Source organism: Crassostrea angulata, chromosome 5, assembly GCF_025612915.1.
Source record: "Crassostrea angulata isolate pt1a10 chromosome 5, ASM2561291v2, whole genome shotgun sequence".
Taxonomy (NCBI): Eukaryota; Metazoa; Mollusca; class Bivalvia; order Ostreida; family Ostreidae; genus Magallana; species Magallana angulata.
In genome coordinates this window covers 12,158,736-12,302,914 of record NC_069115.1, presented here as the reverse complement: position 1 = coordinate 12,302,914, position 144,179 = coordinate 12,158,736, and the positions used below count along the sequence as shown (strand labels likewise).

The window sequence follows — 144,179 nt, the reverse complement described above, 5'->3', positions numbered from 1 at the left end:
ATGTTGCTATTTTGGACATAAAAGTACATAGCTGTATATATACAAGTAAAAAAAAATTCTCAAAAGCTAAATTATTTTCAATAATTTTGTAATAGAAACACAGTTAATTAAATTATGATAATTCAGCATCAGTGGATTATCAAAATGTTTATTCCTTAATTTAAAGATAAATTTCTAAAGCTTGATATAAAGAATAATTGTTTATTTTTAGAATACACATACTTATTTATATTACTTTTATGTATAATTATAATCATTGTCCAGTAGCGCTGGCGGAGCAGTCGGGCTATTGTAACATACTTCACATTGGCCAAGCTAAAAGAGTATTGTACATAGGAAATTTCGTCACATATGATCCACATATGCATTGCCTTTCATATAACAATAGTATTAGAATCATATGTATAACAAATCATATGTGTATCAAATGTAGCAGATCAGATGAGAATCATTTGTACACTCATATGTGGATCATATTAAGCAATTTATATATTATTCTCATATGAAAGGGAATTCATATGTGGATCATATGTATATTAACTATTAAGAGTGTGGTTATGTGTAAATCATTTGCATTGCGTTTTATGTCAGAATCATATGAAAAAAAATAATATAGTTATTTGATGATTGTTGAATGATGATAACCTACTCAATACTCATACATTCCAAAGAGACGAAATGGACTTTAATCAATATCATATTTTGCAAATGACAAATGAAAAAAACACCTTAACCACTTTTGTTAATTAAGTGTACTGATTCTCTTCTTTTTCTCTATTATTATTATTTTTTTTCTCACAAAATTTGTGCAGGCGATTTCTCAGAAATGGCTCAGCCGATTTTCGTGAAACTTTCAGATCTAATAGATATTAATCCGAACCCAATATACATTTTTTTTATTTTGATGACGTCATTTCTGTTCTTTAGAAAATGACGTTTCAACGATTTTCAGAGGGTCGTCTTGTCCAGGGATCTCCTCCTAAACGGTAAAAGATATTGAGTTCAAACTTTCAGGGATTGTAGACAAGAGATTGTAGATATGCTTTTTGGCGTTCATATTTGTCACGCTCAAAAGAAGTTTAAGCTCGCCTGGTCCCGAAAATTGAGACTAAAAAAACGTCGTAATTTTTAATGGTTTTTATAGTTTATCTCTTTTCTGAAAAATATTTTGTTAACACATGTAATGCAAAAAAAGTTTATATTTACAAGACCTTTCATTTGATATAAAAAAAAGGGGCTGGTCCCTCAAATTAGGGGACCAAAGGGCTCTAAAGTCTTTCATCTGTAGCTCTTTACAGAGGGATTTTTTGGGAACAGTTATAGAAGCAAATATGTTTATCTTACAGTTATGTATCTAAGCAATGTGATGATTTTATCATGTGTTACGTAATTAGGGGTTTTTAGGGGCCAAATGTCCAGAATTTTGATCACCCATATCTCAGAAAGGAAAAATATTTTGAAATAAAGTATAGAAGTAAAGATGCTCTAAATTATGTACTAAATAATATGCAATTTCAAAATTTCGTTAAATGGCCCCTATAAGGAGGTAAGGGATCGGCCCCTAAACGTTCTTTCCCATATATCTCAAGAACGGTAACGAATTTTTAGACACTTGTTTAACAAAATATGTTGATATTTAAATGACCTTTTATTTGATATCAAGAAAAAGGGGCTGGCCCCTCAAATAAGGGGACCAAAGGGCTCTAAAGTCTTTCATCTGTAGCCCTTTACTGAGGGATATTTTGTGAACGGTTATAGAAGCAAATATGTTTATCTTACAGTTATGTATCCAAGCAATGTAATGATTTTATCGTGTGTTACTTAATTATGAGTTTTTAGGGGCCAAAAGTCCAGAATTTTGATCACCCATATCTCAGTAAGGAAAAATATTTTGAAATAAAGTATAGAAGTAAAGATAGTCAAAATGATGTACTTATAATAAGCTATTTTCAAAATTTCGTTAAATGGCCCCTATAAGGAGGTAAGGGATCGGCCCCTAAAACGTTCTTTCCCATATATGTCAAGTACGGTAACAAATCTCTTAACACTTGTTGAACAAAATGTGTTGAAATTTAAATGACCTTTTATTTGATATCAAGAAAAAGGGGCTGGCCCCTCAAATTAGGGGACCAAAGGGCTCTAAAGTCTTTCATCTGTAGCTCTTTACTGAGGGATATTTTGTGAAAGGCTATAGATATTATATTTTTTTCTTCCTATTTTTGTGCACGCGCTTTCTCAGAAACGGCTCGTCCGATATCGATCAAATTTTCAGATATGATCGATATTGGTCTGAACCTGATTGGAAATTTTTTGTGTTAATGACGTCACATTCGTTTTTGAGATATTGAGATTTTCCTAATTTTTATATGGGTATTTTGTCTTCTGTCGTACTCCTAAAGTATAAGAGATATTAAGCTCAAATTTGTACGGTTCGTAAAGGAAAGATTGAAGTTTTTCATGATTGTTGTTTTGTATGTTTAGCACTACTTGCGCCAAAGCTCGCTAGGGCTCGAAAATTTACATAAAAAAGCGTCGTAAATTTTTGTGCTTTTCTCTCTTTATCTCTTTTTTGGAAAATATTTTATGAAGACATGTAATGTAAAAAAGGTTTATATTTATAAGACCTTTCATTTGATATCAAAAAGGGGCTGGCCCCTCAAATTAGGGACCTAGAAGGCTCTAAAGTCTTTTACCCATATCTCTTCACTGAGGGATATTTTATAATAGATTATAGAAGCAAATATGTTTATCTTACAGTTGTGAAGCCCAGCAGTATAACGATTTTCACATGTGATACGTAATTAAGGGTTTTTAGGGGTCAAAAGTCCAAAACTTTGATCACCTATATCTCAAAAAAGAAAAAATATTTTAAAATGCAGTATAAAAGAAAAGATGCTCAAAATGATGTACTTAACAACATGCAACCTTAAAAATTTGGCTCAGTTGCCCCAATAAGGAGATAAGGGACCGGCCCCTAAAACATTCTTTCTCAGATATCTCATGAACGGTAACGAATTTCTAAACACTTGTTGAACAAAATGTCATTATAATCCAACGACCTTTTGTTTGATAACATGAAAAAGGGACTGGCTCCTAATATTAGGGACCTAGAGGGCTCTAAAGTCTTTTTCCAATAGCTCTTTACCGAGGGATATTTTGTAATAGATTATAGAAGGAAATATGTTTATCCGTCAGTTATGTAGCTTAACAGTATAATGATTTTATCATGTGTTACGTAATTAGGGATTTTTAGGTGTCAAAAGTCATCAAATTTGATCACCTATATCTCAAAAAGAAAAAAATATTTTAAAATGCAGTATAAAAGAAAAGATTCTCAAAATGATGTACTTAACAACATGCAACCTTAAAGATTTGGCTCAGCGGCCCCAATAAGGAGATAAGGAACCGGCCCCTTAAACATTCTTTCTCAGATATCTCAAGAATGGTAACGAATTTCTAAACAATTGTTGAGCAAATTGTTTATAAAACCAAATGACATTTCATATCATACTAAGTAAAAGGGGCTGGCCCCTAAATGTAGGGACCTAGAGGGCTCTTAAGTCTTTTTCCTATAGTTCTTTACCGAGGGATATTTTGTGATAAATTATAGAAGCAAATATGTTTATCTTACTTTATTTAGCCTAAAAATATAACGATTTTCTCATGTTTTACGTAATTAGGGGTTTTTAGGGGTTAAAAGTCCAAAACTTTGATCACCTATATCTAAAAAAAGAACAATATTTTTAAATGAAGTGTAAAAGAAAAGATGTTTTAAATGATGTACTTAACAACATGCAACCTTAAGGATTTAGTTCAGTCGCCCCAATAAGGAGATAAGGGACCGACCCCTTAAACGTTTTTCACAGATATCTCAACAACTAAGGAATTTCTAAACACTTGTTGAACAAAGTTCTTACACCTAAAACAAAATAGTGTCTGGCCCTTAAAATGTAGACCACCTTTTACTGTTTTAAATCATGTTTAGCTGTTAACTAGCAAAGTCAAGATCGAACATAAATCTCAAGTTCTAAAATCAGACGCAAGACCTCCTCGTTGCTCGCAACGAGATCGTGTCTAGTTCTTCATTATTATTATTCTTCTTCTAGACGCTTTTAAAACCTCAATAACTTATTTGTTTGACATCCGATTTCATTCAAATTTTCACGGTATATTGTAAATTGGATTAAGTTTCTAGAGCACAAAAAAATTGAAATCACAACTTCCGGTTTTGAGTTATTCCCCTTTTTCTAAAATTTAAGGGGCATTACTTTCTAGACAAAGGCTCCGAAATGGTCCGTAGCAAACAATTTATAGTTAAAAATCTTTATCAATGACACTTTGATCAAATTGTAACAATCAATCATATCTAATTTATAAATTACATGCATGCATATATTTAGAATGAAATACGGAACTTGGTCTTCAGTGAAAAAAAATATTTTACCTTAATGGAAACCGTAAGGCTTACTTAGTAAATAAATAATTCATAGCTAAATAAAATGCAAGGAAGAAAATGAAATCATTTCTTTTATTAAATGCATTGAAACTATTGGGGTATTGGTTTTACGCTATTTTCCCGGTTTTCATGATCACGGCGCCGTTCCAGTATGTTTAAACATTTAATTGTATACATGATTTTTAGACTATCAATTCTATAGTATAACAAACAATATTACCAATTACGGATGACGTATTTACTGCATGTGGCAATTGCAAATGATGTATACATATACTTGTACATATAATTGTATGATGTACCAGGCCGGGTATGTGACATATTTACTCTTATACATATATTTAAACAATTAACCACTATTTATGATCACCGGTACAGGAATTAATTAGCCTCTAGATTTACTCTTACATACATGTATCTTTAATTTCAACAACTAAGGAATTTCTAAACACTTGTTGAACAAAGTTCTTACACCTAAAACAAAATAGTGTCTTTATCAATGACACTTTGAATATTGTCCTCTGATTTTTGTTTTTTAGTTTTTTTTCTAATTAACCCACTCAAATTAATCAATCGAAATCTATGTTTTTAAAAAAGCTAAATTTTTCTCATGTTTTAGCTTCGTAACTTTTTAGTTTGAAATATTTCCTAAATACATATAGAACAAAAGTTGTGCATAATGTTAAGGGCTTTCATTTGACACCAATAAAAAAGGGCTGGCCCCTTACAATTTTAGGTCAACAATGAATACCCAATCTATTAAAATACAAGATAAATAGAGAAGGCAAATATTGCTTATGACATGTACGTTATTTTTATTTTTGGATATATCTTTATGAAAAAACAGAGAAAAGTAAAAACAAAAACAAATATCGCAGGACAGATAAGGCAACACATCGTTTTGATATGCTAATGAAGGGATAATGAGTTATGACGTCATAATATACGCCCCGCATCTGTATTTCCATATATAAAAAATATACCGAAAACAGCAGTTTAAGCATAAAATACGGTTGATTTAATACTTCATAAGAAAAATGTAACTACGAATCACTCATGTGTGTTTTTATAAGTTTACAACAATCAGAATATACGAAGAATTTCCATTATGCATCTGTCGTACGGGTGTGAATCTGCGTCCCAAAAGCGCTCGTCAGACGATGTAAACACGTGTAGCTGGTATTCCTGATGATGGCGATCTTTTGATGATTTATCAGGTATGTAGAATAGATATACAGTGTATTTGTAATGTACCAGATAGTTCAATAACTATTTTATTGTGATTTTATACTGTTGATGCATTTCTGATCGACTTAATGCGTTGTTTCGTTCAAAACATGAAGAGAAACTGCATTGTTTACATTTAGGCCTATACAATGTACATTGTACATGTAGCTTTATTGCCAGTCCGTTAAACCTGGTTTAGCTTTACACACTTGTTTGGTGTTTTTTTTTCAATTTGTAAGTAAACAATACAAAGACTGTGTGAAAACAGCTGATTTGATTTTATTTTCTGGAAATTAATGAACAGCTGATCATTAACACCTTTCTACTGTGTTCAAAATTCTTCCATGACAGTTCATTTATAATTTTTTTTTACACATTCATCCAGTTGATATAAGATGTTTATGCAGATTAATTCTCAATTATTACAAGTTAGTTTTTAGAACTCAGTATGTTACTACCATAACACTGTTTGAAATCTTGCCACCTGGGTTCATATTTATGATGCTGTAATAAAAAAACCCCAAATAATAATAAATAAATGACTGCATGTCTCCATCTGATTTTCTCTAAATGAGGAATCTACATTCATGGTCATATATGGTATTGTTTGTGTAGAATGTGCATATATAACTTTCAAATAAAATTTGAAGTGTTGGTCATTTTACCCATCCATGCATAATATATGTAGACCTTTCACAAAAATGTTCAAATTACTGTTGACATGTCTTTATATGCATGTAAATTAAATTGTATGACGTCACATAATTATATTTTGTTATTTGCAGAGTAATTTAAAAAGTGTCACACTGATTTGAAAAAAAAATGGCTGGAAGAAAATGTAAGTAAATAACATAGTTATACATGTATAAGTTCAATAATTTATCATTGAAAATAATGACCAATCTGATTATTGTATGAGACATTTCAATTAGGAAAAGTATTTTCAAGTACGAATGGTTTCATTTAATGTTTTAAAATGATTGATATAAACTATAAACTATGTTATTTATAAATCTACAATTTTGAATATTGCTCATCAACAAATCAAAAATACATGGTATGTTTTAATTCACACTGACTGCACCAGCATTATATAATATCAATCAATCAAATCAGTTGTGTGTGTGTGAGAGAGAGAGAGAGAGAGAGAGAGAGAGAGAGAGAGAGAGAGATGTGCATTTTTAAGGTCAGGCCGAGTAAAATAAAGGGGTGCAATTAAACTAATATCATGCACATATCAGGGGTGAGGATGCGAATAATTTCAAATCGATCAAACTGAAACGAGTTAATTTCACTTTGAACTTTACGCTATTTTTTTAAATTGAGATCGCAGAATCAAAATTTCTAGAAAAATCGATTTTTAATCCCCAAAATCTCTGCAATGCATCGTCCGATTTTAAAACATATTTCAGATTTAAATTTCACCATGGCAAGTTCTATAAGACTGTGAATTGTCTTATTCTGTTAAAAAAAATGAAAATTTGGAAACGAAAGACCCTAAGAAGAGGGTCTTTCGTTGGAAACGGAAGACCCTAATAGTGATAAGAAGACGAATGTCCCTTAGCTAGCTAGCACAATAAGTTTTCAAAACCAGCTACCACCGCTGTCATTAAAAATTTACAGAATAATATATAGACAGTAACTGTATTCAGAATCTGAAAGAATATACATGTAACGTATAGAGATAAATGTTCATAACATGTAAATTGATTTAGGTGCATGCAATTTGTATATTCTTAATATAAAACTTCCATTACAAAAATGCAATTCACACAGTTATCACCAAAATATTCTTTTTGGTGGACATACTCTCAATTAAAAAAAAATCCCACAAATATTGTTTTTAATTCATTTCCAAACCATCGCACGCACTTTGATAAAGTGATCAGTAAAAGGATATTTAGCATTATCAAACCTAATTTGGTAGTGCTCTTGTTGCACAATTATATATACACATTTTTATTTCGCACATCTGCATAGAAATCGACGCATATGCTATGAATAGGACTGTCGTAATTACGTACATCAGAATAAGAGAAAATAATACAATTTTCATTATACTTAACATAATTTGTGATGCCAAAATATTTTTAGTAAAGAAAAATTAAGAAAAAAAACCATTAGTCCGATTTTTCTCTGTTTGCGACAAGTCCTAAAACCCCAAAGGCAGTTTAAAGTGTTATAATCTGGTAGATGTTAAATTTATATCTTAACCTAACAATATTTTTGCATACAGCAGTTATTGTAACGTCAAGCATTAATCAATTATGTCCTTTTCAGTGACATTTCTGAGAAAAATGAACCATGAAGTGAACTTTGACATAACCCCTCAAAAAATTTAGGTCGACGACCTACATTTTGTTCTGTTTATCAGTAAGCTAATTGACTTCTTAATATAACAATTAAATTAGGGTAAAAAATCTATTGAACATTTTTAAAATACCATTTTTTATATCACACCCCAGAAAATTCCAATTATTTTCTATTATATCTGAGAATTTTCGTACCCAAATTTTGAAACGCCCCCAGTAAAATGAAGAAGTCGATGATAATGTAATTTTTTTATTGATTTTCTCTCGCCATTAACTGATGAACATGCCATTGAAGATAAAACGAAGTAACGAACAACCAAGATAAGCGCATCATAAAGACAATTATTTGTTATTATTACAATGATATTTGAGTCATGTCAAATTAATTTCTTTTACAAGATGGATGAATTCTGTGTGCGTTCATATGGATGGTTTCCCGTCACCTTTCTACAAATCCAACAAAAGTTATGTTAGGTAAATTTTGGGCTTAATATCAGTCAGTAAATCTAGTTAAAAATATTTATAATTGCTGAAATCGTATATTGACACAGTTTTGCAACAAATATATATTTTTTAAATTTAAATGTCTTCTTACCTTTTACTTTAACTGGAATTAAATATTTCAGTTAAAATTTTCAAAATTAAACAAGGAGTCCTGCAATGTGAAAATGAATAGGTGATCCCGTAACAAGAGACGTTACAATTATCAAAGTCACACAGACTACAATTGTAAAATTCATATCAAACCGCATCTTGAATGGTTTTGTCTTGGTTTACTATCGATGTGTGGCAGACGTGAAATGATGACTATTTATAAGAAAATGTCATTGATAACCTCTTTACGTTATCTTAGGTTTGCTCTTTCATGACGCATACAGCGTGACAAATGGTTTGGTTATATAGGACACGAGTTTTCAAAATTTAGACTTTCCAATCTTGTGTTTACTGTAATACACAGTTGTTGTTATTTTGCACATAAAAGTACATAGCTCTATATATACAAGTAAATAAACAATCTTTAAAAGCTTAATTACTTTTTAATAGAAACACAGTTAATTAAATTATGATTATTCATTATCAGTGGATTATCAAAATGTTTATTCCTAAATTTAAAGATAAATTTCAAAAGCTTGATATAAAGAATAATTGTTTATTTTTAGAATACACATACTTATTTATATTACTTTTATGTATAATTATAATCATTGTCCAGTAGCGCTGGCGGAGCAGTCGGGCTATTGTAACATACTTCACATTGGCCAAGCTAAAAGAGTATTGTACATAGGCAATTTCGTCACATATGATCCACATATGCATTGCTTTTCATATAACAATAGTGTTAGAATCATATGTATAACAAATCATATGTGTATCAAATGTAGCAGATCAGATGAGAATCATTTGTACACTCATATGTGGATCATATTAAGCAATATATATATTATTCTCATATGAAAGGGAATTCATATGTGGATCATATGTATATTAACTATTAAAAGTGTGGTTATGTGTAAATCATTTGCATTGCGTTTTAAGTCAGAATCATATGAAAAAAAATAATATAGTTATTTGATGATTGTTGAATGATGATAACCTACTCAATACTCATACATTCCAAAGAGACGAAATGGACTTTAATCAATATCATATTTTGCAAATGACAAACGGAAGACCTTGTACTGATTCTGATGGTAATTCTTCATCATTATTATTCTTCTTCTAGACGCTTTTAAAACCTCAATAACTTATTTAATTGACATCCGATTTTATTCAAATTTTCACGGTATATTGTAAATTGGATTAAGTTTCTAGAGCACAAAAAAATTGAAATCACAACTTCCGGTTTTGAGTTATTCCCCTTTTTCTAAAATTTAAGGTGCATTACTTTCTAGACAAAGGCTCCGAAATGGTCCGTAGCAAATAATTTATAGTTAAAAATCTTTTTATCATTGACACTTTGAATATTGTCCTCTGATTTTTGTATTTTAGTTTTTTTTCTAATTAACCCACTCAAATTAATCAATCGAAATCTATGTTTTTAAAAAAGCTAAATTTTTCTCATGTTTTAGCTTCGTAACTTTTTAGTTTGAAATATTTCCTAAATACATATAGAACAAAAGTTGTGCATAATGTTAAGGGCTTTCATTTGACACCAATAAAAAAGGGCTGGCCCTTTACAATTTTAGGTCAACAATGAATACCCAATCTATTAAAATACAAGATAAATAGAGAAGGCAAATATTGCTTATGACATGTACGTTATTTTTATTTTTGGATATATCTTTATGAAAAAACAGAGAAAAGCAAAAACACAAACAAACATGGAACTTGCATCAAATTTACTTCATGTACATGTTACCCCAAATATCCGACCGAATATGCCCCTTTGTCACATTTAATTAAATCAACTGAAAATAAAAACCGTAACACCATAATTTTCGTTAATTTTTTTAAAGTTTCTCCCGGGTTTTTTTTCAAAATACATACGTAAACTTTCTCCGAGAGAATTACTTTTGATCTGATAAAGGAGAAAACACTGACATGAAAATATGGATTTTGCATATTATTGCATCGTCGAGAGAAGTAATATTCATTTCTGTAAATAATGTTACATTGCGGTGTCTGTATATCAGGTGTAACATTTGGACGCTCACTTATGCATAAATTCTCCCGATGATCTTTGATAGCTGATTTTATTTTGAATGTTCAAGTCTACTCGTATTATTAAATAATATCAGCCCTGAAGAAATTTTCAGAGATGCCATCAACTTTGACTATTTACCAAAGGACTATGTGCGGTTTTATGCATTTTTTGCCCCCAAAATCAAAGTTTTAGAAAGAGCTTTAAAAATAAGGTGAAATATAGTTAAAATCATATTGGAAATAAAGGTGTAAAAGGTTATCACCAAAGTGACGTCATAATGTAGAAATGACGTCATGAAGATTGCATTATTTTGATAAATTAATGTTTTGTAGCGAAATATGGGTGTTTTCCGATGGTTTTTCGACTGGGAAACATCTAGCGCAGGCTTGCTCAAGTACCATTTTTAGTATAATGTGTATAACAATCTGAAGAAAAAAATATGTTAAAATCGCTCTTGAGCAGACCTGCGCTCTCTACTTCCGAATGCATAATATAGAGTAAAAATGAGAACATTTTCATTTGTTGCAAATTTGCGGGAATTTTGGCCATTTAGGGTGACGTCATAGATACACAGCGAATGAGCAATGATGACTAAAATCATTATTAAAGTTATAGGCATCCTCTATACAATGATTTGTGAAGATTTTAATTTTATACGATACTATTTAAAAATTGGTTGAAATCGGGAGCAGATATTTGACGATACCGCACATAGTCCTTTTGACAGTTCGCAACAATTTGAAACTTGCCCATAGTCTTCAAAAAATTAGAAAGATTTAAGTACAGAAGTTACGTGTTTTTAAGGCGGGTTCGTTTTTTTTTTTTAGAAATACATTTCCATACATGAATCATGAGTACATGAATATAACAATCCTTGCTATCATTGAAAATGTAACTCGCCATTAAACTTCTCATTGCTTAAACACTGTCACACTGGAGGTGCGTCCTCACGGCGATCCCGCTGCGTCATTGAATAATGTAAAACGCCATGGTAAACAAACTAGTTTCTCTTACAGTGCCGTAACAACCTAAGGGCATCTTCGTTCGCCGCAGTGGGATATCCTAGAACATTTTAGATCGCCACGCGACGGCGCGCACTTTTAACATGCACAATATTCGCGCCGTGGCTCTGCGTTCTGATAAACACGTCGTAGAAGTGGAGTAAGGTCGCCGTGACAGCGCCGTAAAGTCTCCAACAGCGCATTTGCACGCAGTCAGCGCGCAGATCACGCCGTGGACGCGCGGTAAAAACTCCTAGCACGTCATGAGCGCTCGGCGGATTCCCAGCGAGAGCGCAGTCAATTGCCAAGTAGAACTCTGAAGAAACGTAGTTGGGAGCTCTGTAAGAAGGCCTCGTTCGCCGTCAGGATGCCGTGACATTTTCACTTGTAAACATTTAAAATAAAACTGTATTATTTTTTCTGAAATTTTTTGGCAATCCTACGGCGATTCAATGAATTTTACAACGCCGTGAACACGCCCTGGGGACGCAACTTGGTGTGACAGGGCTTTAAAGAGTTTTCAAAACAATTACACAAACTGTGTTCGACCGATAGTTTTCCTAAAACATTTTCTTTCTCTCGTTATACAGGCTTTCAATCACAACACGTTTTTATAGCAAAAGCAGAAGTGAAATTTTAGTCATTAGTCATTATAATCGTTTGACACCAAATCATAAAACTTTTTAATTCGCAGCAACAACGGAAGACCTACTCGTGCCTTTGCCACGAGCTCTGCTCTAGTTCACTTAATATTTATTTACATTTTACACTATATAATAATGCGCAAGCTAATAAATCATGCAATGAGAGGATAAGCGATTAAGTTATATTCTCTAAGAGATATCTCTTAAATACAAATTTTGTAGTTTATAAAGCATAAACTGTCCCACATTTATAATTATTATATAGTTTAACATAGTTAAAAATTGAATTCATTTCATATGATATAATGGAATCAATATCATTTCCTTACAAAGCGTTTAGGATGAATTGCCAAACAATTCAATTTAGGCTACAGTGCTTAAATTGCAGAAATCTTCATTGATATGAATAACTAGAGCAGACCTCGTTGCAGAGCAACGAGTGGGTCTTCCGTTAATGTCGAGAGTAAAGCAAGATGTTCCTGTAAGAAACAGAGTTCTTAAACCAATAACAAGTGAAACTTAAAGAAAGAAATAAAAAAATATAATTCTTGGTATGATTTAACAAAATCCGAATGATTCTGAGTACGAATTAAACAGATTGCTTAAAGGATATACAACCTTTAAGCAACCTTTAAGTCACCTTTAAGCTGAGCTTATAGGTCCTTAATGTCCAAACTTCTTTAAGTCACCTTTAAGCCATCTTTAAGCTACCTTTAAGCATCTTTTAGTGGCATTTAAGCTCCCTTTAAGTTGTCTTTAAACCTTCTTTAAGTTCCGTTTAAGTCAAGTTTGATCAAACTGAACAATTAAAACATACATTAAATGCAAAAGCTCTTTTATAGGGAGGGGAGGGGATGATCCGAATGATGATATAATTTCCAAGGAAGGGGGGTGGGTGTTCCAGGCGGTTTTAATTGTCGCTCCATTAAACACATGTCGCTATCATCAACAACGCTCCGATGGACACAGATTGCTGTTATAAAATTCTTTATAAAAAAAAATTTGTATCAAAATTCTCTCTCTCTCTCTCTCTCTCTCTCTCTCTCTCTCTCTCTCTCTCTCTCTCTCTCAGTTCATCCGGTTATTAAACAAAATAAAGATAAGGAACCAAAACTGCATGGTTTAAATTTAATAATCGGTTGAAGTTATGTATTTTTTTTTTCAATTTTAAGTATTTCTAGGTCTAATTCTAGATCTGCTTGATACATGTTAAAGATGAAAAGACTCTCAACTGCCTTTGTTATATCGGGCAGGATATTACTGCTTTGTTTGTCTAGACATAGTTTTGTTCGTTTGTGTATATCTAATTAGAGTCTATTGTTTGTCCAACTAAAGAAAACCCCTGGAACTAACACAGAATATACAAGATATACACAACAGTTGTGTCGTGTGCCCAGGTGCACGTATGTGTATATCTAGTTAGAGTCTATTGTTTGTCCAACTAAAGAAAACCCCTGGAACTAACACAGAATATACAAGATATACACAACAGGTGTGTCGTGTGCCCAGGTGCAGGTCAGGGTTTCTAAAGGCGTTGAAATCTTAGTATGTACGTGTATACGATAAGTCTAGTGAATAAAAGTTTATTTACATTTGTAATTCATTTTCAAAGTATTATTTCCTAACTCTGGGTTTTAAAATGTTACGTCTACAAATTAAAGATACATGTATGTAAGAGTAAATCTAGAGGCTAATTAATTCCTGTACCGGTGAACATAAATAGTGGTTAATTGTTTAAATATATGTATAAGAGTAAATATGTCACATACCCGGCCTGGTACATCATACAATTATATGTACAAGTATATGTATACATCATTTGCAATTGCTACATGCAGTAAATACGTCACCCGTAATTGGTAATATTGTTTGTTATACTATAGAATTGATAGTCTAAAAATCATGTATACAATTAAATGTTTAAACATACTGGAACGGCGCCGTGATCATGAAAACCGGGAAAATAGCGTAAAACCAATACCCCAATAGTTTCAATGCATTTAATAAAAGAAATGATTTCATTTTCTTCCTTGCATTTTATTTAGCTATGAATTATTTATTTACTAAGTAAGCCTTACGGTTTCCATTAAGGTAAAATATTTTTTTTCACTGAAGACCAAGTTCCGTATTTCATTCTAAATATATGCATGCATGTAATTTATAAATTAGATATGATTGATTGTTACAATTTGCAAGTCAAAATCTTTTTAAGTAAAAAATACACATTGAATACATTGATTCAATACCCACTGATATATAGGATATAAAAACCTCCATAGTTATGTAAGTTGCCGTGGCGCAGAGGGATTGAGGTGATGCTGGTAAGCGAAGGGTCCCGGGTTAGATCCTCGTCTTGGGCGTTTTGATTATTTATTTTTTTCATTATATTTTCTTGAACAAAAACCGTTTTTAATACCTTTTCTATCACTATCATATAGGTAATATGTTTTGTTGGTAAATTAAGCACAATATTGAATTAAAAGATTTTTAATGACTTAAAGGTGGCTTAAAGGTGGCTTAAAGGTAGCTTAAAGGCAGCATAAAGGTGGCTTAAAGAAGTTTAGACATTAAGGACCTATAAGTTGTCCTAAAAGGTGGCTTAAAGGTGGCTTAAAGATAGTCTTTAAGCTGCCTTTAAGCCATCTTTACGCTTTCTTTAAGTCATATTTAAGCAAAACATATAGCTTAAAGGTGGCTTAAAGATCGTCTTTAAGCTTCCTTTAAGCATCTTTAAGCTATCTTTAAGAAGAACTTAAAGATTGTCATTCATCCTGTGGAGTGAGTCTCCCGTTAATGTCGATTATCTAGATGTTCCTATAAGATATTGAGTTTTTGAACCAATAACAAGTGTACCTTAAAGAAAAATATTTTAAAAAATCGAATAATTCTTGGTACAACTTAACAAAATCCGAATGATGCTGAGTACGAATAAACAAAAACATGTACGATTACAAGAACGACTTAACAAAAATATCTCCGAACATGTCAAAGTAAGACTTAACAAAAATCGAATTATTTTTGGTATGAGTTAATTTCACTTTGAACTTTACTTTATTTTTTTAAATTGAGAACGCAGAATCAAAATTTCTGGAAAAATCGATTTTTAATCCCCAAAATCTCTGCAATGCATCGTCCGATTTTAAAACATATTTCAGATTTGAATTCACCATGGCAAGTTCTATAAGACTGTGAATTGTCTTATTTTGTTAAAAAAAATGAAAATTTATGAAAATTGGAACTACTTCCAGTTTTGGGCAAATTCGATGATTAAAATTTTAAACCCCCCAGTACACCATAGAATTGATAAATCTATCATCAGTAAAGATTTCGCAGCAATATCTTTAAAGTTTATGGAGAAATCCTCAGGACAAAATCAATTTTTCAAAAATTAAAAATGGCCGTCAAATTTGAACGGAAGAGAAGTATATCAGATGAAAACTTTTTGAGATATAAAGCCGAGAAGGAGTCAGAAATTTTTTTTAAAAAATAATAAAAAGAAACCGAAGAAAAACAAGGGGGTTTTCCGTTGGAAACGGAAGACCCTAACAAGAGGGTTTTCCGTTGGAATGTCCCTTAGCTAGCTAGCACAATAAGTTTTCAAAACCAGCTACCACCGCTGTCATTAAAAATTTACAGAATAATATATAGACAGTTACTGTATACAGAATCTAAAAGAATATACATGTACCGTATAGAGATAAATGTTCATAACATGTAAATTGATTTTAGTGCATGCAATTTGTATATTCTTAATATAAAACTTCCATTACAAAAATGCAATTCACACAGTTATCACCAAAATATTCTTTTTGGTGGACATACTCTCAATTTAAAAAAATTCCCACAAATATTGTTTTTAATTCATTTCCAAACCATCGCACGCACTTTGATAAAGTGATCAGTAAAAGGATATTTAGCTTTATCAAACCTAATTTGGTAGTGCTCTTGTTGCACAATTATATATACACATTGTTATACAGCAAAAGTTTTAGAGCAGATTTTAAGATCTGGAAATGGAATTGCTGATGGACATTTAAGCGAATAAACAAAAATTCTGTTGACATGATTCATATTATGTACAATAAACCCCTTAAAAATAGTTTTGTCCTCTTGTTCCACTTTAATGGTAGTTCTTCCTTCTTTGATGGTGCAGTGGGTGAACAAGAGGAAATGTATTAAGGCTAACAAGGACCATTAAAACCTTTGACTGATGTGATGATAATTATCAGCAAGAACAAATGAGAACAATACATGTAAACATCAGGTTAACCACGCTGATATTTCTGCTTAAGGACGACGGACCAAATTCAAGATTTCGCACATCTGCACAGAAATCCACGCATATGCTATGCATATGACTGTCGTAATTACGTACATCAGAATAAGAGAAAATAATAAAATTTTCATTATACTTAACATAATTTGTGATGCCAAAATATTTTTAGTAAAGAAAAATTAAGAGAAAAAAAAACATTAAACCGATTTTTCTCTGTTTGCGACAAGTCCTAAACGCCCAAAGGCAGTTTAAAGTGTTACAATCTGGTAGATGTTAAATTTATATCTTAACCTAACAATATCTTTGCATACAGCAGTTAATGTAACGTCAGGCATTAATCAATTATGTCCTTTTCAGTGACATTTCTGAGAAAAATGAACCATGAAGTGAACTTTGACATAACCCCTCAAAAAATTTAGGTCGACGACCTACATTTTGTTCTGTTTATCAGTAAGCTAATTGACTTCTTAATATAACAATTTTATTAGAGTAAAAAATCTATTGACAATTTTTAAAATACCATTTTTTATATCACACCCCAGAAAATTCCAATTATTTTCTATTATATCTGAGAATTTTCGTACCCAAAATTTGAAACGCCCCCAGTAAAATGTTGAAGTCGATGATAATGTAATTTTTTTTATTGATTTTCTCTCGCCATTAACTGATGAACATGCCATTGAAAATTAGATAAAACGAAGTAACGAACAACCAAGATAAGCGCATCATAAAGACAATTATTTGTTATTATTACAATGATATTTGAGTCATGTCAAATTAATTTCTTTTACAAGATGGATGAATTCTGTGTGCGTCCACAAAGATGATTTCCCGTCACCTTTCTACAAAACGAACGGAAATTATGTTAGGTAAATTTTGGGCTTTATATCAGTCAGTAAATCTAGTTAAAAATATTTATAATTGCTGAAATCGTATATTGACACAGTTTTGCAACAAATATATATTTTTTAAATTTAAATGTCTTCTTACCTTTTACTTTAACTGGAATTAAATATTTCAGTTAAAATTTTCAAAATTAAACAAGGAGTCCTGCAAAGTAAAAATGAATAGGTGATCCCGTAACAAGAGACGTTACAATTATCAAAGTCACACAGACTACAATTGTAAAAGTCATATCAAACCGCATCTTGAATGGTTTTGTCTTGGTTTACTATCGATGTGTGGCAGACGTGAAATGATGACTATTTATAAGAAAATGTCATTGATAACCTCTTTACGTTATCTTAGGTTTGCTCTTTCATGACGCATACAGCGTGACAAATGGTTTGGTTATATAGGACACGAGTTTTCAAAAATTAGACTTTCCAATCTTGTGTTTAATGTAATACACAGATGTTGCTATTTTGCACATAAAAGTACATAAAAGTAAATAAAAATCCTCAAAAGCTAAATTATTTGCAATTACTTTTTAAAAGAAACACAGTTAATTAAATTATGATTATTAATTATCAGTGAATTATCAAAATGTTTAATCCTAAATTTAAAGATGAATTTCTAAAGCTGGTTATAAAGAATAATTGTTTATTTTTAGAATACATATACTTATTTATTTTACTTTTATGTATAATTATAATCATTGTCCAGTAGCGCTGGCGGAGCAGTCGGGGTATTGTAACATACTTCACATTGGCCAAGCTAAAAGAGTATTGTACATAGGCAATTTCGTCACATATGATCCACATATACATTGCCTTTCATATAACAATAGTGTTAGATTCTTATGTATTAAAAATCATATGTGTATCAAATGTAGCAGATCATATGAGAATCATATGAAGCAATATATATATTATTCTCATATAAAAGGCAATTCATATGCGGATCATATGTATATTAAGAGTGTGGTTATGTGTAAATCATCTGCATTGCGTTTTATGTCAGAATCATATGAAAAAAAATAATATAGTTATTTGATGAGTGTTGAATGATGATAACCTACTCAATACTCATACATTCCAAAGAGACGAAATGGACTTTAATCAATATCATATTTTGCAAATAACAAATAAAAAAAAACACCGTAACCACTTTTGTTAATTAAGGTCTTCCGTTTCCAACGGAAGACCTTGTACTAATTCTGATGGTAATTCTTCATTATTATAATTCTTCTTTTAGACGCTTTTAAAACCTCAATTACTTATTTTTTTGTCATTCGATTTCATTAAAATTTGCACAGTATATTGTAAATTGGATTAAGTTTCTAGAGCACAAAAAAAATTGAAATCACAACCTCCGGTTTTGGGTTATTCCTCTTTTTCTAAAATTTTAGGGGCATTACTTTCTGGACAAAGGCTCCGAAATGGTCCGTAGCAAATAATTTATAGTTAAAAATCTTTATTATTGACACTTTGAATGTTGTCCTCTGATTTTTGTATTTTAGTTTTTTCCAATTAATTCACTCGAATTAATCAATCGAAATCTATGTTTTTAAAAATGTCTAAATTTTTCTCATGTTTTAGCTTCGTAACTTTTTTGTTTGAAATATTTCCTAAATACATATAGAACAAAAGTTGTGCATAATGTTCAGGGCTTTCATTTGACACCAATAAAAAAGGGCTGGCCCTTTCCAGTTTTAGGTCAACAATGAATACCCACTCTATTAAAATAAAAGATAAATAGAGAAGGCAATTATTGCTTGTGACATGTACGTAATTTTTATTTTTGGATATATCTTTATGAAAAAACAGAGAAAAGCAACAACAAAAAAGCAAACAAAACAAAACAAAACAAAAAAAAAAAAAAACATGGAACTTGCATCAAATTTACTTCATGTACATGTTACCTCAAATATCCGACCGAATATGCCCCTTTGTCACATTTAATTAAATCAACTGAAAATAAAAACCGTAACACCATAATTTTCGCTCATTTTTATTGAAGTTTCTCCCGTTTTTTTTTTCAAAATACATACGTAAACTTTCTCCGAGAGAATTACTTTTGATCTGATAAAGGACAAAAAACTGACATGAAAATATGGATTTTGCATATTACTGCATCGTCGAGAGAAGTAATATTCATTTCTGTAAATAATGTTACAAAGCGGTGTCTGTATATCAGGTGTAAAATTTGGACGCTCACTCATGCATAAATTCTCCCGGTGATCTTTGATAGCTGATTTTTATTGTGAATGTTCAAGTCTACTCGTTTTATTAAATAATATCAGCCCTAAAAAAATTTTCAGAGATGCCATCAATTTTGACTATTTACCAAATTTTGACAGCACGCAACCACAAAATACATTTCCTTGCATGAATCATGAGTACATGTATATAACAATCCTTGCTATCATTAAAAATTTAACTAGTGTCTATTACAACGCCGTAACAACCCAACGGCATCTTCTTTCGCAGCAGTGGGATATCCTAGAACATTTTAGAACGCCACGCGACGGCGCGCACTTTTAACATGCACAAAGTTCGAGCCGTGGCTCTACGTTCTGATAAACACGCCTTAGAAGTGGAGTAAGGTCGCCGTGACAGCGCCGTAGAGTCTCCAACAGCGCATGTGCACGCAGTCAGCGCGAAGAGCAAGCCGTGGACTTGCGGTAAAAACTCCTAGCACGTCATGAGCGCTTGGCGGATACCCAGCCATAGCGCAGTCAATCGCCAAGTAGAACTCTGAAGAAACGTAGTTGGGAGCTCTGTAAGACGGCCTCAGTCGCCGTTTTTTTTTGGCGATCCTACGGCGATTCAATGAATTTTACAACGCCGTGAACACGCCCTGAGAAAACAACTTGGTGTGACAGTGCCTTAAAGAGTTTTCAAAACAATTACACAAACTGTGTTCGACAAATAGTTTTCCTTAAACATTTTCTTTCTGTCTTTATACAAGCTTTCAATCACAGCACGTTTTTATAGCAAAAGCAGAAGTGAAATTTTAGTCATTAGTCATTATAATCGTTTGACACCAAATCATAAAACTTTTTAATTCGCAGCAACAACGGAAGACCTACTCGTGCCTTTGCCACGAGCTCTGCTCTAGTTCACTTAATATTTATTTACATTTTACACTATATAATAATGCACAAGCTAATAAATCATGCAATGAGAGGATAAGCGATTAAGTTATATTCTCTAAGAGATATCTCTCAAATACAAATTTTGTAGTTTATAAAGCATAAACTGTCCCACATTTATGAATATTATATAGTTTAACATAGTTGAAAATTGAATTCATTTCATATAATAGAATGCAATCAATATCATTTCCTTGCAAAGCCTTTAGGATGAATTGCCAAACAATTCAATTTAGGCTACAGTACTTAAATTGCAGAAATCTTCATCAATTGATTTACAATAATTGTACTGAAATGATATGGATAACTAGAGCAGAGCTCGTTGCGGAGCAACGAGTGGGTCTTCCGCTAATGTCGAGAGTAAAGCAAGATGTTCCTGTAAGAAACAGAGTTCTTAAACCAATAACAAGTGAAACTTAAAGAAAAAAATAAAAAATATAATTCTTGGTATGATTTAACAAAATCCAAATGATTCTGAGTACGAATTAAACAGAATAAAAACAGAATAAAACAGGTTTCAGATTTCAATTCACCATGGCAAGTTCTATAAGACTGTGAATTGTCTTATTTTGTTAAAAAAATGAAAATTTACAAAAATTGTAACTACTTCCAGTTTTGGGTAAATTCGATGAATAAAATTTTAAACCCCCCAGTACACCATAGAATTGATACATTTATCATCAGGAAAAAATTCGGAGCGATATCTTTAAAGTTTATGGAGAAATCCTCAGGACAAAATCAATTTTTAAAAAATCAAAAATGGCCGTTAAATTTGAACGGAAGAGATGTAAATGCTGAAACTTAACCATCGTTGAGACATGATAACTTTACAAAAGCTCTTAAAATTTCATGGAAATCGGATGAAAACCTTTTGAGATATAAAGCCGAGAAAGAGTCAGAAAAAATAAAAAAAATAAGAAGAAACCGAAGAAAAACAAGGGGGTTTTCCGTTGGAAACGGAAGACCCTAACAAGAGGGATTTCCGTTGGAAACGGAAGACCCTAATAATGATAAGAAGACGAATATCCCTAAGCTAACTAGCACAATAAGTTTTCAAAACTAGCTTCCACCGCTGTCATTAAAAATTTACAGAATAATATATAGATAGTTACTGTATACAGAATCTAAAAGAATATACATGTACCGTATAGAGATAAATGTTCATAACATGTAAATTGATTTTAGTGCATGAAATTTGTATATTTAATATAAAACTTCTATTACAAAAATGCATATCACACAGTTATCACCAAAATATTCTTTTTGGTTGAGATACTCTCAATTAAAAAAAAATCCCACAAATATTGTTAATCATTCATTTTCAAACCATCGCACGCACTTTGATAAAGTGTTCAGTAAAAGGATATTTAGCTTTATCAAACCTAATTTGGTAGTGCTCTTGTTGCACAATTATATATACACATTGTTATACAGCAAAAAGATAGATTTACAATTTTTAGAGCAGATTTTAAGATTGAAAATTGAATTGCTGATGGGCATTTAAGCGAATAAACATAAATTCTGATGACATGATTCATATTGTGTACAATAAACCTCTTAAAAATATTTTTGTCCTCTTGTTCCACTTTAATGGTAGTTCTTCTTTCTTTGATGGTGCAGTGGGTGAACAAGAGGAACATAGGAAAGAACTTTGTTGAGGGGGGCAATATCAATTTCATTGTTAAAGTGGAGAAAAGGGCAACTAAGGATTGATGTCGTCTAAATGTTTACCTTCTCTACAGTAATAAAAGATTTCTTATGTCTCTTATAAGTATTAGATACCCTCTCTCAAAGAGTACAATTTCAACCTGAATATGAAATCTAGACATTAATTAGGCAACCACATACATATATAAATGAAGATAAAAAGATAAGTGACACGTACCTATGATTTGCATGATGAATGATACTGTATGCATTTAATACGAAAAATAATTTACTTACAGGGTTCTAACTGAATACTACGTAGGTACATGTATGATTAATAATTGTGGATCATATGTAGCGAAGTTGCCTGTCAACCATGAACTACTTACGTTATAAGTATATATATTTAAGATTTCACCAGTAACTTTAAATAATAGCAAAGATCACATTATTGTACAATTGTATAGCTCAAAGGAAAAACTGTTAATAACATGATTCACTGATATTAAATACATTATTTTACCACCCGTTTGGCTATATGTGGTTAGTATCGCTCAAATAATACATGTATGATATTACACTGAGATTTGTACGTATAGCTTTTGAAATAGCGTTAATGTTAAAATCTTTTGTATAAAAAGCCAATGCTTGGAATAGAAAACACACAACACGTTTGATTAAAAGTACATGCTATCGCAAATCGTGACCGATCCTATATTACATTGTTATTCTTATCTAGTCCAAGTTAAGTGTCAATTCAAAGCATTTTCGTTGGGTTTTTCCTTATCATGATCACTGCAATTCAAGCACCTTTAACGAATAAGAATATCCATGATTTTGAGAAGCTATTTAGGTTTTGGTTTTGCTGGTCAAGGTTTGTTTTAAATAAGCCCCCCCCCCCCCCCCCCCGGCTTTCAAAAGCGTTTCTACGTGCGGCGGGATGATTTAGGAAAAGATTTGTTTTAATCTGAAGTACCAATAAAGTTTCTCTACTTTACTCTTACACTTCACTCTCTACTCTCTACTTTCTCTACTTCTCTACTTTCTCTAGATATATAATCTCTTAAGGTAAGGTTTGCGGCTTGCATTTTTTAGAGGTTGTTCCGAAGTTACATACCATTTTGTTCACTATACTAAAGTCTTTTTTCTCATGAAAATCAAATGAATGTTGCCCGTCCCGTTTTATAACTACAAAAGGTCAAAGTTCATGATTTCCAGTTTTCATTTCAATGAAATGTAAACAATTTCGTGAAAATATGTAAATTTTATATGTGACTATTATGGGGGTTATTTATGCTTAAAATGTTCAAAAAATAATATCACTATTAATATCATGATTCATATTTATTGATTTCTGATGAACTATCTAAAAATAGAATAAAATGCAACAAAATTCTTAATTTTGGACTACTATTAAGTAAACGAAAACATCTTATTTGAAACCTTTCCAAGTCCACCGATTTCAGGAAAAACGTATCTTAGAATATGTGTAATCTGATGTTTCTAAAACACTATTCAAAACCATATGATGCGGATTTCGTTTTCGTGGAAATTGATAAAATGCTTGTGTCCTCTTATTTTTTCATTGAAACTAAAAAAAACCGCGAAATAAAAAAAAACTGAAATTGATTATGACGTCATCTAAATTTTGACGTCATAACTGAAATAAAGAGTAGTTGGTGTTACGTCACAATGAAAATGTGTGAGTTATCTCCCTGTAACCGCAAACCTTACCTTAATTAAGTAATCATGGTATAAAACTGTAAGGTATATCAGATGGTTAATTTTTTGATATTTAGTTAACTAAATGTCAAAAATCAGGGATGGCTAAATATGAAGTATTTAATGTTGAAAGTTGAAAAACATTTCACAGATTATTTGTTTTTGTAATGCATTTATTTTTAGATGTGCAATTGCAAAAATGCCAGTGCGGGAAAGCATAGGGACGGAATAACTTTGATATCCTTATTTGTAATGAGCATATCCTAATGGAAAATGTATAAGCGACTGTGGAGTAATGCTTCTCAGCTTAACCAGATTATTGATTGCATATGAAAGTTGTAGATATTTCTCCTTGTCTCTCAGGCTTCCTGTTGAATTCCCTTAGTGATGTTTTATTATGTGACTTAGTTTTTATATTTCCATCAACAATACTGATAAATTACATTTACAAAATTATTTGTGTACCAATATAAAATTTTAAAATGATTAATTGATCATTTTTCTGGAATGGTGTTTTTGGGGTCCTTAGTTTTTCTAATTAGTAATATTGAAATGGAAAATTTGGTTTGCAAAATGTCTATCTTAAATGTTTGAAAATATTTTAGGGAAGATTTTAGGGATAAAAAGGGGCGGGGGTTTGAACCTATATTTAAAAACAAAAATTTAAGAAAAAAATTTGGACTGACAACACTACTTGCTTTACATTTAGTGCTTATTCTGATTTATTTGGGAGTGGGGGTGGAAAAGCTAGCAATATTATTTGCATGATCGTTACAAAATCATAAACCAATAATGATATCTTCATGTTTTGTTGACCTACATACAATAAGTTCAAGGTGAGGCTTGCTTAATTTTTTTTTAATATTTCACAACAACGGGATTTTTTCTTTTAAAATTATCATTTAGATCTTATATTGTTTATGAGAAGACTTATAAAGTGTTTTTGTATTTTCCGTACTTTCCTGGCACGCGTTTCATCAACAATTTATCAAACGCATAACGTCATTGACATATTTACATTAATATTATCAAATTATTATTATTATTATTAAGGTCTTCCGTTTCCAACGGAAGACCTTATTGTTTTCGTACTGTTTCTTATTATTATTTTTTTCCACAAATTTTGTGCACGCGATTTCTCAGAAACTATTCGGCCGATTTTGACCATTTTTTCACAGATAATTGCCAGAGGTCATAAATGTAGACGTTTTTTGAATTTTTGAAATCGTCCCTTCCGGTACCGAGTTACGGCGGATTTTCTATTTTTTTACGACCTATTTTGTGCAGAGCTGATCTCAGAAACTATCAGAGATATGACTATGAAATTTTCAGGATAGGTAGTCTAAAGTTTGAAGTTGTGCACTATTATGTTGTTTTACGCCAGTGGCGCCATTTCTGTGAGCTCGCCTAGGCACGAAAAATGAGTACGAATTTTCATTCAAAATTTTCATACGTTTTGATCTGTATCTTTTTATCAGTTGATATTTTGTTAAGACATATATAACAAAAGTAGTAGATAATTAAACGTTCTTTTCAACAAAATCATGAAAAAGGGGCTGGCCCCTTAAATTAGGGGCCAAGACACTCGTAAAGTCTTTTACACATACCTTAAAAACGATCAAAATTTTGTAATGCAATATAGAAGCAAAGTTGTTGATTGTAGCAATATTTATCAGGTAAAATCATTTTCACACCCATTTATGACGTAATTAGAGATTTTAAGGGGCCAAAGTACTTAAACTTTGACGCAAAATATCTAGAGAAGGAGACATATTTTGTTAGGCAATGTAGAAATGAAAATGTTTGCATTGATGATTCTAATCGGATCCACTAATCAAAACTCTAAAGTCTGTCCCAATTAAGGATCTAGAGGGCTGGCCCCTAAAATATTCAATCATTTGTATCTCAAAAATGAACAACAATTTTAAATGGGTGTAAGAACAACAAATGTTAGTATTCGTGAGACCTTTCGATTGAACTCAAGAAAAAGGGGCTGGCCCCTTAAATTAGAGGCCAAGACACTCGTAAACTATATTACAGATAACTTAAAAACAATCAAGATTTTGTTATGCATTATAGAAGCAAAGTTGTTGACCGTAACAATATTTATCAGGTAAAATTATTTCCACACCCATTTATGACGGAATTAGGGATTTTTAGGGGCCAAAGTACTTAAACTTTGATGCAATATATCTAAAGAAGGAGACATATTTTGTGAAGCATTGTAGAACAGCAAATGTCTGTATTGATAATTCTAATCGATTCCACTGACCAACACACCAATGTCAGACCTTGTGAATGAATTCAAGAAAAAGGGGCTGGCCCCTTAAATTAGGGGCCAAGACACTCGTAAAGTCTTTTACACATACCTTAAAAACGATCAAAATTTTGTAATGTATTATAGAAACAAAGTTATTGATCGTAACAATATCAGTTTGTAAAACTCATTGCCACACCGATTGATGACGCAATTAGGGATTTTAGGGGACTTAAATCTTAAATCTTCAATGTGCTGTATGTGAAAATGCAAAACACTTTGTTAATCATTTTAAAGGATATTGACAATCGTATACATTATCTGAAAGGGAGTAGTTGAGAGGAAATTCTGAAATTTCAATGATATTTTAATCGTATCGTTAAAAAATTGAACGGAAGACCTACTCGTTACTCGTAACGAGATCGTATCTAGTTATTATTATTATTAAGGTCTTCCGTTTTCAACGGAAGACCTTATTGTTATTGCTTTGATTCTTTTCCTCTATTATTATTATTATTCTTTTTTTTTTTCTCCCACGTTTTCTCAAAAGTGCTTCAGCCGATTTTAATGAAACTTTCAGATCTTATTCATGACAAAATTTGTAAGAAAATTACACGAGATTTTTCTGGTCGTCACTTCCGGTACCGAGTTATTTAAGATTTTATGTTTTTGCTTGTTCACAATTTTTCTAAAAAAGTATTCAAGATAGGACTGTCAAATTTTCAGAGAAGGTAGAGAGTGAACGGCCGCAGTGCCCTTCGCATATCCGAACGTCTGTTGTCACTTCCGGTCGTCACCGGAAGGAAATGAAAAACCTTAATTTTTCAATTTTTTAAACTTGAATTTTATTTATGTTTTTATTCGATAGAGACGCCTAAAACACTTCAGAATATGAAATTTGTTTTAAAATCGATCAAAGCATTCCCGAGATTTTGAGCTCAAAAGTTCTGAAGCGAGAGTCCGCGTAGCTCAGTCGTTAGAGTGTTGGACTTGTGCCCAGGCGACCCGGGTTCCGTCCTCGAGTGCCGATTATTTTTCTTTCCTAATTTTTTTTTCTTTAACGATTTTATCTTTAAAATGGTGGTTTTTATTGTTTTCCGTTTTATTTTTATCATAAATAAAAATAATAAGAGCTTTTTAGTACAAATATAGTTCTCGTTTCTGTCAGCAGTTTGCTTAATTCAGACGCTCGTCGCATCGCCGGCATCAAAGACATACCGCCAAAGTGCCCCTGCAGTACGATCGCATTAGAGTTCACTGAGTCGCTTTGCCGGCATCAAAGAAATGCCGTCATCTCCATGATTGTATGCACATAACATTTAGCAATGCACCAACGATATTCTACATGGCTTTAAAAGGAGGACATATTAGTATTTATTCACATAATTATATAGATACACGCATGCATGTATACATGCGTTTATTGACATATGTTGCTTATATAAATTTGATTTCCTGAACACTGTAAAACACTATGAAATCTCTCTCTCTCTCTCTCTCTCTCTCTCTCTCTCTCTCTCTCTCTCTCTCTCTCTCTCTCTCACCCTGACAACCGGGTGACTGCGATACGGTGTGAAAACTGACCACTCTTGTATCTGTGTTTGGGCCTATGTATTAACAGATGTAAACACCGATCGTTGAAATACACTGTTAAAACAAATACTCTGATTATTCACTTTTGATTTATAAAAATCATTACGGCAAGGTGGATTGGGATTATAATCATTTACAATCAGTCTAATAAAGTTTATATTTATTTACAAAAGTCTACATGTACATAATCGCCCAAAAGCGGGATTAGTGATTAAACAGCGGGGTCAACAATTCATAAATTTCCTGTTATTAACTGATTGCTTATAACACTGATCGTTTAGACTTAACACTGGGGTATTATCACACAGTGTTAGTCGGCAAAGATAAACTTGAGACAAAAAGAAAAATAATCGATGTATCAAAGAAGCAGATAAAAAAAATTAACAATTTCTTTACCATATCGATTTTTGATAAACTCATATCTCTCTCTCTCTCTCTCTCTCTCTCTCTCTCTCTCTCTCTCTCTCTCTCTCTCTCTCTCTCTCTCTCTCTCTCTCTCTCTCTCATTATAGCTAGATAAACAATGAATGTGCATATCCGTATAAATTAAATTAGCCTAGCGAAAATTTTTATCTGGGTATAATATATGTATTATTTTTTTAAATCGGAATTTGAATTAATTATTCTCCCCTGGAAATAAACCCGGTTTCAAAATCGCCCCCACTTGGTTTCAGACTTTTGACGAGTCATCGGACAATATGCTTTGCCCTGCGTATAATCTCTCTCGGATGGGGATCCGATTACTATTGATGAAATAGAATGACTATTATTGATGAAATAAAATGTTTTTCTATTAACTTATATAGCGAGTTAAAAATGCTGAGGTGGATGGAAAATACGCTTCTTATAACAACAGTTTCAATCCAGTGTTTTCTCAGACGTCCGCGTCAATTTGTTCCCGCCCATTTCAAATGTTTTGACTGTAACAGGTGACGCGCGTTAGCTGTATATTTCCAATCTTGTCAGTTAATGTTCTTTGGTCTTTGTTTTGTATCCCTGCTGGTGAGGAAGATGTATTCTTATATGCTTATGACTGCCAGTTTACAAAATTACTTATTAATTATATGAAATTCATGCACTTTTTTAAAAATCAGGTTCAGCATGTAAAATTTAGATTTTTTATCTTCTAGATATAGGAAAAATGTCTTAAAGAACATATCATTATTTTGTGATCCTAACATTAAAAAAACGATGAAAATTAGTTATTTAGAAAACATTAAATAAATTTAACGACCTGATGCATTCTTTTTCATGTTCCTAATGTTAATGCTATACATATATTAGAAAAGTGAATATTAATGCAAAAATTCATACTAAAGATTTTGAGAAAGATTTTAATTTTCAAATCAATAGTACAGTGGCGTACAGTGGCGTACAGTGCTGGTCAGTTCTCTGTACAGTGCCATACAATGAGGGTACAGTGCTTCAGTAGGACTGTATAGTGGAGTACAGTGGTAGTCAGTGAACGGTACAGTTAATGTACAGTAAACGTCAGGCAATGTATGTCAATTTTTGGGAATATTATTGGATTTTAAATTCAGTAATCTTAATTACTGCCTTCTTCTCTCGCTCTCTGTATCAACATTTTAGTGATGATTATTATTCTTCAGCTGCAGTGCACTTCGCAAATCCGAACGTCTCCGGTCGGCACCGGAAGTAAGCAGAAACATTTATTTTTCATTATTTCTTGTTTTTAAATATTTTTTTCTGCCATATTACAATGCAAACGCTTTAATAAATGCAGAATATGTATTTTTGTTCAAAAATCGATCCACATTAGAATAGTAAACTTTTGTCCAAGCGGCATGGGTTCAATCCCGGAGTGCCGACTCTTATTTCTTCCTTAATTGTGCTTCGATTCTAAATGTTGTCTCTGAAATAATGGACTTTAATTATTTTTGTTTGAATTTTATCAAAAATCACAGTAACATCGCCTTTTCCTAATATGAAGATATGTCTGTTGAAATCCTTGGAGAGGCTTACTGGAATTTTAGAAAGTGTTTAGAAATAAATAAAAAATGTCCCGATAGCCTTTTTAAGGTGTTTTCAAACGGAAGATCCTTTCAAACAATGCATATACATTTTTCTAACATATGTATTTTATTTAGAAATTGTGTAATATGTGATTTTAGAATTTAATATTCTACGTTTAATATAGAAGTCAACGACCGACCCCCCCCCCTTCCCAATTTACAAAATCATTTAGTTTTTCTTGCCCGATTTTACTTGATCTTTGATATTGGGCCTTTAATTTTAACTAATTACCATTCTAGATTACTGTACTAATTACCAGACCAATTCGTTCATTAATAACAGAGTTATGAAGTTTTTGGCATTTGAGTTTCAATTGTCGTGTTTGACATGTACTATAAAAAAAAATTCTAACTCCCAAGTCCTTCACTCAATCCTAATGAAAATTTGGGAAAATGAACCTCGGACCCCATTCTTATTGTCTGTGAAATATGCAGCGGATTGAACAATTAAGACAAAATTCCTGAAATTAAACGGCGCTTATTGCCTATACCTGGAAATTAAATTTATACACAGTACACGCACCGACCCCCCCCCCCCGCCCCTTTCTATTCACAAAATCATTTAGTTTTCCTGGCCTGATTTTACTGGATCTGTCATCTTGAACCTTTTTTTCAAGCTAGTTCAAGTCTAGATTACTGTACTAATGACCAGACCTATTCGTTCATTTTTAAGAGAGATATGAATTTTTGGGCATTCGAGTTTCGATTGGCGTGCTTGACATGTACTGTAGCAAAAAATTCTAACTCCCAAGCCCTTCACTCAATCCTAATGAAAATTTGGGAAAATGAACCTCGGACCCCATTCTTATTGTCTGTGAAATATGCAGCGGATTGAACAATTAAGACAAAATTCCTGAAATTAAACGGCGCTTATTGCCTATACCTGGAAATTAAATTTATACACAGTACAAGCACCGACCCCCCCCCCCCCCCCCCGCCCCTTCCTATTCACAAAATCATTTAGTTTTCCTGGCCTGATTTTACTGGATCTGTCATCTTGAACCTTTTTTTCAAGCTAGTTCAAGTCTAGATTACTGTACTAATGACCAGACCTATTCGTTCATTTTTAAGAGAGATATGAATTTTTGGGCATTCGAGTTTCGATTGGCGTGCTTGACATGTACTGTAGCAAAAAATTCTAACTCCCGAGCCCCTTACTCAATCCTAATGAAATTTTGTGTAAATGTACCTCGGGCCCCATTCTTATTGTCTGTGAAATATGCAGCGGATTTGAACAATTAAGAAGAAATTCCTGAGATCAAACGGCGAGTATAGCCTGTACGGGGACTTAAAATTTACACAGTACAAGGGATGTAAGCAGCGGCGTAATACTTCTGTTGCATGTATATTTCTTGTTTTCCGTTTAGTCTGTATCTACGATAGCGTGTAAAATACTAATGAATGTTACAACTGTGGAAATTACTGTCATCAAATTTTTACCGAATAAATTTCGTTATTTCTACATTCATAAAGATTTTATCAATCCTGCTGAAATAAAACAGTCAAACATAATAGAAAACGACACGAAAAAACATTCTCAACACTGAAATACATGGGTAAAATGCATCAGTCATTGTTTTAGGACTTCCCCTAGTTGTTGTTAACCGAATCCGAGATCCACACCTCAAAATTCTATTTTCGATTTATTTAAGACGAAAATCAAGCTAGGGTCTTTTCACCCCCCCCCCCCCTCCAGACACAAACACGCATCAATATTTCAAATGACCTCGCACTGTTACCAAACCTGAATAGTCAGACATCTTACACGTTGTTTTTCATCTCATACAAAAACTCAGCTTCTCTCCCGGGCGGAAACTTCCAAAATTCAAAGACAAATTCGGGAATTATTTCGCGTCAGCCATGTTTTGAGACACCTGCAAAGGCTGTGTGTTCTAATCTCGCCGGAGCCAAGATTTGTTCTTTCTCTTTAGTTCTTTCTCTCCTTTTTATCTAATTTTCTAACTAAAATATTCAACATAAAAGGGTGTTGGACTGTAGTACAAGTTGAAAAACACTCTTTAATTAAGATTTAGACAAAAACAGTCTTTTATTATTAGGGTCTTCCGTCTTCAGCGGACGGAAGACCTCCTCGTTGCTCGCAACGAGATCGTGTCTAGTTATTATTATTATTATTATTATTATTACTATTATACATTAAATTCAATTTTTAAAAATACAATATTATTATCAATAGATTCAATTCATCAAAAGGTATTTGAAGACAATAATCAGATTAATACATCTTATTCATCAGAAAACGTCCAAGTTCGAACTTACAAGTGCTGCGAAAAGCCGAATACAATGGGACAATTTTTATAAAAAAAAAAAAAAACAAACAAATGATCATCATCCTTATCCAAAAAAATCAAAACATAATCACTAGCGTACTGTTTATTTTTGTAAAAACTGGGCATTTACCATAATTAGTACCAAGATCAAGTTTGCTAGTGATAATTTTTTACTTTCATTTATTTGCGTTTTACCTAAAAAAAAAAATACCATTTAAGTATTTTGACAATTGAATAAGGTGTTTCAAATACTGCTTTCTCGATTTTAAAGGAGAAGTAAGTTAATTGTGAATTGCGAATTCCCGAACGTACTTTACAGATTAAAATGGCTTTATTTTACAAACTTCAAATTAAAATATGGAATTATAAAAATCAAAAATAAGGTGCAGGGCTCCTAACTTTAAAATAACTACTTTACTTTTAGTGTTCAGATTTTCTGTTTGCTTCTTTCCTTTAACGGCTTTACTTTCCGATACTAACACTTTCCGATACTAACACTTTACTTTGATTTATATAATTATTTGCGTTTTACCTAAAGAATACCATTTAAGTATATTGACAAATGAATAAGGTATTTCAAATACTGCTATGTCGATTTTAAAGGAGAAGTAAGTTAATTGCGAAATGTGAATTCCCGAACGTACTTTACAGATTAAAATGGCTTTATTTTACAAACTTCAAATTAAAATATGGAATTATAAAAATCAAAAATAAGGTGCAGGGATCCTAACTTTAAAATATCTACTTTACTTTTAGTGTTCAGATTTTCTGTTTGCTTCTTTCCTTTAATGGCTTTACTTTCCGATACTAACACTCGTTTTCTGTCGGCCATATCATATACCAATGGATTGTTTACATCATTGTTTTCTGTACTCTACATACTAAGTGAGACATCTGCCACTTTGTTAAGTTTGTTACGCTAATTACAAAGTTCAACTGCTTCATTGATAAGCTTTATACAAAAAACCATGTTGTTATTCAAGGACAATGAAGCATGTGTCAACAAATTAAAAATATTTTCTAAATGTTCATATTGATCTTTCTTACCTGGATGTTTCAATTCTGACAATAACGTAACAACTTAAGACGAAGCGTAAGAGGTCGCTTCTTGTAATTGTTTTTGAAATAGTAAATTTGATTCGCCATGCTGTTCTTCAAGTTTATTTTCTTTTCAATTAATTTTTTGTGCATGTCAAAAAATTGAACTATTGTACCATGCGTGTCTTTGTTTACTGGTCTTTAACACCTAAGCATTTTCTCAGTTAGCCTTGCTAAGAAACTGGATCTAAAGAACTATGTGACACAAGGAGGTGTTCGAATGAAAACCTTACATTCGAACTATAGTCTACTTTTCAATAAATATTTTAGGAAGTTTTAAAACCCTAATTATGATTTGTATATCAACCATTGCAAAAAAAATAAATCATCAACGTTTCAATTTTTTCCCTATCATGACATTTTTCCAATATTGACATTTACCTTGATTATGACATTGCCAGTTGTGACGGCGGGTGAGATCGGTCAACAGGGAATATTTACTCCTCCTTGGCACATGATCCTATCTCTATCTTTTTGGGGGTCTGTGTTCTTCTTACCAGTGCAGAAGTCGTCGTATTCTTTTCATACCACGTGCTAGAATTCGTCGAATATCACGTGCTCGAGTGAATGAAATTCCCGAATAGGGTGAAAAATGAATAGTCCTCTCTTCCTAATATAATGGACTAAACTATAAGCGTAACATTAATTGGGCAGTTGTAAGATTTGGAAAGACAATAAGGCATATTTCGAAAGTAATGCCTTCAAAAGAGATAGTGCTGTATTTGTTTATGCGATATATAACTTTCATTTTCCAAGCATTGTAATTTAATTTTATTCAATTTAATTGCATTTAAAATTTTGATTTTATTTGTGTATTAAAAGTTAAAGATGATTTGGTGATCCATCGAAGAGTTCACTCAATTCATGACATTTTTTTAAAAATCATTACATTATTTTCTAGATTCGAGCTCTCTCTTTTTCAGATATATTAAATCTTTTATTAATGATAGGATTCTGGTATGCAATACTCCAAACAAAACTTGATGAAAGTTTTTCCCCGATGATAATGAAATTGGTTGCTAATACTCTTAAGGTTATTTTTAGTGCAATGATACCCATGCTAAAAAAACAACATTCTTGCGTATTTACATATGTATCAGGAGCAACATCCTCCAAAATAACCCAGATTTCATTTTGTTAAAAAGTCAATAAAACTAGCGACAACAAGGGCAAGGAGAAGGGATTTCTGTTGGGCAAATCAATGGTATATCATATAACCAACCGCCAGAATACGGTTGGTTATATGATATAAAAGTTTAATAAGCTGTGCGTTTCTTTGGAGCTATGATAAATATGTGTTGTAAAACCTTGTCAACCCAACACTTTAAAGGAATTTTTGTCAGTACATGTAGGGTGTCTTTTTAGAATCCTGAGAGCGAGTGTGATTTTGTTTAAGTCAAAACGATTGTGTACAAAATTTAAAATCAAACAATAAAAATAAAATCAATTTTCAGTTTTGAATTTATTCTTTATTTGTTTAAACATATATCCACAGTATGGAAAAAATATTTCAGAAGCAAAAATGTTGTAAACTTAGGTAATCTCTATTATACAAGACACATGCAATACACGGAAAAGGCTATTTTTAACAGTTGATTCTGTCGTCAGTATAAACATACAAAATACGTAAGTGAATTAAAACAATCATCAAGCACATTTGTGCGCACTATATTTATCATTTATATGTTGCTCAAAGATCTAAAAATACAGTTTAGGATGAAGGTGTTTCATCTGGTTATTTTAATACAAGACCAACGTGTCACATTGTATGCAGGAGTAACGAATTTGTAAACTTAAAATTAAATGAAAATAAGACCTGGAAGTGACTCTACATCTAAGAGAAACAAATACAGTTTGTGACAGCCTAGTCTACATAATTAGCTTATAAATTTTTCTGAAGTTATATGATAAGAATATAAAGATAATTGTTTAGCTGAAGGAATAATGAACTATGGCGACTTACATGTTTCTCTTCTCAAATAAAAACGTATATAAAATGAAATAATATAATTGTAATATAAAAGATTAAAAAAAAGAAAATGTATTAAAAAAATTGTTTAGAAAAGGTTAATCAGTTCAAAACTAGCGCAGGTTTTTTGTGCGCCATAAATTGTTACTTTCTAACACGTAAGCAACTGTAACTGCAACTCTCCCAGTCAGTTCATCCGAATATTTCTAAACCGAGAGTTACAGACTTCCAGCAACATTTTTGATCTATATTCCGTAATTTTTAAGCTATTTTTTTCTTTTTGCCTTTATTGATCAAAGAAACATGCGCATATACCTCGTAAATAAAACCACAGATTTCGTATAGATGTAGATGGTATGATGAGATGAAAACTACGATAGGTCTTGGTTTATTTTGTGGCTGTGTCCCTCCCTCCTCCCCGCAATTAATATATTGCGTTGTGATACATAATATGAAATGAAACCATTTTCCGTATGTTTTTTCAGTATAATAATCTCCTCGTCTTAGGACTTATAAATATGAAACTGCAAATAAAACATCTAAGTATTGTGAGGTCGACATAGTTACTGTACAAAAATATCCTTAAATGTGTAACTTGGAAGTAAAAATATTTTTAAAAAGCGACAACAAACCCTTACAAACCTGGAATTCATTTTACAAAATCTGTAATTAGTTAATCGAAACTATATAGAACTCTGCATGATTTCAAACAATGGAATCATTTAACTGGTCTTTAAATCCGCAGTTTTAAATATTGCTTTCTGTTCCTTCATCTTCAAAGTAAATTTAAAAAAAAAACGTTAAATAAAACAAATTTAGACATTAGATTTATAAATAAGTTGTTTTTTTGTAACCCGTTATAACCTTTTTTCATTCAGTGTAATATTGGATACACTTCACTTTACCACGGCCACTCTCGGCGACATAGAGTTGGTCCTCGGTATCAACACACAAACCCCATGGACTGTGCAAATCACAGTTGTCAATGTATCGGAGGAACTGTCCGTCCTCATCTACGATGTGGATACGATTGTTTACACGGTCGCTTATTAGTATTTTACCTTCACTGTCAGTAGCGATGCCGTATGGATCAAACGTTTCACTTGGTGTAGTAAGAGAGGGACCCTTGTATACAAAGCGGAACCTACCGGATAGATTGACTACCACTACTGCATTGGCGCCATGGTCTGCCACACATACATCCAAGTTCCGGTTTTCACTTATGTATTTGATATTGTCACCAAATGAATAAAGGGGTTCGCCATTCTCCTCGAATTGAATTTCTTGCCTTACACTGAATCCGGAGTAACGTACTACTTTTGTTTTTTTGTATTTATCACTATCCATTATCACCAGAAAGTCATCAATGGATATACTGCATAAACCACGAGGTATCCACTCCGATAGTTTGATCACTTCATGTATTTCTCCATCACTGATTGCGTTTACAGTTCTCTTTTTTGAATCAGTATATACTAAGTCATCATTTTGCGTCACTCCTAAGTCCCGTGGATTATTTCCTGATTTTGTCTTAAGAGAATGCAGTAGTTTTCCTTCAAGGTCGTAGACCCTAATTTTGTTATCATTTCCACTCATGAAGATTTCATCATCATCGCAACGAACAACATAGTGAAGTTCTTTGAAGAAGCCTCTATATTCGGTAGTGATAGAGTGGATGAGAATTGGTTCAGTAAGAAATTGTTCTAGATGGGTTGACCCAACTTCTGGGTTTTCTACAGAGCAGTCACGCTCCTCTGTGCTTAAACAATACGCTGACGATAAATCAATTTTTTTGTAAATTTCTTTGAAGTCGATATTTGGAAGGGAAATTGGCGGAAAACAAATTTTGAATTTTGGAGGCAATTTTCTGGATTCTGATATTTTTGATTTGTACCCAGAAACAAGGCCGACATCATTGGAATCCAAGAGTACTTTTAGTTCACCAATGGCTTCATTGATTTCTAAAACTTTTGAAGAAGTTTCAAACTGCTCTTTAGTTAATAAAAAGCTATGTTTATTATGATTTTCAACAAGGTCGGATTTCAATTTTTCAAAAAATGCTTGCATTTTTCTGTGCAAACCTTCTTCTAATTTTACGAGGTCTCTCATCAACTTCTCAGAATATTTATTTAGCCTATCTTTTTGACTCAAAATATCGTTTACAATATCTTGATATTTAATGGAAATAATTGTTTCAAATTCGTGTAAATCATTCTGTATATCCTTTTTTACCTCTTGAAAGTAACTTGTTGCATCTACTATTTTGTGATTTTTATGAATATCCAAAGGAAAACAGTGAGCACAGACAGCAACATCACAACCTTTACAGTAAAGTTGACATTGCATTAACGGATGAATTTGACAAATGGAATAAATTAGACCACCACGCTTTTCGAATGGTACTATTTGATGTCTTTTGTTTAAAGCTAATAAATGATCGCCAACGCATCCTCTACAGAGATTAACCTGACAAATGTCACAGTGAAATGGATGCTCAGGTTCATCACATACATCACATCTCAGGATATCTTGGCCTTCATTTTCCATCGTGAAGTACCTACAGTGGTGCAGAACAAAACTCTGGTTATCAAAACTCTGGTTATTACAAAAATATGTAAACGTCAGATAATTGTTCAATGTAAAGTTTCATTTATAAAAGAAAGACTTGAAATTCAAGAATTTAAAAAATATTAGCATGAAGAAGTCGCATATAGACGATTCAAATAAATGATAGTTTTTCAAAATCTTAAAATGATTTGTTCTTACAAAAAGATCAGTTAAAAATATACAATCATTAACATTAACAAATAATTTCTTTTTCTTTGAATAAGTAATATTTACTTGCAAGATATTCGGGACTTTTTACCTTTTAGACTAAGACAGATCATACCTGGCGACGCGAATGATATGTTTCCTTTTGCATGGTAATTTCCTGAGTTTAAGGGATGGTTCTAGTCTAATAAACACTCGCAATGTAACGCAAACAAATAATTTTAGCAAATGAAATGTTTTCGGGTTTAATACACGAAATATCACCTAGTTGTTTTTATGCGCGAGTCATAAGTAACTATTTTTATTCTAATATGTAGGAATTGTGATAAGAATATCTACAGTAAATGAAAATACAATTATTTCAGATTCATATACATTTTGCAGATGATTTATATAATGAAAGGAAACTTTGCTATGACTTTGGCTCTCATAGGTGTAGCGAATGCACCTTGGTTACAAAGAGCATTTTTTCTGTAAATGCTGTGTTGTTACTCATTCTTTAAGGTGGTATGGGAAACAACCGTAAGTTGTATGGTGGAAGAAAATCAATTCAAACAATTTAAATGACCACAACCTTTGATTTAAGTTTTATTTTCACAGAAGTCACACCGCTTACCACATTAAGGGGTCTGATACACATAACGGTTTTGTAGAGCAAGTAATGTATGGTTTGTGTGCATGGTGTGTAATTCCAATAATGGAGTAAAGCAGCATATTGTGTAACATAACTTTTCTTGACCATATTGTTATTTTAATTAAATTATAAGGTTCCAGCAAGGTTTCATTAATTGTCCAGCAACGTTCACCAGTGTAATCAACATCTTACCACCAAAGGAAACTCCTTGTTGTATTCATCTACTACACTGGAAACCAGTAGACGGAAGATGTCATGTTAGGACATAAAAGGACATGTCTGAGGATTACTGACGCCATGGACTAACATATTTACAGAGGAGGCCGTAGTATGGAACTATTCTTATAAACAATCGTTTTGTTGTCAATACTTTTCAATAATAATAATATTTCATTTATAGATAAAAATTGTAAATACGCATTGATGTGTGCCTTATTGCTCGGCTAATTGGACACACGTACGTGACAAAACTAATCACAGAAATTTTACTCTTAAAATTCTCCTCTTTCTTTAAAATATGTAATTCTTTAAACGTTAAATTTGTTATGTGGTCGTTGCTTTTGTATTTAAAAAAGTTTGACAGCAAATAGTTTAAACTTTATAAAAAGGTTTGAAATCTAAGTCGAGTGAAACGAGTTACGCAAACAATTCATATCGTATTAATTACAAACTAAAACCCTCTAAAAAAAAATACACCGTGCCAAACCCACGGAGAAATTTTATACATAAACAATTGTTATAAGAAATCAGGTTTCAAATGGCTTGCATGATACATCAAAATATCATATAACAGGCTTTTGTGTAAGAACAAAACAAATATTTCATAAGGGTGGTACAGTCCCCAGTATTTGCTCCCTTTTTATTAGTTTTAAACAACCACATAATTTTTAAGATAAATATTTTAGGTTTTTCAAATCCCAAATATGGTTTGTATATTAACCATCAAAAACAAACTAAATTATCAACGTTTCGGGGTTTTTTCCCTATAAAAACATTTTTCCAATTCTGACATTTACCTCGATCATGACATAACCAGTTCGGACAAGGAGCAGACGGCGGGTGCGACCGAAAAGCAGCGGATATTAACTTCTCCTGGGCACATGATCACATCTCTATCTGTTTAGGGGTCCGTGTTCCTCTGCATTGATTTTGTATTTTGCTTTTTTAATTTTTGAGATGATTCACAGTTTATTGTCGTCATTTTTCATTGTAATTGTATCAAAACGGAAAATGATATGAAGAGGCTTTCATTTCTAAATAGAAAAAATATGTGCACGTAAATTTTTGAAATATTTGGCCATTCTTAATACGCAACGATTTGTCCTGTGTATTCTCTATCTTCTATTTTGTGTAGTTATCTGTAGCAGTGAATAAATGTGCAATCTTTGTGATATAGCTCAATATGATTTCAATTGATGCCAATCTGATTACCTTCAAACAGAGATCTTTAGCTGCAATAAATGTCAATGGCATCCTAAACAAGTTCGTTAAATATGAAACATATACATGTGTTAAGCTAGAAATAGCAGATACAGTCGAAAAAAAAAATATTTACCCCTATAAAGGTTTAGCACGGATGATTACAAGAACCTTTATATCTATCTCCGTATTTCACCAATTCATTTAAATGTTTTATTTACACGATGTATTTATTGATTTCACTATCTTTGGTTTTACGAGTTTTCGCACTTTTGGTGAGGATATTCATTACAGTTGACATGAATTCATAAAATCATTTAGCCGCCTCTTTGTTTTTGTTCCCTTCTCATTTGCTACTTGTATATAAATACCGGTTGCAAAAGCTCAATTAGTTGATTTCTGATCGATACTGTGTAGTGAAAATTAAAGTAAATTTCAAAAAGTACAATTCAGTAAAAATAAATAAGGGCGTTTCTATAAAAATTGACAATGTATACGAATGTCATTTTTAGATATAATGCTTCAAACAATGCTTCATGCTTTGTATGAACATCGAACATGTATGTCGGTGATACATGTTGATATTATACTTGAAACCTCGGTACTTCGTCAAATATATTACAAAAGCAAACATAAATCCGGGAAAGTAACAACGTGCTGTCATTTTTAGTCCCTGCAAATAAACGTTCCGAATTCCGTCGTACACTTCTACTACAATGCACATACTTCAAGTTGCTCATTTACAATTCACAGCCCAACATTTTGCGTATTAACATATGAATCAAGAGCAAAAATCCCCTAAAAGCAGGTTACAATTTAAAAAAAATAGTCAATAAAACCAGCTACAACAGAGACAAGGAGCAGAGGTTTTGTCGGGCAATATAAAAGTATATATCATATAACCAACCGCCAGAATACGCTTGGTTATATGATATGAAAGATTAATTATCTGTGCGTTTCTTTGGAGCCATAATATATATGCGTCGTAAAACCTTGTCTACTCAACGCTTTAAAGAAATTTTGTTAGTAGGGTGACTTTTTAGAAGCGGGTGCTATTTTTAAGTCGAACTGATTGTGTATGAAATTTAAAACGAGCAATTGGAAATAAAGATAATATTCACTTTTTTAATTCATCCAATCTTTATTTATTCAAACATATATCCATGGTTTGGAATAAATACATCAGAAGAACAAGAAATGAAAAAATGTACATGTATATGATAAGCGTAGGTGATTTATACTACTCAAAACACTTAGAAAGGGCTACTTATAACAATTAATTCTTTCGTTAGTATAAACATGCAAAATACATATGTGTAATCAAAACAACAGCGAGCACATTTGTGCACCCTATTAAAATCACTTATGTTACTTAAAGATCTAAAATACAGTTAAGTATTAAGATGGTCCATGTGATTATTTTTAATACAACACTTAAGTATTCCCTTGTATGCAGGAGAAACGAATATGTAAACTTATAATTAATTGATTATTATGAGGCCTGGAAATGATTCTGCATCTCAGAGAAACAAATACAGTTTTTGACAGCTTAATCAACATAATTGGCATGTAAATCATAGAATACAAAATAAAGACAATTTTTCAGCTGGAGAAAAAAAATATGGCAATACGGTTTTTCTTTTCAAATAAAAACACGTGTTTCAAATGCACACATTCAATATTCATTGACATGAAATAACTATATTTCAACTAAGAACAACATCAAACGACTTATGAAGAGCATCAGTAAGGTATTATTAAAAAGCAAAAAAAAAAACAACCCAAAAACAAAACAAAAACAAAAAACGCGGGGGTGTTAAGAAAGCATATGGGCAATTCAGCGTCTTATTTTGACTATTATATCCAAAATCGTGAAATTAAATAACAATTTTTAAAAAAAATCAAAAACTTATTATTATCCTTTAAAATAGACGTCAGTGCAATAAAATCGGGTAGTACATTACTGCCACATCGGTGCATTATCACGTGACAACTATTAATAGCTTATGTATAATCCTTACCATAAAATGAGATAGAACAACACTACCCCGCGGTTTTCAAAATAAAATAAACATACCAAGTGAAGGCAAAACATTTCAGTTAATCAAAACCGCTGCTAGAATTCTATGTTCTTCTTAATCAAATAGTTATTCATCCGGCTCTGGTAAAACTTTCCCAACTTTTATAAAGTTTGCACGGTAAACGGTATGTTCCATCAAAACAACACACAAAATGGGATTCTAACAGCATATTTTAATTTCAGCATTGATCAAACTAACGAAACGTATAAGATTTTAAGTAAGTTCAATATATACGGGGTAGTGTTGTACTACTCAGGCACGTAGCATCTTTTTTGATCGTTCCAAAATCTTCAAAACCCTAATCCGTGGAGGGGGTGGGGGGTGGGGGGGGGTTGGGCTCGCTTACTATTTATCTTCAATTTCACTACTCATTTCCTTATTTTCATATCAATTTTTTACATACTTCCAAAAAAGTGGGGGGGGGGGGGGGGCAACTCAATGAAAATTCCATTTTTAATATGTAAATTTTAAAAAATTTGTTGCTGCGAAAAAAATTGCCCCCCCCCCCCCCTGATGCTACGTGCCTGCTAGTCGGATTTTATATCGTAAACAACGACTGAGGAAAGCCTGGCCGAGAAAAAAACCCACAATGTCATACCTTTTAGCGAATGATTGATAAAACTAACATCTATCCAACTATCCTTATGTTCAATTCTCAATAAATCACACCACAATACTTTATTGTAGTTCTTAAATTAGTTATATTTTGAATATGTTAACAATGCTTTCCGATCAAATTCAGACGACATTCAACTTTTAGTCATGACGTCATTAATGTGTAAATCTACGTAATACAAACTAAATTCTGAAAAAAAATTGTCTTCAGTATTTTTTATTTATTTCGTCTACGTTTGGTTGCTGAGATAATTGAATATGTTCGTAATAATTTAGATTTGTGATTTCACGCAAATACATGTTACTCAGATTCCATATGCTTCCTTAACACCCTCGAGAAACCACCAAATTAAAACTAAATAAACAACCCAAAAACAATTACATATATTTTTCAGACAAAACATAAATGCTGTTTCCTCATTTCTGTACAAGAACGATCTTAGTTATCAAAGTAAGTAAATTTATTAAGGATTGAGTAGACATTTCTGCTTTACTTTGGTATAAATTACGTTTGTAAAGTCTTTACCAATTAGCACACACACATGTAAATAAATTATATCAACATGTGCTTGTCTTCTTTTTTCCCCAAATATCTTTTTCAACGAGTTCGTTATTTAATACTATAAACAATACAGGATAGAATTCAATTTATAATAATGTTATACTATATAACATAACTTGTGAGAGTTTTCTCCCCTTAAAACCACAAAGTAGTTAATAAAAAAAAATCTATGCATAGCTTGGTAGGAAATAAAACCAGATCAAAAGCAATCACTATTATTAAAACCATATTAAAAGCAATCTAATCACTATTATGTTTTTTTATAGAACGTTGACTGTAATGACAAACAAATTAATACCTTAAGTACGCATATAATATCAAGACTTCTTATAATATTACAGCCATTTATTATTATTAACCAAAATATTATAGATTTGTCAACACGGTATGATGGACGATCAAAAGGTTATTTACTGCCACTGAGTAATTTATAGATTTATCATTAAAAGAATTAATAAAAACAACAACATTTTTTTCTTTTAGCTGCAGGTCTGTAGCTCCCGATAAAAAATTGGATAAGCGATCAATGAGCTAAAGATCCTCAGAGTGTTAATAAGTTACAAATGTGCTGCGCACTAAATTGCGTTAGTTTTTGATGAGGTTTTTTTCTGCCCGAATTATGTGGGAAAATTAGCACCATTAGTACCTTCCAACAATAACTAATGCTGTCGTCGCTTTACGTGCATCAGCCATTCTTTGAAACACACTAATTGACGTCTGAAAATGAAGTATGTTAAAACTACAGGCAGATCACTTTTTCATTTAATGGACTGGTAATGATGTTTAAAATATTACCAGAGATATGTAGTATCGTTATATGTAGTGTAATTTCCAAGGATATTTGTTCAAAATTGTTTACAAAACGTTAATTAGTCCAAAACTTTTTAGGTTTAGTGAATTATCAATTGTAACTTTTTAACAAGTAAAGAACTGTATCTACCAGGTCGTCCATTCAAATATTTTCAAATTGAGACGCGCAGACTTGTAGCTATTTTTCTTTTGTCTACATTTGCAAATGTTTTGAACTGGTTTTTTATTTTTGCCTTTGTAGATATAAGAAACATGCCCACAGGTATACATGCTCGTAAATTAAAATTAACGTTTCGTATAAATGTAGATTTTTCGGACATTTGAATGAGATGTTCTCATGTAACAATTGGAGAGAGAGAGAGAGAGAGAGAGAGAGAGAGAGAGAGAGAGAGAGAGAGAGAGAGAGAGAGATGAGGCTGCAAGCAAAAAAAATCTTTAAAAAATTGTGAAGTCGACACAGTTACTGTCAAAAATATTATTGAATGCGTGGCTTTTAAGCAAAATTTGTTTTAAAATAGTAATCGACAAAAAATCCTTACAAACACTAAAAGGTTGTCTTGGAAATCTAAACTACATTATTAATTATATTTAACTCTGTATGATTCCGTCCCATGTCATGAATTGGCTGTCTTATACTCTTAGGGATTTCTTAACAAATATTTTTTTTTGCAATTGGCTTTTGTTACATTAAGGTATCAATGTTTACATCGGCAGTTTAAAAAATAGCATATTATACTTAAATTTGTAACTATGCAGATTCATTTAATCATCCGCCGCTTTAAATATAACTTTTCCTTGCTTTTTAAAATGAATTAATTGATTAACATACAAAATATACCGTTTGATGATAGAAAGAAATACACATTTGCAAATTTGACATATAAATACAGTCTAAGTTATATGTAATATATACAATGTGATAACCAATTCATTCAGTGTAATATTGGATACGCTTCACTTTACCACTGCCACACTCGGCGACATAGAGTTTGTCCTCGGTATCAACACACAAACCCCATGGGCTGTGCAAATCACAATTGTCAATGTATCGGAGGAATTGTCCGTCCTCATCTACGATGTGAATACGATTATTTATACGTTCGCTTATTAGAATTTGACCTTCACTGTCCGTAGTAATGCCGTATGGACCATACGGTCCCCTTGTTGGAGTAAAGGAGGGCCCCTTGTATTCAAAGCGGAACTTACCGGCCTGATTGACCACCACTACCGCATGTTCACCATGATTGGCCTCACATACACATCTAAGTTTCTGTTTTCATTTATGTTTTTGATATTGTCACCAAATGAATAAAGGGGTCGGCAATTCTCCCTGAATTGAATTTCTTGTCTTACTTTGAATCCAGAGTAACATACAACTTTTGTTTTTTTAAATTCGTCACTATCCATTATCACCAAAAGGCCATAATTGTGCGCATTGCATATACCACGAGGTATCCACTCTGATAGTTTGATCACTTCATGTACTTGTCCATCATTAACCGCGTTTACATTTCTCCTTTTTGAATCAGTATATACTAAATCATCATTTTGTGTTACTGCTAAGTACCGTGGAGTATTTCCTAATTTGGTCTTGATAGAATTCAGTAGTTTTCCTTCAGGGTTGTAAATCATTAAACTGTCATCATTTCCACTCGTCCAGATTTCACTATCATTGCAACACACACCATTGCGTAGTTCCTTTAAGTTTAAGAAGCTTTTGTACTCGGTTGTGATAGAGTGGATGACAATTGGGTCAGTAAGAAATGGTTCTAGATGGGTTGATCCAACTTCTTGTTTTCCTACAGAGCAGTCATGTTCCTCTGTGGTTAAACAACACGCTGACAATAAATCAAAACTTTTGTAAATTTCTTTGAAGTCAATATTTGGAAAGGTAAATGGTAGAAACATAATCTTGAGTTTTGGAGGCATTTTTCTGAATTCTGATATTTCTGATTTGTACCCAGAAACAAGGCCGACATCATTGGAATACAAGAGTACTTGTAGGTTACCAATGGCGTCTTTGATTTCTGAAACTTTTGAGGTAGTTTCAAATTCCTTTTTATTTAATACAGAGCTATGTTTCTTTTGAATTTTATCAATGTCAGATTTCAGTTTTTCAAAAAGTGTTTAAATATCTCTGTTCCAAATTTCTTCTAATTTGACAAGGTCTTTCGTCAAATTTTCTGAATATGTTTTCATCTCATCTTTTTAACCCATAAAATCGTTTACAATATCTTGGTATTTGATGAAAATATTTGTTTTAAATTCGTGCAAATCTTCCTGTATATCGACTTTTTTTCTTTCGAAAAAACTCTTTGAATCTACTTTTCGGTGGTTTTGATGATTACCGGAAGAAAAACAGTGAACTCAAACAGCAACGTCACAACTTTCACAGTGAAGCTCGCATTGCCTTGATGAATGTGTTTGGCATATGGAATAAATTAGAAAAGAGCCTCGAATTGTACTACTTGGTGTCTTCTTGATGAATCTAATAAATGATCGCCAACACATACTCTACAAAGATTGGTCTCACAAATGTCACAGTGAAATTGATGGTCTGACTTATCACATACATAGCATCTCAGAATATCTTGGCATCCATTTTCAGAAGCCATCGTGCTGTGTGCAATACCTATGTATGGTGTAGGAAAAAATAGGGTTGATAGAAATAAAATGGGTAAATTTTAAAAACTTTCGTCAATTAACAAACATATTTGAACTTTAAAGAGTGTTGGTGGTTCCAGTCTAATAGGTACTTATAATGAAATGCAAATATTTTATACCACAGATCATATAGCAGACAATTATGCATGAATCATAAAGTAACGATTTTTTTCTTTCAACTAGGCATTTCAAAAAGAATATCTCTACACAATAGATGAAAGATAAAAGAAAATTTACAGGTTTTTCTTCGTGCAGCAGTTTATTTAAATTATGAAAAGAAGCTTTGAGCTCTCTATGCTTTTACTCTCCTCTCAAAGCTGTAGCAAAATTAGTATGTACACGAATTCTTCTGTAAATGTTGTACCATCACTTATCATTTAGTTCAAAACCATTTTATACAATCAGAGATTGTTACCTTACAAAAGGACACATTTTATCAGAGGGGCAGATCGGACATTTTATTTCTTTTAATCTTTTGATAAAAGTTTTTATTGATCATTATTTTCTGAAATACGTTTAACAAAGTCTATAAAAATAATAAGTTCACAAACTTAAGTATAAATGGCCCTAGTCTGTGACTTCATCTTAATTCGTACTGAAGTTATATTCATAATTTTAGCAACATTAGCCATATTTCCTGTCAATTCAGTTTTATAGTACTAGTGTCAAATGAAAACAATCTTGGTAATGAAGTTTTTTTCTTGAAACATTCTTCATCACTTTATTATGTTTAACATTGAGATTTCTCGTTAGTTGTTTATAAGAAAATTTTTAAGATTTTCCTATTCATTTCAAGTAAAATTTCCCTAGCTGCCATTGAGGACTTATCCTACTCCCGGGGATAATGAATATGACGAATTTTAATTTACTAAACCTGAGGATGCTTCTTTCATGTTGTAAATTTTGAAATGACTGCATGGTCAGGTGTAAATATAAAATTTACAAGTTGTTATGTAAATTTTGTCTTTCCAGTAAATTCAAAATTTACGATATCACACATCCTCACAAGTTCCATTCTTTCCGATCAAATGATATTTTAGAAGAAAATGTTTAAAGATTTACCCCCTTCCATACGGTGATCGTGATTTAAACAATCTTTTTTCCAAACTATGTAACAAACTACTACCAAAGAGTCGCAGCTTTCTGGCCAAATGGTTTTAAGCAAAACATTTTTACGATTTTTATATATTTTTTAATCCATTTTAAAAATAACATCAACCCCATGGCGGCCCATTCAAAGACCTTACGTGCTCTAGGCACGAAGAGGACTAAGTAAGTAAGTACACATACCCATGAAAGAAGTGCAATTGAATTTTATGAAAGGGAAAATTTCCAAGATATCTTCACTGACTAATTTTTTCAATCGGAAAAATTCACGAGAACGGAAACATGTTTCTTATGGAGATTTTTAATGGGAATGTTTACATCTTTTCTCTATTCAGCAGTCACTCTGAACACCTTGCACAATATTTCAACGTTATCATCCGGGTCTGCGTCAATACAAAATCCAAATAGACTTTTTTATCCCTTTATTGTACTATGATAAGCTAAAGGGGGCATTCAACTCAGAAATCCTTGAAATTGTTCATACTTTTGAATGAATATCGTTTGAACTTTGAGGTATTAAGAAATATCGAGAAATTAAGCCAAATCTGAATTGAGGATATCTTGGGACAGACATGCTAAATCATTATTTCAAATATTATTATACAAGTTATCACGAAAGTAACCAAGTAGAGGGCTTTAAATATCTTCAGTATTATCGTCAGGGAGTGTCCTCTCTATAGGTCACGCTTAAATACAGAAAACTGTAATTCCATTGTGTGTATATATTCACGATGAGTTTAAACCTTAAAAACTAGCTACATAATCCTTGAATCTTATAACCTATTTTGCTATCTACATGATTATGCATTCTTACTTGTATTTCCTTTAATGGATAGAGTGAAACAGAGCTCATACATAATCGACAACAAAAGGAATCTTTAGAGTCGCCATCTTCCATTAAAAAGGTATGTTCTTATTGCCTATTAAAATTACTAAATCTTGTTTTGGTGAAACTGGAATTTATTTAGAACAATATGACAAAATAAAAGAGTAAAAATACAATGCAGATACATATTGCGGTGCAAAGCATTCACATGATAGTGTTTAATGCGTCCATTTTATGGTCTGTGCCAATGGTGAAATTAGTGAACCCCCAATTTTTTTTTTTCATTTTTTATTCATTTTTTTTTTCAAAATCTTTCTCTGCTTGTTAATAGTGTAAGATGGATCCTCAACATGGCAGACAAAAAAATGTGAATTGTGATTTGTGTGAAAATCCTGATCATCCATTATACTGCGAGACTTGTCAAATCAATCTCTGTAGAGCGTGTGTAGGTAATCATCTATTAGATTCATCCGTAAGACATCAAATCATACCGTTAGAAAATAGAGATTCTGATCTTATATTTTCCATATGTAAGGAACATTCACCAAAGCCATGCGAACTCCACTGCGAGGAATGTGACGTGTTTATTTGTATACACTGCGTTACCTCAAGTAACCACGAGGACCACAAAATAGAAGATGCAAAGAGAAAGTTTGAAATCAATAAGGATCACTTACAAAACGATTTACAGGAATTCAATAACCTCATTTATACCAAATATCTAGAAATTGCAAAAGATATCAGAGTTCGAACGTCTAAACTTCATACATATTTCAACGAATTAGAAAGCACTCTTAGCCAACAAAGGGAGAAATGGTACGGTGAAATAGACAATGCTATCTCAGAAATGCAAATTGACCTTTTAAGAATTAAAAACAACCTCAGCCTTCCCTTGTCTAAACAAGAACTTGATATCAATATCAATATTTCCGAAATCAATCAAAGCATCTTAGATATTAAACATCTTCTGCAATCAAATGAAGTGTATAAGGTATCTGCCTACAAGTCCAACATTGCTAAATTCAGAAAAATGCCTCCTAAAATCGAAATAGGTCTGCCAAAATTTTCACCCCCAATACTTAACTTCAGAACTTCTTGCAAACAGTTTGAAACATTTTCAGATTCGTATATTACAACAGATGTACGCGGCTATATCACGGAAACCACAGAAGTCGAAGCGTTCCCTTTTAAACAATTTCTTGAAAAACCATTTATCATAAAAAACATTAAAACACAATACACGGGTTTCTTAAAAGAATTACACAGCGTTAGCTGCAATGATAAAAGTGAATTTTGGACATGTGGAAAAGACAGCATAATTAAACTTTACAACTTCCAAGCAGAACTTTTGGATTCCGTTAAGACAAAGTCGGCCAAAGAACCATGGGATGTAGCTACCACAACGGATGGAAAGCTAGTGTATACCGATCCCAATGATAACAGTGTGTACATTGTGGAACGTAAAAATGTAAAGAAAGTATTAAGGTATTATGACTGCCGACCCCGCAATGTCTGTTGCACATCTGATGGTGATCTTTTGTTTATTATAGACGACATTATTTCCGAAGTAACAAAAGTCGTGCGTTACTCTGGTTCTAAAGAGAAGCAATGCATTCAGTCTGGTGACAAACGCCAACCCCTCTTTTCATACGGTGACATTAAATACCTTAGCGAAAACAGAAACCTGGATATATGTGTAGCTGATCATGGGGCCCATGCATTAGTAGTGGTCAATCGAGCTGGAAAACTCCGGTTTACATACTCTGGCCCCAGTCCTATCGGTAAGGGGTCATTTGATCCGCATGGCATTGCTACAGACAGCCAGGGTATGATTCTTACAGCAGACACTAATAAACACCGTATCCACATTCTAGATCAGGACGGACAGTTCCTCCGCTACATTGATAACTGTGATATACACCATCCATGGGGAATATGTATTGATAAAGGGGACAACCTTTTTGTGGCCGAAAACCTCACGGGAAAAGTAAAGATTATCAAATACTACTAAAAACTTAAAGTTAATAATTTAAAAGAAGAGAGAGAGAGAGTCACGTGACCGGGCGAACAAAACGTCGTCGGGGAATACTTATCGTGTACATGTATAACCTTTTCAGATGTCTCGGGATTTTTCTTTCCAAATGTATGAAAAAGCCAACATGTTTCATAATATAAAGTTTCTTTATATCGCAAAATATAATATTAGTATATCAGATTCGAATCTATTGAAGAGCAGAGAGACAATGGAACATGGCATTCTATTCATATGCCTATGCGATTGAAATATTGTTTTTAAAGAAAGTTAAGAATGTATGTATTATGAGTTACTGCTACGCTGTTTCTGGATTGATAATAAGATAATGAACGCTTGATTACCCTCATAGTCAAAGTTAACAATTTCTCCTTTACAACAATCATTTCATTTTTACTGCTTATGTGTATTTTATCGGTAATTAGGAAACTTCATTTCCGACTCCAAATTAAAAAACAATTGCAAAAGAATTATGTCACTTGTTAAATATCATGTAAGCATTTAACAATAAAATATCAAAACATATTTAAATCTTATTATTCACTAAAAATGAGTACAACATTTAAATCTGATGCATTATATAGCTATATTATATTTATATCAATGGGATACTCATGTAATTTGTTCACAATGGCTAGTTTTTATTGAACCTCGGTGAACCTGCACCCCCTGATAACCGGTCATTTTGTACTGTCTGGAAGCCTGTCAGTTTAGAGAAGTTTCACTGTATATTCATTTCAATTATACCCTATATATTTGATAGAAATATTTAAAGAAAAATATGCATACAAAGTCGAAAATTCTTTCAGCTGTAAATGTATTCGTATTACGATAGTGTTTAGAATACAGTATATTCGACACCTAGAAATTTTGAATAACATGTAACTGTATACCGGGCTGTTTATAAGAACAAAATACTAAACCGGCAAGGTGAGATTAACTTGCCAAAATATCTAAAAGATGTAAGTCGAGAATGTTTATTATTCGGTTGCCGCCATTTTAGGAGAAAGATGACACAAATATAATGCATTTCAAAATAATTTGCCAGGGGTATCTAAAAGATGTAAGTCGAGAATGTTTATTATCAGGCTGCCGCCAGTTTAGGAGAAAGATGACACAAATTTTATGCATTTCAAAAAATTTATATGTTGTTATGGAAAAAAAATAATACTACTATTATTAACATTATTCAGCCAAGTGATACAATTTCTTTACAGTGATATATCTTTATCATTCTAATATTTCTTTGACTTTTTCGGTAGCTTCTCTTCAAGATAGTATCCGAATATCTATGCGATAAATTGTACAGGACTTGATGTCAATGAAACTAAAATCCAAATTCGGACTATATTGTTGCATACGTATTAAGTTAGTTCACATCTGACTAACCCACAAATGGTTTTTGTTATAAAGCTTGCATTTCTGCCATAATCTGGCGATTTATACATTAATTCAACAATTCTAATTTAATGAAATTAAAAAAATTTCATTTACTGGTACACGCGTTTGTAATATACGTAAAAGTTAAAGGAGCATGGTTACGACTTGGTCAAAAACTATTTTTCCGATTTTAATGTTTGCTACGGAAGTCCATTTAGGACCTCTCAAAAAATATTTTTTGATATAACGAATTCTTGAATTTGCCTCCAAGTCAAATCAAAAGTGAACAAGGATATACTCACTCCTAGAAACAATTCTTATACATCCTTGATTTGTGCACACCATACGCATAGGGGATGTTAGAACTTAAAACCTGGGCACGTCATGCCAAAGAAATTTGATTGGACATGATGCATGATTTATTCTAAACAAAGAAAGCTTTTAAAAGTTGGAAACATTTGCATTTAATGTATGTGCTAAAACATATCAAGAGATATATAGCTATATCAGTGCAAATAAGCAATTATTTTTTAATCCGAACTTGGGTGGGTATGCTGGTGTACACAATAATATAGCTAGACAGTTGTTGTGTCTATTAACAAGGGAACTGACTGATGTTGATTTTCTTGGATGTGACTTCTAACTTTTGTATATACGAGGGTTGTCCCAAAATAGCGTAGACAAGTGGCGTTATTCAGTTAACCAAAGACACAGAAAGATGAAATTTGTGCCATAAAGGGTTCAAGTAATTTGCATCCAAATAATGTTTTAAAATCATATATTGTTTGATAGTTAGTAAGTAAAATAAAAACATGTTAGATCAAAAATTCAATATGAGGCGCAATGTCAAACAATTATATTATTAACTCAAAAAATGTTTCGGCTATAACAAAACTTTTTAATAATGTATAGCGCGTTTTGTGACAATTAAAGCTGACATGAATTCATGAAAGCATTTGGTCGCCACATTAGTTTCGATCGTTCCTCTCCTGCCACTGGGATATATATACCGGACGAGAAAGCTACGATCGGTTGCTTTACGATCGAGACATGCAGTTGGTTGCACGGACTTCTAAATGCATAAACTACACATTGTAGTAAAATGTTTGTAATGAAGAATATTAAAGAAAGCATCAATAAATAAAATAAAAAAAATATTTATTCTTTTAAAAAAAATTCAAGGTATCCGTGTTATTTTGCACAGAAAGTGCTGCCTTTCTTCGCATGCACATCGAACACGTGTGTCGTTAATACATATCGCATAGCGTTTGCATCTTTTTTAAAACCCCGGCGGCACTACATCCAACACAGTAGCTAAATGATAGTAAATCCAAGAAAGTAACAACGTAACATCATTTTCATCGGTTTCTGCAAAAACGCTCCGTTTCTAAAATACATACGATCATTGATATTGCTCGATCTGCCAGAGTGTGTGGTTTGCGCATGTGCGATGCTATAACATACACAGGAAAACGGTCTACAATTATCGAGGATTTTCGAAGTATCTGTGCATGGATTTCAGTCTGTCTTCTTTCAACGTTCATTGGATTTTCCTTGCCAGTGCAGTGATTGTCATATTATTTTTGTTCAAAACGCGTTTTTGTGCGTCTTTTCGTCCAAGGTGAATGAAATTCCTGAAAGCTATGAAGCATGAACAGTGCTTTCGGCCTTATATAAGGGATGTGTAGCGATGAGCAGAACAATAGAAATCGACAACTAACATGGCGGCAGTCGGAGATAAAAGGGAAATAATGCGTATTTATGAATTCATGTCAGCTTTAAATAGTTAACTCGTAATAAAATCAAGACGTCAGCGTTTAAGCCGGCGCAGCAGTATCTGATCAAATTTTGCAAAGACCTTGAAAAAATCCTAATCGGCTTTTCTAGTAAATAAAATTTACAAAATTGACTCGAAATGCGTTTTGTGAATAAGTAATTTAACAACATTGAAAATATTGAGACGAGTATGATGAGAATAGGCGAAAAAAAGAAACACCGACCGATATCAATGGACGTCAAAATATTGAACGACACATTGCAGTAAGTCGGACGTTAGGCAACAAGTCATAAAGGGCAATTTTGGGGTAGGCAGATCGTTAAGACTTATAAAATATTTTTAAAAAATCGAAATGTATGCTGAATGTTGAATGTGCACTCTTGGTACATGTTCAAGGAAAATATTTCTTCCAAGACATTTTCGGAAATAAAACGTAAATGTTATCGTAAACGCTAACGATGTCTTCGCAACAATGTAAACACTGGGAATTTCTGACGTCGTACATTGCGCCCCCTGACAAAACCTGTTGTTACTAATTATTCGTTTTCTTACGAATCAAATAAAATTCGGATTTGATTTTTTCAGTATTGTTTGCCGATGGGTCATTGAAGAAAACTAAGAAGTCTAATGAAATTGCAGTGAACAGATTTTAAGTTATGTGTCATGTCCACGCAATTTTTTATGACAATCCTCGCACTAGTACCCATTTTGTTTTAAAATAGCATGTCCATAAAAAATGTTATCATGTAACAATGAAAAAAGTTCAAATCAGATATCATACAGAATTTAATTTTTGGTACAGAAATAAAAATGGATGACACAGAAGTGTAAAACATTTGATACAGTTCAATGATGTAAATTATATTATGGTACTTTGTCTAGTTTTCTAAAATTAAAAAGGAACACCCACATGTACACTGTTCATAATATAAGGTATGCTACATCTGCGTCATGCCATGATGGCAATATAGTGTGATCATGATATAATTCTTGACCATCAAAACTGTCGGTGATATTCAAAAACGAGCTGGGCGTGCCATGAATCTATAATTATGTCAATTGTTTATCATCGTTGCACGTTAGAATTTCTAGCTACACAGAATCAAATCTGAGCAATGTGGTATTGGTTAGAAACAGTTAGATATAATTGGACTCATAACAGCAAATCAGCATCATTATGGGACAGCATATTTGAATTTGTTTTTAAAAAAAAACTGTTGGAATTCATAAAGGAGACGAAGGATTAGGATCTGCATTAGCATTGACATTGTAATATATCGGTGGCGAGTTAGAGTGAGCGCTCGCCAAAATTTGTTTTGCGGGTATAGGGAATTTAGGCGAGCGCTCGCGATGTTTACCTCGCCTCTGGCATTGAGAGCTCTGGTATCAAATCTCATTATTTTTAAAGAGGGCTAGATGGTCATGACGGTATAAATCTGCTTAAAAGGGAAAGTTCAGTGTAAAGATATAGGAACATATTTTAAATTAATTTTAAAGTGAAAATAAGTGGGGTTTTTTATCATATGGTTGATTTAGCTAAACAAATCAGTTTTGTACATCGGATTTGGGCTCTAAATTTTCAAATTTTTATTTTTCCATTGATAATATCTATAATGCTTAATATAGTTATTTTAAATGGTTTTTCAAATCTTGAATTAAAGAAAGTCTTTGTTCTTAAAATTAAAAGGTCGAGTCATGTTATTTTTTGCATAATTATGAGTTGAATTGGTATGAATTTCAGTCAAATGTTGCTTTTTTGTTCATCATATTTATAAACAAATTTAATCAGTTTACCTTATTTTGCAAGCTATTTTGTGAAAGAAATATTAAACCTCAAATTCCTTATTTGGGAGGAAAGGGGGGGGGGGGCGTATTCATTTACTCTATTAAAATATAAATATACAATAACAATATCAATATCATTATGTAAAGGAATCTTGAACCTCCACCTCCGTTTAAAATTTACTTGGACTGAATAAAGATGTTCTTTATTAAACATCTTTATCCACAAGTCAAGTTTTATATCAGACATTGTCCACAAGTGTTATATATCATTTTAAAGCTTATAGAGAGTATTAAAAAAATGACATTTTGGAGTTCTCTGGTCATTCATTGTTACTAAAAATAGACCGCAAAAAGACGTGCTTATGTTATTTTTTGTGACCATTTCTTGGGAGTACTTTTGGTTTTAATAACCGGCATATATACAAAATGAATTATGATCACGTATCAAAATAAGTTACATGTATGTAGAACTGTAATGTACAATTTCTTTTACGATGCTATTTTATAATTAATTTGGGTTTTTTTGGGGGCAATCCAAATCCCTTTATTCTTCCGCATCCCGTATTTAAACGATTCCTACGACAACGCCCCGCTTACAAAAACGACGTTAAAACGTCAACGAATAAACACATTTGTAATTTTGATATAAACTGTTCAGATGTTTGCAATCAGTTTGCTTGTGATTAAATTGGACAAATCAAAATCCATTTAAATATTTTAACTATTTACTTACTTCATCTAGTACATGGTTATAGGTCTGTACATGTACTACATACTACTAGTTATAAGACACTGAAATGCATTATCTGTAAAACAATAGTAAGAGTTTTGCACAAATGTATCTATCTAAATTATTTTACAAATCAAATATGAACAAAAAACAATCAACGTAATTAATATTTTCATACATGATTTACAGATCGATTTAAACAGATTTAAGAACTTTCAAAAGATTAGACATAAGTTCCATTGCTGTCTATGCTAAAATGACTAGTTTTTTGTCTAGATCAGTCTACTTTAAAACATGTTTCCTGTAGCGAAGCTGTGCTTTCAAAGCATTACCTTTGTCTGATCCTTCAGTGTCAGTTTGCACTCTCGGGCCGATTTCCCTAAGCTATATTTAACAATGTCATTGCTTTGTTTTTGCAGCTGCATTTGTTTTTTTCTCTCCATTTTTCTGCTCTTTTTGGAACTCTTTCTCTTGTATTTCTTCACTTTGTCTTTGTATTTCTTATTTTCTTCGGCTGTATAGTTCCCTTTCATCAATATCTGATCTCATTGCTTCTGATATAAGAACTTTCATATTTTCACTGTTTCGCATTAACCATGTAGAGGTTTTATTCATTATGAAGGGGGTCTACGCCTCGATAGCCATGGTTTATATGTTTGGTTTTGATTTCAGAATTTGGTCCATGTAGGCAAAAAGTCGCTTATAATAAGAGTTGTGTTTGGCAACACTCCTGGTAGCTTGTGAGAGTTCCTCTGGGAATGATTCATATCTACCATTTGGCAAATGATCTTTGTAGACATGAAGCACTACTTTTCGGATTGATGGTAACAGGACTCTGAGAATGATTTCAACGTCAGTATCATATGTTGACTTTTTAGTTAAGGATTTGAAAATTGTGTCACCTTGAAACGCTTCTCCTGTTAGAGATGGAAAGGTTCCCTTCATAAAATCAACGACGTTTTCGCAAGCTTCTACCAAATACAAAGTCAGATGGAGATAATGTTGTATCATGTCTTCAATTGATGTGTCCCTGCTCTCAAGAAGATTCCACAGCGAAGTTGTAACCATCTTTGAAATCAACCCAACGCTTTCTGTCCAGCACTATAAAAGGAGACATGAAGATCCGAAAGAACAGATTTTAAAAGTCTTTTGTTTTCCGTATTTGATTTCTCCAGAAACTCAAACATGTGACGATATAAAAAATATAGACAGGCAGCATTTTGAAATAGAATGTTGAATCTATGGCTTTTAAAAAAAATTAATCGAATTCAATTTCAGCTATTCATTTACTAGTATTCATCACATTTTTTAAAGTGAACATGCATGAATAAGCATAGCAATGCAACGTAATATCATGTAATGCCAGCATTACACTAGATTTTGGAAAGTATTGAATTATATTACCATTACTTGTAACGCTAATTTTGTGGCATTATACATTACTAGCATTACTTTGATAACATGTAATGCATTGCAGTGCAATACCATTACATTAAGCATTACATACCTGGATATGATCATCCTTCTCCTTTAAGAAAGTTTGAAGATCATTGAAAGTCGTTCTTTGTTGATCATTATCAGGCTGCAGCTCATTAATAAGTTATTGCTAGTCTTCCTTTGTTGTGTCAGTTGTTGTCTCCACTTTCGTACATTTGGTTTTCCAGTAATCCTCTCTTACGTTAAGTGCGTTTGACTGTTTTGTTTGATGATACAAGCTTTTCTTGCAGCTCTCGGTTTTTCCTTGTTATGTTTTCAGACTTTATGTTAAGCGTTTGCAAATTAGATATGGATAATTCGGACTTTATTGTAATTTTTTCCTGAATTAGATTCTGGTTTTCCATAAAAAGAGAGTTTAATGTGAATATGACAGTTGACGTGGCATCGCCGATAGAGTTAATTAGACATGTAGCTTCTGAAAATTTGGACTTTACTGTTTATTATAATGTGAGTGGAGCAAATTCTGTTTCCCAGAATTCCGTCAACTTTTTGCTGCCGTCAGTTTTAGATTTGTTCTTACGAAGCTTTTCGACCATAGTCGACCAATAGCCACATTAGTTGCTATCAGATTACAATTTTTAAAATGTGTTTCTATCCACTTGGCAGTTTTGGGTGTCCCACGTGATATCGTAAAGCTAATTCCGAATCATTTGGGTATAGCAAGACATTAACATGTAACGAAGAGTTTGTTGTATAAGAAAAGTAATAAGCAGTATCCAGCAAGTTCTGAAATAAAAAATAACTAATCGTAAATAAATATTCTCTTGGATGTTGGTCACTGTAAAAATTTAATATCGGTAATTATCGAATTTACAAATCACGTTACATGGAACCACGGTATTATATTGAAATATATGACTACTTTGTTTTTGCTGGCTTTGGTTTAAAAATTTAAGTGTAAATATTTTTTTATCATCAAATTGATTATTTTTATATCATAGTTTTTAGGAATTGTTTTTTTTATCAATAACATATATTAACGTTTACAACAATCGATCAGAAAAAAAAGATTATATTAATTTTCTGTAACATTTCATAACGAATGAATTATGTACATATGTGTTGTGTTTGGTGGTTACGTGCATGTGCTTCAGCGTGCATGTGTCAGGTTGTGAAATTCAATCTTTCGGACTATTTTTAATTATTGTCTAAATTAACTTTATCGGACTTTGTGCTAATTGTTACAAAAACTTTCCCACTATTTCCAAAACGGTTTTAAAACGTTCTAAATTCCGCACAGCCTTATTACCAACTAAGGCAGAATCAGTGATGGACAGCTAATCTTTTAATTTACTTCTGTTTATGTTAATTTACACTTCATCTTATTAATCCTTTAATGTACATGTTGCTAAAATGTCATGATTTACTCGACCAATAGCTGTTTGATTTTTAAGCTTAAATCTGTACTTATTATGTTAATCCTTCATTGTGCTATTCCGTTGTTTATCTTATATAATTCTGACTCGTAAACTATAGTCAGTTGTAATCAGACTTTCGGTGCTGTTGCGAGGCTTGTTTCAGGTTACATGAGATTGGGTCCAACAACAAGAGAATAAGCACACGGTTGGCCTAGTACATGTAAAAGTCCTGTATGGGTTAGAGCACCCGTAATACATGCATGAGTGCACGCACGCGTGCATATATACATGTGTGATTTAACTTTCCTGTAACTTGACTAAATCAAAGAAATTATATTAGAAAAGTAAGTACAAATGGGTATTGTTTCTTTTCTTATTTTTCGCTTTTACCCGAGCTTGTATGGAAAGTACCCTCTACAAAAAGCAAAGACAAGGTGCTCGTAGCAAAATTACTTTCTAAACCTAGGTACTGATTTTATAATGGTGTTTGATCCATTGGTTTGTCATAAATTATGGAAACGAGCATCGAGAAATGAATATACAAAACATTGTGTAAATTCAGTTGATATTCTGAACTGATATACTGATATTTTGAATCGTGATTACTTCCAGCATAATGCAATGAATGCAACTTATGCAAGTGTAAACAAAATGTAGTGCTTTAAGAAATTGTTTATACTCGAAGTGCTTATACTCATAATTTTACAAGAGAGATTGGAAAAAAATGTTATTGATATTTTTAATTCTTATAGTTAAAGAAAAAATTTATGTCACTTTATAATTCTTGGGGAAATCAATTAATCGACCGCAAAAAGCTTTGAAACACCACTAGGCCATTCAACACGCATTTAATTCAACCTATTAATTGCATGTTTTTGATGTATATGGCTATAAATAATTTATTTTTTTAAAACGTTAACTGTTTTAATGATGGAGTGAAAGATTATTGGGACTCTTTTGAAGTGGCAGTTGTGTAATTTCCGTTTCTGTAAATATGATTTAATAAATATTCTATAACATTGAAAATGTCTATATTATACAGATTAAAAGTATTTGTAAATTAAATGCTTACATGGTTTTATATTATTACATGGTAAGCTAGTGTCTTCATAAATCTTAATTAAGTAACTTAATCTTAGTTAGATATTAATTTAATTTTTCAAATCATATCATTGTATTTGAAAGGATAAAGACTATGTTTTTTATATAATGATTTTCATTCTGCATGCACATTTTACCAATATTTAAATTATTATTATTATATTATCAGTGTCCAATACAAAGTGCAATTTTCAATTGTTTTCATTGTTAAATATTTTATTTATTCTAATAATAACATGGCCTTCAATATATGTTGCAATAAAACTAGTTCCAATAATACAGGTTATAAAATCTATGAATAGCTAATAAGGAGGTGAAAATAACATTGAACATTTCCCCACAGGTTGCCCCATATTTGAACCTGCTAGAGTTGTTACCCATAAAATATACGTGGTAACAGTAAACATACTACATCCGCGATTTTCTCTGTCCATAGACAAGAATTTCCAGTTACATCAAAAATATGTATCATGTTATTTTCAAAAGCGCTCATCAACGCGGATGTTTACTAAATAAATATATGTATTAGTTTGAAGAGGGGTTAATATCAATTTGATTATGCCGTACGGATATGCAACCTGTCCGAGAAAAGGGGGATTTTTAAAATTAAAAATTACTAACTTTCTGCAGTCTTTCATCGTGGCAATTGGATATTGTTCGTGCGTTGCTTGGTATTATTGTGTTCTGCAAGTCCTCCAGCGTCTGTTTGTAACAAACAACAGTCTCATGCACCGTTAGAACAACGCAACTTTTATTACCTGTTATATTTCATACGAGCTTTTGCAAACAAGCGCGATACTCTTTTCATATTAATTTAATTTTAGGCGAGGTTTGTATGAAATCAAATACATGCATCAAGTATTTAAAAGTAAGTCATTTCACATATATATTTGTTCTATAATTATTGAGTGAATACAAGCTTATCAATTTGCTGTTTAAGTGAAAACGCCTCATTTTGTATAGAGTCACAATTAAAGCGTTACGTTATGACGGGACTTTGTGGGTGAAATACTTTTTAAAAAACCCGATTGTTTGGCATGTATTTATTCATGATCAAATTACATATTTATTGACACCAAGTTTTAAAAAATTAAATTACCATGTCTGTCTTTAAAGCAGTTTTTCCCATTTCACTGAAAAAAATATTATAAATTAACTTAAGCTGATATCGATCTCAGTTTTGTGGAATCATACTTCAAAAAAAAAAAATTCATCAAATAAAATTTTGGTGTGTAGAGGAACAGTAATATTTATCCTTGTCTTTCTAGATACCTGTTGAATTCAAATTCCTAAGTGATGTTTTTTTCCTAGTTTACGTTTTTATATTTCGAAAAAAAAATTAAATAAAGTTTTACAGAATCATTCATGTAACAAGAGTTAATTGTAAAATGATGAATTTACCAATTTTCTGGAATGGCATTTTTTGTCCCTGGTCTCTTTCTTTTATTTTATCTTAGTTGATTTTATCAGAGATAAGGAGATATAATGTTACTTCAACTTTAAATGCTAATGTTTTCTAATTAGTAGTATCAAAGGGGAAAATAACATAAAACTTTTTATATAGTTGGTTTGAAATATATCTCCATCAACAATGTTTGAAAATATTTCAAAGAAGTGTTTGGTAACCAATATACAAAAAATCACTTTTTGAGTTAAAATGTGGAATGACACTGCTTTTTCGATTTTAAAGGAATTATAGTGAGTTACTTTTGAACTTATTTTCAAAACCTGCACGTCTTTGACATAATGAAATGGCTTTATTTCACAAACTTGAAACAAAAATATGGAGTTATGGAAATGGAAAATAGGGAGCAGCGCTCCTATTTTTAGAATAACTACTTTACTTTTAGGATTCAGGTTGTCTACTTGCTTCGTTTTATTTCATGGCTTTACTAAACCGCTTCTAACATTTTTTTTTGTCGTCATTCTTCCAATTTTGACATTTACCTTGATCATGTCATAACCAGCTCAGACAAGGAGCACACGGCTGGTGCCACCGGTCAGCAGAGTATATTTACTTCTCCTAGGCACATGATCGCATCTCTATCGTTTCGGGGTCCGTGTTGCTCTGCATTGAATTTGAGTTTTGCTTTTTTTTTAATTTTTGAGAAGATTCAGACTTTATTATCGTCATGTTTAATTGTATTTGTATTATAACGGAAATTCTATTGAAATTGGTTATATACATATGCTATTTGTATGACATATAATATATTAAAACTGATTTCTAAACGTATGATTTTTTTTACCATAATATATGTGCACCTGATGAAAAACATCGTTTAGTGATTAAAATCTATGAACTTGTTCAGTATAGGGTAAAAGGGGATGATATGTAGAAGCTTTCATTTCTAAATAGGAACACTCTGTGCATGTAAATTTTTGAAATATTTGGCCATTCTTAATACGCAACGATTTGTCCTGTGTATTTTCTATCTTATATTGTGTGTAGTTATCTTCAGTGTGTATAAATGTGCAAACTTTGTGATAAAGGTCGATCTGATTCCAATTGTCGCCATTCTAATTACCTTCAAACAGTGATCTTTAGCTGCAGTGAAGGTCAGTGGCATCCAAAACAAGTTCGTGAAACCTTTTATGAAACATCTAAATGTGTTAAGCTAGAAATAGCAGATCAGTCGAGTCGAAAAGTTGGGAAATTAAAAAAAAGACTATTTAGCACAATAAAGGTTTACCCCGGATGATTACAAGAGCCTTTATAAATATTTCCGTCGTTCACCAATTCACTTAAATGGTATATTTACAAGATGTATGGATTAATTTCACTATTTTTGGCAATACCAGTTCTCGCACTTTTAGTGCACTGTCCTGGTATTAATTACAGTTGACATGATTTTATAAAATCAATTATTCGCCTTGTTTTTGTTACCTTCTCATTTGTTACTTGGATATAAATACCTCGGTACTTCATCCAATATTTTACAAAAGCAAACATAAATCCAAGAAAGTCTCAACGTGCTGTCATTTTTAGTCCCTACAAATAGACGTTCCGAATTCCGTCGTACACGTCTACTACAATGTTCATACTTCAAGTACTTGTTGCTCATTTAAAATTCACAACCCAACATTTTGCGTATTTATATATGAATCAAGAGCAAAAATCCCCTAAAACCATGTTACAATTTTAAAAAAAATAGTCAATATAACCAGCTACCACAGTGACAAGGAGCACTGGTTTATCGGGCAATAAAAAAGTTTAGTATACTTTCATGTTAAATACTGAAATCTGATTGGTTTCGACGCAGTTGATATTCTGTTCTATTACCCTAAGCGTTAGAAACACACTTAGCAATGGGTAACACAACGAATTGTTACATGCGCGTAAATCATGCGCGTACAGTTCGCCGTAGAATTCATATCATTTCTATTAAAGCTATAGTAAACAACTCTCTAAAATTAATAGAATTAGTATTATAAAATAAATAGTGCCTGTTTGGGAGGATAACAGTTGAAAATATATAACCAACCGCCAGAATACGGTTGGTTATATGATACGAAAGCCATAATAGATATGCGTCGTAAAAGCGTGTCTACTCAACACTTTCAAGGAATTTTGTTATTAGGGGGACTTTTTAGAAGCGGGTGCGATTTTTTTAAAGTCAAACATATTGTGTATGAATCTTAAAATGAAACATTGGAAATAAAAATAATATTCACTTTTTAACTCACCTAATCTTTATTTATTCAAACATATATCCATAGTATGGAATAAATACATCAGAAGCAAGAATAAATGGAAAAAAATGTATATAGTTAGCCTAGGTAATCTATACTATACAAAACACATAAAATCACAGAAAGGGCTACTTATAACAGTTAATTCTTTCGTTAGTATAAACATGCAAAATAAATATGTGTAATCAAAACATCAGCGAACACACTTGTGCACACACAAACAAAATAAAGACAATTTTTCAGCTGGAAAAAACTTATGGCAATACGGTTTGTCTTTTAAAAAAAATCCACGTGTTTCAAAGGCACACATTCAATATTCATTGACATGAAATAACTATATTTCAACTAAGAACTATCATCAATCGAATTATGAAGAGCATCAATAATGTATTATTAAACGGGAAAAAAAATAACCCATCAAATTAATACTAAATATTCAATCGAAAAGCAATAACATATATTTTTCAGACGAAACACAAATGATGTTTCCTTATTTCATCACAAGAACGAACTTTATTAACAAAGGAAGAACGTTTATTAAAGATTTACGCATTATATCAATATAGGTTTTTTTCTTTTTTCCCCAAATTTCTTTTTTCAATGAATTCGTTATTTAATACGATAAACAGGAATACAGGATAGAATTCAATTTATAATAATGTTATACGATAAAACATAACCTGAAAGAGTCTACTCCCCTTAAAACTGCAGCAAAGTAGTTAATAAAAAAATATCTAAGCATAGCTAGGTAGGAAAAAAACCATATCAAAAGCAATCACTATTATTAAAACTATATTAAAAGTATTTAATCAATATAATGTATTTTATAGAACGTTAATTTAGAACAAAATTGAACTGTAATGACAAACAAATTAATACCTTAAGTACGCACATAATATCAAGACTTGTTTTAATATTACAGCCATTTATTATTATTAACTAGAATGTTATAGATTGATTTATCAACACAGTCTTTTGGATAAATTTGGATAAATGATTAATGAGCTAAAGATCCTCAGAGTGTTAATAAGTTACAAATGTGCCACGCACTACATTGCGTTTGGTTTCCGATGAGGGTTTTTTTCTGCCCAAATTATGTGGAAAAATTAGCACCATTAGTACCTTCCGACAATTATTTATGCTGTCGTTTCTTCACCTGCATCAGACATTCTCTAAAACACACTAATCGACCTTTGAAAATGAAGTGTGTTAAATTTATATGCAGATCACTCACTTACTTTAATGGACTGGTAAAGATGTTTAAAATATTACCATAGATAGGTAAAGTGCCGTTATCTACAGTAATATATCCAAGGATATTTGTTCAAAACTCTTTACAAAAAAAGTATAATAATAAGTCCAAAGTTAAGCTTATGTGAGTTTTAGCAAACTATCAATTGTAACTTTTAACAAGTAAAAAACTGTATCTCCCAGGCCGCCCATCCAAATATTTTCAGACCGAGAGGTTTAGATTTGTAGCTATGTTTTTGTCTATAAGTCAAATATTTTGAGCTGGTTGTTTATTTTTGCCTTTATAGAATAAAAATCATGCGCACGGGTACACATCCTCGTAAATTAAAATTAACGTTTCATATAAATGTAGATTTTTCGGAACATTTGAATGAGAACAGGTAACAATTGCAAATTACGAATTCAAAGTTATAAGTTCATTTTTGGGAGTTGATTTTAATCAATTCTCCTATGCAGTAACTCAGACAAACCGAAAGTGAAACAGTGTTTGAACCTCAGCACAAATCATTGCTGCATGACAAGACTTAGTTCTTGAAAATAATTGATAAATTTGATGTATTGTATGCTAAAGCATTGTTTTTCAAGGAAACTTATTTATAAATACCTTGAAAATAGTCAGATTTTAAATGGTAGGAACAATTTAAATATTTTTTGTAGTCGTATGTATTCCTACGCCAGAGTTCAATATAGTCTTGTTTAACTCGACGCTCGGCTGTCTCCTTAAATCCTTGTCGGAGATTTACGGTGTCAGCCGAGCGTTTGGTTGAAAGAGACTAGAGTTCAATATTGCTTGGATCCATATAATTTTCGAAAAATATTTCTATTACTGATACATAGTTTGATTGAATTAATTTTATTTTTAAATATTATTTAACATGATTCACATGGGGGTTTCTCGACATTCTTGTCGAAAAAGTCCAAAAATTCATATTATAAAAACGTGTGTAATTAGATTAGAAACTACATGTACTTGCCATGCAAAATAACATATCATTGGTTTAAAAATTAATAAACATCAACAAAATCAACTCCCGTCAGTTCTTCAGTACTTTGACTTTAATTAGACCCTCCCATCTCCTTGGAATGAATCTGTTGTGGTGCTGTAATACATGGCATTAAATGAAACCATTTGCTATATGGTTTTCAGTATGATAAAGTCCTCGTTCTATAATATATATAGATGAGACTGCAAACAAAAGAAAAATTTAAAAAAAAAAAAAAAAAAAAAAGAAAGAAAAAAAAAGCTGTATAGTCGACAGTTACTGTAAAAAAAATATTATTGAATGCGTGGCTTGGAAGCAAAATTATTTCTAAAATAGCGATCGACAAGAAATCCTAACAAACCCTGGATAATGGTTTCGGAAATCTGTATTACGTTTTATCGAAATTATATAAATGTATGATTACTCTATGTCATCAATTACCTGTTTTTACTTTAAGGTATTTCTTAACAAATAGTTTCAAAAATTAGCTATTGTTAACATTAAGGTATCAGTGTTTACATCCGCAATTTTTTAAAAAATACATAATACTTTTGTAACTGTGCAGATTCATTTATTCACCCCCCGCTTTTAATATATCTTTAATATAAATGAATTGATTAAAATCCAAAATATACCGTTAGATGATAGAACGAAATACACATGTGCAAATTTGACATATAAATACAGTCTAAGTTATATGTAATATATACAATGTGATAACTAATTCATTCAGTGTAATATTGGATACACTTCACTTTACCACGGCCACACTCGGCGACATAGAGTTTGTCCTCAGTATCAACACACAAACCCCATGGACTGTGCAAATCACAGTTGTCAATGTATCGGAGGAATTGTCCATCCTCGTCTACGATGTGAATACGATTGTTTTTACGGTCGCTTATCAGTATTTGACCTTCACTGTCCGTAGAAATGCCGTATGGATCAAACGGTTCCGTTGTTGGAGTAGAGGAGGGCCCCTTGTATTCAAAGCGGAACTTACCGGCCTGATTGACCACCACTACCGCTTGTGCACCATGATTGGCCACACACACATCTAAATTTCTGTTTTCACTTATGTATTTGATTTTGTCACCAAATGAATAAAGGGGTCGGCCATTCTTCCTGAATTGAATTTCTTGAATTACTTTAAATCCAGCATAACGTACTACTTTTGTTTCTTTACATTCATCACCATCCATAATCACTAGAAAGGCATCATTGTACGCACTGCATATACCACGAGGTATCCACGATAGTTTGATCATTGCATGAATCTGTCCATCACTGACTTTGTATACAGTTCTCGTTTTGGAATCAGTATATACTAAATCATCATTTTGTGTTACTGCTAAGTACCGTGGAGTTTTTCCTAAGTTGGTCTTGATAGAATTCAGTAGTTTTCCTTCACGGTTGTAAATCATTATACTGTCATCATTTCCACTCGTCAAGATTTCACTATCATTGCAACAAACAACATTGCGTAGTTCTTTTAAGTTTAAGAAGCCTTTGTACTCGGTTGTGATAGAGTGGACAACAATTGGGTCAGTAAGAAATTGTTCTAGGTGGGTTGATCCAACTTCCTGTTTTCCTACAGTGCAGTCATGCTCCTCTGTTGTTAAACAACACGCTGACAATAAATCAAAACTTTTGTAAATTTCCTTGAAATCAATATTTGGAAAGGTAAATGGTAAAAACATAATCTTGAGTTTTGGAGGCAATTTTCTGAATTCTGATATTTCTGATTCGTACCCAGAAACAAGGCCAACATCATTGGAATTCAGGAGTACTTGTAGGTTATCAATGGCGTCCTTGATTTCGGACAATTTTGATGTAGTTTTGACTTCCTCTTTATTTAATACCGAGCTATGTTTCTTATGAATTTTATCAACGTCAGATCTCAGTTTTTCAAAAAGTGTTTTAATATCTCTTTGGCAAATTTCTTCTAATTTGACAAGGTCTTTCGTCAAATTACTGGAATATGTTTTCAACTCCTCTTTTTGACCAATAAAATCGTCTACAATATCTTGGTATTTTTTGGAAATAATTGTTTCAAATTCGTGCAAATCTTTCTGTATATCGACTTTTTTACTTTCAAAAAAACTCTTTGCATCCACTATTCTGTGATTTTGATGATTACCCGAAGAAAAACAGTGAACACAAATAGCAACGTCGCAACTTTCACAGTGAAGCTCGCATTGCCTTGATGAATGTGTTTGGCATATGGAATAAATTAGAGAAGAACCTCGATCCTCGAATTGTACTATTTGATGTCTTCTTGATGAATCCAATAAATGATCGCCAACACATACTCTACAGAGATCGGTCTCACAAATGTCACAGTGAAATGGATGGTCAGGTCCATCACATACATCACATCTCAGGATATCTTGACCTTCGTTTTCAGAACCCATCGTGCAGTGTAAAGTATCTAGGTTTAATTTAGCAAAAACTCTGGTAAATACGGATGAATCAAAATTTTCGTTTATTAACAAAAATATTTTAAAAATTGCGCCTTAAAGAGTTGCTCATTATTTCGAATACTTCTTTTCTTATAGAAACGATTTAACAATCATACATCAATATCAGTTGAAAGATAAACCATCAATACCATTGACATGCATATTAGCACGTAGTTTTGTGACTTGGTAAAATTTACTTGCAAGGTATTCCTTTTAAAAAATATTAGACTGAGACAGAACATACCTGGCGATTTGAAGTCTGTTTTCCTTTTGCGAAGTCTTTATGCGTGTATGTGTTGGTTCCAGTCTAGTTAGCACTTATAATGAAAAGCAAGCAAATTTATTTTTTTTGAAAGATTCTTGGGTTTGATACACCACATATCATATAGCAGACTGTAATGCGTGAATCATGAGGTAACGATTTTTTTTAAACGTATAGGCATTTAAACAGGAACATCTCTACACAATAGATAAATAGAAAGTTTTACAGGTTCTTCTACTTGCAAAAGTTAACTTAAATTATGAAAGGAAACTTTGAGCTTGCTATGGCTTTCACTCTTAAAGATGAAGCAAAATCATTTTGTATACGGAGGATTTTCTTTAAATGTTGTACTTTCACTTATCATTTAATACTAACCTTTCTTACGATCCAGTGTCACACATTAGAAAAGGACAAATTTCATCATGGGTGCAGGTCTATTGGATATTTCATTTACTTCAATCTTTTGGTCGATATTTTTAGTTATCATTGTTTTCTGAAGAACGTTTAACAAACTCTGTAAAAAATAAAGAATTCACGAAGTTTAAATGAAGTTTAAATGACCTTGACTTTGATTTCATCTTTATTTGTACAGAGGTCATATTCATAATTTGAGTAACAATAGCCATATTTCCTGTCAACTGAGCTTTATAGTACTAGTGTCAAATAAAATCTTGATAATTGAGGTGTTTAAAACATTATCCTGTATCTTAATATGCTAAGCATTGAGATCCCTTGTAATTTAAGATATTCATAAGAAAATTTTAACGATTTTCCTATTCATTTTTGTATATCAATGTAAAATCCCCCTAGTCATTGATGCCTAATCCTACTGTCGGGGATAATGAATATGACAAATTTTAATCTATTTAACCTGAGGATGCTTTTTTTATTTTATAAATTTTGAATTTACTAGGTGGGTGTAAATATACAAGTTATCATGTTGTAAATTTTGTATTTACACCCACCCAGTAAATTCAAAATGTACAACATGACACAACCCTTCAGTAACATTCTTTCTGATCAACGATTTTATCTGTGTTAACACTCAACCTCTATTATGGCTCTTCCCTCCCCATAGGGATCGTGATTGACACAATCTTAAATCTTAAACTATGCAACAAAATTCTACAATAAACACGCAGCTTTTCTGGCAAAATGTTTTTAGAAAAAAAAAATTACGATTTTTTTTATTTTATTAATACCTTGAAAAAAAATCAACCACTACGGCGGCCCACCCTACCTCTGGAGATTATGGTTTGAACTTAAGTTTTATCCATTTGTAACCACTATTAAAATAAAAATACTATTGAAATTTTTATTTCAATAGTGGTTTGAGGATGTATTTCATTAGAAGAACCATTTTGCATCCACTATTGAAATACAACCACAGTTGAACTAATTGTTTTAAAAGTGTTTGGGGATGTTTTTTATTATAAGAATCACTTTACAGCCACTATTGAAATACAACTACTATTAAAATTAAATTTTCAATCGTTGTTAGAAATTAATTTCTTTGTAAATGTTACTTTGTAATCGCTATTGATATACATTTGGAAAGAAAAGAAGTTGTCATATTTGCAAACTATTTTCAAATGCAAGAATCACTTTATTTAACGAACAATTCCAAATAAACGATGTAGGTATTTTAGACTTGCATATTTTACGGTAATAACCAATAATATGAAATTAATGTAATGAATTACAATTGAATTACAATAATTAATTAATAAAATTAATGTTAGAATGTTCACTGCTGTACAAAAATACATAACCAATTTTGCAGATTTACAAACATAAAAAAACTGTTTTCATATTTTGTTTTTGTCTTTACCTTTCACTTTCTATAGATATAACATGTTTTAAGAAAATTGTTAATTATTGGTACAAATGTGAACACCTTGTAAGTTGCCAAAACTTCTATATTCAAACCTCCTGTATATTGAATATACAATAAAATATGCACAAACGAATTAACACAAGTACTATAGAAAAAAAAATGGCCTTTTACTTTTAATCAGAGTGGGGAATATTAATATAATATTCATTTGCAAAAATGATGTACAACTTCTTTCTTTCCAAATGTGTTTCAACGGTGATAACAAAGTAATATTTGTAAAGAAATTCATTCCCAACCACTACTGAAATAAATTATTTCAATAGTGGTTTTATTCCAGTAGTGGTTGCAACAGGGCTTTCTCTCGTAGGTTATTTGGGGCTATGAAAGGTGTCAAATAATCATATTATTTTATTAGAATAACAAATGAAATAAATGTATTATTAGGGGCTATGAAAGGTGTCAAAAAATCATATTATTTTATTAGGATAACAAATGAAATAAATGGACCTACATATGTGAGTTCGATTTTTTTGCTCAGCGTCATTGAAACAACGTCCTTTTCTTTCCATCAATGGCAGGATGGTGAAATGTTGGAATGTTGTACTGATAGTTAAGGAGCATATGGTTGTGGGGTAGTTTTTGGTAAACAAAGGTCTTGTTTATCCTGGTCCACATACTGGTCTTCCGACATAATTAAAAATATAATATGTTGGAGTTTATCCCTTTAGTATAATGGTGTTTTGGTTATTATGGCCAACTGTCTTTCTTAAGAAACTAAAGTTGTGCATCAGCTGGTTCTAAAGAGAAACAATGCATTCAGTTTAATGACGAAAACAAATCACTCTTTTCATTTGGTGACATCAAATACCTCAGCGAAAACAGAAACCTGGATATATGTGTAGCTGACTATGGGACACATATAGTAGTAGTGGTCAATTGAGCTGGAAAACTCCAGTTTACATACTTTGGCCCCAGTCCTATCGTTAAGGGGTCATTTGATCCGCACAGCATTGCTACAGACAGCCGGGGTATGATTCTTACAGCAGACTCTAGCAAACACTTTATCCACATTCTAGATCAGGACGAACAGTTCCTCCGCTACATTGATAACTGTGATAAACACTATCCATGGGGAATATGCATTGATAGACAAGACAACCTTTTTGTGGCCAAAAATCGCACGGGTAAAGTGAAGATTATCAAATATTACTCGTAACTGAAACGTAATCAATTTAAAAGACATGTCTAAGCTTATTTTTTAAATAGGTCATAAAACATATGAAATGTTATCAAGCTGATTGATTTTTTTAATAGAAGGTTGACAAACTTCGAATTTAGATAAAATCAAAATTATTAATAAAGTTAATGTTACACGTGCAAAGGACAATACTTTGAACTTACTCAAATCTTTGTGTAGTTGACTCCAAATTTACTCCATTCATTCATATTTATTATACCTTCATGAATATTTTCTATATAAAGTTACACTGAATAAACATATGCTTTACTATCTAACCGTGAAATAGTTTCAGTGCTATCTGCCTTTGGTGAATTAAATAGTCATCGAAACAATTCATCAGTGGCATTCGATTCCCTTCGGAACTGGTGTAACCAGAGTCACCAGCTTAAATTCAAAGTCCGACATATCTAATTTGTTTACCATCAAGAAAATCTGCATTGCTGACGAACAAACGTTTTCTCGGTCAAAAAAAAATAATATCTTTTTTTCTGACTATTTGGACGATAGCAAGTTTTATTTCCCCCCTCGACAGCAGCTATTTTCCTAGGCTTCGCCTCGGGATATAGTTACTGTCTCGAGGGACAGTAAAACTGTTATCGTTTTCATAACCAGTAAATTGGTATATAATATGCCTCGGTTGTTTCAACATGTTTCGATTGTTTTAAAGTATGTAAATGGTGTTACATCGGCCATTATGAGGTTGGTAAAAACTTAACTTTAACACCTGATTCTAATTTTCTACCATTTTTTATTCATATTTTTTTTTGTAAATCAATCCTTTTTTTCCGACCATTGCGAAAATCCGGTGTCAAAAGGAAACTTCATGGCTATCATACCATGTGTTCATACATGATATGTAAACACATATTATTACAACATAATTATGCTTTTTTAAAAAAAAACATGTTAAACTTATTGACACTTTCTTAAAATGAATATTTTGAACTTCTTTAAAAATGGTATTATACCCCCAACAAACATTTTTTTAGGGGGGTGTAGGAATTATCTTGTCCGTATGTCCGTCCTTTCCTCCGTCTGTCTGTCTACTTTCTTATGATGAACATTGGAAGTTCTTACTTCACACAAAGATTGCTTATGACCTGCGGATGTCATGATTTAATACAAAGTCATTTAGGCAAGTTCAATGCCACTGGTAGGAAAAGTGCAAAATTCGTATCAGGTCTATATCTTTTTATGGAGAAATATTGGAAGTTCTTACTGCACACAAAAATTGCTTATGAGCGGAGGATATGTCATCATTTTGAACCAAGGTTATTTTGGAAAGTCCAAGGTCATTTAAAGAAAATGTTCATAATATGTGTCTGCTTTATACTCTTCTTATGGAGAAACATTGAAAGTTCTTCCTTCACATAAATATTGCTTATGACTTGAGGATATGTCTTGAACTTGACCCAGGGTCAGTTGTGCATATTCAAGGTCATTGTTTTAAAAAAATGTTAATTCCTGTCTAGGCCATATCTTGTAATGGAAAATGATTAGAAGCTAAAATTTGACACAGATATTGCTTGTGACCTGTAAATATGTCCTGACCCTGACCTTTGGTCATTTATGCAAATTAATGGTCACTATAAGAAAAAACGTGCATCCATTACTTTATATAAAGAAATACTTGAGTTAATTATGAGTGTTGGGTGCATGTATAATTTGTGAGCTTGATTACAGTACCTCTAGTTCAAATAATAGCTGTTTAAAACTGAATTAAAGGTCAAAATATTATGTAAATTCCATTTTGTAATTCTTCAAATTCATTTACCTTTTCCTTTCACGCTCCAAAAATACATTTTTTTCTTAAAGCATGCAATGGTAAATGCAGACAATGGGCTCCGGGATAATCGCTGCAACTTTATACAGCGCAGAACAATATGGATATAATTCATACTCAAGTCTTGTTCTTTTTCATGTATCAGTTTTCGGTTTGTACATATTTAAAGGATCATACAATTTAAATTACCATACATTTCAATAAGCATCAAAATAAAAAAAATACGAATGTATCGATTCCACAGGTACCCCATATACTTGGTATAACTATTGAATAAAAGGGTCTATTTTATGTCAGAATTCTCTCCATTGTTATTTACGTTATTATTATATTATTTTAAATAATATGTAACTGTATACTAAGCTAATCATTCGGGCAAAAACTTTTAAACCGACAAAGTGGGCTATCTTTGTCAGGGATATCTTAAAAAAATGTAACTAAGTCAAGAATTATTATCAAATGATACAAATTAAACACTTTATATCGAGCGTAAGGGAATTTGAATATGAATACAATGAATATGTTTTACGGTGCTACCGTTGTGGCGAGCGTAGCAGAATTACACATGTACCTTGCATCAAGTCAACTTAGTGATATTTTGACATTATGTACTATTACATCATTCTCATGGCTTTATGACTTTTTCTGTGGCTTCTTTTCAACTGCCAAATGTTCGGGTCAACCAAGCTGAAAACCGACGATATTGGTGTAACGTATAAAGATGCGTCTGGTTAAACGATACATCATCACTGCTCTTCAGAAACACACCACTACTTTTTAAAGCATTAAGCATAGCTCAGCGCTTTATTGTCGTTAGACTTCTATACTTCCGGTGCATCGAATAACCGCTCCCTATGAGCAGAAGTTTACATCATTTTAACTGCAGGTTAAGGAACCAGTTTAAGTAGTTTGTGCACATAACTGCACGGGCTATTGTGAGTGTTATGTACGGGCTATTGTTGATTTAATATACGGGGCTTACATGCATCATTGCAGGGGCTGCCAAGCAGTGATGATTCAGTACTTTGATTATTTTCATTTCATATAACCGACCGCCTTCTTGCGGCCGTCAATTACGGAGATGTCGAGCATCCATTGAATTTTGTACATTAGTCGATGTAATAACATGATGCGTTTATATTCGAAAGAAAACATTACTTTCCTGACAGGAAGATAAATAATTTAAATGCTATTTATCATTATAACGCGATCAAATATAAAACAGATTTTTAGGATTGGTGAGTTCGTTAAAAATCGCATTTAATATTCACTCAACATACAAATAAACAACAACACAACAAGAGCAATTAATGTTTCGGTCAGGATGGGTAGGGAAAGCCAAAGGCACAACCTGTATGCTTTGTAACAAACGTCGCATTAATCGAATGCTCCCCGAAAAATCTATCTATACTGGGTTCAAAAGCGCTTGTGCATGAAGTACCAGTCTTGAAGTAAACAAGATTTAACGGAAATTAACGAAGTTAAAAACGTAAAGAAAGAAATTTAAAGCGAAGATACACGAATATGTCAGTCATTCAAATAAACACGTGTCATTCATTCAAATAAACATCAACATGGATATAAATATTAGCATTGAATGCTTATATTTGGATGTCGTCGGTCCTATAACACGCCAGGCCGTGCAGACAAATTATATCATACCGCGCTAACGTGCAATATTCAATTTGTCTGCACGGCCTTGTGTGCTATAGGACCAACAACATCCAAGAATAAGCATGCATTTGATGCTTAATAAAAGAGATGGGGCAAAATAACATAGAGATATACAGCACAAGATCTGTTAATAAAATACAGAATTTTATTTATTTAATCTAACTTTAAAAATAACCATCTAAAGATATAGTTTCAACTGTTCAAATGATACTCTAACTCTTGTAGTAGAGGATCAGGAAAGACCACTTTCGAGTGATTGGGATTTAGATTAGATAGAATAAAAACTATTTGATACCAAATATCAGAATAAAGAGACAAAAGAAGAAATCTGAAAGATGAACTGCTTATCTTCGAAACACCAACTTTGAAATATTGCGAATAATTTGATGTATTTGCAGTTTTCAATACAGAGGAAAAGCATGGTAACACATAAATATTGTCAATTACAGATCCAGATTTTTTTTTCTAAGGGGGGGGGGGGGGCGGCGGGAGGGGGGATTTCTGCTTTCTTTGACTTGGATTGGGGGGTTGGGTCTGATACCTATTTTCGGAAATTTTACCTTGCCTTGAATTTTATAAATTTGAATTTCCAAGGCATGATTGCACCTCGCATTCATTTTTCATATTCATTCACCTTAGAGAAATGACACCCCCAACCCCCCCCCCCCCTTTCACCCGAGCCCCCTAATATGTAGGAGTGACCTGGATTTGCGTCTACGCGGGTAGGTTAAGGCTACCCCGAGTTTAATGACCGTCAAAATTTTGATCGATTTAAAAACCCTTATTTTTATGAAAACAGTGCTGAATATTTAAACCAAGTGAATGTGTTCACCATGATATTATTTTTCTCCTTCGGAATCGACTCGATCTCTGAAGCTGTCGTGCCATGGTATCACGTGACAGTTAAAAATAGATCACTTATTTACCTTAACAAAAAATCAAAAAGTGTAACACTACTCCAAAGTTCATTTGTATGTTTGATAATAATTCGATCGGCAATTAGTTCATGTTTATTAGTTTTACTGCTAGAATCCTATTGTTAATCGCATAAAATAAATATTGTCATTATTTATCGGAAACTCCCTCAACTTCAATAATTCAATTAAAAATACTACACATTTTTCATTTACAACAAACAAGCACAGGATTCTAGGAGCACTTTTCAAGTATTATGGGTCAAACATTTGATATTTGCTGAATTCTTCCTAATTTTGCTACTGTAAAGCTGTAAACCCGGTTGCAAAATTAGTTATTAATATCTACTGAATGAATTGGATATGGGAAAATAACATCAATATTATGTATCCATGGTAATATTTACCCATCCTGAATGTACCAATTTCACAATTTTTTTTACATTTTTTAAAAATTCCTACAAGTAATGTGTTCCAGACAGGTGAGCAATTCAAGCCATGGGCATTGCTTTTCTCTAAAGTCGGGATCGGTATTCAAATAACACTCACGCTACGGGTCATTCGACACACCTCGGTCGTATCTCATTTGATGTAGGTTACGGAATCGGCCGAGGTTTGCCGAATGACTATGGGTTTATGGAATTTTAATAATTAATGTTTGCTAAATTTTCCAAATCAATCCGACAATACAGCCTAGTAAGTAAAGAAACGTTTTAGACTTATTTGTAGATAGATTTCTATATAATTTCCAGTAGACCTTTTGAGTCAGCTGGCTAACATGGGAAAGCATGATAGTCCACAGGGGCTTGGTTGTTGGATAGTGAAGTTCTTAATTATTTGTTCCCGAAGAAAAAATTGATTAAGATTGGTAATCTGAGATGTATTTCTGTGTATTGCATTAAATAAATTCACTGAAACCCCCCGTTTCATTCATGTTGAAAAAGAATATTCAATGTACATTAAAAAAAAGTACTTTTTTTAATGCACATTGAATATACCAACAACCAAGCACCTGTGTGATAGTCTGTATAAGAATGTCATTGCCACAAATTTAAAAAAAATCAAAATGCAACATTTTTTGACTGCCGGTGTAGTCTTTAATACTGTGGCATTAATATGTCAAATGTTGCATTTTGATTGAAATATTGGTCAATGTACAATGTAATGAATGTAGGAATTCATTGAACAGCTGTTGAAGTGTTAAGTGTGATCATACAATAATCCTCCTCTTTTCATTAATTGTTTCAGGTGGCCCAATTCAGTTCAGAAAGGAGAGTTAAGAACACATAACTTAAATATGAAAGTCCATACACTGACGCAGTGAAATTTTCTTCTGGAAGCAGGCAATTAAGTTTCAGTTCTAACTGTCTAACAAGGAAGATGTTTAATTATTTAATTGATCCTCAGCATGGTGAACTACAAAAAAACATTAGTCAGTTGAATTCTAAAACTGATGAGAATGAGCTCTAGGGAGTTTCCATTGAACATGGCTGAAGGCAGAAGTGCTGATAAAGGAGACATGGACGTAGGAAAGCAAAGGTCTGCTAGTTCAAATGCTAACAAAAATGATATCAGCTGTTATTCCAATGTTATAAATAATTTACTCAATATAACAACTAAGAGTCAGCAAGAATCGAAGAAGAGATATAAGCTTGTAGTGCTACGTCCAAAACACCCTGGTGACAAGCTTATGATGCCACGACCAAAACACCCTGGTGACCCCCAGCAATCAGGGTCAAAAGTTGCTACAGATCATAACAGATTCTCGCAGCAAGTAGAAACTGCCACTCCTTCAAATATTGGACCATTGGATACAAGTCATTTGTACATCTCACAGAAAATAAAAACTGAGGACAATTCTGATTGGATAGGACTCAATGAGTCTCCCTCTTTATGTACATCAACTGCTACTGATAAAACATCAATTCCTCATATGACAAGAACAAATGATGTTGCAAATGAATCATTCATCTCACAAAATATAAGTACAGAAGACATTATTACTAATTCTGATTGGACAGGACACAATCAATCTACGGCATCTCCTGCTTTATTCACACCGATAGTTTCTACTGTGATAAAAACTGAAAAGAATGTTGCAGCAACTGAATCAGATTGTTCTGGACAGGTAGAATCTTGGATGACACCTACCTCTTCTACATCAATGGTTTCCAAAGGAGTCTTGGTTTGTAAGGAGATAAAAAATGAGTATGTTATATCTGATGCAAGATTGACTGGTTGGAATGAGTCTGAAGTCCATATGTCACACTGGGCAAATTCACAAATGTTGTCAGGAAGCAAGTGGAGTTCTACAATGATAAATACAGAAAATGATTTTCACATATCTGGTACAAGTTGGACGGACCAACATCACATATCTTATTTTTCTCTTGAACCTTCACTTGCTCATGTTGACGTCAAAAATGAGGAAAATGTAACAATAAGTAATTCCTCTTCATCAAATTCACAGAATGATTCTTTATCCAGAGAGAAGAGATACACCTCAACACAGCTCTCCAAGGACTCACCAAGTACAACAATACACACTGTTTATCAGTGCCCAGTCTCCCTTTCTCCAGTTGAAAGTTCGAGTGATGTTGATGAGGAGAAAGAAATAGAATCACTAAACACTGCAGGATCACCACTTCTTGGACAGGACGATGGAAATGAACTAACTGAAAAGAAGCCTGATGTTGATAAAGGAGTCGATTTTTTGAGAGTTGATGATAGAACCAGCTCACGGAAGAAACATCCTCTGGGAGTCGTTAATAGGACCAACTCAAGGAAGAGACATATTGCCCCACAACAATCAGCTCCCAAGGAAACCCAATCCTCAGTTGATATGTCCAAGGTAATAGGTTACGGTAGATTCCTAATTATACACAAGGAATTAATATTAGGGTAAAATCATGTGAATACATCTTGGGAATTTTAAAATTTCGCTTTTAATTTTTGGGACAAATTTAAACTAATTGAAACTGTGACAATAATATGGAGTTTCGTGATTTTATTTCTTACAATTTCATTTCATGCAAAAAGGATTACTGTAATCGCAAAATTAAGTACTCGCACAAAATTAGAAATACATTCCCTGAACATTCTACTTTCCCATTTTCCAGTGCGTTCACCCTGCGCCCACAGTACGTTGACCGTGTGTTCCCCACTTCGCTCCACTTCATTCACGTTAGCTGTTCACAATGCGTGCACTGTGAATTCACAAAGCGTGCACCTTGCACTCACCGTTCGTTACAGCGTTCACTTATCATTCAGTCAGATAATATTACATTTAGGCTAATTACAATACATACATGTAGTTTATTAAGAATTTTGGTCCCGATTACTGACATAACACAATGTAAGGATAACTCCCAAGGCACTCCGAACAAATCATTCATATAGCGGTCACAGGTTTTTCCACGGTACCATTCAAGTGGGAAAGTATAACATTTTGGGTCTGTATGCAGTAAATAAATTGTCTCCCTATACATGCATTCATATACTTGTATCAAATGAGACATATAAAGCTTGACATGGGACAAGATCAAGCTATATGGATCAATTAAGTAACTCTGCCAGTGTTCAGTGTAGTTTTCCTTCCTCTATATGAAATCAATAAATTTTTATTTTCACTTTATACATGTTATATTTCCAGGATGAGAATGAAGAAGACTGTGTTAACACATTTTTAGAGATGTCTGGAAAATTTTTTAAATGCGGATTCTGTGATGAGGCATTTGCAAAACCAAAAGAACTCAGCTGGCACCTTAAGGTGCACAGTAGTTTACACTGCACTCACTGCAAAATCCAATGTTCCACCAGAAAGCAACTGGAAAAACACCAGAAACTTTGTCAGGAGTTTGTAGGGTCTTTGTTTACAGAAGCATGTCCAATCTGTTTAAAGCAAACTCCATGCAAAGACTTGGGGCTACACTGCAAATCTCATGGCGTGCAGCTAAAAGAAATAATGTTCAATTGTGACAAATGTTCTACCTTGTTTAGTTCTTCACAGCGGCATAATGTTTGTGTTCACTTGGAAAACAACAAAGAGGCTCTTCAAAGGAGTTTGAAGTACCACTGTTCAGTGTGCAGAGAGTATTATGAAGAGATTTCTGTATTTAAAGACCACATGCAAACTCACAATATACCTGAAAGGGCCAGTGCTATAGCTGTGTATACATGCCCAATGTGTAACGAGCTCTTTTCCAACCAGTCTCTATTGGAAAAGCATCTTGAGAATAGGTGTTCTCAAAGGGGAATTGAATACTTATGGCAAGACAAGGTAGTGAAGTGCAGATTTTGTGGGCAGTTCTATCAAAGAAATCGTAAACGTCAATCTACCAATGATACAAACAACGGATGCATTAAATGCAGGAAGTTCTTAAAGTTAAGAATAAGTTTGAGGAAGCAAATGTCAACTCAGAAAATTCATCGTTGCCCGGTCTGCTCAAGGTGTTTCTCTAGAATTTTCCTTTGGAAATCTCACATGAGGAATAACCATATACAGGAAGTCGAACAGAAGGGTTTCGAGTGTTTCATATGTGGGAAATTTTTCATGAACCTCTGCAATATTCGGCTTCACATGAACTCTCATATTCCAGTCCGTAGTCTGTCTTGTCTTCTATGTAATAAAAAATTCAGCGACAGTCTCCATTTAAAGCTGCATATGAAAATCCATTCTAGTGAAATGTTATACTGCAAGATTTGTTACAAGAGATTTTATAATGCCAATCACTTCTTTCGACACAGGGCCATGAACCCAATAGAGTGCAACTGTGAGAGATATGCCAGCAACACAAAGCACAGTGCATCTTGTATGAAGGTCAGGGTCTTCTTCAAAGCAGGCAGCATCTACATACTGGATGGTTGCAAAGAAAGTCCGCTACATGTGTGCAAGATTTGTTGGGCCCAATTTGAAAGTGTAGTGCATTTGCAACACCACCTAAAAACAAGGCATGATATTATCAAAACCATTCATGCAATAAGTAAAACATGTAGTGCTCAGTTCAATCCAAAATTAATTTTTGAAAATATAAATTCCAACCCACTTTGAAGTTTTTCCAAGAAACCTAGTCTAGACTCCATCTTTTTGTCAGAAAGTCATCTGTAATATACTATTTTTGGGATTCAAACTTTTTGCAATGTTTTGATTATTATTTGTGTTTAATGTCATCTTTGATAAATTTAATGAACTCCTTCCGTAATTTTTTTTATGTTAATATACGAGTAGAGGTCAAGAGCTGAAAATAATATGATTTGAAATATAAAATATGAACAATTAATCTTCAATGTTTTGTCATCCTTGTATAAAATTAAGTTATTCTTACTAATGGTTCAATGTATATTGATAGAACTAATCATGAATAACATGTGATAGCTCTGTGGGCAAAGTTGGGGTTAAGTTCACAAGAGTTAGACCTTTCTATAAATTGTGGGGAGTGATAAGCCCATATGCCTATTATTTTTCAAATACTTTCAGTGAAAGCAGCAAAATCTAATGAGAAAGTTTTGCAAGATGTTTTCTTGGCGTGAATAAGATATAAAAAAAGAAGAATTTGAAAATGTTACTGTTGATTTTTTTTTTTCTGGGCATAAATTTACGTATATTAGGTGAAAATCACAGTTTCAAGGATACATAGTTGTGGACAGTGATCATACCAATACTTTATATGCATGTATATATAATTAGAAATTGCGCTTCAATGAATATTTTTAAAATTTCATGGACCAACTAACAAAAAAAAAAATCCTCAAAAATTGTTATTTAATGAATAATGATGAAACGTTACGTATAAGATTTATTTTAAAATATCTTTGAATAGTGTCATTTTTATAAGTTTTTAATGTTGTTCAGGTGAACGATATGGCCTATGGGCCTCTTGTGGATTTTTTTGGTCAGTAGGAAAATTGGTCTGTATCTAAATTTAAACATTTATGAACTATTTTTAGTAAACATTTTACGTTGTGATCAATGCTCGAATTCTTGAAAGCTTGAAGAAGGTGCTTTAGTAAACTGTAGCTCCAAGGAAAATTCAGATTGACGGACCGAGCTCGAGGAAGTTCCACACGGTCAGTGAACCCAAATTCTCGTGGAGCTGCAGCGAGGTTTGCATATGTCACAGGCCAATAACTTTTGGGATAAAATGTTACCTTGACAATTTAACTGACATGTATATTACAAACTTTAGGAAATGATGAAATATAAATTATAAACTATTATGTTGATGTTTGATTACATGTAAATAAATAGATAATGCATTTTAATTAATATATATGTTTATAGTCTTTATACTCTGTCCCGCGTTTTTGCTTCCACCACTATTCACTTGATATTTCGATAATCATTAAGACCGTAGTACTCAAACTACGTTAATCCACAAATATGAAAAATGTCCAGAAAAACTTTGAAACGCCCCCTCTACCGCTTCAGGTTTCAATACACAACCCAAAATAGAAAGTCTACGGGAATTTTGCATTGCATCAGTCATGAAATAACCTGGAAGATAACGTTGAAAAAATTGTGCGAGGTATTCCGAGTGAGTTCCGAATGGTGGAAAAATGTAAACATTTTCCATTATAAATTCCCGTAAGAATTTTGTTTTCGTTCCTGTGAACTTTTAAGAGTGAAAAATTATAATGTGTCAATGAAGTTATCATGGATATTTTCCCTTTTATCAATTTCAACTCTATTTTTTCTTTCACAGGTATGTGTATTTTAATTAAATCTCATCAAAAAGTTATGAAAACAATGACTTAAGTTAGACTATAAAATTGTTACCTTGAAAGAATGCTTAATATGTGGCATTGGAAGCAAATTGAAAGTGGGGGAGGGAGTAGCTGCAAAACTATGACGGCTTAGCAAGGGCCAAAGGGAGGGATACAATTGCCTTGGAGGGACTCAAGTCTGACTGGAATGACCAGTTTTGCGGTCTTTCATCTTCATTTTGTCCATCAGGGTGTGCTGGGTAAGTAGAGGTGTCTCTCCCCCAGGGGTGTAATGGTGGTGGCGCAGCTAGGGATACAGACTCAGCTGGGGATAAACATGCACGGACTGTACAGAAGGGTCCTGTGTTGATGGCAAGGCTCGAGGCCTTGGAGTCCCAGTTGGCCCAAGTTACACAACTGCTGGTCAGGCTCCATGGGAGGCAGTTGTTCTTGGGGACTTGGTCCCAGGGAGGACAACAATGGCACACGTAGCACACCAGTCAGGGGGGATGCCGTTTCCCATTCTAGTAACACTGTTACTAGGAGTGTAGCAAGTGTTCCTTGTTACGGGAGTGTTACAGTTGCCCGTGTAGGGGTAGTTCTCTCCTAGGGAAATCTGTTTGGGCTGAGTCAGGTGAGCCATGGTTCAGTCAGTCAGCCTCAGATACCTTAAGGATGGACGGGCCCCCATCACTATACAAAGGTTCCTCATAGCGCGTTAAATAAGGAATATGAACAGGGCGCTAGCGCTCAAACTAGGACTTGTGCCACCCAGTTGACGCCGGATTCTTGGGGACACAGATGTCCCCGGTCCCAAAGGGGCAATATAAGCACCGATTTTTGGCGCCAAGGCGCTCACTTGACCCTATCATAATGTTAAATAGGGAATCTAAACAGGGCGCCTAGCGCCCAAACTAGGACTTGTGTCCCCAAGATGACAATGGTTTCTTTGGGGCATGGGTGTGTCCTCTGGATCCTCAGCCCCAAAGGGGTCTTGGCGATAGGGCGCTGAGTTGACCCTATCATATCGTTAAATAGAAACCCTAAAAAAGGGCGACAAGCGCCCAAACTAGGACTTGTTCAACTCATGAGACACTGGATTCTTTGGTGTATGAGGTGCTTTTGGATCTATGTAATCATACTGATACTTCAACACTTTTTACTGTAATCATGGTTATTGAGTTTTTTTTAAGATGTGTTCGTTTATATCATGAACTCTATTATAGGAACAGTAAGAATTTTTGGAAACATTAAAAGGTGTATGTCTCTCATACAATACCAATTACCTAATAATCCTTCTCAGGAACGTAGCTTTTCTTTTGTGAGACTGTTAATGAGCAAAAAAAAAACCCGCACAAAATACACCCCTTCTCCCCCCCCCCCCCCCCCCAAAAAAAAAAAAATTAAAATTAATAAATAAATAAATCCCCCGCTCATCGCCTATTATCTGTGATCTGCTGCAACCACTATTGAAATACAACTATTTCACGAAATAATTATTTCAAAAGTGGTTGGGAATGTATTTTATTATAAGAATCAATTTGTAACCACTATTGAAATACAAACACTCTTGAAATTATCATTTCGATAGAAGTTGGGAATAAATTTCATTTATTTATAAATATCACTTTGCAACCACTATTGAAATAAATATCCCTCCCTTTCGCTTATAGTGGTGAATATTGATTTGGGCCTGTCCGTCCATCAGCCCGTATGTGTCTCATTATTTTATCTACCGAGTTTTTTAAACTATATAGTTTGTACCCATTTTACCTTCAACCTTGCATTTATATTGATAAGACCAGTCTTAGAAAATGGAGACATTGTATGTGATAATTGTTCCGACCAGAGTTGTAAATTATTAGAAGATGTCCATGTGCAGATTGAAGCTGGAAGAAATATTACAGGCATTAGATGTAACTCTTCAAGATCAAGATTGTTTGAAGAACTGGGTTGGGAACCACTGAGCGAACGTCGTAAAAACTTTCAATTAGTTTTATTTTGCAAAATTATTATTCGATATGCACCTCGGTAACTTAGAGATATGGTTGAATCTTGTACGTTCATTTTCAGAATAATTATAATTTGAGAACAAGTAATATGACATATAGAACTCCTATTTTAAGAGGGTCCGATGGCAATGGTCATGTTTAGACTGTATTGATCTCCTTTAAAAGAAGAGCTGAATATAAAAATATAGGAAAATACGCAGAATTCAAATGTTAAAATATATAGAACTTTTCTTTACTAACTAATTGTTAACAGCAAAACAAATCAAGCTTAAAATTTTAAGTAAATTGGTTAATTTATTGATCATTAAGCATCTTTAAGGAACCTCGACATCTCGTGACTTCTGCTTTTTGTGACAGTATGTCACAACATGGCGATTTTAACGCTTTGTGAAACAGTTTATTTCGCCAAAGTTTTGTATCTATCTCTGTGGCGCAGTGGGTGTAGCTTCGGTCTATCAACCCGCAGGTCCTGAGTTCGAATACTGCAGGGACTTTTTATTTTCATGAAGAACGGTAAAATTGTAAAAAGTTGATTTCCCCCAAAATTAAAAGTTTGGGGTCATTTTCAAGTCGAACACATGCCGCATAGTGCTAAAAATCTGTCGGACCGGCTCGCAAACTGTTGCCCAAGGCCGAAGGCCGCGGGCAACAGTTTGTGAGGCGAACCGACAGATCAACTGTTGCCCGAGACACAGTCAACAACTGTTTTGTTAAACCCCTTCTAATCTTGAACACGTTTTTGCGGAATGTGGTGTTATCGGTCAACAGTCTTTTTTAACAGTCGATTTTTTCTCGAGGAACGTGTCATCTGACCTTAACAGTCGATTTTAACAGTTCCAATCTAACAGTTCCAGTCCAACAGTCAAAATGCTGGATTTTTTTTCGTATAGAGTTATATAGTAACTGTTTTACAGGGGTATAACAACATGTAACATCGTTTCGGGGAACGAAAAATACTTGGCTGTTAGCGTCAATTTATTGATAGTGTTTGCTGTAACCGTGTTTTACTGTATGCCTTTCAAAGGGAGACAAGCAAAACATATTGACGCAAGCGTCAAATGGGCCGCAAAAAATATAATTGTTGTATGAATCATCATTGGTTTTTTCCTAAATGGAATTATGAATATTAATCTTATCTACACCTCAGTTTATGAAGATAATCATGGTTCAAATGCATGAGGTTCTCAGGTCAACTCAAATTTTAAGGTCAATTCAAATTTTTCAGGTCTTTTATATTTTTCGTAAATAATTGATATAGATGTCATTTCAAGATATTTTTCTACCACATCTCACATGGAAATATAATAAATACACACACAAAGTCATTTTATTTGACGCAGGACATAGAAATTCAAATATATCATTTATATAAAATTTCATGTAATTCAGGTATTTAGTATTTCAGGTCTTTAGTGTGTCCCGTATACCGATTCCGATAGAATGAAAAATTCCAAAATTTTCAAAATGGATTATCGTCTCCATAAAAATGCACCTAACACGACAATCTATGACCTACATTATTTACATTCACGAGTAAAACAAAAAATATGTAATATTTTTAAAAGGCATACAACATATTTCTCTACATGCAAATTTACTTATTAATAATTCATGAAAATAGGCATAATAAAAATTTATTTTTAAAAAATCCTGCAGAAACGCAGTTACAATATCTAAATGTATAAGAAATAACGGACCGCCTTCTGGCGGCCCGTAATAATGTTACACACTCCATTCACAATTTTATCACACCTTTATCTGTAGAAATGTTATTCCATGGTAGTAATCAATGTAACTAATACTTTACTAGCTGTTAATGAACAAATATTTGATGATGTGCGCAACTTTATAAAAAATTCCAACAGATTCTAACAAAAGTATAATATAATTAATATCTGTCTGTGTTTAATAAGAGCATAACAAAAGACTGTATTGCTGATTGGGGTTATTTTTGTTTTCTAGGAGGGGGTATGAAACTTAATTTTGGATATTTTACTATGCAGTGAATTTTATAAATTTGAATTTTCATGGCATGATTGTGCATCTCCTGCATCCCCCCACCTTCACCCAAGCCCCCTAATGTAGAAGTGACCTTGATCTGTGCCTATAATTATAAGAATATTAATTTGCTCCAAGCAGGTGAGCAATTCATGCTGTAAGCATAAATTGCTCTTCTCTAAAGTCGGGATCGGTATTCAAATAACACTTAACACTACGGGTTGTTTTGGAAAATCAATGTTTGCTATATTACAGCCTAGTAAGTAGAGAATTATTTAAGAACTATGCATTCCGTGAAAAGATAAAGTTATTTATAAATAGCTTTCTAAATATTTCCCTTTAGACCTTTTGAATCAGCTGGCTAACATGGTAAAGGTTGATATACATATCACAGGCACCTGATTTTTTTTATCAATCAGTCGCTCATTAAGCCATATATATATATATATATATATATATATATATATATATATATATATATATATATATATATATATATATATATTACCTCCTGAAAACACGTGTGTTTATTTATAGAGGTGTGTTTTATATATATAGAGGAGGTAGAATTTTTTTTTTATATTTGGCTTATTGAGCGACTGGTTGATTAAAATTCATGTGCCTGTGATCAGACAAAGATAGTATGTATTATTTTATCATTGCTACAATCAACTATGTGCGATATGGTCAAATATCTGCCCTAATTTTAACCATTTTTAAAATAGTGTCGATAAAAAATCGAATCTTTATAAATCATTGTACAGTGGATGCCTATCATATTAATCTTGATTTTAGTCACCATTGCTCATTCGCTATTCATCTATGACGTCAACTAAATGACCTAGTTCTGGCAAATTTGTAAACAATTGAAAATATTTTCATTTTTGCTTTATATTTTGCATTCGGTAGTATAGAGCTTAGGTCTACTCAAGTACGATTTTAACATATGTTTTTCTTCTGATAATTATACACACTATACTAAAATATGGTATTTGAGCAAGCCTGCGCTTGATGTTTCCTAGTCGAAAAACCATCGGAAACGCCCATATATCACTACAAAACATCAATTAATCAAAATAAGGCAATCTTCATGACGTCATTTCTACATTATGACGTCACTGTGGTGATAATTTTTTGCACCCTTATTTTCAATATGATTTTAACTACTTTCCACCTTAATTTTAAAACTCTTTTTAAAACTTTAATATTTTGGCCCAAAAAAGCATAGAACTGCACATAGTCCTTTCAGTTAAAATGAAATATTTTTTTTTAACTGCCCGTGGAGCCTTTTAGCATATGTCTGTCAAATATTGCATCTTGATTGAAATATTGGCCAATGTAATATTGTAATTATTGTCATAAACCTTAATTGTCATAATCTATGAGAGAGGGGTCGAAATATAATCAATAAATTATTATAGATTCAAGTGTTTAGTGTGATAAGATATAATATTTATCCTGTTTTCATCATTTGTTTCAGGCGACCCACTTCAAGTTCAGAAAAGACTATTAAGCACACTAGTTAGAGTATAAAAGTCCATACAGTGAAATTTTCTTCAGGAAGCAGGCAATGTTGAAGTATTGACTGACAAACAAGAAAGAAGTTTTATTGTTAACAAAGAAACTCAACACACATTGATGACATGTAAAAATATAGCATTGTATCCTGATCTACGTATAATAAGGGAATTTGGAAAAGCTGCAGTGTGATGAACTACAAAAAACCATTTGTCAGTTGAATTCCAAAACTGCTGAGAATGAGCTCTAGGGAGTTTCCACTGAACATGGCTGAAGGCAGAAGTGCTGATAAAGGAGATGTGGACCAAGGGAAGCAAAGGTCTGTTAGTTCAAATGCTAACAAAAATGATATCAGCTGTTATTCCGATGTTATAAAAAATTTACTCAGTATAACAACTAAGAGTCAGCAAGAATCGAAGAAGAGATATAAGCTTGTAGTGCTACGTCCAAAACACCCTGGTGACAAGCTTATGATGCCACGTCCAAAACACCCTGGTGACAAGCTTATGATGCCACGTCCAAAACACCCTGGTGACCCCCAGCAATCAGGGTCAAAAGATGCTACAGATCATAACAGATTCTTGCAGCAAGTAGAAACTGCCACCCCTTCAAATATTGGACCATTGGATACAAGTCATTTTTACATCTCACAGAATATAAAAACAGAGGACGATTCTTATTGGATAGGACTCAATGAGTCTCCCTCTTTATGTACATCAACTGCTACTGATAAAACATCAATTCCTCAAATGACAAAAACTGAAAATGATGTTGCAAATGAATCCGTCATCTCACAGAATATAAAAACAGAAGACATTATAATCAATTCTGATTTGACAGGACACAATCAACCTACATCTCCTGCTTTATGTACACCGATAGTTTCTACTGTGATAAAAACTGAAAACGATAAGGATGTTATATCTGATGCAAGATTGACTGGTTGGAATGAGTCTAAAGTCAATACGTCTCACTCAGTGAATTCACAAATGTTGTCAGCAAGCAAGTGTAGTTCTACGATGATAAATACAGAAAATGATTTTCGCATATTTGGTACCAGTTTGGGGGACCAACATCACATATCTTATTTTTCTCTTGAACCTTCACTCTCCCATGTTGTCAAGAATGAGACCAATCTAACAATAACTAATTCCTCTTTGGAAAGTTTGCATATGTCTGTAGGGAATGCACATTGTCAGAATGATTCTTTATCCAGTAAGAAGAGATACACCTCAATACTGCTCCCCAAGGACTCACCAAGTACACCAATACACACTATTTATCAGTGCCCAGTCTCCCTTAATCCAGTAAAAAGTTGGAGTGATATTAAAGGAGTTATTGATAGGACCAGCTCAAGGAAGAGACATATTGCCCCACAACAATCAGCTTCCAAGGAAACCCAATCCTCAGTTGATATGTCCAAGGTAAAAGGTTACTGTAGATTCCTAATTATACACAAGGAATTAAAATTAGCAAAAAATCGCGAGAAGCACATCTTTAGAATATGGAAAATATAAATTTTATTTTTTTGGACAGATTTAAACTAAATGAAATTGTAATATTAAATTGACATTTTTTATTTCTTACTATTTGACACAAAACGGAGTTATCACAAAATAAAATATTTGCATATATAAGGCCTAACCAAAAAATAGGTTTGTTTCCGCTTTCCCGACCGACCCTTACTTAAACCCGCCGACCCCAAAAAAAATTTCGATTTTTTTTCGTAAATTTCCGTTTTTATCCGTTTTTCGTTAAAATTTCGTTTTTATCCGATTAAAAAATTTATTGTGTCCTCTAAATTTAAGTTGTAAAAACGCTTATAGAACTTATTTAGATGTCATCAGTGTTGTGTAGATGTTTGTTATTTACAAATGGCAGCACATGTCGTGCCAGTTGAGCTCGAGAAATGTTCCCACCAGCCTGGGGAAAAGTTCATCACATCATTTAAACAATGACAACAAATAGTTTGGTTTTTTTTTTATCTTACCCAGTTTAATAGATAAATGGTTGAATATGCACAATTGAACAGACGGAGAGGGGAAAAAAAAGATTAAGAAAAAAAAAAGCCGACCTACCGACCCTGATTTTTTTCAGCCTGAAAGCGGAAACAAACCTATTTTTTTGTTAGGCCTAATAAGGAATACAGTCCCTGAAATGTTCTACTTTTCCATTTTTTCACGAGTTCACAGTGTGTTTGCTGTGCGTTCTCCTGCACTCTTCACTATGCTCTGTTCACGCTGTTCACGCTCACTGTTCACAAAGCGTTCACGCTCACTGTTCACAATGTGTTCACTTTGTGTTCGCTCGCCGTTCATGTCGCTCATCAAATTTTGTTCAACGTGCGCTCACCGCTCATCATTCACTCACCATTCAATTGTGAAAGTAGAACATTTCTTGGACTGTATATACGGTTAATTACTTTGACTCCCTATGCATGCATTCATGTACTTGTATCAAATGACACATATACAGTATCGATCAGACCCAACCTAACAGAAAGTAAATCAAAACCCTGGGTTTACTCCGGGATCACTAAAGGAGTGAGAAGCGGTGTGGATCAGTAACCCTTGACAAGCAAAGCTGCAATAAACAGCTCCTAACAATTATCGCAAATCTTACACGGGTGTATACGCTGCGAGTGATAAACTGATGCGTTGAGTGACGACATTATCGGGATTGCGAGTTGCAGTTATATAAACAAGCATTTTCATTGGCCGTTTTAGTACCCGCCCACCCATACCTGCTGACGTGGTATTTGTGTCGTTTCTGCAATAATTGAGTAAGAGTTCTCACAATAATCGCATCTTCTTTTTTGGTGTAAACAATTGTCAAAAACACGGTGTTAAAACAGGTTCAATCCCCAATTCATTTTTAAATATAATACATACTTCATCGAAAAATTCAAATCCTTTTAGCTGTTAAACGCATCAATTTAAGATGAGGCTATATTTATTTTGTTGTAGCTTATTCCAAAGAATTCACAACAGATACTGACAATAGATATTACATAGCTATATTGCATTTTGTTGAACTTTGACTGATTAATATGACACACTTAGAACTACAAGTGTGCATGTGTTTTCAAACATACCAAAAAATTGAATTTTACGGCATGTAAAAGTGTTCAATTTTGGACTGATCTGTGATCAACATTATTTTGTAACTCACTTAGTCTGTATAAACATTCATTTTATTATATGTTCTTCGATATTCATCACACAATATTTACTTCTGATGTTGACACTGACACGCTAATCGACCTCGGATTGTATAATTCACGTGCAGATCGAGTCGCCATTTTACAGTTTTCAATGTATATAAACAAACCACACATCTTCATTTTGCGGAGCTGTTGACGATGTTTCAAAGATTTCAGTACATATTTATTGTAAATAAAACAGTGAAGACATATGCTGTAAAACGTCTAATGGATTTCACGGCGTGTCAACCCGAATTTTCCCGTGGATCTACATTTTGCAACAAGTTTTTTATGAGGAAAAACAGTTCAACTCATGCGATTTTCCATATATACAGTATATGGTTCATTATGAACGCTAACGTAAAATTTATTTGTTCACTAAACAGTTTCTGGCGATTTTTTTCACAATGAACTGAATGACATTATTCGTAAGCGAAGTACAATCTTATTCTGTGACTGATAATCTATATGCGCCGATCCCTGCTTTTAGGGAACTTTTTCTTTTTCTCTTCATTAATATTTTACACATGTACGTGAACATCTCCCCGTTTGTTATCAAATAACTCTGTACGTAAATTTTAACTTGCTAGTACAACTTTATGAGATGTTTTCTTTCTCCGACATATCTTTCCACGTGTTAGCATCATGTTCTCAACATGCATTTGATAAATGGGCGGGTCTATATAAATGCACCAATCAGAATCTTTATTTCAAATCACAATTGAAATACACACCGATTAGAAAGTGTCATCACTCAACGCAATGCTACATCGGTCGTAGCGAATACTTTCATGTAAGATTTGCGATAACACATTCACTTGAATTTTATTTCAACATTCTAAATGTAACCAAAAGCTTTGTTTACATAGCAAAGAATATTAAGCTCTTTAACTCGCTTATAACTGAATGAGTGACACTCAAACTTTGATTGCCTATTAAAAATGCCTAACCAAAGCATTGTAAACATTAAAATCAAAAAAATAATTTTGACTAAAATCGTGACCACGCCCCTTTAAAATTTTATTTTCACATTAAGCATGTTATATTTTTAGGAGGAGGATGAAGAGGAAAGTATTAACAAATTTTTAGAGATGTCTGGAAAATTTTTTAAATGTGGATTCTGTGATGAGGCATTTGCAGAAGCAGAAGAACTGAACTGGCATCTTAGGGAGCACAGCAGTTTCAACAGAAGGCAACCGGAGAAACGTCAGAAGCCGTGTCAGGAGTTTAAAGGGTCTTTGATTACAGAAGCATGTCCAATCTGTTTAAAGCAAACTCCGTGCGAAGACTTGGGGCTACACTGCAAATCTCATGGCGTAATGCTAACAGAAATAATGTTCAATTGTGAAAAATGTTCCACCTTGTTTAATTCTTCACAGCGGCTCAATGTTTGTGTTCACTTGGAAAACAACAAAGAGGCTCTTCAAAGGAGTTTGAGGTACCGCTGCTCAGTTTGCAGAGAGAATTATGAAGAGATTTCTGCATTTAAGGAGCACATGCAAGCTCACAAGATACCTGAAAGGGCACGTGCTCTAGCTATATACACATGCCCAATATGTGACAAGCTTTTTTCCAACCAGTCTCTATTAAAAAAGCATCGAAAGAATGGGTGTTCTCAAGAGGTAGCTAAGACGTGCAGATTTTGTGGGCAGTTCTATCAAAGAAATTTTGAAAGTCCATCTTCCATTGGTACAAACAATGGATGCATAAAATGCAGGAAGTTCTTAAAGTTAAAAATAAGTTTGAGGAAGCAAATGTCAACTCAGAAAATTCATCGTTGCCCGGTCTGCTCAAGGTGTTTCTCTAGAATTTTCCTTATGAAATCTCACATGAGGAATAACCATATACAGGAAGTCAAACAGAAGGGTTTCAAGTGTTTCATATGTGGAAAAGTTTTCAGGAGCCTCGGCAACATTGGGCTTCACATGAACTCTCATGTTCCAGTCCGTAGTCTGCCTTGTCTTCTGTGTAGAAAAAAATTCAGCAACGGTCTCCATTTAAAGCTGCATATGAAAATCCATTCTAGTGAAATGTTTTATTGCAAGATTTGTTACAAAAGATTTTATAATGCCAATCACTTCTTTCGACACAGGGCCATGAACCCAATAGATTGTAACTGTGAGGGATATGCCAGCAACACAAAGCACAGTGCATCTTGTGTGAAGGTCAGGGTCTTCTTCAAAGCAGGCAACAGCTACATACTGGATGTATGCAAAGAAAGTTCGCTACATGCGTGCAAGATTTGTTCAGCCCAATTCGAAAGTGTAATGCATTTGCAACACCACCTAAAAACAAAGCATGAGATGATCAGATCCATACATGCTCTACTATCAAGGAAAACATGAAGTGCTCAGTTCAATCCAAAATTTATTTTGAAAATATTAATTATAATCCACTTTGAAGTTTTTCTAAACAACATATAGTTTAAACTCCGTCTTTCTGTCAGAAAGTCATCTGAAAGATACTATTTTGGAATTCAAACATTTGCAAGGTTTTGATTATTATTTGTGTTTAATGTCATCTTTTAAAAAATTTAATGATCTCCTTCCATAATTTTTTTAATATGAATGTACGAGTAGTGTCCAAAGCTGAAAATAATATGATTTGATGTGTACAGTATGACAATTAATCTTCAATGTTTTGTAATTCTTGTATAAAAGGAAGTTATTCTTACTAATGGTTCAATGTATATTGCTATAACTAATATTGAATAACATGTGATAGCTCTGTGGGCAAAGTCGGGGTTAAGTTCACAAGAGTTGGAACTTTCTATAAATTGTGGGAGGTGATATAGCCCATATGCTTATTATCTTTTACATGTAAATACTTTCAGTGAAAGCAGCACGGTCTAATGAGAACATTTTGCAAGATGGCGTGAATAAAATAAAATGAAAAGTTTAAAATTGTTACTGTTAATTTATTATTTTTTCTGGGTATAATTTACGTAGATTGGGTGAAAATTACAGTTTCAAGGATACACAGTTGTGTACAGTGATCCTATCAGTACTTCATCTACATGTATAAAAATTATATGTAATAAGAAATATTGCACTTCAATTAAAATTTCATGGACCAACTGAAAAAAAAATCGTCAAAAATATATATTTAATGAATAATGACGAAACTCTCAGTATAAGATTTGTTTTACAATACCTTACAATAGTGTCATTTTTATGGCGTCGAGCGAAGCTCGAAAGCCATCTAGGGATCGTACGTCCGGAAGTTACATTTTTAGGAGCCAAACAACTCAAATGAGTGCAAAGTTTTCGTATGTTTTTCAAGAAAAATAGATGACATACTTCAATTTCGAGCAGAACTGTACGTCAACAAAACAAGTTTGCAGATTCGAAATGGTTGCCGTCTTTAAAAATGTTCACATTTTATTGAAAACAATATGTCTCGGTTTCAGCGGATGAATACACTAGCACCGAGACACATGCGATAGCTGGGCTTACATACTCAATTTGGTTATGAAATGTACTAGCCTGCAAAATAGATGATTTTGTATCCATATCGAAAATTGACAATGCACAAATGTTTGATCTTGTAGAAACAAAACTTCCTAATCGAGCGATAAGTACATCTACATAAACCAACTAGTGAACTACTTTCACTTTGTAAACAACGTGAATGGGTGCTTTCTTTTATCTACCCCCGATCTTTTCGGCCCGTGTCATTTGGATCCTTGTGAATTTTAGATGAAATTGATAATAAGAGACAGAGTGGTTATCAGCAGTATACAATATATAGAATTAAACACAATAATAATTTTAATATTTATTTCCATATAAATAGAGAAAAAAAATCTAAAAAAATTTTAACTCCTAAGATATTACTATAAACTTAAATTTTCAATTGAAATTCAAAACTTTTTAAGAATTAGGTGAGCAAATTTGTAATGAATTGTAATTTTATTAGTTATGTGATAAATAACATTTTCTATTTTTTTTGAAAAAATTTTTTTTGGATAATTTATGGAAAACAAAATACCAGCTTTTGAACTTGGTCATTTTTTGGCAAAATATTGCATATAGGGTACCCTCATTGTACGGATAAGTCCTCCTACAGTTTTCAAAATAGGAAGTTGTTCTTTTGCAGATCAGTTGTACATATATCAGAGGTATGCATATTGCTAGGATTTTGATTTTTGATAATTTATGAAAAAAATACCAGCTTTTGAACTTTGTCATTTTTTGGCAAAATATTGCATATAGGGTACCCTCATTGTACGGATAAGTCCTCCTACAGTTTTCAAAACAGGAAGTTGTTCTTTTGCAGATCAATTACACATATATCAGAGGTATGCATATTGTTAGGATTTTGATTTTCGATAATTTATGAAAAAAATACCAGCTTTTGAACTTAGTCATTTTTGGCAAAATATTGCATATAGGGTACCCTCATTGTACGGATAACTCCTCCTACAGTTCTCAAGATAGGACATTTTTCTTTTGCAGATCAGTTATACATATATCAGAGGTGTGCTTATTGCTAGGAGTTTGGTTACTGATAATTTATGAAAAAAAATTGCTTGTAATTTGGTTACTGATAATTTATGAAAAAAATACCAGCTTTTGAAGTTAAGTCAATTTTTAGCAAAATATTGCATATAGGGTTACCTCATTGTACGGATAACTATTCCTACAGTTTTATAGATAAAAAGTTGTTCTTTTGCAGATTAATTGTACATGTATCAGAGGTGTGAATATTTTTAGGATTTTTATTTCTGATTATTTATGAAAAAAATACCAGCTTTTGAACTTAGTCTTTTTTTAGCAAAATATTGCATATGAGGTACTTTATTTCACTGGATATGGGTTGACATGGATTATGGATACAGTTCACATATAAAAAGAAAACCCAGTTAGCTGTCTCATTGACAGCTTTTCACTTGTTTAAAAAATTATTTAGGTTTTTACTCTTCAAATTAACTTTAACTCGACGCCATTGTGGCCCTTCAGGCCTTTGATTATAAGTTTTAATGGAAGCATCCCCAGGTAGTGTTAACTCAAGGTTGTGAAAATCATGACTCCCAAGGGTAGGGTGGAGCCACAATGGGGGTTGAATTTTTACATAGGAATATATAGAGTAAATCTTCTTCTCAAAACCAATTGGTTAGGAAAGCTGAAACTTGTGTGGAAGCATCCTCAGGTAGTGAAAATTCCAAGTTGTGAAAATCATGACCCCCGGGGGTAGGGTGGGGTCACAATGGTGGGTCGAAGTTTTACATAGGTTGGGGCCACAATGGGGGTATACTTTTTACATATGAATATATATACATGTAGTTAATCTTGAAAAATCTTCTTCTCAAAACCATTAGGCTAGGAAAGCTGAAACTTGTTTGGAAGCAGACCTGACTGCTTACATTTTCTGTGTTTTTATTGCCACAACTCAGTAAGTTAAACTTTACGAAATTTTTTTCGGCTGGTGAATAATATTGCTATTTATTACATAATTTGTCTAGAACGTGTTTGATAATATTCACCTACAAGAAACATATTACTATATGTATTTAATATCGTTAATTTGCTGGTTTTTAAAGCAATAGCATCATTCTTTATATGCACAAGACATACATCTTATGACATAGGTTGTTACATATAATTAATAGCAATTTTGAAATAATGGTATGGTACATGTACATGTAAAGTACACTGACAAAGTATATATAATAAAATTTTACTAACAGGCGAAAAAAAAACCCAGAGAAATTTTCTTAATTATCGTGAATATTAAAAGCTAGGTGGAGATACTTCCCCAAATTACACAGTTCTTTATAATTTTGAACACTTTTTTAATTTTTTCAATTTTTAATAATTGTATAAATTTGTATACAAAAGGTTTTTTCCAATAATATTTCTTATGCATATTTTACTCGGATTTCTCTATACTGTCGACATTTCAAAACAAAATGGAATTCATCTTCAATATCTCAACAAAATTTACATAAGCGTCTTTCCTTTGGTACATTAGTGTGTTGTCCACTTTCAATTGCAAATCTATGAGTTGACAATCTAATTCTTGCACTTTGTTTCTTATATGTAGAATGTATTGATTTTGTTAAATAATATTGGAATGAAAACTGATCAATAATGTGCTTGTAAAAATATCTTCGAGACGAGGAATTAATCTGTTCTACAAGTTGTTGAGTAAAGTGATCAATGATTCTTTGCTTAATTATAGGAAAGTAGGTTGCACAATGTATATATTCCTGTTCATACCATATATGCCCTAGACCTATTTAAAAAGGTTTATTTTTAATTACCCTAACTCAGTTTTCAGCAGGTGCCAAATACGATTCACAATCATTATACAACATTTTGTAACAGGACTGCAAAATACAATTCTGACTTTGTAACAATTTGAACTAAAATTTGAATATTCTAAACATTCGTATAGTTTCATATGAGCCTCCCAGTTTCAAAATATACAATTGCAGTGTTTGTATTCTTCTTCAAACTTAACACAAATTTAATGTATTCTAAATGTACTTTTTCTATATCATTTGCAGCATGCATGCCCCATATCTCACAGCCATAATTTAATATACTAGCAATATAAGTTTCAAAAATTGACAGCATTGTTTCTGTGTTCAGATACAATTGACTTGTTTTTTACTTTAAAGAAAACATGGATTTTCTCCCTTGGCTAGCCAACTGTTTCTGTGTATTGTTAAACTTTCCATTATATTGTAACAAAAGGCCCTGGTATGTAAAGCTATCGACAACCTCCATATTGGCTCGCCATTTAAATGCCACCTTTCATTATTGTGAATTTTACCACCATTTATAAAAATGACAATTATCCCATACAGATGTATAAGAATATAATGTATTTAACATTTCCTGTAGCTCATGTGCAGTTTCGGGGAAAATAACCATGTCATCTGCGTACATTAAAACAAATAGATTTAACTCTTGAATGTGTATCGGTATGTTACCTTTACACAAAAATTCCATTTCAAAAACATTCACATGTAATGAAAACAATATTGGAGATAGCACTTCTCCCTGTAAAAGTCCTGTGTTCATTTTAAAAAATTCAGATAACTTTCCCGCTGAATTAACACATGATTGATATTATTATACATGCTACGAATAAAATTCAACAATTTTACTCTAATACCAACGTTATAGACAATTCTTTCAACAGTGTCAAATGCTTTCTTAAAATCAACAAACAACAATATAACATTTTTATGGCGTCGAGCGAAGCTCGAAAGCCATCTAGGGATCGTACGTCCGGAAGTTACATTTTTAGGAGCCAAACAACTCAAATGAGTGCAAAGTTTTCGTATGTGTTTGAAGAAAAATAGATGACATACTTCAATTTCGAGCAGAACTGTACGTCAACAAAACAAGTTTGCAGATTCGAAATGGTTGCCGTCTTTAAAAATGTTCACATTTTATTGAAAACAATATGTCTCGGTTTCAGCGGATGAATACACTAGCACCGAGACACATGCGATAGCTGGGCTTGCATACTCAATTTGGTTATGAAATGTACTAGCCTGCGAAATATATTATTTTGTATCCATATCGAAAATTGACAATGCACAAATGTTTGATCTTGTAGAAACAAAACTTCATAATCGAGCGATAAGTACATCTACAATCAAAAGTTATTTTAAACCAACTAGTGAACTACTTTCACTTTGTAAACAACGTGATTGGGTGCTTTCCTTTATCTACCCCTGATCTTTTCGGCCCGTGTCATTTGGACCCTTGTGAATTTTAGATGAAATTGATAATAAGAGACAGAGTGGTTATCAGCAGTATACAATATATAGAATTAAACACAATGATAATTTTAATATTTATTTCCATATAAATAGAGAAAAAAAATCTAAAAAAAATTAAACTCCTAAGATATTACTATAAACTTAAATTTTCAATTGAAATTCAAAACTTTTTAAGAATTAGGTGAGCAAATTTGTAATGAATTGTAATTTTATTACTTATGTGATAAATAACATTTTCTATTTTTTTTAAAGTTGACTAATGTATTTTTTTTTTTGTATTTTTTTTTTTAATTTCGATAATTTATGAAAAAATACCAGCTTTTGAACTTGGTCATTTTTTTGCAAAATATTGCACATAAAGGGTACCCTCATTGTACGGATAAGTCCTCCTACAGTTTTCAAAATAGGAAGTTGTTCTTTTGCAGATCAATTAAACATATATCAGAGGTATGCATATTGCTAGGATTTTGATTTTCGATAATTTATGAAAAAAATACCAGCTTTTGAACTTGGTCATTTTTTAGCAAAATATTGCATATAGGGTACCCTCATTGTACGGACAAGTCCTCCTACAGTTTTCAAAATAGGAAGTTGTTCTTTTGCAGATCAATTAAACATATATCAGAGGTATGCATATTGCTAGGATTTTGATTTTCGATAATTTATGAAGAAAATACCAGCTTTTTAACTTAGTCATTTTTGGCAAAATATTGCATATAGGGTACCCTCATTGTACGGATAAGTCCTCCTACAGTTCTCAAGATAGGAATTTTTTCTTTTGCAGATCAGTTATACATATATCAGAGGTGTGCTTTTTGCTAGGATTTTGGTTACTGATAATTCATGAAAAAAATACCAGCTTTTGAATTTATCATTTTTTGGCAAAATATTGCATATAGCGTACCCTCATTGTACGGATAACTCCTCTTACAGTTTTTAAGATAAGAAGTTGTTCTTTTGCAGATCAATTATACATATATCAGAGGTGTGCTTATTGCTAGGAATTTGATTACTGATAATTTGTGAATAAAATACCAGCTTATGAAGTTAGTCAATTTTTAGCAAAATATTGCATATAGGGTAACCTCATTATACGGATAACTATTCCTACAGTTTTCAAGATAGGAAGTTGTTCTTTTGCAGATCAGTTGAACATATATCAGACGTGTGCATATTGCTAGGATTTTTATTTCTGATTATTTATGAAAAAATACCATCTTTTGAACTAAGTCTTTTTTTTAGCAAAATATTGCATATGGGGTACTTTATTTCACTTTTATTTTCATATAAAAAGAAAACCCGTTAGCTGTCACATTGACAGCTTTTCACTTGTTTAAAAAATTATTTAGGTATTTACTCTTCAAATTAACTTTAACTCGACGCCAGTGTGGCCCTTCAGGCCTTTGATTTTCTTATTGACATATAAATAATATTTGAAAGGCTAAATATAGCCTCAGCTGTACCTTGTTTGGGTTGAAATCCAAACTGTGCATCAGTGATTACATACATCATTTGCGTCAGACCATGTTAACAACCTTTGATTCAAAATATATGTGAATAATTTACAAAAGCAACTGACAAGACTAATGCCTCTATTATTATTGGGGTCTAATGCATCACCCTTTTTAAAAACTGGTATTATAATACACTGTGCCCACATATTAGGGAAAAAACAGAAGACAATATTCTATTAAACATTCTTAGTATAATAGGAACAAGATAATCTTTAAACTCGTTGAAATATTCATGAATTATTAGGTCAGTACAATGCGACTTTTCTTTTTTTAAACGTTAATTTGATAGCATCGACAATTTCTTTTTCTGTGATTGGACAGTCTAGTTCCTCAGTTCCTAGACCAGCGTCTATACAGTGACATGCATGAGTCTGTACTTTTTTTAAAAGACATATGGGCTTGCATAAAAGTTGCTTGTAATGGTTTAAAAGAAAACTGTGTGTAAATTGTAAGTGACCAATGTTGATTCTTATTTTATTGTAAACTGGATGGGGCGGAACATGATATAATTGGGTATTACACGGATCTTGGTGGGTTTTGGTGAAGCGCGGTGGAGCATTGTGAAGCGACGTGGACGGTGGAGGCTCGTGGAGAATATTGCATATTGTTGTTCGATTTACTGAATAACAGGAGTAACCCAAATTAATTGAAATGGGTAAACATGAAAAGAACCCATCATAACAGTTCAGTTGTGTCAATTCGGAAAGAACCCCTTTCGAGGGACTGGGTAATAAATTAGATCGATTTAAAACTACTTGATACCAAATATCAGAATAAGGAAACAAAAGAATGAGTCAGAAGGATGACATGTTTTACATTTCAAGAAATTAGAAACCGCAAAAAACAATTAGAATAAGGACTGAAAAAATAGCGTCTTTCTGAGAACTATTGTAATTCAAAGATACTGGCTGGTTTCGGCGTACAGGTGATGCAGTTTTAGAAACCGTGAGGTTATTTTTGTTTTCTGGGAGGGCGTCTGAGACCTATATTTTTGGAAATTTTACTATACAGTGAATTTTATAAATAAATTATAAATTTAAATTTTCATGGCATGATTGTGCCTCTCCTGCACAACCCCCCTTCACCCAAGCCCCTAATGTAGGAGTGACCTTGATCTGCGCCTATATAACAATATTAATTTGTTCCAAGCAGGTGAGCAATTAATGCTGAAAGCATTAATATTGCTCGTCTCTAAAGTCGGGATCGGTATTCAAATAACACTCAACACTACGGGATCGGATGACCAAATCAATGTTTGCTATATTTTCAGTAAATACAGCCTAGTAAGTAGAGAATCATATAAGAACAATGCATTCCTTGAAAGGTTAAACTTATTTGTAGATAGCTTTCTAAATTTTAACCACGGGCACCTGATTTTTTATCAATCAGCCGCTCAATAAGCCAAATATAAAAAAAATACCTCCTCCAACGGCCAACATTATATCACAGGCGCCTGAATTTTTATCAATCAGTCGCTTAATAAGTCATATATTGAAAAATTCTACCCCTACTATATATAAACACAGGCGCCTGAATTTTTATCAATCAGTCGCTTAATAAGTCATATATCGAAAAATTCTACCCCTACTATATTATATATAGTAGGGGTAGAATTTTTCGATATATGACTTATTAAGCGACTGATTGATAAAAATTCAGGCGCCTGTGATTATATTTAAAAACAAGTGTGTTTATGTATAGATGGGGTAGAATTTTTTTATATATTTGGCTTATTGAGCGACTGATTGATAAAGATTAAGGTGCCTGTGATCATGAGATAAAGATAGTCTGTATTATTCAGATTATTATATCATTGCCACAAATTTCAATCAAAATTCAACATTTTTTGGTTTGCCCGTGGAGCCTTTAAGGATATATCTGTAAAATATTGCATCTTGATGGAAATATTGGCCAATGTACAATATTGTTATTATTGTCATAATCTATCAGCATGATGAGAGAGGGTCGAAATATAATCAAATAAATTATTATAGATTCAAGTGTTTATGTGATAAGATATGATATTTATCCTGTTTTCATCATTTGTTTCAGGCGACACACTTAAAGTTTGGACTATTAAGCAGGTTCTATTAAGCACACTACTTGAGTATAAAAGTCCATACAGTGAAATTTTCTTCTGGAAGCAGGCAATGTTACAGTTTTGACTTACTTAACAACGGGCAAGATGTTTAATTGTTAACAAGACACTCAACACACATTGATAACATGACATATGAAAATAGAGCATTTTATCCTGATCTTCATATAATAAGGGAATTTGGAAAAGCTGCAGTGTGATGAACTACACAAAACCATTTATCAGTTGAATTCTAAAACTGCTGAGAATGAGCTCTAGGGAGTTTCCATTGAACATGGCTGAAGGCAGAAGTGCTGATAATGCCAACAAAAATGATATCAGCTGTTATTCCGATGTTATAAAAAATTTACTCAGTATAACAACTAAGAGTCAGCAAGAATCGAAGAAGAGATATAAGCTTGTAGTGCTACGTCCAAAACACCCTGGTGACAAGCTTATGATGCCACGACCAAAACACCCTGGTGACCCCCAGCAATCAGGGTCAAACGTTGCTACAGATCATAACAGATTCTCGCAGCAAGTAGAAACTGCCACTCCTTCAAATATTGGACCATTGGATACAAGTCATTCGTACATCTCAAAGAAAATAAAAACTGAGGACGATTCTGATTGGATAGGACTCAATGAGTCTCCCTTTTTATGTACATCAACTGCTACTGATAAAACATCAATTCCTCAAATGACAAAAACTGAAAATGATCTTGCAAATGAATCATTCATCTCACAGAACATAAAAACAGAAGACATTATAACTTATTCTGATTTGACAGGACACAATCAATCTACGGCATCTCCTGCTTTATTCACACCGATAGTTTCTACTGTGATAAAAACTGAAAACGATGTTGCAGCAACTGAATCAATAGATAAGGATGTTATATCTGATGCAAGATTGACTGGTTGGAATGAGTCTGAAGTCAATACGTCTCACTCTGCTAATTCACAAATGTTGTCAGGAAACAAATGTAGTTCCACAATGATAAATACAGAAAATGATTTTAGCATATTTGGTACCAGTTTGGCGGACCAACATCGCATACCTTATTTTTCCATTGAACCTTCGCTCTCCCATGTTGTTCAGAATGAAGCCAATCTAACAATAACTGATTCCTCTTTGGAAAGTTCACATATGTCTTTAGGGAATGCACACTGCCAGAATGATTCTTCATCCAGAAAGAAGATATACACCTCAAAACAGTTCTCCAAGGACTCACCAAGTACAACAATACACACTGTTTCTCACTGCCCAGTCTCCCCTAATCCAGTAAAAAGTTGGAGTGATATTAAAGGAGTTGTTGATAGGACCAGCTCAAGGAAGAGACATATTGCCCCACAACAATCAGCTCCCAAGGAAACCCAATCCTCAGTTGATGTGTCCAAGGTAAAAGGTTACTGTAGATTCCTAATTATACACAAAGAATTAAAATTGGCATAAAATTGTGAGAAGCACATAATATGGAAAATCTAAATTTTATTTTTTTTGGACAGATTTAAACTAAATGAAATTGTAATAATAAATTGGCGTTTTTTATTTCTAAATCTTACTATTTGATGCAAAACGAAGTTATCACAAAAATAAATATTTGCATATATATAATAAGGAATACAGTCCCTGAAACGTCATACTTTTCCATTTGCCATGAGTTCACAGTGTGTTGACTGTGTGTTCACCTGCACTCTTCACTGTGCTCTGTTCGCGCTCACTGTTCACAAAGTGTTCACTTTGTGTTCGCTCACTGTTCATAGCGCTCATCAAATTCTGTTCAGCGTGCGCTCATCATTCACTTGGCATTCAATTGTGAAAGTAGAACATTTCTGGGACTGTATATACGGTTAATTACTTTGACTCCCTATGCATGCATTCATGTACTTGTATCAAATGACACATATACAGTATCGATTAGACCCAACCTAACAGAAAGTAAATCAAAACCCTGGGTTTACTTCGGGATCACTAAATTGAGAAGCGGTGTGGATCAGTAACCCTTGGCTAGCAAAGCTGCAATAAACAGTTCCTAACATTTAACACGTTCATTTTTGGTCTAAAACTAGAATTTTATTTCAACATTCAAAATGTAAACAAAAGTTTTGTTTACATAGCAAAGAATGATGAGCTCTAGCTTGTAACCCGCTCATATCTCAATGAAAGACACTCAGATTTTGGTTGCCTATTAAATATGCATAACCAAAGCATTGTAAACATTAAAATCGAAAAAACAGTTTTTGACCAAAATCGTGACCTTTAAAATGTTATTTTCACATTAAGCATGTTATATTTATAGGAGGAGGATGAAGAGGACAATATTAACAAATTTTTAGAGATGTCTGGAAAATTTTTTAAATGTGGAGTCTGTGATAAGGCATTTGCAGAAGCAGAGGAACTGAACCGGCATCTTAGGGGGCACAGCAATTTACACTGCACTGGCTGCAAATCCAAATGTTCCAACAGAAAGCAACTGGAAAAACATCAGAAGCTGTGTCAGGAGTTTGTAGAGTCTTTGATTACAGAAGCATGTCCTATCTGTTTAGAGCAAACTCCATGCAAAGATTTTGGGCTACACTGCAAATCTCATGGCGTGCAGCTAAAAGAAATAATGTTCAATTGTGACAAATGTTCTACCTTGTTTAGTTCTTCACAGCGGCATAATGTTTGTGTTCACTTGGAAAACAACAAAGAGGCTCTTCAAAGGAGTTTGAGGTACCACTGCTCAGTGTGCAGAGAGAATTATGAAGAGATTTCTGCATTTAAGGAGCACATGCAAGCTCACAATATACCTGAAAGGGCCAGTGCTATAGCTGTGTTTACATGCCCAATATGTGACAAGCTTTTTTCCAACCAGTCTCTATTGGAAAAGCATCTTAAGAATAGGTGTTCTCAAAAGTTAGCTAAGACGTGCAGATTTTGTGGGCAGTTCTATCAAAGAAATTTTGAAAGTCCATCTTCCATTGATACAAACAACGAATGCATAAAATGCAGGAAGTCTTTAAAATTAGAAATAAGTTTGAGGAAGCAAATTGAACTCAGAAAATTCATTGTTGCCCGGTCTGCTGAAGGTGTTTCTCTAGAATTTTCATTTGGAAATCTCTCGTGAGAAATAAACATATACAGGAAGTCGAACAGAAGGGTTTCAAGTGTTTCATATGTGGAAAAGTTTTCAGGAGCCTCGGCAACATTGGGCTTCACATGAACTCTCATGTTCCAGTCCCTAGTCTGTCTTGTCTTCTGTGTAATAAAAAATTCAGCGACAGTCTCCATTTAAAGCTGCATATGAAAATACATTCTAGTGAAATGTTTTACTGCAAGATTTGTTTCAAGAGATTTTATAATGCCAATCACTTATTTCGACACACGACCATGGACCCAATACAGTGCAATTGTGAGAGATATGCCAGCAACACAAAGCACAGTGCATCATGTCTGAAGGTCAGGGTCTTCTTAAAGCAGGCATCATCTACAAACTGGATGGATGCAAAGAAAGTCCACTACATGTGTGCAAGATTTGTTCAGCCCAATTCAAAAGTGTAGTGCATTTGCAACACCACCTGAAAACAAAGCATGAGATTATCAGATTCATACATGCTATACTATCAAGTAAAACATGAAGTGCTCAGTTCATTTATTAAAATTGAAAATTCAACCCACTTTGAAGTTTTACAAAAAAAATCTAGTCTAGATTCTATCATTTTGTCAGAAAGTCATCTGTAAGATACTATTTTGGGATTCAAACTTTTGCAACGTTTTGATTATATATAATTGTAGCTGCAGGACTGTAGCTCCCGGTCTGAAAAAATTCGGATGGACGACCTGGGAGCTACAGTGCCTCCCATAGTAAAAAACTGCAATTTACGGCGCACAAAAAATTGCGCTAGTTTTGGACTTATTAACCTTATTTTCATACAAATTCTGTACAAATCTTTGATCCCAAAAAATTCCTCGGACATTTTACTACAGATATCGTCACTTCACTTACTTCTGATAGTCTTTTAAACACCATCACCAGCCCTGTAAATTAAAGAGGTGCAAGTTTGTTTACATTTAAAAATGGCGACTCTCGATCTCGACGTAAATTAGCATCCTTCTTTTTCCGAGGTCGGTTATCATGTTTAAGAGAAGATCTGAGGCAAGTGTAGTGACGATATCAGTAGTAAATTTGCTGAAGAATTTAATGGTACTTATTATTTTTACAGAATTTGTATGAAAATAAGGTTAATAAGTCCAAAACTAGCGCAATTTTTTGTGCGCCGTAAATTGCAGTTTTTTACTATGGGAGGCACTGTAGCTCCCAGGTCGTCCATCCGAATTTTTTCAGACCGGGAGCTACAGTCCTGCAGCTAATATAATTGGTGTTTTATGTCAACCTTAATAAAGGACTATGTGCGGTATTATGCATTTTTGGCCCCCAAAATCAAAGTTTAATAAAGAGCTCTAAAAATAAGGTAGAAGGTAGTAGAAATCATATTGAAAATGAGGGTGTAAAAGGTTATCACCACAGTGACGCCATAATGTAGAAATGACGTCATGAAGTTTGCCTTATTTAAATAAATTGTTGTTTTGTAGCAAAATATGGGTATTTTTTGGTGGTTTTTCAACGGGGAAACATCGAGCGCAGGCTTGCTTAAGTACCATTATTTATTATTAACATGATTAAGGGTATAACTATCTGAGAAAAAACAAATGTGAAAATTGTACTTGAGCAGACCTGCAATCTATACTTCCGAATGCAAAGTACCGGGTATGAAGCAGAAATGAAAATATTTTGATTTGTTTGCAAAATTTGCGGGAATTATTTCATTAAGGTGATGTCATAGATAAACAGCAAATAAGCAATGATAAGTAAAATCAAAATTACAGTGATAGGCATCTTCTGTACAATGATTTATGAAAATTTGAATTTTATAATATATTATTTAAAAATTGTTTAAAATTGGGGGCAGATATTTGACCATATCACACATAGTCCTTTGATGATATTTTTCAATATTTTTTTTCTTCATGAATGTTCGAGAAGAGGTCGATTGTGAGCTGAAAATAATATGATTCGAAATATAAAGTATGAACAATAAATCTTCAATGTTTTGTCATCCTTGTATAAAAGGAAGTTATTCTTACTAATGGTTCAATGTATATTGCTAGAACTAATATTGAATAATATGTGATAGCTCTGTTGGCAAAGCCGTGCTTAAGTTCACAAGAATTTGAACTTTCTATGAATTGTTGTGAGTGATATAGCCCATATAATTATATATGCCTATTATCTTTCAAATACTTTCAGTGAAAGCAGCAATGTCTACTTAAAACATTTTTTAAGATGCTTTCTTGATGTTAATAAAATAAAAAGAATGTTTGAAAAGTTACTGTTGATTTATTATTTTAGGGTGAAAATCACAATTGCGAGGAAGTGATCCTATTAATACTTAATATACAGCTGAACATTGATATCTCGAAAACTTGAGTATGTCGAAGTGATTTATAAGTCCTTACCACCCTTTTTAGCTCACCTGAGCTGAAAGCTCAAGTGAACTTTTCTGAACGCTTCTAGTCTGGCATCCATCAGTCTATAATTAAGTTTTTTACATTTTCGACTTCTCCAAAACCATGCACTGGGCAATTTCCACCAAACTTGGCACATAGCATCCTTAGCTAAATGGGATTTATTAAGTTTGTTAAAATGAAGGGGGCCACACCCATTTCCAAGGGGAGATAACTAAAATCATTGAAAATTTGTTAGTATTTTTCAAAAATCTTCTTCTCAAAAACCATTTGGTCAGAGAAGCAGAAACTTGTGTGGTAGCATTCTCAGGTATAGTGTAGATTTATTTCATTTGTTCAAATCATGATCCCCAGGGGAAGGATGGAGCTACAATGGAGGGTCAGATTTTTACATAGGAACATAATTATATAGTAAATCTTTAAAAATCTTCTTCTCTGAGATTGATAAGCCAGGAATGCAGAAACTTGAGCGGAAGCATCCTCAGGTAGTGTAGATCAAGTTGGTTCAAATCATGCACTCTCCAGGGGTAGGGTGGGGCTACAATGGAGGGGGGGGGGTCAAATTTTTACATAGGAACATTTATAGAAAAATCTTGAAAAATTTTCTTCTCTGAGATTGATTTGCCAGAAAAGCTGTAACTTGTGTGGAAGCATCCTCAGGTATATATAGTGTACTAGATTTAAGATTGTTCAAATCATTATCCCCAGGGTAGGATGGGGCCACAATGGGAGGGGGTTCGAATTTTTACATAGGAACATAGCAGCCAGAAAAGCTTCAACTTGTGTGGAGGCATCCTCAGGTTGTGTATAGATTTAAGTTTGTTCTAATCATAACCCCATTGGTAGGGTGGGGTCAAATTTTTACAAAGGAATATAAAGGGAAAATATTTTGAAATAATCTTCTAAAACACAATTTGCCTAGAAAAGCTCAAACTTTAGTCAGTTCATCTAGTATAGATAAAAATTTGTCAAAATCATCTCTAAAAACAAGACAGAGTCATATACAAATTCTCTGAACAATGTCGTATTATACAGATCCTGAAAAAAAAATCCCCTCCATTTTCTTATATTTATCATTGAGCCCCTTTGTAACCGGATGATTTAATAATCTCATCACATATTGAGCATTGCAGTGCTCGAGAAGATGATCAGACATTTACAACTGTTTATATATGGATTATATATAATCCAAATTGAAAGGGGGGGATAGACTCATCAAATATCATGACGCCTGTGAACTATATGTTTTCTGTGAACATCAAGAATATATTTACAGAATTTAAGGTGCATTCTTTCAAAAGGTAAATTTCTGAAACAGTCTTAAAGTTAAAGAAAAAAAATTGTTGCGAAAAAAAATGCACCCCCCCCCCCTTGCTATTAATGGTTTGGGAATTCACATCGGGTTAGATGTTCTATTAATTTTTTTCTTATGTCAACAATATGGCACCATTATGCTATTACCAAATAACCAAAGTTGTTTTTAAATCTGAAAGGTAATTTAATCAAGTGTTTAAAGCATCACGGCATCTTAATTCAGGAACATTGGATAACCTTATATCTTTTCATCCAGCACAACCCAAGATCAGTGGAATTATCGAAGGACTAAGGCGCTGTCACACGGTGTAAACTTTTCAGCTGCTCAGGATTACCCATCGATCATGAAGACTAAAGTGCAGGGTCTACTAACCGCTGATAGCCTTTCCGCTGAAAGGGAAAAATAGACATATCAATAAATAGAAAAACCCAAACGGGAACCACGAATTAACAGTGTATAATCATTCCTTTACCAAAGGGACTATGATTTCAACATTTCCAACATTTTAGCCAGTGAATTAGCCATGTTCATATATGTATCCTGATTAACAAGGCCTAGCTGTTTTTACAGAGTTAGTCGGAGGATAGGACTTTGCATCTGGTGTTTAGGTAATAAATTGCAGTGCATGCCATCATAGGATAAAATAGTTGAGAGAGTAGACCAGTAGTGGGGAGAAATGACATTGTGTTCCAATGGTCCAGCAAATGGCATCTTGTCGAAACTGGCATGGCAAGTAAAGAGCATTTTGAATAAGATCATCATAGAAAACTTGACAACTTGTCAAAGCCCTCATGGCAATTAGTAGATAGCATTTTGAACATTAAGATTGTCGTCATGGAAAACCTGAGGAAAAGGTCTGCTAGTGAACTTGAATCAAATAATCAAGTAATCTCATCATCTGACCAAAGCATGCCTAACATGGTTGAGGTCGGACCAACAAGTCTTACTGAGAATGTGATACATGTAGCTCCGCCTTTGGCCCTGGTTCGCCCGGAGAATACATCTATTGTTCAAAGGCTAAAGCCAGTGTCTCTAATCAATGGAGGCCAAAATGCAATGGAAATTCCAACACAGTCTATAAAGGGATTCAACATGAGCCGTCTACCTTTGCCTACACAAAGTGCTTCTGATACAGTGTGTGCAAAAATGAATATTAATGAGTTCTCCAGAACAATGACTCAACAAAATTCTCGGGGTGAACATCAAGTTACTAACCTAGGAGACGTTCGAGAGGCAATTAGGAAAAGAAAAAAATTAAAGTTCACCAAGAAAGTTGACAGCTCAAAGATAAATCCAGGAAAAACCAACACAATGAATAAAGTAACACTTCTTTGTCCAATTATTGATAAGATCAACCAGCTTGATATACCAAATCAAAAGGGCACCACCACAGTAAAAACCACAGGAACCTGTGAGGAAAATCTGAGAAATACAGTTTCAAATAGTTTTGGAATTGCTACACCAGTGGCTATTTACCAAAATAAGGTTAATGAAATGAATATGTTGAACCTGAACACAAGGACACTTCCATCCAATTCATGCAATTCCCAAAGTGAAAATACTGCACACGATTTGAACGAACACAGGATGATCATTGATACCGAAGATGTTTCATCAACTGAACCAGCTACAGTGGTAAAAGACGAACCAAACAAACAAGTGAAAGTTGAACCAGGCATACATGTGAACTGTGAACCGGACCCACAGGTGTACTGTGAACCTGACACACGGGTGAACAATGAACAGAACAGACAGGTGAATAATGAACTGGATATACAGGTGAAAGTCGAACCAGACATACAGATGAACTATGAACCAGACATTCAGGTGAATAATGAACCAGACAGACAGGTGTACAGTGAACCAGACAGACAGGTGTACAATGAACCAGACACAACCAGTTCTATGTATGCAATGTTCCCAGGTCAGAGATACCCTTTCTACACTGAACCAGTTCAACAACCAGATTCAGTTGGTCAAACTCCGAACTCCAGAGCTACAGTATATAGAATTTTATTTTTAGTTTAAAGGCATGGTCACAATTTGGGTCAGAAACAATTTTTCTGATTTTAATGTTTACAATGCTTCAGTAAGGCATTTAAATAGGCAACCATTATTTTGTGTTATTCATTGAGTTATAAGCGAGTTACAGAGCTTACAATTCTTTGCTATGTAAACAGAGCTTTTGTTTACATTTTGAATGTTGAAGTGGAAATTCCAGTTTAAGACCTTGAGTAATGTTTTGAGCATTATAAAATGTTTATTTATGCTAAAAATGGATAAGAAGATAACAAATCAGCTTGAAAAAGATCTTTTACTGGTATATTAAACCTATGAAAACAGGATCAGGGCATGAGCCTTGTGCATTGTAAATAATAAAAAAAGAAATATAGAATTTGACCAAAATTGTAACCATGCCATTTTAATTATCAGTTATGTAACAATTTTTGAATTTGACAATGAAGGTAACCATAGACAATCTTGTTTGCATTTAAAAGTAATAAAAGTAATCTTAGATAAATTATATTTTTCTTCTCGATATAATTGAAACCTTATTTAAGAATACCCTTTTTTCTCTATCTGGATATGATAAACATTCCATAATATAAAAAAATATATAATATTTGTTGTCATGTGAAATTGCACAAGCTTTTTTTCAGACGGTCATTACAACGAATGGAAAGCAAAGGCATCATCCTGATTGTAAAAGGGGCCAGTCAGAGAGGAGAGAAAGGAAAAAGCAATTGGCCAGAAAACGGTACAAAGAGAAGATCTTCATCGGGCCACACATTGAGAGGTGGAACCGGGTCAAGGAGGAACTGAACTTCTCATTGAACTATGAGCTCGCTGGCTACTTGCTAAAACAGTCAGTCATATTTTTAATTGATTGATAACATTAACACATATGTTTGGTATTATTTTCGGAGAAATTGTTTTTATTTGTTTAATTTAAAATTAACTGTCTGATGTCAAAGAAGTTAATGAGACTATTTAGTTATACTTCCCCGGCCCTTCTGGCGGAGCTCGGAAAAACACCTCTGAGTCAAATGTAATAACCTTATCAGGTGTTCAAATTTTATAAAAAATGGAGTCTTTTCCCATAAAGATTTTAATGAAGTCTAGCCTACATCTCAACACATAGTTAAATGTGTTTAACCATTGTTTATATCAAGTTTTATAAAAAAAAGAGGGTTATCATAGACGTCTACAATGTATGTAATACATTCGAGGTGTGTCTACGTGCTCTGTCGGAAAGGCCCGAGAAGTTGTCTTTATGCATGAGGTTATTATATAACTATTATGTATTAATTTTGTTTATAAAACTCTGATTGTAGTCTGTAACAGCTATTAATCTTTTCTTATTTTACACAAGTTCTTTGAAATTCTAGAGTTCAGTAATTTTGTATCAAAGCGGGGTGAATTTAAAATTGCAAGCATATTAAATGTTTGGCTAACCGTCAGAAAAATTAAAATTAGACATGGTATTAAAATCCATGAATATTACCTCTCAAAATTTTACAAGGGCATGAATTCCTCGTGTTTTAGTGCAATTGTTCATAGTTGAAGTCTTATGATCTAGTTTTTATGGTTGAGGGGCTTTCAAAAGACTATGACTCAATTTCTGTTTATTACATTAAATAAGGTATGAGACATGGAAGAAGATTTCTCAGCAACAACCTCCATCACAAACATCCAGCCATCCTTATACGACAAGGCCTGAACCCGATACAAGGCCTGAACCTGATACTTCATCAACAGACACAGGAGAAGAAGAAGAATCAATGGATACTGTAGAAGAAGATGAACAGTAAGGAATACTTCTCACAATTTACAAGATTATTCCTCACATTTTTGTGGAATCTTTAGTAGTTGAAGTCTTACTATCTAGAAAGTATAATGTGAAATATTTACCTAGTATTTAAAATGGGCCAAAGTCAAAGAATAAATTTCAGAATTTCTCTTTTTATTCTGTAATCTTTATCCGTGAAATATAGTCAAACTTTGTTATCTAGATAGGACTGTTTAAAAAATTCAAGATATCCGAGTATTTGAGATACTAAGGGTAAAATACTTAAAAAATAATTGGTTGGGACTTACAAATCACTTACCAGTAGACATATCAATGGTATTCGAGATATCAGTGTATGAGGTTTCGAAGTTCAACTGCTTGTACTTTCAAAGAATATTTTTCTTACCCCCCCCCCCCCCCCCCAAAAAAAAAAAACAAAAAAAAAAACAACCACATAGGAGATGAAAGTCATTACCGGTATTTATGGTTGGAATACACTGTTTACATTTGTTCTTCATAGAATACTTAATATGAAAGCACCAAAAATATAGGATCATTTTTCTTCTCCTGCTGGTCAATGTATTTTGACAAAATTTATCTATATGTGAACATTGAGAACATAGTGCCTTACTGTGTTATAATGTATCAATAATGTATCACTCATAATGATCCAAGCTATCAACACTAATCAAACTGTGTTATATTTATTCACTCTTGTTTAAAATTTATCTAAGGCATGGTAGATTTTCTGTATTCATTGAATAAAAAGGGGACTGTTTTCAAATGTTCAGGGATATCATCGTTTGGAATGTTTTGAATTGGAATTGTTGTATGGCATCCTAGAAAAGCTATGTTGATGTTCATTTATTTGATTAAACTTTTGCTTATTATATTCGAATAGGTATGAAAAGCAGCAAGAGACCTTTCAGTACCTTCCTCCTTCACCAGTATTAAGCCATTCTTATATGACAAAGCTGGAGTCTGATACTTCATCAACATTGACTGGGGAAGAAGATGAAGAGTAAGGAACAAACTTTTATTCGCATGCCAGAAATTTTCCCTTTTTAGCAGGGTTAGCGAGAACTTTGCATCACAAATATTTCTTGCTACAAACCAGTACTTGTATGGTTGTTATAACAACACATGTCAAGATAAGGCATGGTGGCGAACATTAGTTGTTACGATCCAGTTTCATGCGGCATATGATGGTGGCAACATTGCAGAAAAAAAAAAATTTCTGCAATTATATCGCTACTACATTCATAACACCCATGAATCATCAAAGAAAGCATTTTTAAATTGTTTTTATTTAGTGAATACATCTTTCTTTTAACAAATTAATCGTAAAATGTAAGACAAAATAACAATCAATTGTCTCCAAGAAATAGAGGGCACCATTCTTGGTGCATGTAAATATATATGTATATTAGCCAATGAATGGACAGTTAACCATGGGTAGACCTGACCTGTATCAATTTGAAGTTTATCATGAGTAAATGCGAGAGTGAAAGCTCTTGTGAAAACAGTATTGTTTTATTTAGGTATGACGAGTGGGAGAAGAGTTCTCAGTACCTACCTTCATCAGATTCTGGAGAAGAAGATGAGCAGTAAGGAATACTTTCCACAACTTTAGGCTTTTGTTCATGGCAAAAGAAATTTTAACAATCATATTGTAAAACGCTTTAAAGTTGCACAATATTTAATTTATTTCTTTTTACTGTTCTGTAAATAATGATGAATTTTTCATCTTTGTTGCCTAAAATTTACCCCTTTTAACTCTCTCTCTCTCTCATTCAAGTCACGAGCAGTTATGTTTCAACTCCTATTTCTATGATCTGATTGGGTAAAGGCTCATCAAAACATTACTGGTAGTTAAGACTTTTCTGGAGGTAACACCTATTAAGAGCTTCTATTCAGTTCACTGTAATTCCATAAATCTTCTGATCAGTAGTTGCAGTGTGATGATTTAGTAATTGAAATGTTTTAATGCTTTAGGGGCACCCAATAGAGGCTGTGTTGATGATCTTTTGATTTAACTTTATTTTATTATTAGCTCACCTGAGCCAAATCATCAAGTGAGTTTTTTTGATCCAAATTTGTTCTTAGTAGTTGTTGCACAAACCTTCCCAGGGCCAAGGGAATTCAAATTTGTCCAAGGGACATGCCCTTTCTGCAAGGGAGATAATTAAGAAATAATGTAAACTTTTTTACATTCATTTGTTAAAAAGTCTTCTGAAATATCATTTAGCCAATAAAGTTGAAACTAGTATGGATGCTTACTCAGGTAGTGTAGATTAAAGTTTTTTCAAATCATGATCCCGGGGTTGGGCTGGGTCACATTGAGGGTCAAAATTTTACATTAGAATATATATTTAAAAAAACTTCCTCTGGAAAACTGCTTGGTCAGAAAAGTTGAAATTCATGCATAAGTATCTGGATGTTGTAGATTCAGGTTTGTTCAGATTAAGATCCTTGGGGTAGGGTGGGGTCACAATGGGGGTCAAAATTTAATTTGTAATTTCTAAGGGAAAATCTTTTTAAACTTTCTTCTCAAAAACCATTTGACCAGAAAAAATTGAAAATTATGTGAAATCATTCTTATGTACTCTAGATTTAAATCTATTTAAATCACAATCCCCTGTGGGACAAGTTTAGCCTAAATGAGGGGTCTAATTTATACATAGGAATATCAAAAATCTTTAAAATCTTCCTTTCACATACCATATGGATATTAAAGTTGGATCTTGTGTGGAAGCTACCTAGGGTAATGTAGATTCAATTTTGTTCAAATTATAATCCTTAGGGAAAGGGTAGGGTTGGGGAAGTGGTAAAATTTTTTACATAGGAACATTTATAATCTTCTCAAAAACCCTTTTGCAAGAAAATTTGAAACCTATATGGAAGTGTCCCCAAATTGTGTATATTCAAGTTCATTCAAAACATGATTCCTGGAGTTAGGGTTGGGCCAAAATAGGAGGGGGGATTTTTACATAGGAATAAATAGAGTATTATCTTTAAAAACCTTCATTCTTAAGAAGAAGCAGAATGTTATGAAATGTGCCAAAATAGAGAGAGAAAAAAATGTGAAATTTTACAGATATTTTCATATTTGATATCTGATAAAAAAAAAAAAGCTGTTAGAGTTATGTCAGTTTTGTATTGTTGTCCAGATGAGCAATGTAACCCCTGGGCCTCTTGTATTTCATAAGGTATGAAAAGTGGAAAGAAAGCTCTCAGCAGCCATCATCTGCATCAATGTCCAACCATCCTTATATGACAAGGCATTCACTGAAAAAGATCTCGCAGCATCTACCTTCTGCACAAAGTTCCAGTGTTCCTAATACAACACAGCCTGAATCTCATACTTCATCAACAGAAGATGAAGATAAACAGTAAGGAATACTTTCTCACAGATTTAAAAGAACATTAATTCGTCACATTGTAGAGGAATCTTCAGTAGTTGAAGTCTTATAATCTACAAATTTGAAATGTTTTAAATGGTTGAGGGGCATCCAAGTGGAAATCATGTTGATGTTATTTTAAATATGATAATTCAGTGTGGAACTCCATAGATTTATCATATTCAATATAAAGGTATGCAGAGTGGAAGAAGACCTATCAGCACCGACCTTCATCACCAGTACTAAGCCATCCTTATACGACAAAGCCTGAACCTGACACTTCATCAACAGACACAGGAGACGAAGAATCAATAGATACTGTAGAAGAAGATGAATATAAAGGTATATATGCTTTTATATCTATACTGTATACAGGGAATTATTCGTCCTCGTTTTTAATCTTGCACCTTTTGCTTTGTTGTCAGCAGGTGAGATTAGGACTGGGCAAATCCCAGTGTCTCAAATTATCTCTCTTTAAACACAACAATGTCTTAGTGAAATCATGATGGGGTAAGGCTGTTTGCAAGTGTTAAAGGGCAAAAATTACACAGGGCAAAAATAACTCTGACAGCTAGTGTATATCGTACTGTGGTTTCATTAATTTTCAAGAGTATCAATTTTCGTGGATAAAGTGAAAATCACAGTTTCAAGGATACGTAAATTCGTGGCCAATGATCTTATCAATACAAAATGTAAATAAAAATTGCACTTTAATTAATGAACATTTAATTTCGTGGATCAACTAAACAACGAAATCCACGAAAATTGGTATTCAACGAATATTGATGAAACCACAGTAGTTGATTTGGGTAAATACTTGTCAAATAAATATAATATACGTGTCAGATGTCTATATATAATATTAATATTGCACATGATTAAGTTTGTTTTTGTTCTAAAATAAACATACCATCATTACAAGTGTTCAATGTTTAAATAGACATACATGTATACCTATCCCAATCTAGAGAAAATTGTCATTCGGTGCTTAAGTACATGTATAAGCTGTTACCTGTCACAACTCAAAAAGAATTCTGTAGGCTATATTATAAGTACATATTTACGTGCAAATATTTACCATTATGAAATAAAAGAATTGTTTTATATTTTCAGGATAAGAAGAGATACCAGTTTGTAAATTCTAACTGACATCTGGCTAAAAAGTTTTCAGAATATAGATTTTGAGAGATCAAGTGTTCAACCAACTTAACCCTGTGGCAGGCACATAACTAGACATTGCTCTCTTGTACAGTTTGGTGGAACCATGTTCAAAGAAGCAAACTGTGTTACATTGCAAATCTAATGGCAATGAAATTCAAATATATGTGTGCTACCATTAAAATATTCAATATGGCAGCTCTCTTTGCACAAAGAGGCTTTTCACAGGAGTCGGAAGTACTTCTGGGTAGTATGCAGTGTGCAGTATGGGAAAATTTTATTTTCCAGAGACTATGCAAACTAAATAAATGTTGATTTAAAACCAAAACGAACCAGTGCAATAGCCAAAAATGTGACATATTTTTCTGCTTGTCACAATTGAATTCTAAAAAGCTTTATGAAAATAGGTATTTATGTACCTGTTCCTTGTATACAAAGAAATTAACGAGTGTGCAAGAAGTTGTTATTTTATTGATACATACCATATTGTGTAAATAATAGTGGCAGAGAGAGAGAGAGAGAGAGAGAGAGAGAGAGCAGTATGAACAAGAGGGAGACTCAGCTAAATGATATATTAGTGATACAATTAATCTGCTTAACTAGAGGTACATATAACAGTAACACACTGACACATATTAACTTGGACTCTTTAAAAGACCTCCAGTTAAGTTTAGGTCAAAAGGTCATAGTTAGAATGCTGTATATAACTGTATATGTACATGAAACAGTTGTCATATGAAAACTGATTATTTTTTCAGTTTTTGCAATAAAACTATATACATATAAATGTGTTGATTCTTTTTTTAGCTCACCTGAGCCAAAGGCTCAAGTGAGCTTCTCTGATCACAATTTGTCCGTCGTCTGTCGTCGTTGTCGTCGTCGACGTCATCGTTGTAAATTTTTCACATTTTCATTTTCTTCTCAAGAACCACTGGTCAGATTTCAACCAAATTTGGCACAAAGCACCACTAGGTGAAGGGGATTCAAGTTTGTTCAAATGAAGTGCCATGCCCTCTTTAAAGGGGAGATAATTGAGAATTATTGAAAACTTGTTGGTATTTTTCAAAAATCTTCTTCTCAAAAACTATTTGGCCAGAAAAGCTCAAATTGGCGTGTAACCATCCTCAGATAATGTAGATTCAAGTTTGTTCAAATCATGGTCCCTGGGGGTAGGGTGGGGCCACAATTGGGGATCAAGTTTTACATAGGAATATATAGAGAAAATCTTTAAAATCTTCTTCTCAAAAACTATTAGGCCAGAAAAGCTCAAATTAAAATGGAAGCATCCTCAGGAAGTGTAGATTCAAGTTTGTTCAAATCATGGTCCCCGGGGGTAGGGAGGGGCCACAAGAGGGGGATCAAGTTTTACATAGGAATATATAGAGAAAATCTTTAAAAATCTTATTCTCAAAAACTATTAGGCCAGGAAAGCTCAAATTTGAGTGGAAGCATCCTCAGATAGTGTAGATTCAAGTTTGTTCAAATCATGGTCCCCGGGGGTAGATTGGGGCCACAATTGGGGGATCAAGTTTTACATATAGGAATATATAGAGAAAATCTTTAGAAATATTCTTCTTAAAAACTATTAGGCCAGGAAAGCTCAACTTTGAGTGGAAGCATTCTCAGATAGTGTAGATTCAAGTTTGTACAAATCATGGTCCCCGGGGGTAGGGTGGGGCCACAATTGGGGGATCATGTTTTACATAGGAATATATAGAGAAAATCTTTAAAAATCTTCTCAAAAACTATTAGGCCAGAAAAGCTCAAATTAAAATGGAAGCATCCTCAGGTAGTGTAAATTCAAGTTTGTTCAAATCATGGTCCCCGGGGGTAGGGAGGGGCCAAAAGAGGGGGATCAAGTTTTACATAGGAATATATAGAGAAAATCTTTAAAAATCTTCTTCTCAAAAACTAAAAAAGGAAAGCCCAAAGAGTGGAAGCATCCCCAGATTATATAGATTCAAGTTTGTTTAAATAATAGTCCAGGGGTAGGGTGAGGCCACAATGGGGGATGAATTTTTACTTAGGAATATATAGAGAAAAATCTTAAAAAATCTTCTTTTTAAAGACTATTTGGCCAGAAAAGCTTAAACTTGTGTAGAGGCATCCTCGGGTAGTGTAAATTCAAGTTTGCAAAATCACAGTCCCTAGTGGTAGGGCGGGACCGTGATGGCGGTTTGAATTTTTACATAGGAATATATAGAGAAAATCTTTAGAAATATTCTGGGAAAGTTTTCGGTCCAAAACTCAGTACTTAATGTGAAAGCACAGGTTATGCAGATTTAAGTTAAATGAAACCATGATTCCCTAGAGAAAAGTCGGGCCATGAAATGGGGGGGGGGGGTATATAGGAGTAGAGAAAAATCTTCTTACATACCAAAAAATAAGAGGTGGATAAAAATTGGCCGATTTTCAATTTTTTTTAGCAAGATCTTCTGTACTGTAATTTGATCAGAATTAATGCAATTGTTGCTCAGGTGAGCGATGTGGCCCCTGGGTCTCTTGTTTTATGGAACCTTATTGATTTAGGGTGAAAATGATTAAGGTCAAGGTCTCTTAGTCTGACATTTATTGGCCTATATTGTATTTTAAAGTTGGGGGTCGTATAATTATACTATTATATATAATTATGCTCGATCTGTCAGAACAAAGATTTTAGATTTTCTTGTTTTGAATTTATTCTGCTTTGCCTGTTAGCATATGTTAGACTGCATGTTTATGCTTCAAAAAGATATAGGCTGAAGGTGTGGAAATTAATAGTATGACCACCAGACATATACATTCCTGATCTCATTGTTATCAAGAATTAAAGCAAAAACTGCCCCCCCCCCCCCAATGTAATTAGAAAAGCAAGAATAATTAAACAGTATTAATTGACGAAAAGTAAGGACACTTGATATTGGTGTATTCTATAGGCAACACCCCCCCCCCCCCCCCAAATGTAATTATAAAAGCAAGGTATAAAGTAGAAGAAATAAAGTATCAACGGACACAAAGTAAGCATAATTGATTTTTTTTTTTGGGGGGGGAGGGGGGGTATACATATTGATGTTGGTAATTAAATATTAAGAAGGTAGGATCAAAGTAAATAGACCGAAAAACAATGATGAATTTTCATCGGGTTCGATGTTCATTTAGATTTTTTTCTATCGCAGACTTGAGGAATTTTCGGGTAAGAACTCAAAGGTAAAATTTTGTTAATATTGCGGTTAGTTTAATTTTTTATGGGACATGATAATATATTCAAGGGTCTATGATTCCGTTGCACAGTTTATATCATGTACGTAGTCGAATACAGCTGCGTGACTTCCAGCATGTCATAGCAAACCCAACTGTAGGGGGAATCAAGTCAAGTCGTACCCAACCCGACTCGCACCCAAACCAACTCGTACCCAAATATTTGAGTACGACTTCACTAGTCAACTCGTACCCACGGGAAAAATATATTTATACTAAGAAAATAAAATACAATAGTTTTCATTCATATGTTATGTTTTTATTTATATTTTATTTAACCTTAAATTAACTTTGCCTTTTGCCTATTCCATTTGATTACTCAAAAACTGTTTTAATTTTAAAACAATATCTAATATAGTGATTTACTTACCATTTTCTTGCAGGAAACACACCTCTCTCGAACCATGTTGATCTTCCAAAAGAGATGAAAATGTGTGTTTCTTCTTATTTATGTGCAGCATGTTTATTTTGTGCTGACAAACTCATACTAGGTTGATCTGTTGAACAGAATCACATAAGCAATTAATTTTATTTTTAATTGATGATAGTAAACCTGCTCATAATCATTCTTTGATCCGTCCGCATTCAAGTACAGAACTATTATAACAAAGCATTTTTATCGGAGATTGACGGTACATTTAGTTATGCATTTTTTTCTCTGATTGCAGCATAGGTCCCACATCTTTTCGGTATTCATCTTTTCATGGTGGCGTTGTAAAAGTCTTGGGGAACCTTTGTACCATTTTCCTATCAGCAAAGCCTGCCCTTACAGGTGCCTAGGATTTTACCTCTGGTTTTTAGCCTTCACATTCATAGTAATTGTACATCATTGGATGATAGAAGGGGATACAGATAGAGCAAATGATAATTCATGAAACCCCAGGTGACAATGAATCAAAAATAGTTATTTATCCTGTTATTTCAAGGTAATCCATGAAATCCAATTGTGAGTACCATAGAAAAGGCCATAGGAAGTTAATATAGATATTACCAGTCCAGAAATGGCAACTCCAGTGTCGAATCATCTGAACACTGTCAGGATAAATGTAATGAATGTGTTGAACTTCAGTGCAGTGACACATCCATTCAAGTCATGCAATGCTCTGAGTATCAATGCAGTTGACAATTTGAATGAACAAAGGGTGATATTGGACAACATAGATGTTTCTACAATTTCACAAGATATGGTTATTGAGGATAAAAATGAACTTGACATGACTGCAGAACAGACAAGTTACCCTGTCTCATTTGAACCAGTTCAAGAACCGGAGGTTGTTATTGAGGTTAAAGATGAACCAAATGTAGAGATAAAAGATGAACCGGACTTGACCAATTCATCAGCAGTTCATTTCAAAGCACCTATAGTTATTTGTCCTTTTAATTTTGAATCAGTTCCAAAACCAGATGTGGATATTGAGGTCAAAGTTGAACCTCATATAAAGATAAAAGATGAACCGGACATCACCAGTACATCAGACACAATCTTTCAAGAGCATAGTTGCCCTGTTTACTTAAATTTGGTTTCAGAACCAGATATGGTTACTGGTTATAATGAAAAGCCTGGTCTGTCCTATTCAGTAGATTCAAATTTTGCAGCTCGAAGTTTCCCATACCAATTAGATCTGGTTCAAAAACCACATGTTGTTATTAAGGTTAAAGATGAACCAGATTTAGTGATTAAAGATAAACCAGACTTAGTGATTAAAGATAAACCAGACTTAGAGATTAAAGATGAACCAGACTTAGTGATTAAAGATGAACCAGATATGATTTTTTCATCAGATGCAAATTTTGAAGCACCTTCCAGTAGTGACCCTGTCAAAGTAGAACCAATTCAAGAACCAGAGATTAAGGATAAACCAGACAGAACCGGTTCTTCAGGTAATACAAATTTTGTAGCACAGAACTACCCAGTCCTAACAGAACCAGTTCAGATGCCAGATTCAGCCAGTCAAGCTCTGGAAAAACCAACACAGAGCGTAATTTTGAAAATGGGCCCTCAACATTTTGGCGCAGGAAAGGAGAAAATTGTATTAGGACCAGTGAGTTTTTATTTATTATTTCTTGAAACTAAACCAAAAAAAAACCTATACATGTCTAATTTTTGCATTATTATTACTTTAATAATCCCCCACAGATGAGACCACTGAAATCTATTTTGTGGTCTGTCCCCATTTTTCAGATAGCAGTATATTTTCGTTACGGTTTTGCAAATTGTTAAATTTGGACTTTCTGATATAGACTCTAATGAACCCAAAATTGATGAAGAAATTAATTTGAAACAACTCTAATTTTCATTTTTTATTGCTATTAATCAGATTTTCCTTTATTATATATTTATTAAAAAATTTATATAAAAAAAAAACTGTCATAGAATTTTCTCCCACCTTGTCTGCACATACGAGGACAATTGTTTTAGAATTGGAGGGGGGAGGATGCAGGGGGAGGGGACATGTATTGCTTATGCCATCATCTCAGGATGCTTTGATTATTTTTGCAATTTTGCAGGGAGACTTTGGGCCTACTGAAACCAAAGAATCGAGGTTAATGAGAGAGAAGAAAAGAATGGAAGAAATTGGATCCTGTTTTTACAAATGTGGAATTTGTAATGAAGAGTTCAGCAATGCCATGGAATTGCAGATTCATGTTCAATTGCATAATGGCTATGAGAATGAATTGATTATCTGCAACTATTGCGATAAAGTATTCACTGGAAAAACAGGAACTTTCTCGCATCTTAGGCATGTGCATGGGATTGCTTTGGACTATGCAAAGAGCACTAAATCGGAACTGTTACTGCCATGGGTTCAGACTAACAGAGAAAGTTTCTCAACTTTAAGTGTTCATCGAGTTAAAAAACTTGATTGTAGTGTCTGTGGTACCAAATTCACATCACTTGAAATATATAAGCTGGATGAAACTGTGTCCAATAAAACCTCAGAGGAGGAGCAGAAAACTCATAAAGAACATTTGTGTGGGAAGTGTCAGAAAGATCATTTCCAAAACTTGAATACAAGAAGAAGGGATGGCAAGAAACAATATGAGTGCGCTCAATGTAGAAGGTTCTTCTTCAAGCCGCTGTATGAAGACCACGTCAGAAGTTTACATGGCCTGCTGAAACTTTTTAAATGTAATGTGTGTGGCATGAGGAGCGTTTCTCGCCCTTCCCTGTTAGCTCACAAAAGATCTCATAAAAAGAGAGGAACATTAAATTGAATTGAATTAAGTACATTTATTTGAGAAGATGTGTGAATATTTGCACACTTTCTTAAAAAAAAAACGTCAGCATTATTCTTACTGTCAGAATTAGCATGTTGTTTTGCATATTATATGTTGAAAGGTATTTTGTTTACAAATGATGCTAAAAATTTACATTGAAGTTCATACCAGTGAGTAGCATTTTCTTGTGTAAAGTCTGTAAGAAAGATTCATTTGCAAATTTAGACACAACCATGACTTTATGCATGTTAGGGGATCTAGAAGTTATTAGAAAGGAAATCTAGTTATTTATCATTTAAGTGTATTATCATTTATCAAACAAAGTAAGCATGTAAACTATTATTAAAGTGTAGCGCGTGAACAATTCATACAAAGTGATTTATGCAGCTCTGAATGTGAGAAATGTAGAAATATGGTAAAAAAAAATCATTGTTGATTGGCCGATTCCATGGAGTTGATGTGCAAATTATTTGCTGATACATGTACATGTGGCCAAATATCTGAAGTCCCTTGGCTTTTACTTATGTCCAATGGGCTTTCACTTAGGTCCAGTGGCTTTGACTTAGGTCTAGTGGGCTTTGACTTAGGTCTAGTGGGCTTTGACTTAGGTCTAGTGGGCTTTCACGTAGGTCCAGTGGCTTTCACTTAGGTCTACTGGGCTTTCATGTAGGTCCAGTGGCTTTCACGTAGGTCTTTTGGGCTTTCACCTAGGTCCAGTGTTCATTTGGGTTCAGTGGACTTTTCCTGCATCCATGCAAGAATGTGGTTAGTTGATGTTTCATTTGTACATGTGTACCATCCACAAATTTCATTCACTGTTGTAAGTTGAATGCTAGGGACTGCATTTCAGACTTCAAGCTGTGAACCTTCTCTGTTCATTTTTTATGTTAATATTAAATGATATATTAGGTTTTCTAGATGTAACAATCTTTTGAGTGTTAATGCTTTCCATGAAAAAGATGGGTAAAAATATACCAGTTTTGGAAACTTATTAATAAAACATTATTTAAGTAGTGAAAATTACATACTTTAAAGCCCTATAAAAAGGTTTTACCCACTGATGTAAACCATCTGAGACATAAAACAAATTATGATTGATTGTCAATTCTTACTTCATAAAAGAAAATTGATGGAGAAACCAATACTTTTAAAATGTTACCATGGATTTTTTTTTATGAAATTGGTCTTTTGCATTAGCTGAAATGGGAAATTAGGTATTTCCACCTTTCAGGTGAAAGACCTTTTGTTTTTCTTATGTTTTTTATTTTTTTTCTTCTCTTTTTTTCCAGGGACAGCTTTTTTGTTTTAAGAGATATTGAAGCAATTTTTTCTTTATGTGATTGACCATTAAAAAATATGTTACCAAACGACCCTTTGCTTGATCACTCCCAGAACTTACAAAGTGATTGCCCTTTGTGCACGAAGTGATTGTTATCGCTACTCCTGTGAAACCATAAGAGATAGAGACTTGAAACTTTTACTAACGTCTGTAGTTCACTTAGATGCTCTTTCAATCTATTCATACCGAAAGGTTCCGAGACCCTCTTCTATCAGTTATTGCCCCTGAAAGTATTTCAATTTCCATAAAATCACTTCCAACTTTTTTACTATTTGTCACAGAGACTTCGGACCATTTGGGATGGAAGCGTCTTCCATGGCCGATCAAAATGACGTAAAGGTCAAAAGTCAAGGTCATCTGGAAATATGTGTATTCATGAGTTTTCGCATCTCTTTTGTTTAGGGTGATATAGAGAAATTTTATCAAGGATGTAGTAGGACGTCTTAAGACATTTCAAAATGTAGCCCTTCAGCTCCCATCTTGTAATAGTTAGTGAGTAATTATTGCCCCTTTTGTACGAAATGCTTGTTATCGCTACTCCTCTGAAACCATAACAGGTAGAGACTTGAAACTTTTACCAATGTCTTCAGTACACTTAGAAGTTTCTTCAATCTGTTGATCCCAAAAGGGTCCAAGGTCCCTTTCTGGCAGTAATTCCCCTTTCAATTTCATTGATTTCACAAACACATTAGAAATAAACACCCCCCCTTTTTTTTTTGATGTGTGACCTTGACCTTTGACTTTGACCTTTGACCTCTTAGGACTGGTGTGTTATAAGTATCTGCAACATCTATAATATCAGATTCATTTATATGTACGAATAGCTCTTTCAAACACAAATTCACCCCCCCCCCTTTTTATTTTTAGGTTTGACCTTGACCTTTGACCTGACTTTGACCTTGACCTCAAAGGACTGATGCGTTACAAGTATATTTAACATATACATTTCAGATTCATTTATATGTGCAATAAGCTCTTTAAAACAACCAACACCCCCCCTCCTTATTTTTAGGTTTGACCTTGACCTTTGACCTGACCTTTGACCTCTTAGAACTAATGAGTAATAAGTGTATGCAACATATATATCAGATTTAGTTATACGTACATTTAGCCCCCCCCCCCCTTCTTTTCTACAAGGATTGAATTCTTATATGAATTTAACCCTCGATAGTTGAACTTGAAATTTAATATTCCTTTTTAAAATAAAACCTGAAAAAAGTGTTACAACTGTTTGTCAGAATTTTTTGAAAAGGTGAAACACTGCCTGCCATTTGACTCCAGACCGCGTTTTAGACTACGCCTCCAAATAAAAATTCCAGCTCCAGTAAAACTCTGTAGAACTCGGCGAAAATTCATGGGACTGTTCCTCACACCTGAATCTAATTGCCTGCCAAATTTCAAACGAAATGAACCCTATTTAAGAAAGTTATCCACCTCAGCGGCATCGAACCATCGTCCCGAGAAACGAAATTTCAACGCTTCGATATTTGTATCTAATAAATTCATGCTCAAATTTCACTGAAAATCTTTGTTTACATTTCTATCAGCAACCTGTGACGACTTGTGTTGAAGTACAACGAAAGATAACTCTTCCTTCCCAGACCCCGATTTTAGATGAATTTAATTAACATTTTCTTTCAGTTTGTTTATTTTCCCGACTTGGCTGAAATACATGACTGGCCTTAATTCAGTTCCGATTTTCCGTACTTGTAATCCACGAATGCATGACAGTTAATAGATTTCTAAGCACGTGCATTTCAAATCACAGGGAGAATTCGCATCAGCTGAGCCGACGTGACGTTCCCACACCTTCAAATACCCGCCGGCGACCAGAGTTTGACCTGGCCTGTTGATTTCTTAGTCAACGCTATCCGGCCACATTGTTTACAAGCGGCACTGATTTTTAATAATAAACTGGTGAACAAATACTGCCCTCCCAACCAATCGCTAAGCCCCTATCTATTCTAAAGGTTCCTCAGCGTTGGGTATCAATTTTAGATGGACAGAAAAACGCTTCATCTCTTCTTTCTATCATCATCCAAATTGACTACACAACTCAACAAATTTTACCATTAGTTAGATAACTAGCGTAGTGGCAACACTCTCGCCTACGATTCTAAGGGTACTCGGATCGATACTACTGTGCGGAACCGATTTTTTTGTTTTCCTTTTTTTTTCGTAAATTGATTTTTCTCTAATTACTCAATAATTATCAACATTTTCGGGAATTTATTTAAATCATTATGGAAGGTGGAAAGGCCTCTAATTGTTCCGTGAACAATTAGTCTACTAGTTATTTTTTATATCCTTCAAATATTCATGAAGTATACATTTTATTTATGAAAATTGACACCCGTTGCTATGGAAACAAGACCAAGAAATAGCTCAGACTGAAAAATTTAAGATGATTTTGATATGTTGTATTTCCTGATTTTAGAAATTTTTAGCAATTATTTTTGTTGGAAATTGCCTATATTTTTTTTTAATGATATACCACAAACAACCTTGTAATTCAACACAGAAGTGTATGGAAATTAGAGTTGCACAAAAAATCACAAATAAATTCTTTCTTTTGGAAAAGTCCATAGCAACCGCAATTATCTACAGCAAATGCTAGATTTTTGCTCAAGTTCAGGATATACTTGATATTTTCTTATAAATTGATTTGATTAATCTATACTTTAAATACAAATCATGCCCATTCAAAAATGCCTCAAAAAATTAGAATATTCCTTATTTTTCAGCTTGTTACCACAGAATCTCAATTTTTATTATAAATTTTTTAATTGCATAACTATAATAGATTATTTTGTTTTAAAACGCGATATTAATAACAACCTAGAGGTTTGTTATTTAAGTTTTTCTATGTATAAATTCACTTCCGTACGTCCGTTTCCTGTCCGGCGACGAAAAGTTGTCACCTCGAGATCTCAAGGACAGTAAAGACTTCAACATCCAAACTTTGTGGGATGATAGACCTATAGTTGTAGTCGTCACCGGGAGTACTTCAAAAATTATTTTTTTAGTACGTATTTAATTTATTTTCCATGAATAAATATATTAGTATAAATCCATACATAAATCATCAATTCGATGTTAAATCATCAAAAGAATATTCTACTTCCAGTGAGATATTTCAATTATTTCGGGTAATTTTTTAAAACAAATTTTGTAACCGCGAGATCTCAGAAACTGTAAGTGATCAGAACTCAAAACTTACATGGATGATGGACATTTAATTGACTCTAGATGTATTTAACGGGTTTCATTTCGTCGACCGTCACTTCCGGTCTTAACCGGAAGGGTTAATTCAAGCAAATCAAGTTTTTAGTTCAACCGTTTTTTCTTTGACAGTTTTAGTTAGCTTAAAAAATAATGATGTAAGATGAAAAAAATATACAAAGTTTCTAACTTTTATTTTCACTGAGCTCTTCCGTTTGTCCGTTTCCTGTCCCGAGACAAAATACTTTTTTTTAAGAGATCTCAAAAGCTGTGACGACTTGAAAAACCAAACTTTGTGGAATGATGGGACTGTGAATGTACATGTGATTAAACTATTTTGTTTCATCCGGCGTAACTTCCAGTGGTCACAGGAAGTACACCAAAATTTTTTTTTTAAATGTTCCTATTTAGCATGAAAATAACTTCTCATTAATGGATACAAAAAGTCATCTACGCATGCTTAAATAAATGAAAAAACTCCGGTAATTTTAAGAAATTTCAAATACCCGAGGTAGCTTTTTTATATTAATTTTGTACCCAGGAGATCCCAGAAACTGTAAAAGACCACGATATAAAACTCATATGGATGATAGGTGCAGGCACGTAGCATCAGGGGGACCTGCCCCCCCCCCCCCCCCCCCCCCCCACTTTTTCTCGCAGCAACAAATTTTTCAAAATTTACATGTAAAAAATTGAATTATCATGGAGTTGGCCCCCCACTTTTTTGTGAGTAAGTAAAAAATGGATAAGAAAATAAGGAAATGACAATGCTACTCCAGCCCCCCCCCCCCCCCCCCCCCCGGATTAGGATTTGAAGATTTTGGGAAACTTTATATTTTTTTTTTTTTTTTAATTTTGCTTGTCAAGATTTTTTGGATGAGTCTGCCCCCCCCCCCCCCCCCCACTTTCAAAAACGATGCTACGTGCCTGAGGTGTGTTGAACATGTTTCATTTTGTCTTCCGCCACTTCCGGTTCTCTCCGAAAGCGTACATATGCCAATGGACTTTAATTACTTTAGACTATTTTCATTGATTGTTTTATTTAGTCTAATGAACAGTTATGTATTGTTAGTAAATGTACGAAAAAAGCTTATTTTTAATTTCTTTAATCGCTTCCGTTTGTCCGTTTCCGGTCCCGAGATAAAAACCTTTTATCAACGACATCTCATAAGTGACAAAAATTTGAATATCCAAACTTCGAGGAAAGACAGAACAATGTACGAAGATATGTTTACCATATTCTGTTAGATCCGTCGTCATGTAGAAAGTACTAAATGATTTTTTGTCTTCTTGTTTTGTTATGCCCCCCCCCCCCCCCCCTTCGAAGAAGGGAGGGCATATTGCTTTGCTGTTGTCTGTTGGTCGGTCGGTCGGTCGGTCCACCAACAGTTTCCGTTCATTTTCTTTGCAAAGGATAAACATATTGAAATGAAATTTGGTATACAGGTTTATCATGATAATATCTAGGTCAAGTTCGATATTGGGTACAATCGAGCAATTTTCGACAGAGTTATGGCCCTTAGACTTAGACAAATTCAAGTTATTTGCAGTGTCCGCTCATTTTCTTCGCATATGATAAACATATTGAATTGAAATTTGGTTTACAGGTTTATCATGATAATATATAGGTCAAGTTCGATATTGGGTACGATCGAGCAATTTTCGACAGAGTTTTGGCCCTTGGACTTACAAAAATTCAAGTTATTTGCAGTTTCCGCTCATTTTCTTCGCAGAGGGTGCACATATTAATGTGAAATTTGGTATGCAGGATTATCTAAATAATATCTAAGTCAAGCTTGATTTTGGGTATGATAGAGCAATATCCGACAGAGTTATGCCACTTGGACTTAGAAAAATTCCAAATACTTGCAGTTTACGTTCATTTTCTTTGTGGATGTTTCCAAGGGAGGGGGGCAAAAGTGTTTCACAAACATCTCTTGTTTTTGTTTTTTTTTAACATGGGAATAATTACTAGAAAATTCCTTTACAGTATATATTATCTTTTTACAAGAGAAGTGCAATTTATTTTAACAGATTAATACATGAGGAACGGAAGACCTTTTTGTTACTATAGCAACAAGAGTCTATTCATTTATAATTGGTAGACCAAAAATGACAGAAAACGAAATATTGGACAGATTAAGAAAAATGCAAATTATTGATTTACAGACAGATAAAAAGACAGATCAACAGTAAATATATCTATATATGTTGTGTTGTTTTCAGTGGCATCGGAAGCAAATCCTCAAAAATCTTGACCAAACCTACTTCCAAGGATCATAATCCGGGGGAGGGAGGGGGGGGGTATAGCTTTAGTTAAAAAGAAACATTCTTACCTACCGACAATTGTTTGCCCACACATCATGAAATCCATGGTTGGGGGGGGGGGGGGCTAGTATACCTATGACTCAAACTTCTCTATATTTCATTTTTTTCAATTTATATTTAAGAACAATTATGTTTCCTGCAACACAAAAAGTGTGTGTTGGGGGGGGGGGGGGGCTAAACCCTCTATGATGCTATGTGCCTACCGGTTAGGTCTTTCTTTGCAAAAAAAGTGGCTAAGCCCCCCCCCCCCCCCCCCCCCCCGGTTCCGACGCCTATGTTTTTAGATTGTGTTCAACACAGACTTTCATGGGGGTTCAATGCTGTTAAAATGGCTCAAGATTAGGTCTTACAGAATTTGATATAGAAGTCTTCTACGTATTTTAGCTTTACCTGGAAGAGCTTTTTCGTGCAAAATCTGATTAGCTTATTGCGTAATTTTGGTCATATAGCGGTGTATTAAATACACTGAGATTTGAAATCCAATATCAACCTATTCATTTTTTAAACGTTTACCTCTATTAGCGAAATCCTTTTGTTACATGGATGACAGGGTTTTTTTTATCTACTTTTGAAAAATTTGGTTACCCAAGTTCTGTTCGGGCAACTATTTTTGTTTTCTATTCTTTCTCTCTGATTCACATAGAAAACATGTTCAATATCAAGTGACTATCTCGTTTAGTCGTCCTTGGCTCCTTTGTACATGTCTGTTATAAATACTGTCCTTTCTTATTTATTTCATTTTATCAAATCAAATATACAACATTTTTCTAAAGGCTTCCATGTTCTAATTTCAGTGCAATCGTCCCAAACCTTTTGGACAGGACATTGCAAAACGGGTCCTCACACTGCAAGCGAGTTATAGAATTCCCCCTATACAATCGTAGTCAAAAACACGACACGACAATAGCTTTGTAGAGTTTTATCGTTTGGTTTTGTTCATTTGACGGGATTTGTTTCGTGGAAACTTTATGCACGCCCAGAATACCAGTATAGTGCCGTCATATGTAGTAACATCTCAGATGTCCATATACTATTAGCGCAGTGGACAGAGCACGCGCTTATCACCACAGCGGCCAAAGTTCGATCCCCGTGATCGCCAGTGGATGTATGTGATAGGGTCGCCTGCTTGGACACGTGGGTTCCATCCTCACACTCCGGCTTCCTCCCACACACCAATGACCCCCTCGCGCTAACATCCGTGCCAACGAAATTAAGATACTGATATAAGTTGTAGAACTTGTTTATTAATCTCTGTAAAATTAATAAAGTTATGTACAGTTTTATGTTGTTACATGTACTATTCCTTATAGTCATCATTATATGGTATAGTCATTGTGTAAAATCCATGTTTTATAATAGTTATAAAACTAAAGAAATTCCATTATCGTGTACATCCACACATAGTCATGTTCTAGTTGACCAGGGATGCCAATTTTACTCGGTTGGCTTAATCAATTAATCGGAGGCTAGTCGAGTACTCAATGCTTTAATTGAGTTCAAGTTCAAGTTCTTTATTCCGAGAGACAAATGTGTCATAGGTTATACATATGAACATATACATATGAAATAAACAGTAAGAAAAACAAAGTGAACATAATCAATTTGGATAATTCACATGAAGAGTTCGTTGCTTGTTTGCATAATATAAATATATAATATATATAATTGAAAATGTGTGTCCTTTACAATGCTACTGCCACATACATCTTATCTCATTTAAAAACTTATGATAATATATATTTACTGTATTCTGTTTAGAACAAATACTTTTTAGAAAATTAATGTATTCTATGTAAATATCCGGTAAAAATATCCTGGCTTTTCCTGTTTTTCTTGTTACGCATACACATAATTGATTTCCCTATCATCTTAGGCAAATCAAATGTGACCTTCCTGTACTGTTCCAAGTTAAGTTATTGTCCATGTCTTATCAACAATCAAAGATTAATATATTTTTTAAATTCTTTGAGATAATTAATTACACGATTAAATTTTTGATTAATATAGATGTACAAACATCTAATTCAATAAATATCTGGATAAAAAGAAAACACAAACCTAAGAGGAATCACGGACTGCACGAAATAATCACGATGATGTCAGGCTCTAATTCCCAAAGAAGATGATATTTCTAATTCTTCTTTCTAACGTACTGATGGACATTACCAATGATTTAGTTAATTTCACTTATTTTTAAAGTTTAAATTTTTAATTTGTTAACAGAAAAATGTAAATATTAATTGATATGCTTTCCATCAGGCACGTAGCATTCGAAGGGGGGGGGGGTATCTTTTTGGCCTGTCGAGGTTTTTGGAAGAATCTGCCCCCCCCCCTCCACACACACTTTCAAAAACGATGCTATGTGCTTGACTTTGATGATTCATGGCGGTTATGGAGGTAGCGTCATTGCATAAAAAAAACTACATAACCGCTAACGCGCGTTACGTATTTTTTTTCTGCAATGGCCTACCTTCATTTCCCGCATGAATCACCAAAGAAAACTTTTTATTCTTTAAAGATAACGTCAGTAATATGGGTAGGGAGGGAGGAAGGGGGGGGTGACAGCAAAGAACGACAACGTGTCTATTCGTTCATTTAGAGCGTCACCTCACACATGAGGTTGCATATGTTGATAGTTATAACGACAGTTCTCGTTTTTGAACGATTTCGTTTTGTTATCTATTTAAACGAAGACTAATTTAATTCTGTTCTTGACATTTCTTGTGACATTACACGAAATGGTGGCCTAACATCGTTTATCTGCGGTTTCATGATAAGTCATTACTTATCGTACCAAAAAAAAAAAACAATTGATATGTCGGCAAGTTACGTACATGTACAGTCCAAATTGTGCATTACACAAAAATCGCGAAAAAGGAATGCTTATGAATATCAATGAATCAATTTACTCCCAATTGTAACTGCCATATCTACCCCTCAAGCCCTACCCCGCGGAACAATCACTGATTTTTTAAGTATAATACATACTGTATAAATTCCAATAATTGAATGCACTTTTAATTTTGCGAGCAGATTTCAGGGTCGATTAACATAATTTTGGATTTTTGATTAATTTCTCAAATCTCAATCAGCAAGAACAGGACAAGCTGCATGCTCAAATTATTGAATATTTAAAAAAAAAATAAAAAAATTTGCAATTGCAATGACATAAGAGCACATGATTTTATCCACTATGACTCGTCTTCATTAGTTTATGTATTTAAGAAAGTCGTTCCAATGTCCAGACCTTATGTAATGTCAAATAAAAAGATAGATTTAAAATATTATAGGGATAGGCCTATTCATAATTAACGTACTTTAAACTGTTCTATTTTCAGCATTTTAATTAAGTATCGTAAAACATTATATGTGTAAGCTCTCAGATACTTGTTAACTTTGTCCCACTCAATTCGATTCATTAATTCAGAAAAAAGGCGACAAATCAAGAGCCATAAATGATATAGTTACATGTTTATATATACAAACAGTCTAGATTTCGAAGAACAAAGTGTGATAAGAATATTTGTGTAAACACACAATAATAGCAAAAGCACGCTAATGTCGCCATCCAAAGCTTTATGTTGAAATCGCCCGCCGTGACTGTATTTTGTAATTAACAATAAATGGTGTCGGCGTGTCCCCTCTGGGTAGATTACAGGTCTGTATAAATACTCCTCGTCGGCTCTTCACTTCGATTGGCTGTGGCTGATAATGATCACAGGTTTAATGAGTCTTTGACTTTGAAAGTGTTTGTTGAACGCAAAGAGTCGTGTTTGCACGATATATTAGTAAGTATTTGTTATTTTTATTTATCAAAAATTTACATAGGATACGGTTGACCTAAAATACGGAAGTGAATCAAGGTATTTGCAAAACTTTTCGTAATAATAATTTCAGTGATCCATCTTCAATGGTGAATAAACAAAACTCTAGTTTCGACCGATTTTACGAGCGAAGCATAGGATTTTAAATTAAACAATAAACAGCGGTAGTTTTATTTCAGACTGAATGGGAACGTACGTGTGATGTTTAAACTGTGTCCGCTCTTATTCGACAAGAGACAACAGTGAAAGTCTTACTGTGTTATATATATAACAAAGTACACTAAGCATTGTTTTAGTGGGATTGAGGAACCTTTATCTGACCCAGTGAAGAATATTATCCATGATGTGGAGCTACAAGCATCTATCAGCGGCGATTTTAGGGTTTATCACAATCCTAACCATTTCCTTGACGTGCCATGGGTTCGAACTGACCATTCTCCACACCAACGATGTCCACGCGAGAGTTCAGGAGATGAACGCGTTTGGGGGCCAGTGCTCCCCCGATAAGGACTGTTTTGGGGGAGCGGCTAGGATGAGGACAAAGATTGAGGCCCTCCGAGGGGAACATCCAAACACGCTGCTACTGGACGCAGGGGACCAATTCCAAGGGACCCTTTGGTTCACTCACTACGGGGGCAGGGTCACGTACACGATGATGAATCTATTGGGATACGATGTCATGGTAATATTTGTATATATATACATTTCATCTCCATTTTCTTTGTTATTTAGAGTACTTTGGGTTGTAGGTTCTATTCTCAAAATTTGCACTGAACATATTTTATTGAAACGAGTGAAAATGATTGGACACAAGTTCTGAAAACTTAGGTGCATTACATATTAGATTACTGGTAACTGTCATACATAAACATGTTTTATTTTTTCTGATCGAATGATACTTTAGCGTTTATTGCTTTTCTATGATCACTTGACGTAAATAAAAAAATCCCATACATTTTACCACCGAACATAAATTTATGCAACATGTTTATTTAGCGATTTATGGCGAAGATATTCGTGCATGAAATTTCATTCCGCACTTCGATTTGGAAGCCTCTCAATAATATTTGTTGCACAAATTAGAGCATCTGCTTTTATTCAAAATGAAATAAGACATTTTACAGGCATTGATCATATTAAATAAGCTTTGGTCAATAATTCCAAAAAAGCACGGGAATTTGATAAGCGTTTTGAAATAGCAATTCACTTAAATATGAACAGAAAGCCAGGACAAAGAATCGGCTCTCAAACCACTCAAAACACTCGACTGTATTTTACAAATTGAATGCTGTACCATGGGTATTTAAAGTAATGACATTTTTCATTATGTAACATCGCGATCAATGTGATATGTTTGCTTTGTATGGTCAAAATCATTCATGTCTAGAAATACGACACTAAAATATCCTCAAAAGCAACTCTTAATCAATTTTAGTGCATTGATATCTTGAGCAATACAAGCCTGCACTCCTCTGTCTATGTATTTATTCATCCAGTCTTCTGCAATTGACAGGATAGACATAAGTATATACATGTATAAAAGTACCTGTAAAGACGATTGACATCCTACTTCTTACATTAAGATTACGACAATCGTATTTCATTAATGTTAATTACGACAACCGTATTTAATTCATGTTATGGCAACGATATAATATGTATACTCAGTATCTAGATCCGACAATTAAATAATGCACAAAATCATTACATATATACGTCAAAATTACCAACGGTCGGGGTTGTCTCACCCCTTCCCCCCCGTCCCATCCCATTGGAAAATTCAAACTTTTAAAGGATATCTTCGACACCTCGTGTTTTCTTCTTTTTATGACAATATACGCCGCATCAAGGCGATTTTAAAATGGAATAACACACCTGCAAAAAGTTACTCAGATTAACAGGAAATTTAAATAATGAAAGATATGATGATAAATAAACTGTACAAATGTCAAATAAGCGGAAAATTTGCAGTTTGGGGATAAAAAATGAATATCTAAAATAATTATTCCAGTAAGTGACAACAAAAGCCCCTGCGGGATTCGAATTCGGGATGTACGGATAACAAGTCTGACACTCTATCCACTCGGCTATGGAGTAAGTTCCATGTTTCAGTCCCTAAAATCCTTTTATTATAAAACGAAATGTCGTTTCGACCAGCGGTCAGCCATTTGGTGATGATGTGTTATTCCACCTTAACCCATTATAAAACAGATTATCGCCAAGATTTGTTGTCTCTCTTTGTAAGGCATTGGGTGCGGCCTCGATCTACTGACCCGCAGGTCCCGGGTTGCAATGCTGCAAGGACTTTCGTTTTCAAAAATAGCGGCAAAATTTCAAAAGGACGGTTAACCCCAAAACTTTTTTTTTTATTATTATATTTCTTGTTTCAGTCGAACACATGCTACATATGCCAGAAATTCTTAGACTTGTGTGATCATTTTACAAAGGTGTGGAAGACCCTTAGTGAACTAACCCTCCCCTCCCCCCCCCCCCCCCGGCCCGCAAACAAAATTATCTCTGGGACATCTCCAATCGAACCCGAGGAAAAATTCCTGGATCCTAACATGAACAGATTACATTTATAAATTATGCAGGATTATAATTAGTAAGTTAATTCTAGAATTTCTTTTCGTTTATTCATCAAATCTTGATATTGGATAAAGCAACCAACTGTTCGTCCTAATCACCAAATACATGCCAACAATATTACGTTTCTAATTGCAATTGAGTTCTTTAAAATGATTATCTTTGGCCATAACTAAATGTCGGATACTTTGGCCATAACTAAATGTCGGATACTTTGGCCATAACTAAATTTACAGATACTTTAACCAACAAAAATGAATGGATACCTTCCTGCGAATCTAGAAAAACCCCTGGGATAACGAAAATGGCATATCTAAATAAAATTTATGGATGAATGTACATGTATTCCCCCACCTCCTCCCCTTCTCTCTCTCTCTCTCTCTCTCTCTCTCTCTCTCTCTCTCTCTCTCTCTGCTGTATAGAGATTGTTCTGTTTCACCAAGTCATTGCCCTCTTTATTACGTTACTTCTCCTTTGAAAAATATTGATAAAACTCATTCGATACAGTTATTGAGTCGATCAGCTCTATTGGCCCATTACTCCAATCCCGTCAGGAGATAAATGACGCCGTGTATTGTGCAAAATTAAGTAATTCCGTGATTTTGTGGAAACGCTTCAATAAACTTTATAAACACGATTTTTTAAAGTACTCGAGTCTCTTCAGAAATAAAGTACATGTACATCATGTTTCATTTAAAAAAAGAAAACGACAAATTGATTCTTATGCATATGACTGTCTAATCAAATATTGAAGAAAAGTATTTATTAAAAGCATATTAAAAACTCAACAGCTAGTGCCCTATTTGCAACCAATTTTTCAGTAGAAATACAGAAAAGTATGAAATAGTCTAGAGCGCATGTTCGTACATGTATCTGAAATCATATTTCCAAAGCAATATTTTGACGATCCGTGATGAAACAAAAAGTTACTATTATAGCAGTTTACCCGATTTGTTGTAGCTATTTCGTGGTAATACGAATAGCTTCCTCTTTCGTAAGTCAGTTCTAAGAAATATCCTAAATAATTTCTCTTATTTGTATTTTTGCTATAAAAACTGAGTATGACTTGTATATAAAATATTTAAAATATATGAATCAATATGCAATGTTCTTACATGTATCAGAATAAACTGCAATGCACGAACAAATAAATGTATAAGCAATGAGTAGAATAGTCCCCTGTAATCCCGTTCATAATATACAGTTATATATTGGATACGATGAAAAATATAAATTTTGCTCAAAGCTGAGGGACGAGGGCAACATTTCTGACTAAAGGTCCAACAAAACTATTGTTTGCCTCACGTTTTCTGAACATAACAATCCGACATAATTCCATAGACAGCCAGTAACAACCCAATAAGTAATTAATGCTATATACACGTGACTGCACGCACTCGTTCAACAAATGCGTAAAACGTCAAAACAAAACACTCCGTACAGTTGATCTTTAATTTCCATGTGTACATTTTTTCTTAATCAATCCTCAGATAAACAGATCTAATTAAACATACTGACGGGTAGACTAACATGACTACAATTTAAGTGTAAATAAAATTCAAATGTATGGTCTCTATTTACCTTTTTATTAAACCCAAAGGTTTCTTCATATAAGACCGTACGACTGTCAAGTTAAATCGTATTTATTTAGCTGTAATAATCTGACCACCAATTTTTATGATTAAATGTGTACATATTCATATACGTATACAACATTATATAATTATGTTTTCCCCCTTCTATATAGGCCTTAGGAAACCACGAGTTTGACAACAACATTGAGGGACTCCTGCCATTCCTTCAGAACGTGAACTTCACCATTCTCAGTTCAAACATAAATCTGGATTCGGACCCCAGAATCAAACCGTATGTCAAGAAGAGTTACGTCACAGAAGTGGGCGGGGAAAAGATCGGGGTCATAGGTTATACTACAAAGGACACGCCCATGATATCTCAGCCAGGTGAGTAGCACTAAAAAGGGGTGGGTGGTGTTTTTAAGCTCACCTGAGCTGAAAGCTCAAGTGAGCTATTCTGATCAAATTTTGTCTGTCGTCCGTCTGTCCGTCCGTCTGTCCGTCTGTCCGTCTGTCTGTCCGTAAACTTTTCACATTTTCAACATCTTCTAAAGAACTACTTGGCCAATTTCAACCAAACTTGGCACAAATCATCCTTAGGCAAAGGGAATTCAAAGTTGTGAAAATTAAGGGCCACACCCGTTTTCAAGGGGAGATAATTAGAAATTAATGAAAAATTTCGAGAAATTTTCAAAAATCTTCTTCTCAAGAACCAGAAAGCCAGGAAAGCTGAAACTTGTGTGGAAGCATCCTCAGGTAGTGTAGATTCAAAGTTGTGAAATTCATGACCCCCGGGGGTAGGATGGGGCCACAATGGGGGGTCGAAGTTTTACATAGGAATATATAGAGTAAATCTTTAAAAATCTTCTTCTCAGAAACTAATCAGCCAGGAAAGCTGAAACTTGTGTGGAAGCATCCTCAGGTAGTGTAGATTCAAAGTTGTGAAAATCATAACCCCTGGGGTTAAGTTGGGGCCACAATGGGGGGTCGAAGTTTTACATAGGAATATATAGAGTAAATCTTTAAAAATCTTCTTCTCAGAAACTAATCAGCCAGGAAAGCTGAAACTTGTGTGGAAGCATCCTCAGGTAGTGTAGATTCAAAGTTGTGAAAATCATGACCCCCGGGGGTAGGGTGGGGCCACAATGGGGGGGGGGTCGAAGTTTTACAAAGGAATATATAGAATAAATCTTTAAAAATCTTCTTCTCAAAAACTAATCAGCCAGGAAAGCTGAAACTTGTGTGGAAGCATCCTCAGGTAGTGTAGATTCAAAGTTGTGAAAATCATAACCCCTGGGGTTAGGTTGGGGCCACAATGGGGGTCGAAGTTTTACATAGGAATATATAGAGTAAATCTTTAAAAATCTTCTTCTCAGAAACTAAACAGCCAGGAAAGCTGAAACTTGTGTGGAAGCATCCTCAGGTAGTGTAGATTCAAAGTTGTGAAAATCATGACCCCCAGGGGTAGGGTGGGGCCACAATGGGGGGTCGAAGTTTTACATAGGAATATATAGAATAAATCTTTAAAAATCTTCTTCTCAGAAACTAATCAGCCAGGAAAACTGAAACTTGTGTGGAAGCATCCTCAGGTAGTGTAGATTCAAAGTTGTGAAAATCATAACCCCTGGGGTTAGGTTGGGGCCACAATGGGGGGTCGAAGTTTTACATAGGAATATATAGAGTAAATCTTTAAAAATCTTCTTCTCAGAAACTAAACAGCCAGGAAAGCTGAAACTTGTGTGGAAGCATCCTCAGGTAGTGTAGATTCAAAGTTGTGAAAATCATGACCCCCAGGGGTAGGGTGCGGCCACAATGGGGGGTCGAAGTTTTACATAGGAATATATAGAATAAATCTTTAAAAATCTTCTTCTCAGAAACTAATCAGCCAGGAAAGCTGAAACTTGTGTGGAAGCATCCTCAGGTAGTGTAGATTCAAAGTTGTGAAAATCATAACCCCTGGGGTTAGGTTGGGGCCACAATGGGGGGTCAAAGTTTTACATAGGAATATATAGAGTAAATCTTTAAAAATCTTCTTCTCAGTAACTAATCAGCCAGGAATGCTGAAACTTGTGTGGAAGCATACTCAGGTAGTGTAGATTCAAAGTTGTGAAAATCATGATCCCTGGGGGTAGGGTGAGGCCACATTGGGGGGGGGGGGTGGGTTAAAATTTTACATAGGAATATATAGAGTAAATCTTTAAAAATCTTCTTCTCAGAAACTAATCAGCCAGGAAAGCTGAAACTTGTGGGAAGTATCCTCAGGTAGTGTAGATTCAAAGTTGTGAAAATCATGACCCCTGGGGGTAGGGTGAGGCCACATGGGGGGGGGGTGTTAAAGTTTTACATAGGAATAAAGAGTAAATCTTTAAAAATCTTCTTCTCAGAAACTAATCAGCAAGATGATTCTTTTTAATTGTTAAGACTTTGGCTCCAGGACAATTCTTCGGCCTCACAAGAAGGTTCAGAGTTTGATGTAGCTAAATATCCCATATATAAACAATTGTAAAGGATCTTTTTGAGAACTGCAATACTCAACATGTGATATGACTATAAAATTGAAGCAGGCAGCTATTTTTTCATTAGAATCATTTTGTATTACTGTTTTGGGTTATTGCCCTTGATTTATTGATTCTTGATTATTTTAATTAATGCATCCACTGTTAACCAATTAATGTGATGATTATTTTTATACAATAATAAATATTCGATGTATATAAGTTGTTCTGCATAAGTAGTTTTGGGTTAGGCTGGATTAGTTTGTTTATTTTTGATTTCCAATTTTTAGATACTATGAATTATTTTAGGCTGGCACATATATAGGGACAGTGTCTATTGCATTGCAACGAGTGACTGTTTGGGGTTAAACTTGAACAGGTACGGAGAGATTGAGGGTGTTGACATCCCTGCTCTTTCTTATTTTCGTGTTTTTCTAACCAACGATACAGAATGTGCGGTCATTTCTGCCCTGTATCGCATTGATACAAGTGTGCGGTCATACCTGCTTGTATTGGTGGTGGTTGCGGCGGAGCACTAGTGTATGGTCATCCCTGCTGGTGTTCTGGCCTTTCTAGTGCAAGTGTGCGGCACTCCCTGCGTTAGGTTGAGCTGTTGGCGCAAGTGTGAGGTCATCCCTGCTTGCGTTATCTCTGCTTGCATTAACGTTGGTACCTGTTGAGTTGCGTAGGTGTGCGGTCATCCCTGCCTGCATAACGTTGAGTCCCTATATATGTGCAGGAGCGGTGATTAAAGTCTGCTCTTGTAAATATTTTCAGCAATCAGGGCTATCCGAGTTCCAAGGGGGAAAAATGGATTTTATTTATACAGGATCTACATGTATTAATGTACATTGTCCAGATTGTATTATGACTCCATTAAGCTGACTTTATCATACATATTGTTCCTCAGGTGAGCGATGTGGCCCATGGGCCTCTTGTTTCTATTTATTTTAAAAAACATATTTATATTGTCTTTCGCCGCCCAAGGGTTCACATGTCCAGTGGGTTTTTATCAGGCAGCTAGAGAATGCATGAACGGATTAGACTCCCTTCCGTGAAAAAATATGAGAAATACTTCGAAGCATCGAACGCACTATTAAAAAGTATTACTCCATGTAACAATTCAACAACAATTAGAATACAAGATGTCATATACACAGGTCTGAAAATGAGAGAAAATGAACAATTATAGCTCAAATTTGATCTATCACCAGATTCATTAACAGTGTATATAGTTATATACAAATTAATATAATAAAATTTTTAGAATTTCCAAACTTTTTTTTTTGCGAGTATTTACACGCAAACTGTTTTTCAAAACACATCGGACATATCATACTAATAGAGGTATGATAACAGTATTGAAAATACTTATTGGGAATAATTTGATATATTTTTTCTTCAACTAAAACTTGAAATATGTTTTTGATACATATCTTTTCACTAGAATAAAACGACACATTAATCTATAGAGTTCATTAAAAATTCATTAGTTAGACTGTTAATTCTGCTTTTTTTCTTCCATTATGAACGACCATTAAATGACAATTATAAATTTTCCATTAGGTTTGCTTTCAATAATTAGTATAGAAATTTTCAATGTCGTTTACCCATTCTCCACCTGTCTTGTTTTTACTTAATTAATTACTGCAAATAATACTGCTAATGGACGACAAAAATCAACTTGAAATATACAACCTGTGATTTGAAAGAAAACTGAAATAGACATTGCTTTTCTGTTAAGTAAGCAACATTTCCTCTGAGTCAGTTTGATAGGCACTCTGTCAATTGGAAATTAAAATGGCTGTTCACATTACTTTAACGTATTGTTTAAAACACCTGTAAACTGCCAATAGTAAGTAATGTATGACCTAAACATTTATAAATACACGTACATGTACATAACCACATTTTACAAACAAGCTACCATGCATTAGGAGGAAAAAATAAATTAATGATTATA

At 33.5% G+C, this 144,179-nt stretch overlaps 8 protein-coding genes, 1 long non-coding RNA gene and 1 pseudogene across 16 annotated transcripts; 6 read left to right on the top strand and 4 right to left on the bottom strand.

Annotated features, from left to right (window-relative positions):
* Positions 1-8,229: 8,229 nt before the first annotated feature.
* On the bottom strand, positions 8,230-8,765 carry LOC128183193 (uncharacterized). Its single transcript, XR_008243557.1, has 2 exons — positions 8,591-8,765; positions 8,230-8,442 (listed from the first exon to the last, which is right to left on the bottom strand). It is a non-coding gene; the product is annotated as an uncharacterized LOC128183193 (long non-coding RNA).
* A 27,049-nt stretch (positions 8,766-35,814) lies between these two features.
* LOC128184903 (uncharacterized) lies at positions 35,815-39,716 on the bottom strand. Of its 3 annotated transcripts, none has more exons than XM_052854542.1 (2): positions 39,626-39,716; positions 35,815-37,760 (listed from the first exon to the last, which is right to left on the bottom strand). In XM_052854542.1, the coding sequence occupies exon 2, from the start codon at positions 37,748-37,750 to the stop codon at positions 36,074-36,076; it is 1,677 nt and encodes a 558-aa protein (XP_052710502.1). In that variant the 5' UTR covers positions 37,751-37,760; positions 39,626-39,716; the 3' UTR covers positions 35,815-36,073. The 3 variants fall into 3 exon arrangements, with proteins under 3 accessions (XP_052710502.1, XP_052710501.1, XP_052710503.1); XM_052854541.1 differs by lacking the exon at positions 39,626-39,716 and adding an exon at positions 38,070-38,182; XM_052854543.1 differs by lacking the exon at positions 39,626-39,716 and adding an exon at positions 38,094-38,162.
* A 2,969-nt stretch (positions 39,717-42,685) lies between these two features.
* Positions 42,686-46,711, bottom strand: LOC128185819 (uncharacterized; annotated as a pseudogene).
* A 2,296-nt stretch (positions 46,712-49,007) lies between these two features.
* On the top strand, positions 49,008-51,324 carry LOC128185048 (E3 ubiquitin-protein ligase Midline-1-like). Its single transcript, XM_052854720.1, has one exon. The coding sequence runs from the start codon at positions 49,031-49,033 to the stop codon at positions 50,702-50,704; it is 1,674 nt and encodes a 557-aa protein (XP_052710680.1). The 5' UTR covers positions 49,008-49,030; the 3' UTR covers positions 50,705-51,324.
* Positions 51,325-64,326: 13,002 nt separating this feature from the next.
* LOC128182819 (uncharacterized) lies at positions 64,327-69,480 on the bottom strand. Its single transcript, XM_052851572.1, has 3 exons — positions 69,380-69,480; positions 68,987-69,059; positions 64,327-68,711 (listed from the first exon to the last, which is right to left on the bottom strand). Exon 3 carries the CDS (start codon positions 68,692-68,694, stop codon positions 67,006-67,008), a length of 1,689 nt encoding a protein of 562 aa, XP_052707532.1. The 5' UTR covers positions 68,695-68,711; positions 68,987-69,059; positions 69,380-69,480; the 3' UTR covers positions 64,327-67,005.
* An 8,233-nt stretch (positions 69,481-77,713) lies between these two features.
* On the top strand, positions 77,714-81,646 carry LOC128185872 (zinc finger protein 37-like). Its single transcript, XM_052855547.1, has 2 exons — positions 77,714-79,303; positions 80,105-81,646. Exons 1-2 carry the CDS (start codon positions 77,906-77,908, stop codon positions 81,500-81,502), a joined length of 2,796 nt encoding a protein of 931 aa, XP_052711507.1. The 5' UTR covers positions 77,714-77,905; the 3' UTR covers positions 81,503-81,646.
* A 7,004-nt stretch (positions 81,647-88,650) lies between these two features.
* On the top strand, positions 88,651-94,799 carry LOC128184980 (zinc finger protein 37-like). Its single transcript, XM_052854641.1, has 2 exons — positions 88,651-90,106; positions 92,937-94,799. Exons 1-2 carry the CDS (start codon positions 88,922-88,924, stop codon positions 94,227-94,229), a joined length of 2,478 nt encoding a protein of 825 aa, XP_052710601.1. The 5' UTR covers positions 88,651-88,921; the 3' UTR covers positions 94,230-94,799.
* A 7,572-nt stretch (positions 94,800-102,371) lies between these two features.
* Positions 102,372-119,179, top strand: LOC128184034 (zinc finger protein 181-like). 3 transcript variants are annotated; one of them, XM_052853319.1, is made up of 9 exons: positions 102,372-102,422; positions 103,192-104,618; positions 112,704-112,909; positions 113,687-113,851; positions 114,735-114,854; positions 115,375-115,440; positions 117,043-117,225; positions 117,428-117,576; positions 118,348-119,179. In XM_052853319.1, the coding sequence occupies exons 2-9, from the start codon at positions 103,485-103,487 to the stop codon at positions 118,350-118,352; spliced, it is 2,028 nt and encodes a 675-aa protein (XP_052709279.1). In that variant the 5' UTR covers positions 102,372-102,422; positions 103,192-103,484; the 3' UTR covers positions 118,353-119,179. The 3 variants fall into 3 exon arrangements, with proteins under 3 accessions (XP_052709279.1, XP_052709280.1, XP_052709278.1); XM_052853318.1 differs by lacking the exons at positions 102,372-102,422; positions 103,192-104,618 and adding an exon at positions 110,017-112,044; XM_052853320.1 differs by lacking the exons at positions 112,704-112,909; positions 113,687-113,851; positions 114,735-114,854; ... (2 more) ...; positions 117,428-117,576; positions 118,348-119,179 and adding an exon at positions 105,520-106,989.
* Positions 119,180-122,318: 3,139 nt separating this feature from the next.
* Positions 122,319-124,851, top strand: LOC128186126 (zinc finger and BTB domain-containing protein 17-like). Its single transcript, XM_052855860.1, has 2 exons — positions 122,319-123,671; positions 124,138-124,851. The coding sequence occupies exons 1-2, from the start codon at positions 122,631-122,633 to the stop codon at positions 124,843-124,845; spliced, it is 1,749 nt and encodes a 582-aa protein (XP_052711820.1). The 5' UTR covers positions 122,319-122,630; the 3' UTR covers positions 124,846-124,851.
* Positions 124,852-135,278: 10,427 nt separating this feature from the next.
* LOC128182919 (snake venom 5'-nucleotidase-like) lies at positions 135,279-140,137 on the top strand. Of its 4 annotated transcripts, none has more exons than XM_052851697.1 (3): positions 135,279-135,395; positions 135,741-136,243; positions 139,895-140,137. In XM_052851697.1, exons 2-3 carry the CDS (start codon positions 135,902-135,904, stop codon positions 140,114-140,116), a joined length of 564 nt encoding a protein of 187 aa, XP_052707657.1. In that variant the 5' UTR covers positions 135,279-135,395; positions 135,741-135,901; the 3' UTR covers positions 140,117-140,137. The 4 variants fall into 4 exon arrangements, with proteins under 4 accessions (XP_052707657.1, XP_052707655.1, XP_052707658.1 ...); XM_052851695.1 differs by lacking the exon at positions 135,279-135,395 and adding an exon at positions 135,402-135,525; XM_052851698.1 differs by lacking the exon at positions 135,279-135,395 and adding an exon at positions 135,406-135,525 and having other exon boundaries at positions 135,858-136,243.
* Positions 140,138-144,179: the final 4,042 nt, after the last annotated feature.

Excerpts from the sequence above, each read along its gene's own strand:
- LOC128184903 (XM_052854542.1), bottom strand. The coding sequence starts at position 37,750 with ATGGAAAATGAAGGCCAAGATATCCTGAGATGTGATGTATGTGATGAA.
- LOC128185048 (XM_052854720.1), top strand. The coding sequence starts at position 49,031 with ATGGATCCTCAACATGGCAGACAAAAAAATGTGAATTGTGATTTGTGT.
- LOC128182819 (XM_052851572.1), bottom strand. The coding sequence starts at position 68,694 with ATGGGTTCTGAAAACGAAGGTCAAGATATCCTGAGATGTGATGTATGT.
- LOC128185872 (XM_052855547.1), top strand. The coding sequence starts at position 77,906 with ATGAGAATGAGCTCTAGGGAGTTTCCATTGAACATGGCTGAAGGCAGA. Across the intron at positions 79,304-80,104 it reads CCTCAGTTGATATGTCCAAG|GATGAGAATGAAGAAGACTG; the intron begins GTAATAGGTTAC and ends TTATATTTCCAG.
- LOC128184980 (XM_052854641.1), top strand. The coding sequence starts at position 88,922 with ATGAGCTCTAGGGAGTTTCCACTGAACATGGCTGAAGGCAGAAGTGCT. Across the intron at positions 90,107-92,936 it reads CCTCAGTTGATATGTCCAAG|GAGGAGGATGAAGAGGAAAG; the intron begins GTAAAAGGTTAC and ends TTATATTTTTAG.
- LOC128184034 (XM_052853318.1), top strand. The coding sequence starts at position 110,878 with ATGGAAAACCTGAGGAAAAGGTCTGCTAGTGAACTTGAATCAAATAAT. Across the intron at positions 114,855-115,374 it reads ACTGGGGAAGAAGATGAAGA|GTATGACGAGTGGGAGAAGA; the intron begins GTAAGGAACAAA and ends TGTTTTATTTAG. Across the intron at positions 115,441-117,042 it reads TCTGGAGAAGAAGATGAGCA|GTATGAAAAGTGGAAAGAAA; the intron begins GTAAGGAATACT and ends GTATTTCATAAG.
- LOC128186126 (XM_052855860.1), top strand. The coding sequence starts at position 122,631 with ATGGCAACTCCAGTGTCGAATCATCTGAACACTGTCAGGATAAATGTA. Across the intron at positions 123,672-124,137 it reads AGAAAATTGTATTAGGACCA|GGAGACTTTGGGCCTACTGA; the intron begins GTGAGTTTTTAT and ends GCAATTTTGCAG.
- LOC128182919 (XM_052851697.1), top strand. The coding sequence starts at position 135,902 with ATGATGTGGAGCTACAAGCATCTATCAGCGGCGATTTTAGGGTTTATC. Across the intron at positions 136,244-139,894 it reads TATTGGGATACGATGTCATG|GCCTTAGGAAACCACGAGTT; the intron begins GTAATATTTGTA and ends CCTTCTATATAG.